This window comes from Grampus griseus, assembly GCF_964374135.1.
Source record: "Grampus griseus genome assembly, chromosome: 2".
Classification (NCBI taxonomy): domain Eukaryota; kingdom Metazoa; phylum Chordata; class Mammalia; order Artiodactyla; family Delphinidae; genus Grampus; species Grampus griseus.
In genome coordinates, this window is record NC_139018.1 from 74,888,333 (window position 1) to 75,032,511 (window position 144,179).

Sequence of the window (144,179 nt, forward strand, 5' to 3'; positions counted from 1 at the left end):
AATGAGCTTCTGTTGTAGTAAATAGAGACTCCCTCATGGAGCAACATTTCAGCTACATTCAAGTTAATTAATCGATTTGTTTTGAGAATGGTAGGTAGCACTCAAAATCTCCCTCTGGTTATTGCAAGCGGGAGAGAAGGGCTGTTATTATATAAGATTAGAGAATCCTTCCCTGACACTTCCCAGTGTAGTGCCCCTTTTCACCGAGGGGCACAGAAATGAGTGGGTATCCAAAGGGGCTTCTATGATAAGCTCAGCCAAGGCAAGGATGAAAAAGTCCCAGTTAGAAACGTAGTGGTTAACAGCATCCTGGGGCATTTTTTTCAGCAGTTCATGATCTTTCTGACTATTTTGAATATTTGCTTTCAATCTTACCCTTTCCCTAAATATCAGCTTGTGATCAGCGTCAGCACCAGAAAATCTTACATGGCTTTACTCAACTTGGTGTGGCTCCAAGAATTTGAGAATTATGGGGATTAGACAATTTCTTCCCCTAACTGCACCAACATGGAGGCCTTGGGAAGACAAGTAGCTCACCCGAGAGTGGTCACTCAGTCGTTTATACCAATAGGCTGTATCTCACTGTCTTCCTTTGGGTCGGGTTGCATTGCCCGCCCTACGTTGCTATGTACTTTAGTCTAATATATCCTTTCTCCCTAACTGCTTTCTGCCCCGACACATTAAAACTTTAGTTCAGATTCCATTTGTCAGACACACATCTCCAACAACAACAAAAACCAGCTTTTAACATTTCCAAGGGCTTAAAGGTGTTGAAGAAACAGCCCTAAAGGGGCTCCATCAGAGGCTGCTCTCATTATCATGTTCGCCAGAAAGACCTGTGGCACCAAGTCCCCAAAGATGCTAATCACTGGATGAGTAATTCAGTGACCTTTCACTGAATTTCTAAGAATCAGTGGCTTACGTTTAGAAACAAGCCATCTTCTTTAAAACATACCTGGTCTAACACTCAGGTCGTTCCTCTTCCGAATGTCAGCTTATTAGTGGCTGTGGTACCACACGAAGACACGAGACTCTGCAAAAACTTAGCTGCCCAAACTCCCCTTACTACCTACTTAAATGTTTATCTGTCATCCAAGAATCCCCTTGATAAAAGCGCTTTTTATAATGAGGGTCTGGTGGTAAAGTTTATGGACCTTCTGCGGCCCTCCTTCTTCCTTGTCACTTAGTTGGAAATGTGCCAACCTTCCCTCACAGCATGCCTGCTCTGGTAAAACAGGAGTAGGAACTGCCTCCCTCATTTAACAGAGGGATACACGAGAGGCTCAGAGGGTTCACTGATTTTCTCTTAGTCCCACGGAAAATTGTACCAGTTCTAATACGAAATTAAACTTTCTATCAGTCTGACTCCTTAGTTTAATGCTGCAGTAGCACTGTCACTCTGGTTTATTAGATAAAATAGCACGTGAGGGTAAACAGCAGAGTCCCACGGGAGGTAGGTACACATCAACGGCTGTTTCAGTTGGAATCCACCAATGGGGCTGCCATGGTTTGGACTTGCGTTATAAAAGAAAATGGAAAATTTAGGAATCAGGGTTCCAGAGAGAAATTTGGAAGCATTAGTTATTCAGACTTACATGGGCTTACTGTCAGTTTCGTTCCCTTTCCAAAGAAGAGTCTTTCAGATCCGCCCTGAGTTACACCCTCACAGACTGCTTTGCAAATACTGCCAAGGCCCTTCCACCAGGTACTGGGAACCCCGGCTCCTCCCGCTTTCCCAGAGGAAGCACAAAGGCAGAAACACAATGTTGTGCAATTACACAGTTAAATGGTCATTCCTGAAAAGGGGGTGGGGAGGACCATGGAAACAATTTAATCCATCTTTACCTAACGTTAGATTACCTTCATTAATTGACTGATTAGCTTAGTTGGTAGGCAGTTGCAATTAATTGGAATAGCTCAGGCTTTGGGGTCAGACAGACTTGGGTTTGAAACCCAGGGCGAGTCCCTTAACTTGCTGCCCCTCACTTCCCCTACCTGTAAAGTGGGGAGAATGACCCCGCACTGTGATGCTGCTGTACAGACTAGGATCTGTAGGTGGGTGGCAGTGGTCCTGCTGCTTGATCTCTGGCTTGCTTAGCTGAGAGCACACTTCTCTAGGGATTATTTTAGCAACTCTAGAGACCAAAGTGTCAGTGATTTCCCGCCCAAACATGATCCCCCCAACTGGTAAACATTTAGCTCTGGAAGCTGAGTCTCAAGAATTAAATTCCAGGCCCTCTCTCTCACTGAGTCAATCTGAAGAAGTTGCTCAACCTCTCCCTGTGCTTCTATAAAAATATAAAATACAAAAATTAAAAAAGTTCCCTTCTATAAAATGAGGATAATAACAGCACTTAACCCACACAGCTGATATAAGGGTTGACTGTGGTAATGGATCGAAAGCATGCAGCACATGGCCTAGCACATAGTAAGCAATTAATAAATCATCATTATTTTCCTCCCCAGAAGGCAAACACATGGACAATGTTCCTCTTTTCACAATGACCTAAAAATCCTAAAGTCCATGGGTACTTCTCTTCCTCTAACTGGTAAACCAGCAGAGCTGTGAGGGCAACAGAAGAACCACCAAGCAGTTTGATGAGGAGGGTAAGTGATTTTGTGAGAATTTAGCAAAAGCTGTATCCAGCTGCACCTTCATGGATGGACCGTTTTGGGGGATGTGGAGAGGGTATCTTTTAGCCAGGCAGGATTTAAATATGAGCGGAGATGGGCCAGGAAGCCACATCCCCATCAGTCACTGTAAAAAGGATCTCATATCATTTTCAAGAAGAGGGTTCAGTGCTGTCCTCCACTTACCAAGATGCACTGTGAGCTGAGTCCCTTTCCCAAATGTCATTTTAGAGCCACTGGTTTGCTGAACACAATGCTGAGGGGCTTTGCAAAAACCTGTGGGGTTAATTTAAGGAACCCAGCTTTGCAGAGCTTCCCAAGAACTAAACATTTCCTTCAGCCTCCAAGCTTTTAAGACAGGATAAGTGATGGTGTCTCTCTTTGTGGTAGCCCAGAGCTTCAGAGCTGAGAGATATGTCCAGAGATGATTGCCACTTTAAGAGACAGGAAGGCTCAGCACGCCGATTCTGTACACACATTCTGTGGTTCAAAGTAATTGCATAGCTGATGCAATCTATCATAGAATATAAAATCCCACTGGGAGAGAAATTAGCTCTGTGGAATTTATAGGTAGTGTTTGATGGTCACAGTCAATTGTCTGAAGACAAGACCAGCATTTTCATTTTGGCTTTTTGCATCTCTGCCTCAGTCTGCAGGTGGCTGCACCTTTCCCCTCATATCAAGTTTAGCTGTTCTGACTTTAGCCACCTTTCCCCCGCAAACAGGTATGCGATGATTTTATCTCCCTTTAGAACTCTGTGGTTCTGTTTTGAGCTCGCTAAGTCTTGGATAAAGAATGTTTGGGGTTCAAATGAAGTTGCTCAGTCAAGAACCATGATGTTTTCTTTCCCTTGGGTCTGGCCTGGTCCAGAGCCATGAGCTGTCTTGGCTTTGCCCTGGACCAGGCTCAGCTGCGAGACAATGAGCAAGTTCACAAACCTCTCTGAGTTTCACTGTCCTCATTTGCAAAATCAAAGAAGTGAGTTTGGTGGTCTTTATGGACTCTCTGAGCTGTTAGGCTTTGATTTGATTCTCTGGACCTAATCTATCCAAAAATGCTGTGCAAATGTATTTTTTTCCCTCAGCGTGTCTAGTCTTCCTCCCTATTTCCTAAACAAAATAAAACAAATAAGCAGAGAATAGAAAAGTAGGTCTCTACTTATTATACAGGGAAATAAAGATTTCCAAGCCTACCGTCTGCCTTAACATTAGATCTTTTTAGACGTTTGAAGTCAAAATTTTGGAACCAAATCCTCAGGGAGAAGTGTTCTTTCTTTGGAGCTTCCAGATAATTCAAAAACCAAACCAAATAAACTGACACCTTTGGTTTAAAGCTAGTACTTACTAAGTTTCACTCTCACTTGAGTCCTGGTTCCGAGTGTAAATTTCCTGTTTCCTTCCTTCCCGCAGGAGCTGAAGGCTTTACATAAACTACAGGCTCTTGCTTACCCACAGGAAAAGTGATTTGATACTTAGTCTTTTCCCAACGGATAAGGGAATTCATCATCTAGCCAAAGGTGTCAGCTCTCTGGTTGCTAGATGTTAGATGCTGAGGGGGTTTTGTTAACACTACGTCTGAAATGGAGGTACTCACCCAGGTTTACAATTAACTGAGTCCCCTTCCCAAAAGTGGGTTTCTCAGTGCCCTTCACACAGTGCCTGGGCCCTTTACCAAAAGTCCCTCTTAGTGCTGGGCTGTGACTTCCCCTTCTCTGATGCAGCCTGTCTCTAGTGTGATTAGGGGCACAGTGGGGGGCCAGCTTCATGAGCAAGGTCACTTAGGGTTGCCCCTCTCTTACGAATGCAGCCCAGGACTCAGGCCATAAGCAAAGCAGGACCAACCATGACGGGGGGGGGGGGTCGTCCAAAGTTCTTTTCTGGCTTCCTGGGCAGCTGAGACCCCTGTATCCTGAATATCTCGCAGGCAATTTCTTATTGTCCACCCTGTTGTACAGATCAATAAAAACCATAACTGCCTGGTGGTTCATGTAGTTTTGACCTACAAAAGGAAAGGAGACCCCCGTGGGCATCAAGTATAGGAGGGATGCCAGCCCCCCTTTTTCATTATTGGAAAGACAAAAAGTACCACTTCTTCCTATGTTGACGGCGAGCGTAATTTCAGAAATGTATGATTGATTCTTGAAAAGCTCTCCCTCCATAGACTTAATAGATCAAGAAAATTTACAGTTGGGAAGAGAAACCTGCCCTACAAAATAATGAAATATGTGCTAAAGCCAATCATAAAATAACATTTTTGATTATCTTGTGTATTAGATTATCCATGCTGTTGTGTACATTTCTTTCTCCCCTGAAGCTAAGCTACTTACTCAGGGCCACAGCTAACTGTGTCTGGGTCTCAAAGGTAAATCTGCTGTCGTTGTTCATCCATTGACAAAACCCCTCCTGCCTTAGAACAATGATACCATCTCCTCAGAAGCTGGCCCAGATGATCCCTGGGAAAAACTGTGGGCACTTAATAAATATTTGTTAAATTGAATTGAATTGTAGTAAACATTAATCTTTTGTTCCTATTCCTTAAGGAACCCTTGAATAACTCTCTGACAATTTTCAGATGAAAAAAAAATAATTCTGCCAGATATTACTTACTGAGTTTCAAGATTCCTCTAGTCTTGGCTCCAAATGTCAGTTTCCTGTTAACCCAATTCCCACAGGAGTGAACACCTTTACAAAAAACAGAAGCATCAGCATGGTTGAAAGGGATGTGGCATCAACTTTGTTCTCCTTCCTCACTAGTCGGAGACAGCTCTCTGCCACAGGTACCCTATCTTTCCTGGGAAAGGTCTGCCCTCCTTCCCTCTGTCAGGGCAGAGGTAGGAGGGGGCAGAGTAGATTTCAGGGATGAAGATGATAAATAAGATATCGAAATGTTATCACACTATGCAGAGACGACTTCTTCTTCTTCTTTTTTTGCCAAATTAATGTTTTTTTTGTTTTGTTTTGTTTTTCTCCCCAAAGGCTGTTTTCAGCACTTTCTCTCTCCCAGATGCAATAATAACTGGATTCCAAGTTGGCGTCTGGGCACAAACCTCCAGGCTCTGATGAGTCACACACATTTCATCAAGAAATGATGCTACCTCCCACTGAAGAATTGTGCTTTGCTTTTTCCCCTTGCTGGGCAATGAGGAGTTCAAGCAACATGCAGAGGGGAATATAAACCCATAACTCTCTCAGGATAGATCTGCAGCTTCAAACATTAGCATCCTAGAATGCAAGACCTGGAAGGGAACTTAGCAGCTGCTGGGGCCAATGTCCTCAGTTTAAAGATGAAGAAGCCCAGGCCCTGAGGGGTAAAGTTGCTCAAGCCCATGCCAGTAGATAGAGGCAGAGCTGAGGCTAGAACTCAGAAAACCTAAGTCCCAATCCTGCCTTCTTCCTTCCTGTGACTCAGGAGAACAGGGATCTTCCCTGGGTAGTCCCCATCCTTAGTGGCTCTCCTGGCCAGCCCAGGTATGATTATCTCTGTTAAGCAGTGAATAAGCCACACAAGGGAAATGTTTGGTTTCAGTGCAGTGTTTAAAATTTTAAAGAGCGGTATAGAACATCTTAATTCATTTTCAAAATTTTATTTCTTAGGCTGCAGGCCACAGCAATTGATAGTGGGGGAAATGGCCTGTGAGGTCTCAGGGAAGCCAAGGGAAAGATAGAGATTTAGAAATTTGTCCTTTACCAAAAGGATAACCAAACAGAGAGTTGGCTCTGATTAGTCTTTCTCTGCAGGACTCATTACAGGACTGACATCTAGAGCAGGGGTCTTGGCACACACAAAGTGGTGTCAAAAATATCTGTGGCAGGGCTTCCCTGGTGGCGCAGTGGTTGAGAGTCCGCCTGCCGATGCAGGGGACGCGGGCTCGTGCCCCGGTCCGGGAAGATCCCACATGCCACGGAGCGGCTGGGCCCGTGAGCCATGGCCGCTGAGCCTGCGCGTCCGGAGCCTGTGCTCCGCAACGGGAGAGGCCACAACAGTGAGAGGCCCGCGTACCGCCAAAAAAAAAAAATCTGTGGCAGATATTGCTAATAGACACATCACACCTCTCCTCTGAGTCTAGATGTGGCCTCAGTTCTTTTTCTTAATTGAAGTATAGTTGATTTACAATATTGTGTTAGTTTCAGGTATACAGCAAAGTGATTCAGTTCTCTCTCTATGTATATATATATATATATATATTTCTGATTTTTTCATTATAGGTTATTATAATATATTTCCCTCTGCTATACAGTAAATCCTTGCTGTTTATCTATTTTACATATAGTTCACAATCCTTCTTAAAACTGTGCTCCAGATAGCTACTACCAACTGCTAGCCCTTGGTAATTGAGATATAACCTGTTTGCCCTCATGCCTGGGGAATAAATGGAGAGAAGATCCTGCCGATGGCTTGAGAAATCTGGTTGGCAAGGGTCAGGCCAGGTCCCACACAGCCCCATCATGAAAGGTATCACTCACCTGGCTGGACCAAGACTGTTCCTTCCATAGGCTGCTCCAGAGGTGGCAACAGTAAAACCATGGAGTATCTCTTTGCCCTCACAGCTTGCTTTCAAACGCAGGCTTTGGGAAACAAACCGAGGTAGCGTTCTTCGTGGCTTACTCTTGCCTAAAGAGCCTTCAGCAAGATTTTTCCCCCAAACAGAGGTCCTGGGGGTGGAAGACATCTACTGGACCTTGGTCCCTCCCTGGCATGCTTCTTCTTATTGATCGACCCAGGTCTGTCCCGGGGGTCCTGGAATGGAATGTGGGACAGGAAGAAAGTGATGCGGAAACGCTTTCTCTAGACCACTCTCTCCCGTTGTCACACATTCAGATATTTCTAAGCTTTTCCTTTTAATCACATTTCTATTCTTTCATAAAAAAGAGATATGTTTGTCTATATCCATCCAAAGACATTTCCCTGTGTCCTTTACTCTTGCAGTAGGCTTTTGTTTGACAGGGAAATGCCCATCAACCCTTGTTGGGTGCTATCTCATGTCCTCGAAGACAGTACTCTGAGTGACTGGGGAGGATGGGGCCTTTGGGCCAACAGAGCAGCACCTGCCAGTGTCAGGGCTGAAAGGGGATCGGGGAACAGAAGCAGCAACTTTGACTTAAGTTCGGAACAAAGAATATTTTTTTCCCCTGACCTATTTTCTGCCAACCTCTAGTATGACCCATTTATGGAGATGGGCTAATTAGAACAGCAGAGGGCGCTGTAAGGTCAGAAACAAAGCTGCCCGCCTCAGAAGAAACTGGGAGAAAAGTCCCTTTTTTTGAGTGATAATAGTGATCAAGGTCCAAGCCTGGGACAAGAGTGGCTTGTTTACCAAATCCCTGGGACCCCGCCAGGCCTGAAGGCCTCTGTATATTTATTTTAAACTTTTATTTATTTAAAAATTTTTTAACATCTTTATTGGAGTATAATTGCTTTACAATGGTGTGTTAGTTTCTGCTTTATAACAAAGTGAATCAGTTATACATATACATATGTTCCCATATCTCTTCCCTCTTGCGTCTCCCTCCCTCCCACCCTCCCTATCCCACCCCTCCAGGCGGTCACAAGCACCGAGCTGATCTCCCTGTGCTATGCGGCTGCTTCCCACTAGCTATCTACCTTACGTTTGGTAGTGTATATATGTCGATGCCTGTCTCTCGCTTTGTCACAGCTTACCCTTCCCCCTCCCCATATCCTCAAGTCCATTTGGTAGGTCTGCGTCTTTATTCATGTCTTACCCCTAGGTTCTTCATGACACTTTTTTTTAAATTCCATATATATGTGTTAGCATATGGTATTTGTCTTTCTCTTTCTGACTTACTTCACTCTGTATGACAGACTCTAGGTCTATCCACCTCATTACAAACAGTTCAATTTCGTTTCTTTTTATGGCTGTGTAATATTCCATTGTATATATGTGCCACATCTTCTTTATCCATTCATCCAATGATGGACACTTAGGTTATTTCCATCTCTGGGCTATTGTAAACAGAGCTGCAGTGACCATTCTGGTGCATGACTCTTTTTGAATTATAGTTTTCTCAGGGTATATGCCCAGTAGTGGGATTGCTGGGTCATATGGTAGTTCTATTTGTACTTTTTAAGGAACCTCCATACTGTTCTCCACAGTGGCTGTATCAATTTACATTCCCACCAACAGTGCAAGAGGGTTCCCTTTTCTCCACACCCTCTCCAGCATTTATTGTTTCTAGATTTTTTGATGATGGCCATTCTGACTGGTGTGAGATGATATCTCATTGTAGTTTTGATTTGCATTTCTCTAATGATTAATGATGTTAAGCATTCTTTCATGTGTTTGTTGGCAGTCTGTACATCTTCCTTGGAGAAATGTCTATTTAGGTCTTCTGCCCATTTTTGGATTGGGTTGTTTTTTTGTTACTGAGCTGCATGAGCTGCTTATAAATTTTGGAGATTAATCCTTTGTCAGTTGCTTCATTTGCAAATATTTTCTCCCATTCTGAGGGTTGTCTTTTGGTCTTGTTTATGGTGTCCTTTGCTGTGCAAAAGCTTTGAAGTTTCATTAGGTCCCATTTATTTATTTTTGATTTTCTTTCCATTTCTGTAGGAGGTGGTTCAAAAAGGATCTTGCTGTGATTTATGTCATAGAGTGTTCTACCTATGTTTTCCTCTAAGAGTTTGATAGTTTCTGGCCTTACATTTAGGTCTTTAATCCACTTTGAGCTTATTTTTGTGTATGGTGTTAGGGAGTGATCTAATCTCATACTTTTACATGTACCTGTCCAGCTTTCCCAGCACCACTTATTGAAGAGGCTGTCCTTTCTCCACTGTACATTCCTGCCTCCTTTGTCAAAGATAAGGTGACCATATGTGCATGGGTTTATCTCTGGCTTTTCTATCCTGTTCCATTGATCTATCTTTCTGTTTTTGTGCCAGTACCATACTGTCTTGATTACTGTAGCTTTGTAGTATAGTCTGAAGTCAGGGAGCCTGATTCCTCCAGCTCCGTTTTTTGTTCTCAAGATTGCTTTGGCTATTCGGGGTCTTTTGTGTTTCCATACAAATTGTGAAATTTTTTGTTCTAGTTCTGTGAAAAATGCCAGTGGTAGTTTGATAGGGATTGCATTGAATCTGTAGATTGCTTTGGGTAGTAGAGTCATTTTCACAATGTTGATTCTTCCAATCCAAGAACATGGTATATCTCTCCATCTATTTGTATCATCTTTAATTTCTTTCATCAGTATCTTATAATTTTCTGCATACAGGTCTTTTGTCTCCTTAGGTAAGTTTATTCCTAGATATTTTATTCTTTTTGTTGCAATGGTAAATGGGAGTGTTTTCTTGATTTCACTTTCAGATTTTTCATCCTTAGTGTATAGGAATGCCAGAGATTTCTGTGCATTAATTTTGTATCCTGCTACTTTACCAAATTCATTGATTAGCTCTAGTAGTTTTCTGGTAGCATCTTTAGGATTCTCTATGTATAGTATCATGTCATCTGCAAACAGTGACAGCTTTACTTCTTCTTTTCCGATTTGGATTCCTTTTATTTCTTTTTCTTCTCTGATTGCTAGGGATAAAACTTCCAAAACTATGTTGAATAAGAGTGGTGAGAGTGGGCAACCTTGTCTTGTTCCCGATCTTAGTGGAAATGCTTTCAGTTTTTCACCATTGAGGACGATGTTGGCTGTGGGTTTGTCATATATGGCCTTTATTATGTTGAGGAAAGTTCCCTCTATGCCTACTTTCTGCAGGGTTTCTATCATAAATGGGTGTTGAATTTTGTCGAAAGCTTTTTCTGCATCTATTGAGATGATCATATGGTTTTTCTCCTTCAATTTGTTGATATGGTGTATCACGTTGATTGATTTGCATATATTGAAGAATCCTTGCATTCCTGGAATAAACCCCACTTGATCATGATGTATGATCCGTTTAATGTGCTGTTGGATTCTGTTTGCTAGTATTTTGTTGAGGATTTTTGCATCTATGTTCATCAGTGATATTGGCCTATAGTTTTCTATCTTTGTGACATCCTTGTCTAGTTTTGGTATCAGGGTGATGGTGGCCTCGTAGAATGAGTTTGGGAGTGTTCCTACCTCTGCTGTATCTTGGAAGAGTTTGAGAAGGATAGGTGTCAGCTCTTCTCTAAATGTTCGATAGAATTCGCCTGTGAAGCCATCTGATCCTGGGCTTTTGTTTGTTGGAAGATTTTTAATCACAGTCTCAATTTCAGTGCTTGTGATTGGTCTGTTCATATTTTCTATTTCTTCCTGATTCAGTCTTGGCAGGTTGTGCATTTCTAAGAATTTGTCCATTTCTTCCAGGTTGTCCATTTTATTGGCATAGAGTTCCTTGTAGTAATCTCTCATGACCTTTTGTATTTCTGTAGTGTCAATAGTTACTTCTCCTTTTTCATTTCTAAATCTATTGATTTGAGTCTTCTCCCTTTTTTTCTTGATGAGTCTGGCTAATGGTTTATCAATTTTGTTTATCTTCTCAAAGAACCAGCTTTTGGTTTTATTGATCTTTGCTATCATTTCCTTCATTTCTTTTTCATTTATTTCTGATCTGATTTTTATGATTTCTTTCCTTCTGCTAACTTTGGGATTTTTTTGTTCTTCTTCCTCTAATTGCTTTAGGTGCAAGGTTAGGTTGTTTATTCGAGATGTTTCCTGTTTCTTAAGGTGGGAATGTATTGCTATAAACTTCCCTCTTAGAATTGCTTTTGCTGCACCCCATAGATTTTGCATCATCGTTTCTCCATTGTCATTTGTTTCTAGGTATTTTTTTATTTTCTCTTTGATTTCTTCAGTGATCACTTTGTTATTAAGCAGTGTATTGTTTAGCCTCCATGTGTTTGTATTTTTTACAGATCTTTTCCTATAATTGATATCTAGTCTCATAGCATTGTGGTCAGAAAAGATACTTGATACAATTTCAATTTTCTTAAATTTACCAAGGTTTGATTTGTGACCCAAGATATGATCTATCCTGGAGAATGTTCCATGAGCACTTGAGAAAAATGTGTATTCTGTTGTTTTTCGATGAAATGTCCTATAAATATTAATTAAGTCCATCTTGTTTAATGTATCATTTAAAGTTTGTGTTTCCTTATTTATTTTCATCTTGCATGATCTGTCCATTGGTGAAAGTAGGGTGTTAAAGTCTCCTAGTATGAATGTGTTACTGTCGATTTCCCCTTTTATGGCTGTTAGTATTTGCCTTATGTGTTAAGGTGCTCCTATGTTGGGTGCATAAATATTTACAATTGTTATATCTTCTTCTTGGATCGATCCCTTGATCATTATGTAGTGTCCTTCTTATCTCTTCTAATAGTCTTTATTTTAAAGTCTATTTTGTCTGATATGAGAATTGCTACTCTCACTTTCTTTTGGTTTCCATTTGCATGAAATATCTTTTTCCATCCCCTTACTTTCAGTCTGTATGTGTCTCTAGGTCTGAAGTGGGTCTCTTGTAGACAGCAAATATATGGGTCTTGTTTCTGTATACATTCAGCCAATCTGTGTCTTTTGGTGGGAGCATTTAGTCCATTTACATTTAAAGTAATTATTGATATGTATGTTCCTATTCCCATTTTCTTAATTGTTTTGGGTTTGTTATTGTAGGTCTTTTTCTTCTCTTGTGTTTCTTGCCTAGAGAAGTTCCTTTAGCAGTTGTTGTAAAGCTGGTTTGATGGTGCTGAACTCTCTCAGCTTTTGCTTGTCTGTAAAGGTTTTAATTTCTCCATCAAATGTGAATGAGATTCTTGCTGGGTAGCGTAATCTTGGTTGCAGGATTTTCTCCTTTGTCACTTTAAATATGTCCTGCCAGTCCCTTCTGGCTTGCAGAGTTTCTGCTGAAAGATCAGCTTTTAACCTTATGGGGATTCCCTTGTGTGTTATTTGTTGTTTTTCCCTTGCTGCTTTTAATATGTTTTCTTTGTATTTAATTTTTTTTTTTTTTTTTTTGCGTTATGTGGGCCTCTCACTGTCGTGGCCTCTCTCGTTGCGGAGCACAGGCTCCGGACATGCTGGCTCAGCAGCCATGGCTTATGGGCCTAGCCGCTCTGCGGCATGTGGGATCTTCCTGGACCAGGGCACGAACCCGTGTCCCCTGCATCGGCAGGTGGACTCTCAACCACTGCGCCACCAGGGAAGCCCTGTATTTAATTTTTGACAGTTTGGTTAATATGTGTCTTGGTGCATTTCTCCTTGGATTTATCCTGTATGGGACTCTCTGTGCTTCCTGGACTTGATTAACTATTTCCTTTCCCATATTAGGGAAGTTTTCAACTATAATCTCTTCAAATATTTTCTCAGTCCCTTTCTTTTTCTCTTCTTCTTCTGGAACCCCTATTATTTGAATGTTGGTGCGTTTAATGTTGTCCCAGAGGTCTCTGAGACTGTCCTCAGTTCTTTTCATTCTTTTTTCTTTATTCTGCTCTGCAGTAGTTATTTCCACTATTTTATCTTCCAGGTCACTTATCCATTCTTCTGCCTCAGTTATTCTGCTATTGATCCCATCTAGAGTATTTTAAATTTCATTTATTGTGCTGTTCATCATTGTTTGCTTCATCTTTAGCTCTTCTAGGTCCTTGTTAAATGTTTCTTGCATTTTGTCTATTTTCAAGATTTTGGATTGTCTTTGCTATCATTATTCTGAATTCTTTTTCAGGTAGACTGCCTATTTCCTCTTCATTTGTTAGGTCTGGTGGGGTTTTATCTTGCTTCTTCATCTGCTGTGTGTTTTTCTGTATTCTCAGTTTGCTTATCTTACTGTGTTTGCGGTCTCCTTTTTGCAGGCTTCAGGTTCGTAGTTCCCATTGTTTTTGGTGTGTGTCCCCAGTGGCTAAGGTTGGTTCAGTGGATTGTGTAGGCTTCCTGGTGGAGGGGACTAGTGCCTGTGTTCTGGGGGATGAGGCTGGATCTTGTCTTTCTGGTGGGCAGGTCCACGTCTGGTGGTGTGTTTTGGGGTGACTGTGGACTTATTATGATTTTAGGCAGCCTCTCTGCTAATGGGTGGGATTGTGTTCCTGTCCTGCTAGTTGTTTGGCACAGGATGTCCAGCACTGTAGCTTGCTGGTCGTTGAGTGAAGCTGGGTGCTGGTGTTGAGATGGAGATCTCTGGGAGATTTTCGCCTTTTGATATTATGTGGAGCTGGGAGGTCTCTTGTGGACCAGTGTCCTGAAGTTGGCTCTCCCACCTCAGAGGCACAGCACTGACTCCTGGCTGGAGCACCAAGAGCCTTTCATCCACACGGCTCAGAATAAAAGGGAGAAAAAGTAGAAAGAAAGAATTAGTATAAGTAGAAAGAAAGAAAGGAGGGAGGGAGGGAGGGAGGAAGGAAGGAAGGAGGGAAGGAGGGAAAAAAGAAAGAAAGAAGATAAAATAAAATAAAGTAAGATATAATATAATAAAGGTATTAAAATAAAAAAATAATTATTAAGAGAAAAAAAGAAAAAAAAAAAAGGACGGATAGAACCCTAGGACAAATGGTGGAAGCTAAGCTATACAGACAAAATCTCACACAGAAGCATACACATACACACTCACAAAAAGAGGAAAAGGGGAAAAAATCATAAATCTTGCTCTCAAAGTCCATCTCCTCAATTTGGGATGATTTGTTGTCTAAATGAGGGAAGGAAGGAAGGAAGGAAGGAAAGAAAGAAAGAAAGAAAGAAAGAAAAAAGAAGATAAAGTAAAATAAAATTATTACAATAAAAAATAATTATTAAGAAAAAAATTAAAAAGAAAATAACAGAGAGATAGAACCCTAGGACAAATGGTGGAAGCAAAGCTATACAGACAAAATCTCACACAGAAGCATACACATACACACTCATAAAAAGAGGAAAAGGGGAAAAAATCATAAATCTTGCTCTCAAAGTCCACCTCCTTAATGTGGGATGATTCGTTGTCTATTCATGTATTCCACAGATGCAGGGTACATCAAGTTGATTGTGGAGTTTTAATCCGCTGCTTCTGAGGCTTCTGGGAGACATTTCCCTTTCTCTTCTGTGTTCTCACAGCTCCCAGGGGCTCAGCTTTGGATTTGGCCCCGCCTCTGCGTGTAGGTCGTTGGAGGGCGTCTGTTCTTCGCTCAGACAAGACGGGGTTAAAGGAGCCGCTGATTCGAGGGCTCCGGCTCACTCAGGCCGGCGGGAGGGAGGGGCACGGAGGGCGGGGCGAGCATGTGGCGGCAGAGGCCGCCGTGATGTTGCACCAGCCTGAGGCGCGCCGTGCGTTCTTCCGGGGGAGTTGTCCCTGGATCCCGGGACCCTGGCAGTGGCGGGCTGCACAGGCTCCCAGGAGGGGAGGTGTGGATAGTGACCTGTGCTCGCACACAGGCTTCTTGGTGGCGGCAGCAGCAGCCTTAGCGTCTCCTGCCCGTCTCTGGGGTCTGCGCTTTTAGCCGCGGCTCGCGCCCGTCTCTGGAGCTCCTTTAAGCAGCGCTCGTAATCCCCTCTCCTCGTGCACCAGGAAACAAAGAGGGAAGAAAAAGTCTCTTGCCTCTTCGGCAGGTCCAGACTTTTCCCCAGACTCCCTCCCGGCTAGCGGTGGCGCAGTAACCCCCTGCAGGCTGTGTTCACGCCGCCAACCCCAGTCCTCTCCCGGCGCTCCGACCGAAGCCCGAGCCTCAGCTCCCAGCCCCGCCCGCCCCGGCGGGTGAGCAGACAAACCTCTCGGCCTGGTGAGTGCCGGTCGGCCCTGACCCCCTGTGCGGGAATCTCTCCGCTTTTCCCTCCGCACCCCTGTTGCTGTGCTGTGCTGTGCTGTGCTGCGGTCTCCTCCGTGGCTCCGAAGCTTTCCCCCTCCGCCACCCGCAGTCTCCGCCCGCGAAGGGGCTTCCTAGTGTGTGGAAACGTTTCCTCCTTCACGGCTCCCTCCCACTGGTGCAGGCCCCGTCCCTATCCTTTTGTCTCTGTTTATTCTTTTTTCTTTTGCCCTACCCATGTATGTGGGTTTTTTTTTTTGCCTTTTGGGAGGTCTGAGGCCTTCTGCCAGCGTTCTGTAGGTGTTCTGTAGGAGTTGTTCCACGTGTAGATGTATTTCTGGTGTATCTGTGGGGAGGAAGGTGATCTCCGCGTCTTACTCTTCCGCCATCTTCCCGGAAGCCTCTGAAAGCCTCTGTTGAGTGGTGGTTTTGGGCTAATGAAAGTCAGCCCAGGGCGCTCACTGACTGCGGAAACTGCTCAGATGCAGACATCAATCGGTTTAAGGGAGATGGGGTAGGGAAGTTCAAGGACAATACATCTGTAATAGGTCATTAAATCTTGAGTCTCTCTTAGCCCTAAACTTTGGCGGTCACTCTCTTGTACATTGTGGTCTCCCATGAACAAGCCTGTTGAAACCTTTGGAAGACATAGGACAGTGGGCTAGCAGGCTCATTTCCCATGTTCCCAGTGCTCTTAGGGGTTTGGGATGAGCACAGCTGGCTCAGGTCTCGGGAGAGTGCAGAGCTCAATGACACACTTACAGCAATGACAGCAAATGAAGGATGTGAGTCACTTTTTTTTTTGCCATCGATTGGTACAACATGGTTTGGTTTTTTTTTTGCCAGATTTCACAACTTTATATTTTAGATTTACTCAGCATCTTATTTCTGAACGTCTTTGATGAGACTCAAGCTCTTAGGAAATTTATTCATCAGTCTATTTCATAAAAATGACAATAGCAGCAGCAATGCCTAGCGTTCTTAGATCACTTGCTGGGTGTATTGCATGTGTTATTTCATTTAATTATCCAATAGTCCTGTGAAAAAGGTATTATTATTATCATCTTCATTTTACAGATGGAGAAAGTGAGGCTTGGAAGGGTTAGGTCGTGTTTGGGGTCACACAGCAAGTACATGCTGGAGCTGATAGGAACCCAAGCAGTCTGGATCCGGAACCCCACTCCTTAACCATGACACTGCACTGCTGTTCTGAGAAGTGCCCTTCCTGAAGGGATGCCTTTCAAGGAGTGTTGGAAGGACATCATGGTGGGGAGTTTCATGATGTGCCACCCAAGGAGGTCTCCATGTGAAGGATTAGGGAGAGGGCTTGTCCCTCTGAGTGAGGGTTTTGAAGCCCTTTCCTCTGTTCTCGGGTATGGGCAGATGTAACTGAGGTTGGGCCATCAGAAGAAGAGCAGCAGTTTAATTTGTTAACTGTTATACTGCCTAGATCAGGAAGGGAACACTCAGCTCTCATGAATATCATGCCTGGCAACATCTTTAGAACAAGGACAGACTCCCAGAGACTGACTGGGGACTGCTAGAGCCGGTGAAATATCTGAGAGTGGGAAGTTCTGAAGTGGCCTTCTCCCCAGCAGAGGGGCTGGTGCCTTTGAGAGGGGACACCTGCCTGCAGGGGGCAGTGCAGGCCTGGCAGCAGCTGATCAGACAGAGCAGCCCTGTTGCTGACCCTGCCTCTTCCACAGCCGAGGGCCTGGGGATGCTCACACGGGCTGCAGACTTCCTGGTGTGCACTTTTGCTAATCTTCACGGCAAGGGCTACCAGATAAAATGCAAAATTTCCAGTGAAATTTGAATTTCAGATAAACAACGAATACCTTTTTAGAGTAAATATATCCTAAATATGGCAAGTCCCAATTATTACTTAAAAGTTTTTTTGTTTTTCATTTGAAATGGAAACTTAACTGGGTGTCCTGTGTTTTTATTCACTGAATCTGGCAACCTTACTATTTACAATAGGCAAGACATGGAAGCAACCTTAATGTCCATCAACAGAAAATGGATAAAGAAGATGTGATATATATGTGTGTATGTGTGTGTATATATATATATATATATATATATATATATATAATGGAATACTACTCAATCATAAAAAAGAATGAAATAATGCCATTTGCAGCAACATTGATAGACCTAGAGATTATCATACTAAGTGAAGTAAGTCAGAAAAAGACAAATATCATGTGATATCACTTAAATGTGGAATCTAAAAAATGACAAAAGTAAACTTATTTATGAAAGAGAAACAGATTCACAGACATACAAAACAAATGTATGGTTACCAAAGGGGAAAGGGGTTGGGGGAGGGACAAATTAGGAGTTGGGATTAGCAGATACAAACCACTATATATAAAATAGATAAACAACAAGGTAATACTGTATATAGCACAGGGAACTATATTCAGTACACTGTAATAATGCATAATGGAAAAGAATATGAAAAAGTATATATATATATAAAACTGAATCACTATGTTGCACACCAGAAACTAACACAACACTGTAAATCAACTATACTTTGATAAAAAGAATTCAAAACAAATTCGGCAAACTTATCCATGCCATTGGTGAGTTTTTAAGTGGACAAAGTTATATTCCTTTGTTCACAAATATTTGTTGGTTGTCAGTTACGTGGCAGACACAGTCCTAGGGGCTGGGACAGATCAGTGAACAGATAAGCAAGGCCCTGCCTTCATGCAGCTTACATGATGGTGTATATGTATGTGTATATGGGGTGAGAAGGGAAAGACAAATAATAAACGTGTAGAAACCTGATGATGACAAATAGTGATGTGAGGGAAAATAAGAGATGAAATCGAGGGTGACTCTGGGTACCCAGGTGAGTGACTAATTTACTTGCCAGGGAAAGCCTCTTTGAGCTGAGATTTGTGAAAACCTGGAAGCAGAGTTTCAGGGACCTAGAAGAGGGAGGCAGGTAGAGGAGCAGAGGAAGGCCACAGCTGCTGAAGGGGAGTGACAGAGGCAGGAGAGGACGTGCAGGGAGATTGGACAGAGGGCAGAGATCCCACCATGTACAGTGGGCCAGAGGCCCAGGAAGGGAGGCCCTGCTGGCATCATGAGATTTACATTTTATAAAGACCTGCAGAGGAGATGGTCCAGGGGCAAGAGCAGAAGCAAGGGGACCTGACAAGGGGCGTTATTGCCGTGGTCCTGACAAGAGATGGTGGTGTTGGTGGGAGGTGGTGGGAGTGGCGGTGGAGAGAAGTGGATGCACTGGAGACACACTTCATGGTGCAACTGACAGGCCTTCCTGATGAATTGGAGGTGAGGGACCAGGGAAACAAAGGAACTCCGGAAGTACTCCTAGAAACACTCCTAGGTTTGGGGGAGCCACTTGGCCTTCTATTTTTTAGGGCAGTGCTTCCCAGTAGTTGTCATGTCTTGGCTTACCCAGAAGACAATATTTGTATTGAGATGTAGCCGGGAGGGGCTGGCCTCCGGGGCTCCAGCCACCCCAGGTTACAGTGTCCACTGTGAGCACTGTCTCAGCGAGCCTGTAACCCACTCACGGCAGTTCACCCACTGGGAAGGTCTGCTTCCGGGGGGGAGAAGTTTCCAGCTGGAGCCAAGTGTATGCTGCAGAGGGAGAGATGGAAATCAAGCTGTGGGAAGTGCAGTGAGCGTTCTCAGGACCACAGCACTCCCTCAAGCATGAGAAATAGAAGAGTTCAATATTTTGTAGTAACTGTCAGTGGAGTGCAACATTTAAAAATTGTATAAAAAAAACCCAAAAAAACATAACAACAACAAAAATAAAAGAGTTCTAGAATTCAGGGCTAGGGCAGATTTTAGAAATGACCTCATCCAACCCTCTCCTTTTTCTTTTTACACAAATATGTAAGACTAGGTTAAGGTCCTCATTCATTTATCTCATGTAGAGAGTACTCCAAGTGTGTGCAGCTGTGCTAGTGCTGTGTGACAGTGCTACTCAAAGTGCGATCCTGGACTGGTACCCGGTCTGTGACCAGAGGATGTGGAAATGGAGGATAAGCCACTTTTAGGGCAATTTGATATCGAAGTACGTGATCATTGGACTTGCAGTCTCTCTTTCTTTTTTAAAAACTAATTCATTTTCATTGTGTTTTACAAAAAGATTAGTACAGGATGGATTGAGGACCACAAAAACAATAACAACAACTTTTCCTGGGTTGGAAGCATGCGCCCCAGAGAATTACAGCTAATTCAGTCACGTGACCGTCAGGGCTGCCCTGCTCTCCTCACTTCCCTCCCATCTCCTTCCCTTCAGAAGCACTGAGACGGTCTCAGAGATTTAAGGAGCCCAGTTTTATTCTATATCCTCCTCCCTGATATGAAAAGAAGATGATTCTTCTTGTGGGCTTCAGCCTTTTGTTTTTCTGTTAAGTACACTCATTGTTATGTCCTGCTCTTTCTATCACCCATTTCCCTTTTTCTTACTTTCCAAGGCTTGGGCTCTTTCTCAGTCACACTGGATTTTCCAGTTATTTTCTGCCTTTAATTTTCATCTCTGTGTCTTTCCCCTGCCTCTGCCCATTGGGTTCCCTCCGGATGGGCCTATGCTGGACCCAGTGCCTGCGGAGTGTAAGACTTCACTGTTTTATTATTTTTTTCTCTTCACAGACAAGGACGTGCTGTGTAACCAAGTGACCCAGATTTCCCAGGAGCAGATACTGGTGAGTGGCAGTGAGGTGACACTACAATGCATTTTCCAAACCACATACTTAGATCCAGACTTATACTGGTACCAAATAAGACCAGATCGTTCCTTCTAGTTTGTCCTGCACAGGAATAACATTAAATCCCATGATGCGGATCTTGCTCGGGGTAGATTTTCCGTGCAGCACAGCCTGACCCACAAAACCTTCCACTTGGTGATCTCCTCAGTGAGGCCTGAAGACAGTGCCACTTACTACTGTGGCTTGCGGTCCCACGGTGATGCAGGTGTCCAGGAAGTCTGCACACAAACCCCTGGGCACAGCCTGGCAGAGCTGCCTCTCCGGACAGCTCACGTCCTTGGACACAGCATCCTTCTTCCCTGTCATTCTGTGGTCCAGTCTGGCCTTTAGAGGTGCCCTAACATGTCTTCCAAATAAGAAAAGGCCTGGTCACATCCAGGGGAGCACCCTGGCTTCCGATGGAGCAGACATCTCCCCACTTCTGACACAGAGGGCCCTGCCTGCCCGAGTGCCCGTGGTGGGGAAGGGAGACTGCACGTCTGAGAGACTCTGGTGCCCAGGTCGTGCCTGATACAGAGCAGGGCTTGACAAGGATGTGCTGCATGCGCTGGGAGCTTATCAGGACGGGGCTGGTGAAGGGCCAACTTCAGGAGAGCCTTTTGGAAGTGTCTTTATTTTAGTCTCCATCATTCATCCATTGCTGTGAATTAGCCTGTTTCCTTTTAAGACTCAAATTGGACACAAAGTTACTTACTTTAAAGAATTTCCCTGGTTTACCTTTCATTTGCATCCTCTTGTATAGCCGCCTTATTTCTCCTGGATTCTCTTTGGCACCTCCATTTTACTTACTGTGTTTGGAGAACATTTTTCTTTCACTGAAGAGCACTGAGATATTCCCAGAAAGCTGTCTGTGAAAACCAGAATCCCAGCTTCAAAGGCGCTGAGTTTGGAGCTCAGTGGTATCCCCAGGGGAGAGAATTACCTCCAGGGGAAACCAACAATGTGATGTCAAAAATAGATATACCCTCGGCCCTGGGAATCCATCCCTCCTTCCTCTACTTCTGTGGGTGTCTCTTCCTTAAAACAACTATTAGAGTTATTAGATGTAATCTTAGAAATAGTAGAAGCCTTAGACGGTATTTTATAGGGAAAGCACTGAAGCCCAGAGAAGTGAGGGACATTTGGAAGGTCGCTGATCTGGTTAATGACAGAGCCAGGGGTGTGGGGCTGCACTTCTGGGGGCTCCCTTGCAGCTGCACCCTAGGAGGTTGTATCAGTAGGTGGCTTGGGCAGCAGTATGTCTGGGCTTCAACACAGGCAGGTGGAGAGCAGTCGCTATAGAGAGGGATGGAAAAGACATGCGTGAGGGAGCCAAAGGATCAGGCCAAATGACTCAGCCTCCGGGCTTCTGTTCTGCCACCTACTGAGCGTGTGTACTAATCTCCTGGAGACTCCTTTGGGGTCACATGAGATTCTACACGTGAAAGCTCTGGAAAACTATAATCCACGATAGCATGGTTTCCGCACCAGAAGGCAGCCGCAATCCCCTATGGCTCCTGCCTTAAATCTTTTCAGGAGCATCCTTTTGGTGGAAGAAATTCATGGTTCCATAAAATACTAGGATGCCTTTCACTGATGATCAAAGTAGGCCAGAGGGTGGCTCATTCATATGCTATGCACAGGACTATTCTGAAGTTCAGCCTAGCTGAACTTCAAAACAAGCCCTCTTCCCTGTCTCAGGGATGTGCTGTGCTCTTGTAGAAGGAACTTGGGGCTGGCACTCCTGATAACTTTGTTCTGCTCCCAGAAATATCGCTGCCTCTCTGAATGACCTTGAACAAGGTACATACCTTTTCTGGGGGACATATTTTTTTCCATCTGAAAAATGAGGATGTGTTGTTTTGTTCTTAGCAACTTCAGAGAAACATTCTTAAGAATGGCCCAAGGTAACAGATGGGAATGTTTTGGAAACAGGCATTCTTGATGCACATGAGGTGAAGATGTGTGGAATCTTTTAATAGTTTTCCCCTGGATGGACCTGCCTTATCCATCTAGATTGTCCTAAACTCATTGACTCAGAATGCCACTGCCTCCTTTCTTTGGTTTGGGTTGTGAGGACATGACATAGGAGTCTGCAGATGGCAAAGATGGGGGAGTTGTGGATGAACGTTGCTCTTTCACTTGTAATCTCATGAGCCCCCGCCTGACAGCCCACATAGGTGCTGAGGAACCCACAGTGCTCGGTTGCTAGACATTTGCTACCTGGGTTTGTGCACCCGGAAAAAGCTGGCCTTGCTGAGGTGGGAGGAGCAGAGCTCAGAGGCCACACCAGGGACGCTGATGTTGTTGGAGTAGCAGGAAACCCAGGGGTGGGTCCCCGAGGCAGGAGCCTGCAGGCTGGGGGCCCAGGAAGCTGTGGTGTGACCTATAAACTCAGTGTGGTTTTTGTCTGACTACCAGTGAATTCACAGCTCCCCTTACCCCCTGCGATGGTCCGCAATGAGGAAAGCCAGAAGCAAGGCGCACACAATGCACTTTAATACATGCAATAGAGACAAAGAAGAATGGCAGAAAACCATCAACACCAAAGGTCCAGTGCCTTCAAACTTCCTGGGCATGGATGGGCAGGCAGGGGGTCATGAAGACACTGTTCTTACAGGGGAAATCTCGGGGTCTCATTCCTGTCCCTCCCTCCCAGAACACTTGCACAATGAGTTGCTTGAAAGCAAGACCCACGTCTTACGTATTTTTGCACCCTCATTACAGTGCCTAGAACTTGGAGTAATTCATGTTCGTTAAATCAATTAATAGAGAGAAACCCATTTCCTCTGCATTTTACTCTGATCTCTGCTAATAACTCTGAGGGTATTTAGATGAGATTTGAGAAACCCCATTGCCTGGGCAGAGAGTGTTAGGAAGTCAAATGTAGTTTTGTTTGTCAAATACTAGGAAAAGCAGAAAGTGCCTTTGTGGATGAGAACGCTAGTTTGGGGCAAACCTAGTGCTGGGTTGAGCAGAGCCTTTTATGTTTCGGTAGAAGCCCAGGATCTATTTTCCTCTTGGAGAATGGGGCTAGGAACCCGATGGCTCCTGCTTTCTACTTCTGGAGGCAAAGAAAGTCAAAGGAACAAAACACCATTTTCAAAGTGTGTCAGTTGTAGGAAAAAAAATGTGTCCTATATACCTTCATATCTCTATATCCTTTTATAAAGCAGCATGTAAAACAGTTGGGACCATAAGCCCCCACTCTCCAGGACTTCTGTCTTTCATCAGGCTGAAGGATAAGCTGGGTTTGTTGCCTTTAAAGGAAAACTGGTTTGGGAAACAGCCATTTAAGCAAGGCTGGGACGGGTCAACTTAAACCACCAGGAAGTTGAAAGCCTAGGAGATAGCACCTCTGTAGGCTTTTGATTTCTTTCAGGGCGTGTAGCCTTCTCATGCCGGTCAGCCTGCAAGTGAAGGAAAGTTGTCAGGGTTATAGAATCATAGACTGTCAGTGCTGGAAGGAATCATAGCAGTCATGCAGTCCTGGGGATGGCCAGTACTTGCTGTGGTTGTACCGTTGCAGACATCACTAATATATCCTGGCACATTTCCCTTCTACACATGGTGATAGTTCAGCTAGTCACTATCAGTTTATCTATGTTGGCACAAGTCATAAAACCCATCTGCTCTCCTTTAGTTCTTCTTCACTCCTTTGTTTTACAGATGTGATAACCCAGGCCCAGAAAGGTGAAGCAACCTGGCCTAGGTAACATAGTGAGTTAGTGACATAGGCAAACCTAAGCCCCGGGTCAAATTTCATGTCTAAGATAACCAGAAGAGGCAATGCAAGTAACAGGCAAATAATTCACATCTCATCCTCAACTTTGCATGCATCCTGAGTCACTAGTAGTGAGCTGTTCACTAAGGATGGGAGCATAGGTTCATCCCAGGGATAGGCTGGTCTACACATCGAGTCCTATGATTAAGGATCGAGAGTTGACATCCCCTTTGTCTGGGCAAAGATAGGTTCTGCTCCCCCTGAATATTCTTCAAGTGAAGCTTTACTGATGGCCTTGCAAAAAGCCCATGGTCCCTTGGCCATATAAACAAAATTAGCAGTAAAGAAAAAGATTTCTCCTGTTTAGGTCCAATTATTTTAGCTCCTGAGTTTGAGGTGAGGATTATTGGCTGGTATTATATTATATTACATGAATTTTGAGTCTGGCTTGAAATAAAAGGCTAACAGGAGATGGGGTGTTATGCTGAGTATCTGAAAAGGTCCACCTTAGTAAATCATAATATGTCTCTATGTGTTTTTCCTTTCTCAATGCTTCTTACCATTCCTAAACTCCTTTCCTCCATGTGCAGCATAGTTTGGGTGGAGGTAGGCATAAGAAGCAGCTAGTTCTTACCTTAAAAGAAAAATAACTTGGCAGTCAAGAGAAAATTGATGGCAACACTCTTGGCAAACAGCATTCGGAGCCCCAGCACTGCAAGGGACATCATGTTCACCTTCCCGGCTTGCACTGCAATTGAATGAGAATGACAGTGGTGGCTTCAGCAAGAGACTAAATTTCCTTCCAGAAATTGGACCCACAGCACCGAAACCAGCCTGCCCTGAATCACCATCATTCTTCCTGGTCTGAAGCCCAGCTTGGTGCCAGATAGCCTTCAGAGACCTAAGGCTGCTATTCACATCCAGTAAGGCAAGCTTTGGAAAAACCCATGCTTGCAGCCAGGCAAACTCTGCTTAGAGAGTCAGAGGGAATCAACTGGGCTCAGGTATGGTTTTTGTTTTCTTTTGAAATAGAATGATTTTGGGCCCCATCTGACAATGACAGAGTTTGCTTTAACCTCAGTTCTGAAGTTGGCCCTTTGGTTTCAACTAACCTTGGGGCTCATAGCAGGTCTCTGGAGTTTGAGTTTGATTGATGTTTTCAGGTTCCTTTGGCTTTAGACTTTCTGGAACAAACAGCAGTGGTCAGGGTTACAATGATAACCGAGAGGCTTAAGGTATTTCAGGTTTTAAAACTGGATTTCAGGTTTTACTTACTTAGACTTTAAGTAAGTAAACTAAGGACCAGAGAAGTGACTTGGTTAAGGTCCTATAGCTATTTGCACAGTCAACATACTTCCTGTCCTGAGACTTTTTTCCATTGTACCATGAGGCCCACATGCAGGTATGCCTCTAATTTGTAAGAACAACTAGAATAATTAACACCATGATAAGCTGGACTGCCCTTTGTTATGGCATTCACACTAGATTAGACCTCACATGAATTTTCAACCCTAGAGTCTTTAAGATGAAGGAGACAGGGGTTGGTGAAGAGGAGAGATGGGGATGAAATAAGATGTGCTTTATCTTAGATTCCAGTGCAGAGATGCAGAGAGTTTAATGCCTAGTCAATGATGGGAATTAGCCTAAGTCTTGAGTCTGAGCCTAAGTCTTGTTTCCAGCGTGACGCCATGTTGAGAGTGATCTGTCAAGAGTTTACAACTCTAACTTCTCTTTCCCTTGACTTTTCTTCCCCACAATCGCTGCCCCTTGAGGCCAGATAGGACCTACCTGAAGTATTTTTCTTCGGTTTGAAGTCAGTAGAGCTCCAGGTTTGTTTGTTATGTTGAACTGAACATGTCACTGAATCTGGATCTCCATACTGACCAAGCTTGACGGCACTGTACCTCCCACCGGGAGAGATGACGATAGCAGGGTCATATTCTCTTATTATCTTGGATGATTCCAGACTTATAGTTACATCTTTGGGGTAGAACTCCTTCACCAGACAAGTGACATATGTCCCGTTTTTCATGACAAAAATGGATGGGTTGGCAACAGCCTGAATTTCTGTAAATATAATCAGTTTATTTTGTGAGATGATTATCCATGTGTGGGAGTTAAACCATGATGTTTTCCTCAATTCCTCTGGGGCCAAACACTACAATCCAGACTTTCCTGCATCCTGTTAGTGACCTGAGCTTGTTAGCACCTCTATGAAAGGATGGCTAAGAGAAGTAGACATGAAATGCAGCAGTTTGACTTCTAGTTAGGAGCTGCTAAGAGATATATGGCTGGGAGCAGAGACAGAAAATGACAAATACAAAGAAGTGTATTTTGAGTCTTTTGAGTTTCAAATATTTATGTTTTATTAAACAATCCTCTGGACAATCCAATTAGGCTGAAAATCTCTCTGAATCAGTTGGTTTATTTTAAATGCATGAGCCCTTGGAATGAGATCAGGGCAAGGTCTGAGAAGGACTATATAACTGGTTCCAACACTCTGCGGATGGAGGTGTTTGTGTCACTTTAGGGTGTCATCCCCATTTTTTGGACTGGAAGGGATCTGCTAAAGTTAAGTGGTCCATCTCTCTGCCTTCAGGTGAATTCTTATGTAAGGGACCACCCTACAGTTTCGTTTGAGTCTTTAATCAGAATTACAGCTATCATTCTCAGAAGTCCTTAGGAACATAAAACTAGTTTAAGCCCATTTCTTCTTGTTTTGTTCTAAGTGGAGCTGTGGAACACTGGTTACAATAATTGGGTCTCCTCCTGGCCTTCTCTCCTTTCATGCCTCATCTTGGACAGTCATCTATCTGCTACTCTGTATATGCATCTTTTTCTTTCCTTAAAACCAGAGTGGGGTTGGGGATTTTTCAAAGGGCTCTCCTGGAACGTGGAAGGAGAAAACCTTCATTGTTTTGTTTCACGGCATAGCTGAAGCCACTGATAACAGACACCGATAACCCCAGCAGTAACGGCTTGGAAACCACACGTTCTGCTCACTCACCTCCCTCCAGAACTGTGGCATTTCTCTCTTACGATACTGACTTTGGTGAGATGGATTCCAGTTGATTTTCAAGGGAGCTTGAAAATGAGTTATAGAGAAAGGAAACTAGTCCATTATAAAGCAAAACCAAAATAACCCTATCTCCTTCGTTACTTAAGAGTGTGACCCAATCGTAGTCTGATTTAGTTGGATAATTAAGCCTTGCTTGGGATTTAAAAACCTAATTTCAAAGGCAGTTGCTAATGATCACTTTGGGCTGGAGAGACCTGGCTTGAATAATTTGAATAATGTGATATAACCAACAAGACAGATGTCTGAAGAAGGTCATACACTCAGGATATTGTGCTCTGAATCTGTTACTCAGCATTTCAGATAGAGCATAATGCATTGGTTTGGTAAAACATTTTTCTCAGATCCTCTTTCTCAATTAATGTCTATCCGTTCAAAACAATTGTTTGAAAGTAAAGTGTTTAACCCATTCTTTGGTGTCATGGTAACTAAAGAAAAGGCTATCTGACTGAATTGAACCTTTTTTAAAAAATGGGATGCAGGGCTTCCCTGGTGGCGCAGTGGTTGAGAGTCTGCCTGACAATGCAGGGGACACGGGTTCGTGCCCCGGTCTGGGAAGATCCCACATGCCGCGGAGTGGCTAGGCCCGTGAGCCATGGCCACTGAGCTTGCACGTCCGGAGCCTGTGCTCCGCAACAGGAGAGGCCACAACAGTGAGAGGCCCGCATACCACAAAAAAAATAAAAATAAAAATTGGATGCATACAATATAGTTGCCCTATGTAACCTAGTCTATTTTATATTAGACCTAAACCAAAATTTGAAGTTGTATAAAATTTGCACTACGTTGTAGTCTAAAATTTAAAGATGTAATCACTTATCTTTTGAGAATTTCCAGGCTTTCTCCTTGGTCCACAAACATAATTATATTTCAGCATGTATTGCAAAGTGCTATTTATTTGGGCAATTGTTATTTTATTTTCAGACTTTCTCTTTTTATGAGTACCCATCTAATGCTAAGGTTATGTGCTGGTAAACAATACAAAAAGAAGTGTATACCTTTCCTGAACAGTTTTTCTTAATTTATAAACTTAGAAGTCATCTATGTTCTAGATTCTCATAGAGTGTCTTACTGGTTCCCTAAGCATCGCAACATGGATAACAAATGTCACTCACAGTTTCAAAGGTCTCTGCCAATATGGGATTTAACTTGAACACAAATCAGGTAAGTTTGCTCTACCTGATTACTCTGACCAGGTTGACCATTTCTCTCCTAAATCTTCCAGCTGCCGGACATTTTACAGGTGGCAACAAGTCATTCACACTAGTCAGCTTAGCTAAAGGGATGCCTAAGGATGAAGCAACCACCTTGGAGAATTTGGGCCTCTGCCCCTCCTCCACCTGATGCTCCAACTATTAGTATAATTCTTCTAGATTTCTTTCTGCTTTCTGGGCTGCTCTGAAGATTTCAGAAATAAGTTTTTTTTTTTTTTAAGTAAAAATAATTACAGAGCTACTTCAGCTACTCAGCCTAATATCTTTACTGTGGCCCACTCCATCTGTACTACTCCAACTCCTAGTTATACTTTTTCATGTAATGCAAACTGGATGGCAACCCTAGTCCCAGGAGTCAATTCCTCCCTAGAAATGTATGGAAAAAAATCAACTCACGGGGCTCCACGAAGAGTTTGGTGCCAGCTCCAAAAAACATCTGTCAGATGTCCCAGGAGCACATTGCGATGCTGCCTCACAGGTAACCAGCCTGGGGGTGGCCCTGGGGCCTGGGCTAGAACATCTGTATCCTGCCTCTCCAGCCTGGGTCCCAGCCTAGAGACCCTGCCACTCAGAGAGCTACAAAGCTGCCCTTTATTAGATCAGGGGTCAAACTCATAGAGTCTCAGTTCCCTTTGAAGCTAATAATAGTTTAACTGCTGGGTAAGGAGGTGAGCATGAAATCCCCAGCCAAAAAGCACTGGGACAGGGGACAGGGCTGAGACAGAGCAAGAGAAGAGGGTGACAGGTGACCAATAACTGCCTTCAGGATGGAAAATTTAACATCCCGTTTATTGGGAGGGCTCTCCAAGAAGAACACATTAGCTTGGGAGCAGGGATGGGGCACTGAATATTAACATTTCTTGTAATGAATGTTAGGCCGAGGAGGGTTTAGACACAGATCTTGTTCTCATATTCCGGTCCTTCTCTTGGGTCACAATCCACCTTTTTGATTAGAAACCTAATTTCTTCCCCATCACTCAGACTGAGTCTCACAATAACAACAAACCTACTTTCTAATTCCCTGAGTCCATGGAAAGGCTTTCTAAGGACCTGAGGGTTGAACAAGAAATTGGTAGCTGACAGGGGAGCCCAGTGGTGCTGTGTGTCATGGATACAGGTCAGAGAAGCCAGCGCTTGCTTTGGATTGCTTATTTTTGTTTTATAATTTCTCTTGAGTCTGGATCTAGATACAAGCCTCAGGAGGACAGAGTAATCATGTGAAATAGAACTTAAGGATGATTACTGTGTCTTATCACCCAAAAATCAAGAGTCTAGGGCTAGAGCTAGGCAAAGGGAAGGATGGTTGTATAGGGCCATTATAGGTTGTCAAAACTTTAAGGATTGTGGGTTTGATTTGAAATTCTCAGCCCCCCTACCTGAGCTTCATATCATCATATTACACTCGATCACTGCAGGAAGAGAAAACCAGAGATGCAATTGGGGTATCCCTGGAGAGCTCAGGTCAGCATCTCGACAGAGGGGCTAAGCATCAGTTTCATCTCTGAAGACTTCCAAAGGCACAGCCTCAGAGATTTGATTCTAACACGGCAGATAACTCTGAATCTCAAGTGGAAATGATTTAAAGGGAAAATGAAACACACCACCTTTTGCTCAGATGCAATTTGCCCAACATCAATCAGACTGCAATCAGTTACAACGTGATTCTGTTTCTTTCCTTCTTTTCATTGCTCTAGTCTCTCTCCCTTCAAAGATAAGAAAACTCACCAAATTCCACTATTTCCCTGGAAGCAAGAGGCAATCAAGTATGCCTGTAAGTTTATATTACCCTCTGAGAGACAGAGACCACGTTGACACTACCAGTCCCTTTCAGGAGTGTCAGATCGCCTCCCCACATTCATGTATATTTCCCCACTTTTTATTTCCTCTGAAATAAACAAAATCAGAATCTAACCAATGCCCCATTGGTTTTGGCATTTTGGGAAGCATCTGAAAGACTGCTGTTCTCTGGACTGCTCCCAGTGACTGACTGTTGGCAGCTACCCAGACTACCTGAATATGACCCCTGGATTTCCAAACACTGGAACAGACTGCCGGTGGACAATATCTCTAGGAGAGCACCACTACTTCGCTATTGTCTTGAAGTTGGGGGCTGTGTTTCTACTTTGGATGTGGGCTCCTGAACCTTTACAGAATCCTCAGATTCAGGGCTAACAAGGGAGGTGTGCACATTACGGTTCTCGGCAGACCCTGACAAGAATGGGACCTTGGAGAACATTTAGTGTGAGCCAGGCAAGATGATTTAATGCAAGTTCTCAGCAAAAAAGAGACAAGGGCAGATTGGCTTTTATCGTCTGAGGCAGAGAAGGCTATTTTGATCTAACTCCTTCTTTAATAATATTTTTCTTCTTTCTAACCCTCCCTCTTCCTACGCTGTGACCATGACTCTTTTTCCTCATAAACAGTGGATTCTCCTTATCCAGAACTTGCCTTTTCCCTGGTCCCAGTCCCTGACCAGAGGGCCAGAAGCCTGACCAAGGGCTTTATTTAAGCAGTTGTAGAAGACTTATCAATACTAATCCTCAGAACAGAGTTTCCAAGCATACGTAGAATATGTTCTTAAGAGAAACCTAGTAAATTTGTCCTCCAATTTTCCCCTGGCTCTTTGTAACAACAACAATGGATTTCCCATTTAGAACCTCCTAACTTCTCAAGAAGTTGCGTTTATTCAGGACTATGCCACAACTCCAAGGGAATAAACACACTGAATAAAATGCATAACTTACTCGGTTCCACGATGAGTTGAGTCCCGTTTCCAAAGGTGAGTTGTGCTGTCAGCACACCATTTCAGACATCACGACCAAAAACCTTACTACCTATTTGCCCCCTGCCTAGTGCTTCTGTTTGGAAGGGGGTGGGTTAGCTAGAGTCATAGAATTTTGCAAGGGTTTCTGAGATCTAAGCATTTCATGTTGGCAGCTTCTTTGATGTGTGTTATCTTCTGAGTGTTGACATTGAGGGACATCCCTATGTTTACTGCTATTATCTCCTCAAACCTGTCATCTCTTACCCCCAGATCTTGCTTCAGGATCACATTTTCACAGGGAAAAAGGAATTAACTGTCAAATGGCTATTGTCAGCAGAAACATAACTGTAAGGTTCAAGTCAATCAGAAAGGACTATGCCTCAGTTAGAGGTGGAAGGACACGATGGCTGGACCAAGAGCCATTGAAGAAAAAGACTTGGAGTCTATTAAAAGGATGCTAATACTCATAGATGACTACCATTTCTATAAGTACTTTACTACTTACAAATGGCTTGTGCTTACACTACCTCAAAAAATACTACTGTAACAAACTCCATGAGATGATATTATTAGATCTATCTTACAGAGGAAGTCACTGGAGCTAAGGGTGGTTAAGATAGTGGCTGAGCTGGGCCTGACTCTCAGGTCTCCAGACCCCAGATTCCATTCATTGAACCAGAGTAATAGATGACAGGACTGAAAGGAGCCTCAGCTGTCAATTGTCAAAACCCCTGAAGTCACACAAAGTCTAAGTAATGGACACATAGGGAGAGTTTTGATTCCTTTTTCAGCATCTTTTTTTATTAAATCCCAGAATTCCCACTGGGTCATAAGACATTCACATCATTGGACTTCCTCTCTTTTCCTACTATATTGTCCCTTAGAATTGGTCTGGATGATAACCAGGATCTTAGTGTGCTAAAGCTGGAAGACACCTGGGAAATCATTTGAACCAGCTAGAGGGAAACTCGAGTTCAGGGAAGTCACAGAGCTCGTCAAAGAGGATTGGAACTCAGTCTTTGAACTCTTGGTCTAACATGCTCACCACTGCACCTCATATTTACTAGATGTGCTGTAGTACAGGTCTGGTCATTACCCAGATCTGTAAATGGTGAATGCATGGGTGTTAAGTAAGCTGGTTCACTAAGGCTAGTCAGGTAGAGGGAAGGCCACAAAAACTCTCCTGGATGGAGAGTGGACCAAGAAGACTACTGCAGCATGTACCCACCCTGGATTGTATCAGAAACTCAGTCCCTGCCCCTCAAACCATCCCTTGCTAAATTACCTGCTGGAGGGATTTTCAACAACCTAAGAAGTGTTTCCCAAGCTGATGAGTTGGGAAAATATTTAACACAGATAATTGCCAAACATAGTGGTCAAAAGAAGAAAAACAACGAGTCACTTACTTGGTTCAACGTTCAGATAGGTTCCTTTGCCGAATAGCAGTGGCTTATACACAGCTGATTAACCCAGTCTAAAAACTGCCTTTCTTTTTTCTTACCACAACCCTGCCCCCAGTTGCCAAGTCATGTGATAGTCATTGGATGGGATTTTCTGTCTCATCTACTTAACCTCTTTCCTCCTCAGTCTTGGGGGCTACCCTTCAGGACAAAGCAGGAGGTGGTTCCTGTGTCAAATAGAAATCTAGGCTTTTGCCATGTGTCACAATCTGAATTTGTGCTCTGAACGACAGAAGTTGGAAAAGAGTTTCTTAGATCAGGAGCAAAGAAAGGTAGACTGTTGATCATAGAGTGGGTGATTGTCAACCCTTGGCTATACTTAGGTGGGGCAAGATCTAATGAGTGACATGCCCCACTCAGAAACTTTTAGGAGAACTCCATTTCATATCCAGTCAGAGCTTTGCATCATTGACAGGCACTGTGTAGCAGCCAGACTTAGTATAAAATAGAACTAGAGTTTTTGGAACATTTTAATAACATGTTCATGAATTTCAAATTTGAGCAAGCTTCAATGGCATACTTAACACTTAGAAGGGACAGTTAGATTAGCCTCTGTCATATGTAAAAATCACTGTCTGTGAGATCGCTTGTATGTCACTCACAAAATCTAGGGAGAAAAAGTGCATCTTCAGATCAGTTTACAGCCCATACAGGATTGCATATCATACTTTGAGAATCACTAAAATGGAGAGTGCTTCTCAGTTGCGGTGAAGTAGGGAGATGTCAGAAAACCTGAAATCAAGTTCAACTCAGTTTCTTACTTACTAAGTGTGTAATCTTGGCCAGGTTCCTTAAGGTCAGTGAGCTTCATTTGCCTCCTTTATAAAACAAGGATACTGTCTTCTGTATTGGGAGGTTGTAAGATTAAATGAAAAGGTGTATATATAAAGCATTCTGTAAATGCTCGGTGTAAGTACAATGCTTATCAGTGTTAGACTCAGAGTAAAAAGTGTTACTTGAAGCAGGAACATGTAATTTCACTAAGCTCAGAGCTCCCTGGGGACAGGGTTGTAGGGAGAGGTTGCTGAGGGAGGAGAGAATCCTGTTTCTTTGGTGTTTGGGATAAAATTGCCCACTTCTTAAAGCTGAGGGTGAGGACTGGAATCCAGGTTTCTGTCTCCCTTTGTCTCTTCCCAAGGTCAAGTGTGACTGCCATTCCCTTCTCTAACCTTCCCTCTAGAATCCAAAAGCCCGAGTCCTTACAGTGACTTAGAAGCCATCCTTTCCCCATTACCAACCTGACCTCATTCACAAATTCTCTCCAGGTCACTCACTCTCCTCCATCCACCCAGGCCTCCTTGGTATCCTTCACACACTCCAGGCAGTACTTGTGTTCCCTCTGCCTGGAAACGCTCTTCCTCCAGAAACCTGCATGGCTCCCTCTGTAACCCTCTCGGGTCTCTGCTCAAATGTCCCCTTTCCAATGAGGCCTTCTGTGACCCCTCTGTTAAAAATTGCACACTGCCCCCTCCCACTAATACTCTTTATTCCTCTTCACTGCTTTATTTTCCTTCACAGGGCTTATTACCACCTAAACTACTATATTTTTTTTTTGAATTTTATTTTATTTCTCTTTTTATACAGCAGGTTCTTGTTAGTTATCCATTTTATACATATTAGTGTATATATGTCAGTCCCAATCTCCCAGTTCATCCCACTACCACCACCCCACCACCCCTGCCACTTTTCCCCCTTGGTGTCCATACGTTTGTTCTCTACATCTGTGTCTCTATTTCTGCCCTGCAAACCGGTTCATCTGTACCATTTTTCTAGGTTCCACATATATGCATTAATATACGATATTTGTTTTTCTCTTTCTGACTTACCTCACTCTGTATGACAATCTCTAGATCCATTCATGTCTCTACAAATGACCCAATTTCATTCCTTTTTATGGCTGAGAAATATTCCATCATATATATATACCACATCTTCTTTATCCATTCGTCTGTCGATGGGCATTTAGGTTGCTTCCATGTCCTGGCTATTGTAAATAGAGCTGCAATGAACATTGGGGTGCATGTGTCTTTTTGAGTTATAGTTTTCTCTGGGTATATGCCCAGGAGTGGGATTGCTGGGTCATATGGTAGTTCTATTTGTAGTTTTTTAAGGAACCTCCATACTGTTCTCCATAGTGGCTGTATCAATTTACATTCCCACCAACAGTGCAAGAGGGTTCCCTTTTCTCCACACCCTCTCCAGCATTTGTTGTTTGTAGATTTTCTGATGATGCCCATTCTAACTGGTGAGGTGATACCTCATTGTAGCTAAACTACTATATATTTTATATAGTGAGGTTACCATCTGTCTTACAGTCGTAGTTACACTACACTGTAAGCTCCAATAAGGCATGGGTTTCTGTCTGTTTTTTTCATGCTGATTCCCCAGCACCTAGAAGGGTGCCTGGCGTATAGTGACACTGACTTGTCACAGGTTGCAGAGCTGAGATCAAGCTTGGCTCTGGAGGTGCCTAGCTTGCTTACATTTCTATTTCCTTTTGCCTTAAACCACCATTGACTTGTCCTCGCATTCATTCATTCATTCATTTGTTCATTTGTTTGTTCATTCAGCAAACATTTACTTAGTGCCTTCAATGTATTCATGGAAATGGTAAGGCACAACTCAGAGCCCTTGCCTTCAGGGGACAAGGGAGATAGCTGATAAGTGAGCATTCAAAGTTTCAGGTGGAGGTGAGGGCTATACAAAATGAAGCAGGGTAAGGGGACTGTTGAAGACAGGGGTGGTTGAGGAAGGCCTCATTAGACGTGACATTTGAGTAAAGACCTGGAGAAGGTGAGGGAGAAAGCTAGGTGAGTCTCAGGGAGAAAATGGTTCCAGGCAGAGGGAAGGGCAGGTCAAGGCTCTGTTCTGGGAGAGGCTCATCAAGAGTGAGAGGGAAGGAATGCCAAAGATGGGAATGGGAAAGCTATCTCTTGGCGTTATAGAAACATGTTGATGATCCCAGGATTTTTTCTTGGGGGAAAAGGTGATGCTCTGATCATTGTCTGAACCTCTCTGAGTTTAGGGACCCTTGAGCCCTAGGGGTGTAAATTCAAGGATGGCCCTTGCCTGGAGAATGCCTCTTTGGGTAATTGGTTTTGGTTTGGGGGCAGGAGCCCTGTTTTGGTGAAGGACTGTGGTGGGGATGGAAGGGAAACAGCCTAACTGTTGCTTAAGACTCTGCAGGCAGCTTGGAAAGGAGCTCATTAGAAGCCTGAGGGGGAGGCTGGGACAGGCAAGAAAAACCTCCACATGTGCCCCAATCAAACTTCAGTCCTGATAGAAGAGCAGAGTTCTTAAGTGCACAGGTTTTGGAATCAGACGGATGATACAAATTTTGGCTTTGCTAAGCTGTGTGATCTTGGGGAATCCCTCCTAACCTGTAAAAATGCAGGTAATAGTACCTAATTTTGCATGATCATGTGAGAACCAAGTAGAATGACATTCATTTATAAAGTGCCTAGTCCAGTGGCCCAATACATAGTAGGCATTCAAAAAGTAGTAGTTGATATGATGATATATGTATGTTGTATAATAATATATATGACTCTAAGTCCATCCAGTGGCCCACTGGCAGGAAGATGTTCCTGATGACTGTGGCCCTTTCTAAGCTCCTGTCATTGCACACATTTACATTGTGGTACTTTATTCCTTGCTATTTTATCCTGTTCTCTTGTTCTGTTTTATAAAGTTAAGTGGCAACCCCAGGTTTTCTCCATCTGGAGGGCTAAAAGCTATGGTGGATCTGGGCTGCAGATCTGTGTAGACCTGTTAGTTTGGTGCTGCCTGGGAGCCCTGCAAGTAAGAACTTGAAAGAAGCACCTTTCCTCAGGTGCATCAAAAGAAAGAGCATCAAAAGAAAGTAGGCTTCTGAGAAGATAAAGGGTCTGAGTTTGCAGTGATGCCTCTTTATCCAATATTTGTTGCTAAAAAGAAGGCACCATACAAAGATATTCTGCATCCTGCCCTCTCTGTGTGCCCCTCATCTTTTTATTTCAAAGGACAACGGAAGTCACCGGCTCAGTGTTTCCTAAACTTCAATTTATCACATCTCTTTTTGGGTTATTTTGGGTCACATCCATCAGTCATAAGATTTGCTTAATAATTTTCTTTAAATTTACTCACATTTTAACTTAAAATATAATTAAGAGGAAACTTTAAATCACATGGGTTTGACAACCTAGTTGTACTATGCTGATACCATTAAAAGACAGTGCAATTGAAATGAAAAGAAAGTCTATCTATGTACCATCTAAAGCCACGTACTATACATTCTACACTTAGGGCAACGCTGGCTCAAGTAAGTCAGTAAACAGAAGAACTTAATTCATTAGGAAGAACTCGGCGAACAAAGGGAGATAAGGGAACTCAGTCACTAACTTTGTCAGGAATGTGGATAAACTATTATTTTACTGAGAAAATTTAAAGCCAATGAGGTCTAACGGCAAGAACCTCCATTATTTGAATTTTCAAAATCTTACTATGATTTTAAAAAATATATGAATTTTTCTGCTCTGACTCTGCTAGCCGGCTTTGGACCTCTATCTTTTTCTGGATGCAAAGCCCCTGCCTCACTTCTCCCTTTAGTGTGTGAGGTCTGGGAATGCCCAGCCTGCACTCCTCCTTTTCCCTTCCTTTGCCCTCAGTTCTATGCCTCCTTCACTTCATACACCAAGGACTGTCTTGTCCCCAACCATTCTCTGAGAGGAGTCCACCCCATCACATTTTCACCCCACCTCTCTAAAGTCTTCGTTTACTTTAGAAAACACAAGCTGAACACCAAGGCATCAGGCCAGGACGTGCTGTTACTTTTCCAGCAGCCAGCTCAGCAGATTTGGAACCCCGTTGCTAGACTTCCCTAGGATCTTTGAAATGGGGTGTTTTGTGTTTGTTTATTACATTTTCTAGCTTAATATTAATCTCCACTATCTAACTGGAGGCTGCTGCCCAATGGAGACTGATGTCCTTTTTTTTAGCAAGACACAATTGGATTCAAATGTCACTTAAATGACCTGAGAAGATGCCTCCTGTGTTGAGCACAGTCCTTTGACAACGTTAGCATCGATTCCTTTATAACAGTTAATTAGTGAGTGGCACCGCATCCCCTTAGTGAGGAAGATGGACGCCATGAGTCCTTAGGGAGCTATGCCTGGCTATGTCCTATAGGCTTTAAAGGAAGCATTGCACATTCACTTTCTTCTGCTTGGGATCTGGTCTCAATGGGAACCAGAATGTTCCAGCTTCCTCACTAGTCACCTAATTTCCATTTGCAGCTCAAACAATTAGAAACAGATTTCTGGAACTGGTTCCTTTTTTCGGAAGAAAAAACAGAACAACACCAGCGCCTACTTACCCTGGCCTAACCCTCTGTGCCCAGGAGGCTGACTCAGTTCTGAGCTCTCCCAAGAGCAAGTGTTTGGCCTAAAGAAGGTCAGAATTCTTTTTTTTTTGGGGGGGGGGTAGGAGTTTATTAATTATTTATTTTTGCTGTGTTGGGTCTTCGTTTCTGTGCGAGGGCTTTCTCTAGTTGTGGCAAGCGGGGGCCACTCCTCATCGCGGTTTGTGGGCCTCTCACTATCGCGGCCTCTCTTGTTGCAGAGCACAGGTTCCAGACGCGCAGGCTCAGTAGTTGTGGCTCACGGGCCTAATTGCTCCGCGGCATGTGGGATCCTCCCAGACCAGGGCTCGAACCCGTGTCCCCTGCATTAGCAGGCAGATTCTCAACCACTGTGCCACCAGGGAAGCCCAGAAGGTCAGAATTCTTTATATCTGGAGCCACCTTGATAGAATCCCCCAGACTCAGCTCAACCTTGTCCCTGGTCAGTTCTGACTCTTCCAGGGGATCTGAGCCAGTGACTCTGTGGTCTCTACAGCCTGACCCAAAGCCCATGCATTGGGCAGAAACTCCTCAGTTTCCCTGAGCTATGTGGGGTCTCTCACAGCCCCCAAATCTATTTTTTTTATAGACAACCCCTCCCAATTCCTATGGAGGGGATTAACAGTAGTTCACATCTTCCCCAAACTCCTCCTTGACACAGTATTAACACTACTACTACCCATCTCACGTTCCCTGATATTTCTGCCTCTTTAGATAGAGGATTAACCTCAAAAAACAGATAAATGAATTACTTACTTGGTTCCACAATCAGGCGAGTTCCTTTTCCAAAGATGAGCCTGTCTCTCTTACAGCGCTTGAGGGCTTTCCAAATACCTCAGCGGTGCTCCCACCTTTCTTCTTCCTGTCATCTTGAGGGTAGGAGGATCTTAAGGGTTTGGTTCTTTGAAAGATGGCACCTGATGCTCATCCAACTGGTTCGTGATGATATAGTCAATTGCAGATTCGCAATTGCTTTTGGGTTTGCTTTTGGGAGGTTGTAGTCTTGAGAGTAGGTAGGAGCACACACTCCTGTGGTGAACATTTCCAGTATAGGACACTTCATGAAGTTCTTGGAATGGTTGCTTTCTGTTATTTTAGACTTTTCTCGCTTCCTAGACGCACACCTAACTCTCAGTCTTAGAAACCAGGTGTTGCCAAGGGGATCGGTCTTGGATCCATGACTATTCCAGAGTCAAGGCATTCACAGACCCCCGGGCTGCTTTAAGTCAGATAACATGTGGCATACCAATGGTGACAGGGCAGCATGAAGCACCAATCATGTACTGGGGATTTATAGTATATTCAGTGTTAGAATGAGCAACTACTACTGGTGATGGCCTAAAAACAAATCCCTCTCTTTAGATTCATCTTCCCAAACTGCACAGCAAAGCTCTCAGGCAAACCTCTCTAGGAATTTTGATTCAGAAATTCCATAAGATTCCTTTTTGCAATAGAAACCAAGACAAGGATAGTTTTTGAGAATCACCTTTTTGTATTCCTCAAATACGGTTGAAATGCCAGTTTCACTCAAGAGAAAACAGCAGTGAGAGAGAGAGGCCAGCAACTGGGGGTCACCTCTCCTGGTTCGGACAACTTTTTGGTATCCCATTTGGGTCACTGAGCAAGGAAGGACACCCACTTGCTGTGTTAGTCCCCGGGGCATAGTAGCCAGGCTATGGATTTCCCAGGGAAATGTCACTTTGACCCCTGCAGTTTTTGTACAGGTCTCTGTGGGTTTTGTATCACTGTGTGTATCCCACCCACAATGCTACAGAGCTTTATAAAAACCTCCCTTTGGTTTTGCCCAATGTGGCCTCTGAGAACTACGGGGCCGGATGTTTTCTCCAAGTCATGCTCCAGCAAGATCAAAGGGATTTGGCTTAGTTCAAGGGAGGCTGGCCTGGGTGCTTCTGTCTGAGACTCTTTTGAACCCCTGGCTAGATCTGTCCTGGAATTTGTGACTAGAACAGGTCAAATCATGATGTCTACTCCCACTGTGCTTTCTGGCCAGTCTACTCTCATATGGTTTCCCACAGAGGAGTTTGCCAGACCTGAATGTCTCAAGTGGATTCTACAAGTTGTGGTTGGCAGAAAATGTTTGTGGGCAATGTAATTTCTCCTGTCACCTGCTAAGCTCCTGAATCACCTCTGTCTGCCCCACTTCGCACATGGAGGGTGTTGTATAATTGACAAAGGGCTTTCACATAAACCTAGAATTTTATCCTCTCCATTGACTCTCTGGTTGTTAAATTGAAAGTCAGTAGCCCATATGCTGGTTTATGTGACTTGGAAAAGGTGACCTACTGGGCAAATGCAGTGGCAGCTCCTAGGGTTCTAGTTGGCAAACAGGTTACTTTGTGAGCTTTATGAAAGGCTTCCCTTTCTCCAGCTGATGCAGCCTCATACCAGGGCCTTGGCTCGGCCCGCAGAGCTCAAGCTGAATTTTAGCCCCACTTGTCCCCTTGGCCGAGAGCTGATTATTATAGATGCTAAGCCTTAGGGGGACCCCAACTAAGGGGTTACTTGCTAAAATTTATGGTAGCTCTCCATTATGCTCAGGATAAGACGGTTTGGAATACAGGCTTTTGCTTGCCTTCCTAGGCCTACATCTTGTACTTTTCCATTTGCTCCCTTAAACTCAGTTGCCTTGAACTACTTGCATCCTGAAAGTGCCATGTTCTTTTATATCTCTTTACTTTGCCCTGTGATTGCTTTTGCTGGAATGCCCTTTCCTTCTTCAGTTCCCAATTTTGTCCCTAACCCTGCTCCTTAGATCTTATTGATTTCCTGATCTGAGCTTAGCTGTTGACATCCCTGGGAAGTTCTAAATGAGTGCCAAAGACTGTACTGGGTTAGATGCACCCCTTTCCCTGAATCTTCTTGCATCCAGTGCTTATCCCTATCATTGCTCTCAAAACCCTTTTCCTTTGTTTTGATTAGATACAGACCCTTGAGAGAAGGGATTTGTCTTGTTTATCTCTGTCCTCTGTGCCAGCACAGTGCCTTATTGAGTGAGTTCTCAGAAAGTGTCTTCTGAAACTATTTTAAGGATGCGGTATCTCATATTCTGAGAGGATAAACTGGGAAGTGACAGGTCCGTGGCTAGAACCCACATCTTCCCAATTCCTAGTCCCTTACTGTCTCTGGCCCTGGGTGCCCTATGGAATACTACCTTGCATTTGTTTAGGAGAGCATGGCATCATTAATTGTAAATAATTAGATTTTTAACATTAGCCTGAGTTAAGCATCATTGGGAACATAAATTTGTTGTGATTTTCTCCACACCATGAAATATATTCCAAAGGCAAAGAGAAATGAGTTTCATGTTGTCTACATATTTGGAGTATTCAAACCACATATCTGGAGTATTCAAATCAATATGTTGTATACATATTTGGAGTAATGAAGGGTCAACTGTGCCTCTAGAGAAGCATCCTAGGATGTCACAGCTGCGAGAACCCTCAAGGATCATATATTTGCTCCCCGATATGTTCAGATGAAAGGGTGTAGAAAGATCCAGAGAGGTTTTGGAACTGGCCAAGGCACCCAACTTCAAAAGAACATACAAGAACTCAAGTATCCCAATTCTTAGTTCAGGAATATTTTTTTGTACACTTGGCAGATACCAAGTCTTCTTTGTTCCTTTATTCTGACATTTGTAATTTGAAAGTCTGGGTATCCTCTCAGTCCTCCAGCTGATCTCCTTCCCTGGAGTGGCCTTAGAATGGAAACCTGGCATTTTCTTTCTTTATGTGGCTTTTCATTGTTGTAGGATATGCTCTTCTGTGGGAAAGGGGAGAGGCAGGCACAGGGTGGGTTTATCCTGAAGTTCCCCTCTTCCTGGAAGGAGGCTAGGTCATTTTCAGTGCCAAATAAGTGCATTCCCAGAAGGGATCAGAGGACAGGAATGGTGTGTGGAGACTGAGTTTACCATGGTGTTGTCCAATCCTGGGTGGGATCAGGCTTCCTGCCTGGATATTCAGAGCACTTGGGAAAATTTATGGGATGCCAGGCCAAGAAAAGAAATAGGGATTGGACAAGGGCATCCTAGAGCTTTTAATTTTGTGATTGTGGACTTTGAACTTGCTTTATTTATCTTCACTGCTTGCTCCTGATATTGACATGTACTCTTTGACGGTTATAGACAAACTGCAGTGGATTCAAAGCTGATACCAAGCAGTTGAAAAGACTTCAAACCACATACAAGGAGGAACAGCTAGAAAACTTTGGAGAATATAGACCAAAGGATGGGAGGTGTTTTATCATAGTCTTCAGATAACCATCAGGGTAGAGCTGGCTTATTCGAAGACAACTGGATTCACATGTATACTTATGCCTTCTATCTATTGCAATATATTAGTTTGGTTGCAATATATGAGCAAAACTTGGCCTTGTACATACAAACACGTAGTACAAAAAGGTAGGTTAGTCACAATATGAAACCTGAAACCGTGTTAATGGACTTACCATATTCTTTTCTATTAAAATCCTTTGGTCTCGCTTGCATTTTGGATGGAACTTTCACCCATGCATGGTTTTGTAACTTTATCCATTGGTCTTCTGAGAAATAATTGGCTCTCTGTGTTAGGCAACTTGCGTGTGTTATCACATTGCATTATACAATATCTAATATATCATAGTAGTTAATATGATCACCAATATCTTTAAATCAGAGCACTATTTAAATACTGGGGAGCCATACAGCTCATGGTAGCAGATACAAATTTCCCAAATTGTAATTTTTGCCTGAAAGCTTAGATTTTTATTATTAGCAACAATGGTCCATTGTTTTTCTTGATGTGCAGGCTCAGTTCATTCATTTTCAAGAAAATGCCTGACAACTACCCAAATTTGATTAACCATGGTTTCCCTGCCAGTCATTCTGTTCAGCAAAATGGTGTTTCATGGAAAAAGTGGCTAGTTCAGCCTGTAACTCAAACGATATTTTCCCTTGAGATAACATAATAATTTGGAATGCAACAGAAGTGCTTTATGTGTACTTCCACTTTTGTCACACAGAATACTAAAAAGACATATACTCAAGAGTGGAGATTTAATAAAATTAATACTTTTACTGCTTTTTCAATGTTATGGACTGAACTGTGTCCTCCCCAAATCCATATGTTGAAGTCCTTACCCCCAGTACCTCAAAATGTATCCTTTTTTTGGAAATAGGGCCTTTAAAGATAAGGTGTAATGGGGCCATTTGGACTGGATTAGAGTGGACCCTAATCCAGCCTAACTGGTGTCCTTATGAGAAGAAGAAATTTGGGCACGCAAAGAGAAGAGACACAAAGGATTTGCACGCACAGAGGAAAGTCCATATGAGGACACAGAGAGAAGGTGGTCATCTCCAAGCCAAGGAGGGAGGGATAAGGAGAAACCGACTCTGTGGGCACCTTGATCCTCGATTTCTAGCTTCAGAACTGTAAGAAAATAAGTTTCTATTGCTTAAGCCACCTGGTCTGTGTTATTTTGTTATGGCAGCCTTAGCCAACTCATATAGTCAATAACATTTTTAGGAGAAACTGGCTTTTTTTCCCCCCTTGCAAATATAGAAATGAAGGCTATATTGACCACTAATACAGAATTGAGGCCTCTGCCTTGATTCATGATGAGGGACCAGGAGCTTTATCCACCATTGCTTTTACACCATCAGGGCAATGTCAACACAAAGAAAAAGGCAAATATTCTTTTGATATTATTATGGAACTAGTTCTGACATCACAGACTCCCTGAAAATGTCTTTGTGTCCTTAGTGGGCCATGGGCCATTCTTTGAAAACCACTGTCCTAATCTATGTGGTTTGTGCTGCCAAAGCTGCAATGGCAGCAGCTTGACCACTCTCTTCTTGTTTGCTAGTGATTAGCAGATCAATTATATCATATGCTTTAACTGATAGATGAATAAGTGGTCAGAAGCCATTGTGAGCAGTAATTTTCCAGTTCCTTAAAAAACATGAAATTGTCCTAAATACTTTGGTGGACTCTCTAGAGTCAAAGACCATGGACCTGTATGTCCTCTGCCTGGGGATTGTTCTCCTTGGTGGTACTCAGTGTCTCAGATGCTGGATCCATGAAGATGGTGCTTTGGGGACAGTGGGAAGGCTCAGGGAAGGCCCAGAGTCTGACTATATTATGTTCAGTATCCAAACTATATTTCTGCAGCAAAACTTCAACCTCTCCATTAAAAATAATATTTCTCGTTTAAGTGACAGGTAGTTAGGAAGGTGACTTGAATTTTTGGCAAAATGCTAAAGGGGAGGAATAGATCGACTGGGCTTTCGTGGTTAATGGATCAAACAATATACTTAGCAACTGGACTGGAATTAAAAAAGACCAGGCTTTTGATCTGAGACCCATATAAAGCCCCAAGCATGGATAAATCTTGTCAAGTTCCCCTCAGTGAGGAGGCCCCCAACACACTTTGGCTTTTGTCAAAACCTTCTCTTACCTTCTCTGTGATGCTCACCCAACTGAAGGAGAAGTGAGCTTGCCAATCCACTGACTGGAGTCTTTGGTACGTCTGTAGAAGTCTGGCTCTGCCCCACCTCCACACAAGTGGAAGTCTGGATTTTGAGCTATTATCATTATTTCAGATCTTGAAAGGCAGTGATTTTAAGGTACACCACTTATGCCTCTCCAGTTCAAGATTGTTCTTGAATAAGAACAATCCAAAACGTGGAAAATCATCACTTGCAGTTTTCTCATTAATTTTATGTATGTAGGCAGTGACAGAGTCCATTGTTGTCTTAGAAATATGTCATATGAACACACAGTTTTAATATCTTTAAATGTCTGTGGATTCACGGTTTCTTTGAGCTGAGCAGTATTCGTCAAGAAATCATGCTGATTTTCAAGAAACATATTGTATTTCACTTTTTCACTGCTTAAACTTGCTGTAGAGCTCTTGACCACTTAATGGCCAAGAAATGAAAAAATTAAAAATATTTTTTTATAAAGCTTTTGAAATATTAGGGAAAAAGAGGGGAATACAATCAATATCTTGGATTCATCATTTAGATTTAACAATCTTTAATGTTTGTCATATTTGCAATTTATTTTGTTCAGGTATTTAAAATAAATAAATTATTTATTTTTTATTTTATTTTATTTTTTTACATCTTTATTGGAGTATAATTGCTTTACAATGGTGTGTTAGTTTCTGCTTTATAACAAAGAGAATCAGTTACACATATACATATGTTCCCATATATCTCTTCCCTCTTGCGTCTCCCTCCCTCCCACCCTCCCTATTGGTCACAAAGCACAGAGCTGATCTCCTGTGCTATGCGGCTGCTTCCCACTAGCTACCTACCTTACGTTTGGTAGTGTATATATGTCCATGCCTCTCTCTCTCTTTGTCACAGCTTACCCTTCCCCCTCCCCATATCCTCAACTCCATTCTCTAGTAGGTCTGTGTCTTTATTCCTGTCTTACCCCTAGGTTCTTCATGACATTTTTTTTTCTTAAATTCCGTATATATGTGCTGGAATACGGTATTTGTCTCTCTCTTTCTGACTTACTTCACTCTGTATGACAGTCTCTAGGTCTATCCACCTCATTACAAATAGTTCAATTTCGTTTCTTTTTATGGTTGAGTAATATTCCATTGTATATATGTGCCACATCTTCTTTATCCATTCATCCAATGATGGACACTTAGGTTGTTTCCATTTCCAGGCTATTGTAAATAGAGCTGCAATGAACATTTTGGTGCATGACTCTTTATGAATTATGGTTTTCTCAGGGTATATGCCCAGTAGTGGGATTGCTGGGTCATATGGTAGTTCTATTTGTAGTTTTTTAAGGAACCTCCATACTGTTCTCCATAGTGGCTGTATCAATTTACATTCCCACCAACAGTGTAAGAGGGTTCCCTTTTCTCCACACCCTCTCCAGCATTTATTGTTTCTAGATTTTTTGATGATGGCCATTCTGACTGGTGTGAGCTGATATCTCATTGTAGTTTTGATTTGCATTTCTCTAATGATTAATGATGTTGAGCATAATTTCATGTGTTTGTTGGCACTCTGTATATCTTCTTTGGAGAAATGTTTATTTAGGTCTTCTGCCCATTTTTGGATTGGGTTGTTTGTTTTTTTGTTATTGAGCTGCATGTACTGCTTATAAATTTTGGAGATTAATCCTTTGTCAGTTGCTTCATTTGCAAATATTTTCTCCCATTCTGAGGGTTGTCTTTTGATCTTTTTTATGGTTTCCTTTGCTGTGCAAAAGCTTTGAAGTTTCATTAGGTCCCACTTGTTTATTTTTGTTTTTATTTCCATTTCTCTAGGAGGTGGGTCAAAAAGGATCTTGCTGTGATTTCTGTCATAGAGTGTTCTGCCTGTATTTTCCTCTAAGAGTTTGATAGTGTCTGGCCTTACATTTAGGTCTTTAATCCATTTTGAGCTTATTTTTGTGTATGGTGTTAGGGAGTGATCTAATCTCATACTTTTACATGTAGTTGTCCAGTTTTCACAGCACCACTTATTGAAGAGGCTGTCCTTTCTCCACTGTACATTCCTGCCTCCTTTGTCAAAGATAAGGTGACCATATGTGCGTGGGTTTATCTCTGGGCTTTCTATCCTATTCCATTGATCTATCTTTCTGTTTTTGTGCCAGTACCATACTGTCTTGATTACTGTAGCTTTGTGGTATAGTCTGAAGCCAGGGAGCCTGATTCCTCCAGCTCCGTTTTTCGTTCTCAAGATTGCTTTGGCTATTCGGGGTCTTTTGTGTTTCCATACAAATTGTGAAAGTTTTTGTTCTAGTTCTGTGAAAAATGCCAGTGGTAGTTTGATAGGGTTTGCATTGAATCTGTAGATTGCTTTGGGTAGTAGAGTCATTTTCACAATGTTGATTCTTCCAATCCAAGAACATGGTATATCTCTCCATCTATTTGTATCATCTTTCATTTCTTTAATCAGTGTCTTATAAATCTCTGCATACAGGTCTTTTGTCTCCTTAGGTAAGTTTATTCCTAGATATTTTATTCTTTTTGTTGCAATGGTAAATGGGAGTGTTTTCTTGATTTCACTTTCAGATTTTTCATCCTTAGTGTATAGGAATGCCAGAGATTTCTGTGCATTAATTTTGTATCCTGCTACTTTACCAAATTCATTGATTAGCTCTAGTAGTTTTCTGGTAGCATCTTTAGGATTCTCCATGTATAGTATCATGTCATCTGCAAACAGTGACAGCTTTACTTCTTTTCCGATTTGGATTCCTTTTATTTCCTTTTCTCCTCTGATTGCTAGGGATAAAACTTCCAAAACTATGTTGAATAAGAGTGGTGAGAGTGGGCAACCTTGTCTTCTTCCTGATCTTAGTGGAAATGCTTTCAGTTTTTCACCATTGAGGATGATATTGGCTGTGGGTTTGTCATATATGGCCTTTATTATGTTGAGGAAAGTTCCCTCTATGCCTACTTTCTGCAGGGTTTCTATCATAAATGGGTGTTGAATTTTGTCGAAAGCTTTTTCTGCATCTATTGAGATGATCATATGGTTTTTCTCCTTCAATTTGTTAATATGGTGTATCACCTTGATTGAGTTGCGTATATTGAAGAATCCTTGCATTGTTGGAATAAACCCCACTTGATCATGGTGTATGATCCGTTTAATGTGCTGTTGGATTCTGTTTGCTAGTATTTTGTTGAGGATTTTTGCATCTATGTTCATCAGTGATATTGGCCTGTAGTTTTCTTTCTTTGTGACATCCTTGTCTGGTTTTGGTATCAGGGTGATGGTGGCTTCGTAGAAAGAGTTTGGGAGTGTTCCTCCCTCTGCTATATTTTGGAAGAGATTGAGAAGGATAGGTGTTAGCTCTTCTCTAAATGTTTGATAAAATTCGCCTGTGAAGCCATCTGATCCTGGGCTTTTGTTTGTTGGAAGATTTTTAATCACAGTCTCAATTTCAGTGCTTCTGATTGGTCTGTTCATATTTTCTATTTTTTACTGATTCAGTCTTGGCAGGTTGTGCATTTCTAATAATTTGTCCATTTCTTCCAGGTTGTCCATTTTATTGGCATAGAGCTGATTGTAGTAATCTCTCATGATGTTTTGTATTTCTGCAGTGTCACTTGTTACTTCTCCTTTTTCTTTTTTTTTTCATTTTTTAAAATGTATTTTTATTTTTATTTATTTTTATTTTTTTTCATTTTAACATCTTTATTGGAGTGTAATTGCTTTACAATGGTATGTTAGTTTCAGCTTCACAACAAAATGAATCAGTTATATATATACGTATGTTCCCATATCTCTTCCCGCTTGCGTCTCCCTCTCTCCCACCCTCCCTATCCCACCCTCCCTATCCCACCCCTCCAGGCGTCACAAGCACCGAGCCAATATCCCTGTGCCGTGCAGCTACTTCCCACTATCTATCTACCTTACTACGTTTGTTAGTGTGTATATGCCCATGACTCTCTCTCGCCCTGTCACAGCTCACCCTTCCCCCTCCCCATAACCTCAAGTCCGTTCTCTAGGAGGTCTGCGTCTTTCTTCCTGCTTTACCCCTAGGTTCTTCATGACATTTTTTTTCTTAAATTCCATATATATGTGTTAGCATACGGTATTTGTCTTTCTCTTTCTGACTTACTTCACTCTGTATGACAGACTCTAGATCTATCCACCTCATTACAAATAGCTCAATTTCGTTTCTTTTTATGGCTGAGTAATATTCCATTGTATATATGTGCCACATCTTCTTTATCCATTCATCCGATGATGGGCACTTAGGTTGTTTCCATCTCCAGGCTATTGTAAATAGAGCTGCAATGAACATTTTGGTACATGACTCTTTTTGAATTTTGGTTTTCTCAGGGTATATGCCCAGTAGTGGGATTGCTGGGTCATATGGTAGTTCTATTTGTAGTTTTTAAGGAACCTCCATACTGTTCTCCATAGTGGCTGAACCAATTCACATTCCCACCAGCAGTGCAAGAGTGTTCCCTTTTCTCCACACCCTCTCCAGCATTTATTGTTTCTAGATTTTTTGATGATGGCCATTCTGACTGGTGTGAGATGATATCTCATTGTAGTTTTGATTTGCATTTCTCTAATGATTAATGATGTTGAGCATTCTTTCATGTGTTTGTTGGCAGTCTGTATATCTTCTTTGGAGAAATGTCTATTTAGGTCTTCTGCCCATTTTTGGATTGGGTTGTTTGTTTTTTTGTTATTAAGCTGCATGAGCTGCTTATAAATTTTGGAGATTAATCCTTTGTCAGTTGCTTCATTTGCAAATATTTTCTCCCATTCTGAGGGTTGTCTTTTGGTCTTCTTTATGGTTTCCTTTGCTGCGCAAAAGCTTTTAAGTTTCATTAGGTCCCATTTGTTTACTTTTGTTTTTATTTCCATTTCTCTAGGAGGGGGGTCAAAAAGGACCTTGCTGTGATTTTTGTCATAGAGTGTTCTGCCTATGTTTTCCTCTAAGAGTTTGATAGTTTCTGGCCTTACATTTAGGTCTTTAATCCATTTTGAGCTTATTTTTGTGTATGGTGTTAGGGAGTGATCTAATCTCATACTTTTACATGTACCTGTCCAGCTTTCCCAGCACCACTTATTGAAGAGGCTGTCCTTTCTCCACTGTACATTCCTGCCTCCTTTGTCAAAGATAAGGTGACCATATGTGCGTGGGTTTATCTCTGGGCTTTCTATCCTGTTCCATTGATCTATCTTTCTGTTTTTGTGCCAGTACCATACTGTCTTGATTACTGTAGCTTTGTGGTATAGTCTGAAGTCAGGGAGCCTGATTCCTCCAGCTCCGTTTTTCGTTCTCAAGATTGCTTTGGCTATTCGGGGTCTTTTGTGTTTCCATACAAATTGTGAAATTTTTTGTTCTAGGTCTGTGAAAAATGCCAGTGGTAGTTTGATAGGGATTGCATTGAATCTGTAGATTGCTTTGGGTAGTAGAGTCATTTTCACAGTGTTGATTCTTCCAATCCAAGAACATGGTATATCTCTCCATCTATTTGTATCATCTTTAATTTCTTTCATCAGTGTGTTATAATTTTCTGCATACAGGTCTTTTGACTCCTTAGGTAGGTTTATTCCTAGATATTTTATTCTTTTTGTTGCAGTGGTAAATGGGAGTGTTTTCTTGATTTCACTTTCAGATTTTTCATCCTTAGTGTATAGGAATGCCAGAGATTTCTGTGCATTAATTTTGTATCCTGCTACTTTACCAAATTCATTGATTAGCTCTAGTAGTTTTCTGGTAGCATCTTTAGGATTCTCTATGTATAGTATCATGTCATCTGCGAACAGTGACAGCTTTACTTCTTCTTTTCCGATTTGGATTCCTTTTATTTCCTTTTCTTCTCTGATTGCTGTGGCTAAAACTTCCAAAACTATGTTGAATAAGAGTGGTGAGAGTGGGCAACCTTGTCTTCTTCCTGATCTTAGTGGAAATGCTTTCAGTTTTTCACCATTGAGGACGATGTTGGCTGTGGGTTTGTCATATATGGCCTTTATTATGTTGAGGAAAGTTCCCTCTATGCCTACTTTCTGCAGCGTTTTTATCATAAATGGGTGTTGAATTTTGTCAAAAGCTTTCTCTGCATCTATTGAGATGATCATATGGTTTTTCTCCTTCAATTTGTTAATATGGTGTATCACGTTGATTGATTTGCGTATATTGAAGAATCCTTGCATTGCTGGAATAAACCCCACTTGATGATGGTGTATGATCCGTTTAATGTGCTGTTGGATTCTGTTTGCTAGTATTTTGTTGAGGATTTTTGCATCAGTGATATTGGCCTGTAGTTTTCTTTCTTTGTGACATCCTTGTCTGGTTTTGGTATCAGGGTGATGGTGCCCTCGTAGGATGAGATTGGGAGTGTTCCTCCCTCTGCTGTATTTTGCAAGCATTTGAGAAGGATAGGTGTTAGCTCTTCTGTAAATGTTTGATAGAATTCGCCTGTGAAGCCATCTGATCCTGGGCTTTTGTTTGTTGGAAGATTTTTAATCACAGTCTCAATTTCAGTGCTTGTGATTGGTTCATTTATGTTTTCTGTTTCTTCCTGGTTCAGTCTGGGAAGGTTGTGCTTTTCTAAGAATTTGTCCATTTCTTGCAGGACATTTTATTGGCATGTAGTTGCTTGCAGTAATCTCTCATGATCCTTTGTATTTCTGCAGTGTCAGTTGTTACTTCTCCTTTTTCATTTCTAATTCTATTTATTTGAGTCTTCTTTTTTTTTCTTGATGAGTCTGGCTAATGGTTTATCAATTTTGTTTATCTTCTCAAAGAACCAGCTTTTAGTTTTATTGATCTTTGCTATCATTTCCTTCATTTCTTTTTCATTTATTTCTGATCTGATTTTTATGATTTCTTTCCTTCTGCTAACTTTGGTAACCCTCATTTTCAATAATCTAGTTGAGGAAGAGTGGGGACTTACTTTATATTACAAAGAATATACTATATACATAAAATATAGTTATGTACATGTAGTTATATCTATGTATAATGTTTTCATCATATATACATATCATAATTTTAAATAATGGAAATGTCACATATGGATATATTCCTTAAAGCAGTTTTTACAATAGGAGAAATGTAAACGTTGCCCAAATTCTCCATCACACAAGAACTGATTGATCCATAGCAGGTTCCTAAGTACAGTATTAATGTAGCTCATTAAAAATACTGATTACTGGGCTTCCCTGGTGACGCAGTGGTTGGGAGTCTGCCTGCCGATGCAGGGGACACGGGTTCGTGCCCTGGTCCGGGAAGATCCCACATGCTGCGGAGCGGCTGGGCCCGTGAGCCATGGCCGCTGAGCCTGCGCGTCTGGAGCCTGTGCTCTGCAACGGGAGAGGCCACAACAGTGAGAGGCCCGCGTACCGCAAAACAAAACAAAACAAAACAAAAACCAAAAAGAAACTGATTACTAAAAGTATCAAATAAAAAAATATGGAATTGATTTTATAATGTTAAAACAGATGAATTGTGTATATGGAGTATGAGTACATATAGAGAGTATGTACTTTGAAAAGAAAACTGGGAAGGAATATACCCAAATAGTAACTGTAGTTGCTTTTAGGTGTCAGTTGAGTTTTTTTCGACATGGAATATTGTAATGAATTTTAAGGAGAAAAGAATTCAGGTCATTGAATTCTATCTGCCAACCATGCAGACAACCTTCCTAGTGTAGTCATCCACCTGAACTCACTCTCTGATAAGGATGTTTGTTTCTTGGCTGAATAATGTCAACTACGGAAAACTATTCTTGCTATTAGATTAAGTCACACACATTTAAATTTTATATTTCTGTTGGCCACAATTCTGGACCTCTTTCTGAACACAAGAATAGAAGTGCCTGCTTAGAGACTCCAGATTCTCTTTGTCTGATCCACACCGAATCTCCAAACACGGAGAGAACAAACTTCCATCTCTCGTTTTGGGCAGTGTCCTCAAGCTTTGAAAATTCTGCCACGGTTGCTTTAGTCTTTAGCTCATGGCTATTATATCTATTAAATACAATGTTCCCTCCCTCCCACCCCAAACTTAGAAAACCTAAAGCCTCCATCTATTTCCATTCTTCCCTAAATTAGTATGAACTAGTTTCAGGTCATTTCTTGATACCAGGTTTTGAAGGGAATAGAATAGAAGCATATGAGGGATGTGATGGGGAGGAGGGTCCAGGGAAAAGGCCCAGAAAGATGAGAACAAGGAGCTGTGGATGACCTACTTTACAGTTTGCAGAGGGTTGGCAGCTGCAGCCTCCCTTAGCTACTGCCAAGGCTTTGGATCATTCCAGCTACAGTGAAGCACTTTTGTTTATTGGTGTGGAAACTGCAGGATTCAAAGATTCTGTACTCCATGAATTCTCATATTTTCTTTCAGAGACACTGAGAAAATACACATTTTAATACTGACCTTTACATTTGCTGGGGAGATAAGGTTAATATCAATTCAAGTTTTAAATACTCCGAGTCTACAAGAGTATTTTCCCTGGTACTAATGTTTTTGTGTATTTCCTTATACTTTGTCCATATGCTTCCTATTTTTCTTAGCTTTATGAAGTAGGCAGTCCACAGAAGGGACTATTTCTTGGGTCACAAAAGTAGTAAAAGAAATCTACAGACTTAGGGAAAGCCAGGATACAGTCTCTTACAGAGAGTTGCAGTACAAGGACATCCTTGTAAGGTCTGGCACAAACTAGCAATAACATTCTCAGGAGCAGTATCTCCAGCCCCATTGACCTGCATGTGGAGAAAGGAAAGGTCCTTCTGCTCACAGCTTTGAAAGCCCATCCAGTGTGTGATCACCTCATGGATTCAGAGAGTGAGATGGGTAAGGTCAGTGATTTAGGAAGGCATTGTATCAAAGTTTTGGATAAATCTGCAGGCATTTCTATGGTACCTGTAGAGTTGTAATAACTACTTTCCAATAATTCACTTAACTTTCAGTCTCTTAAACTTAGTCATGACTCAGGATCCTCAGTTCTCAACAGGAAGCATTAAATCTGTGAAGATGCTCAGGAGAAAGTCTCCCAGTCTCTCTCTTTGGGCAGGTGTCAGGTGATTGATGGGATCACAAGTATGGGACTTTCTGAGAAGCCGATTCTCATGCCCTGCCCTGGTGAATGCTTCCTGGGTAGCTGGTGGTTGTGCCCCACATCTGTTGTGAACTGGCTCAAAGCCAGCAGCTTTTGTTCTCTGAATAGGAAAGGAACTCAAATGTGGGGTGTCAGGGGGTACAGGAACCACAGAATGTGGTTATTCTGGGTTTCTGGTGCCTCATAAGGAAGACATTATTAGGTGGGTGGTGAGAAGACTGAGTCAGCAGTGGACTTGAGCAGTTTCCCAGCACCCAGGTTCCATCCATCCCACCACTTTTCACCTCTATCTTAGAATATGGGCTTTTCCAGGTTTACTAGCCAATGTATATAGTTAGGTCTGATTTCTGGGATCAGTGTGATGGCGTCAACAATGCTGAACCAGGAGATCCTCCTCCAGATGTGGTGGAGAACAGATGGCTTGGGGTGTGGAAGCCAAAAAGCAATGGCAAACACTCTATCCAGAGAGAAAGCCAGTGTAGGAAGAAAGTGTCTATTGTTTTTCATCTGTAAATAGAAGCTAAATAATCTTAGTACAAAATTGTCTTCCCTTTACACACTCATTCTACACTGATAGTTGAGTTATTAGTGTATGTAGGATGGAGTCTCCATTTTCATCACGGAATTCTCCATATGTAGAACCTTTGTACAGGAAGCGGGAGGAATTATCCAAATGTAAAAATAGGGTGCATAAAGACCTGCTTTATACCTAGCTCTTGGATTCTGTGCTGGAGAGAGGGAAAGATTTTAATCTGGAGTCAGATTCATTTACTTTACTTTGAGTCTGAAGACTTGCAAAGACTATGTCTTTGTCCAGTTTATTTTTCAGTAGATTTGATCTAACATAAATGGTAGAATGAGGTGTGGTATCAGAGAACACAAGTAGCCGAGAGAGTTGGAGTTTTTTAAGGTGACAATGTTTCCTTCTTCCACTGAAGGCCTATGATCTGGACAGCTCCCATCACAGTCCATAGAACTGGTGCACTTGAGCTTCATACATCCATATATCCTGTAGAATCTGAGATTCAGTTCTGGGACTTTCAAGGAGTGGTACAAACATAGCCCACCTTTTCCAATGGTAAATTCCAGTGATACAGTAGCTGGACCTGAATTTAGGTACAAACTTGCAAGTCTTTCTGAGTCAGGCATCTTCAAGTGTTATAGTATCATGGACTCAGCCCCAAATGTTGCTCTGGTGACAGATCTCTGAGAAAGTGTCCACAAACGGGGAAGGTGGTCCTAACTTTCCAGTCCTACATGGGTTGGGGTAGGACTGAGCAGCAAAAAACCGGAATAGGAAGGGACCTGTTTTGCGTCATTTTTCAGTTGAGATACTAATGTTCTGGGAAGGTTTATTGTTGGAAGGCGTAAAGCTCAGGGTGAGGGAGGCTGGGAGGAAGAAATGAGTGGTGGAAATTTTGTAGACTATCAACACTATGAGTAGATGTCAAAGAAGGAAATATGAATTTATAAAGTGGAGGCCTAAGGATCAAGATTAGAAAAAGATACTGAGGAATAAACGCTGCAGAAGAAACTGAGTGAGTAATTGGCTGTTAGACCAGTGACACCAAGAGCACGTTTTATGGTTGTTGTAGGTCCCAAGGTAGTCCAAGCTTGAGGTTTTTGTTCCCAATAGGTGCCTGGAATAATAGATAAATGGAAGAGGGAATCTTTCCATTTCTCTGTTATTCCAGGCACCTATTGGGCTGAAGAAATTAAAAAAATTAACTTGTACATTGACCTTGTGATGAAACTGGAAAGCATAGCAAAGCCCTTTGGGAGTTAGCTTTAGAAAGGAAACACTGGAAAATATAAATAGGATAGAACATTTGCAGGAAATTCTCTGCTTAGCGAATGGTCAGATTTAAGTTTGGAACATGCAAGTTTCCATCAGAATTTCGGTTACAACATTTTAATGAACTTGGGACTGGATGCCTTATGTGAAGCAAAAATGGCAGCTGGTATTTTGTGGGAGTTCAGTCAGGGAGTCATGGGAAAATTAGTCTGATAGTCATGGTAGCCAGGATGAGGAATTCAGGGGGAAATTCCACTTTTGCCCCTACAGTTTCTGTACAGGTCTCTGTGAGTTTTGTAGCAATGTGCTCGTAAATCCCACCCACAGTGCTACAGAGCTTTACAAAAACCTCCCCTTGGTTTTGTCCTATGGGGCCTCTGAGAACACCCGTCATAGGATTTTTCTCCAAGTCAAGCTTCAGCAATATCAGAGTCTTGGCTGCAGGTCAGAGCAGGCTCACCTGGGTGCTTCTTTCTCAGGCTCTTCTGCCCTGCTGCTGGGATCTGCCCTGGAGTTTGCAACTAGAATGGACTTTCAGAAATCATGACATCTTCTCCTATCTGTGCTTTCTGGCCAGTCTCCTCTCAGATGGTTTCCCACAGAGGAGTTTGTCAGACCTGAATGTCTCAACTGGGTTCTATAAGCTGTAGGTAGGCAGAAAAGTTTTGTGGTCAATGTAATTTCTGCTCTCACCTGCTATGCTTCCAAATCACCTCTGCCTGCCCTACTTTACACGTGGAGGGTGTTATAGAGTCGAAAAGGCTTTCATATAAACTTAGAATTTTATCCTCTCCATTGACTAGCTCTTGGCTAAATTCAGGGCCAGTAGTCCATATGTTTCTTGGTGTGACTTGGAAAGGGCAACCCGCTGGGGAAATGCAGTGGCATCGCCTAGTGTTCAAGCTTGGCAAACAGAAGGCACCTTTGTGAGCTTTATGAAAGGCTTCCCTTTCTCCAGCTGAGGCAGCTCCTCACCAGGGACAGCAGAGCTGGAGCTGAATTTTAGCCCCACTTGTCCCCTTGGCCGAGGGTCCTTGTGCCAGACACAACCTGTGAACCTAGGCGCAGTGGCTCTGGCCAAATTCAGGCCATGCTATTTATTTATATTCTTGTTGGACTTCTGATTTTTAACATCATCATACCCTTTTTGAAAACTTTGGTGATCTCAACACATTGGTCTTGGTTAGCCTTTGATCTGTGTGTCTATTATTATGAAAATAAAGAGATACACTAGAGTCATTGAAAGTACCCTCATGGAATGTTAACCATTAAAGGAGAGTGTGAATTCTTTTGCTGTTGTTATCAAGAGAGAGCAGGATTGAAAAAAGGTTGATCTTCACACTTTCTTTGGAGGATCTTATCTAAATCCATGGCTTAATTTAAGTATAACAATTTTCCTTATAATCTTGTGACAACTCCTTCCCACCTTCCATACAACTGTATTTCTGCCCCGTGAACTCCAAGCAACATCATCTCCACACACATGGTCTAACACTCTTTTGCTGATTAAAAAACTCAAAGAATGAATAGGAAAACTGGAGAAGCAGAAATGTTATTTTCTGAGTAACAGACAATGTAACAAAGGATGGCTTGAGCAGAGAGCAGGAGAATGTGGACCTCATGGGGAGAGGCCAGTTGGGAATAAAACATTGAACTTGGACGGTTGAGTATGGCTGGTTTAGGTGCCAGTCTTTGAAATGGCAACAGGTGGGTGGTTAGCGTGTTGAATAGTAAATTCGGCTTCTGATGCACCCCTGTGAGGCCCACTGACTCCCTCCTAGTGCTGGTGCACAGACTTTCCCAAGCAGCCATCAGAGACTGGTTTGAATGGAACTAGCTTTAAGAAACAAAAAAGTTGGGAATGAAAAGGCAATTAAAATCTCGAGGAAACCAACACTTAAACTCTGCAACCTTGTGGGTCTGGGGCCGTGAATCTTACAATCCTGTGGCCATGGCAGAAAGTTTTGGGGTACTGAATCCTGAGGAGAATGCAGCTGCTGTGTTTCCCAGTGCTTCACTCCTCCCTGTACCAGGAGTATCATCCAGGGACTTTGCCACGGGACTTTGCAGGGCCTCCACTCCAGGTGGGTGTACATCCCACTCCATTGACCTGGAGCGTGGCCTTGCATGGATCCATAGATTGTGGGTGGAGGTGACAGTGCCAGTTCTAGGCTGAGGCTCCACATGGCATGACATCATGGATTTCTGCCAGCACTCTTGAACCTTTGTCCTCTGAGGTGAGAAGAGTGTGCTCAGAGGGTCACTGCTGCTTCAGTCTGGGTCCCAGAATGAAGACATGTAGAGCAGCCCTGAATGCAGCCCACAACTTGAGGCCGAGTCCAGCTGGCCTGCTGACCAATGAGCAAAGGCAATATATGTTTGTTGTAAAGCAACTGCGATTTTGTGAATGTTTGTTATAGCTAATAATCACAGTAGAAATACCTGATTAATAAAGATGCTAAGCCTTGTGGGGCTTGACCTATGAAATTACATGCTGAAATTTATTGTAGCACCCCATTATCCTCAGGATAAGATGGCTTGGAGTACAGGGTTTTGCTTGCCTTCCTAGGCTATCTTGCTTGCCTTCCTAGGCTATCTTATCCTTTTCCACATGCTGCCCTAAACTCAGCTGTGTTGAACAACTTGCTTCCTGAAAGCTCCATGGTCTTTCATACCTCTTTGCCTTTGCCAAGTGATTGCTTTTGCCTGAAATACCCTTTCCTTCTTCAGTTCCCCAGTTTTGTCCCTAACCCACCTCCTTAGATCCTATTGATTTACTGGTCTGAGCTTAGCTGTTTTCTTCCCTAGGAAGTCTTAAATGGCTGCCCAACAGTGCACTGGATTAGATGCACCCCCTTCCCTTCAATTTTCATGGCATCCAGTGCTTATCTCTATCCCTGCACTCAAAACCCCTTTCCTGTGGTCTTAGAGAAGGAGTTTGTCTTGTTCATCTCTGTGTCCACTAGGCCAGCACAGTACCTCAATGAACTAGTGCTCAGAAAGTGTCTTCTGAATCCACTTTAAGATGGAGTATCTCATATTCAGAGAGGATGAGCTAGGAAGTGTCAGATTCATGGCCAGAAGCTACATCTTCCCAATTCCTAGTCCCTTGCTCTCTCTGGCCCTAGGTGTCTTGTGAAATACTACCTTATATTTGATTAGCAGAGCACAGCACTATTAGTTGTAAAGAATTCGATTTTTAACATTGGCCTGAGTTAAGCATCATTATGAAGATATATTTGTTGTGATTTTCTCCAAGCCATGAAATATATTCCAAAGCCAAAGAGAAATGAGTTCCATGTTATCTACATGTTTGGAGTAGTTAAATCACATTCTTTCCACTAACATGAGTAATCTAGCATGGACTGTGCCTCTAGAGAAGCATCCTAGGATGTCACTGTTGGGAGAGCCCTCAAGGATCATATATTTGCTCCACTATGTGTTCAAATGAAGGAGTCTAGAAAGATCCAGAGTGGTTTCACAACTGGCCAAGGCACCCAAATTAAAGAAACATACAAGAAATCAATACTCCAATTCCTAATCCAGTGATATTCTTTTGATACACTCAGCAAATACCCAGTCTTTGGTCTTCTATTCTGACATTGTCATTTGAAGGTGTCTGGTTATCCTCTCAGTCCTCCAGCTGGTCTCCTTCCCTGGAGTGGCCTTAGAATGGCCTGGGCAGCCCGGCCTTTTCTTCCTTTCTGTGGCTTTGCATTGTTGTATGAGATGCTCTTCTGTGAGAAAGGGGAGGGGCAGGCAGAGGTTGGGTTCATCCTGAAATTCACCTCTTCCTGGAAGGAGGCTGGGCCAGACAAGTGCATTCTCAGAAGGGACTAGAGGACAGGGATGGTGTGAGGGGACTGAGTTTCCCATGGTGTTGTCCAGTCCTGGGTGGGATCAGGCTTCCTGCCTGGAGACTCAGAGAACTTGGAGAAAATTTATGGGATGCCAGTCCAAGAAAAGAAATAGGGATTGGACAAGGGCATCCTAGAGCTTTTAATTTTGTGATTGTGGACTTTGAACTTGCTTTATTTATCTCTACTCCCTGCTCCTGATATTGACATGTATTCATTGAGGGTTATAGACAAACTGCAGTCTATTGAAAGGAGAATACCAGGCTGTGTGTGTATGTGTGCTTTTTAAGGTGGAACAGACTGTTGAAAAGACTTCAAACCACATACATGGAGGAACAGCTAGAAAACTTCGGAGAATACAGACCAAAGGATGGGAGATACTGAAGGTGTTTGATCATAGTCTTCAAATAACCATCAGGGTAGAGCTGGCTTATGCGAAGACAATTAGATTTACATGTCTGCTTATGCCTCCTATGTATTGCAATATATTGGTTTGGTGAAATATATGAGCAAAACCTGGCCTCACACAGATGTGTAGTACAAAAAAGTAGGTTATTTGCGTTGTGAAATCAGAAACCATGTTAATGGGCTTTTCCTATTCTTTTCCATTAAAGTCCATTGGTCTAGCTTGCATTTTGGATGGCACTTTCATCTATGCATAGTTTTGAATGATTATCCATTGGTCTTTTGGGAAATAATTTGTTCACTGAGTTAGGCAACTTTTGTGTGTTGACATATTTCTTATACAATATCAAATATATCACAGGAGTTAATATGACCACCAGTATTTTAAAATCAGAATAGTATTTAAATACTGGTGAGCCATACAGCTCATGGTGACAGATACAAGTTTCCCTAAACTCTATTTTTGCTTGAAAGCTTATATTTTTATTATTAGCAACAATAATCCATTATTTTTCTTGATGTGACAGGCTCAGTTCATTCATTTTCAAGAAAATGCCTGACAGCTACCCAAGTCTGAATACCCATAATTTGTCTGTCAGTCATTCTTTCAAGTAAAAAGAATGGAAAAAGTGGCTAGTTCAGCTTGCAACTCAAACAATTGCACAAATGTTTTCCCTTGAGATAATATGATAATTTGGAATGCAGCAGAAGTGCTTTATGTGTACTTCCACTTTTGTCACACAGAATACTAAAAAGACATATACTCAAGAGTTGAGATTTAATAAAATTAATAGTTTCACTGCTTTTTCAATGTTATGGACAGAATTATGTCCTCCTCAAATTCATATGTTAATTATCCTTATGCCTCATATCTCATGATATAACTGTATTTGTAGATATGGCTGTTAAATAGATGATTTAGTTTAAATGGCGCCATTTGATTTGTATTACAATGTACTCTAATCCAGTCTGACTGATGTCCTTATGAGAAGAGGAAATTTGGACACACAAAGAGAAGAGACACAAGGGCTATGCATGTATAGAGGAAAGTCCATATGAGAACACAGTGAAAAAGTGGTCATCTCCAAGCCAAGGAGGGAGGGTTCAAAGAGAAACCAGCTCTATGGGAATCTTGATCTTGAATTTCTAGCCTCAAAACTGTGAGAAAATAAATTTCTGTTGTTTAAGTCACCTAATCTGTAGTGTTTTGTTATGGCAGCCCTAGCCAATTAATATAGTCAGTAACATTTTTATGTGAAATTGGCTTTGTTTGCCCTGCAAATACGTACCAACAAAGAATACAATGACCACTGATACAGAATCACAGAATCAAGGCCACTGACTTCACTCATGCTAAGGGACCATCAGTTTTACCCACCAAAGCTTTTGCAACATCAAGGCGGATGTCAACACTAGGATAGGCAAATATTGTTTTGATATTATTATGAAAATAGTTCTGACCTCATGGAAACTCCCTGAAAATGTCTTTGGGCTCCTAGAGGTCCATGGACCATCCTTTGAGAACCACTGTCTTAATCCATGTGGTTTGTGCTGCCAAAGCTGCAATGGCAGCAGTCAACCCAGGCTTTCTCTACTGCTTGACCACTCTCTTCTTGTTTGCTAGTGATTAGCAGATCAATTATATCATATGCTTTGACTGATGGATGAATAAGTGGTTAGAAGCCATTGTGAACAGTGACTTTCCAATTCCTTAAAAAAGATGAAATTGTCCTAAATACTTTGGTGGAAACTCTAGAGTCAAAGACCATGGATCTGTATGTCCTTTGCCTGGGGTTTGTTCTCCTTGGTGGTACTCAGTGTCTCAGATGCTGGATCCATGAAGATGGTGCTTTGGGGACAGTGGGAGGGCTCAGCGAAGGCCCAGAATCTGACCACATTATGTTCAGTACCCATACTATATTTCTGTGGTGATACTTCAGCCTTTCCATTAAAAATAATGTTTACTTCTTAAGTGACAGGTAGTTAGTATTGTGACTTGAGTTTTTGGCAAAACCGTAAAGAGGAGGAATAGACTGGCTTGGCTTTCATGGTTAAGGGGTCAAGCAATATACTTAGCAACTGGACTGGAAATAAAAAAGGTCAGGCTTTTAAACTGGGACCCATATAAAGCCCCAAGAACGGATTAACCTGGTCAAGTTCCCCTCAGTCAGGTGGTCCCCAATACACTGGCTTTTGTCAAAATCTTCTCTTACCTTCTCTGTAATGCCTACCCAACTGAAGGAGAAGTGAGCTTGCCAATCCACTGATTGGAGCCATTGGTACATCTGTAGAAGTCTGGCATTCTCCCATCCCCACACAAGTGGAAGACTGGATTTTGAGCTATTATTATCTAGAAAGGCAGTGATTTTAAGATATACCACTTATGCTTATTTCTTGAATAAGAATAATCCAAAATGTGCAAGATCATCACTGGCATTTTCTTATTTATACTACCTAGGTATTCAGTAGCAGATTCATTTTTGTTGTAGAAATATGTCATAGCAACATACAGTTTTAATTTGTTTAAATACCTACAGGTTCAGGGTTTCTTTGAGCAGAGCAGTATTCTTAAAATGTATGCTAATTTTCAATAAATGTGGTTTTCCACTTTTTCACTGCTTAAACTTGCTGCAGCCTTCTTGGCCACTTAGAAATGAAAACTTTAAAAACATTTTATTACAAAAATTTGAAACATTACAAAAGAGAGGTGAACAGAATCAGTATCTTTATAGTCTCCACCTAGATTTAACAATTGTTAATGTTTGTCATATTTGCTGTTTATTTCAGTCAAGTACTTCAAAATAAATTACAAGCACCATGACAATTCATTTCTATCTGCTTTAGCATGTATTTTTTTTAAAAAGAAGAATATTGTTCTACATATCCATATTATGACTTTCCACTTAAAGTTAACAATTCCCTAAAATCATTTTGTAGCCAGTCCATGATAAATTTCCCTACTTCTTCCCAAATATCTTTTGCTGATGGGTTTTAAAAACAAGAATCTAATCAAAGACTATGCATTTAATTAGGTTGCTAAGCATTTTACGTTTCTTTATTCTGTAATAGTTCTCCTACTGCTTTCCCTCCACTGTAATTTTTTTTTCTTTTCATCACATTGATTATTGAAGGGACTGGCCTATTGTCCTGTAGAATGTCTCACCTTCTGGATTTGTCTAGGTGTTTCTTTGTGGAATCCTTTAACTTGTTCTTCTAGCTTCCTTGTGTCCTGCTAGAACTAAAGGTTGGATTAGGCTTTGTTTATTTTTGGCAGGAACACTGTGTAAAGGAGGTTGTGTCCTGTGTATGGCATCATGTCAGGATAGACCTAATGACTTGATGAGGCTAAGATTGATCACTAGGATAAGATGGTGACAGAAAATTCTATCCTTTGTAAAGTTTCATATTCCCATTGCAACCAGCAAGTAATCTGAGATTTTGCAATGTTTTAAAACGTCTTCTTTTGGCTTGGAGTATTTTTTTTTCTGCATGATTTCTCTTATGTGAAGCCCCAAACTAGTCACATTTCTTCTTCCTGTAACTGTGAATGCCTCCATTCCGCTATACCAGAAAGAAATGTTATAAACCATCACTAGATGCTGAAAAATTCATATCTAAAAGAATCTGCTCTTTTAGAAATATGTAACCCAGGGAAGACATGTTCTGTTTCTGCTCTAAAAATGAGAATTTCATTAAAAGTGTTACATTTGTGAATTGTTTATATTCCCTGAAATGGGCTCTTCTGATTTTATTTTTATTGAGCTGATGTATTCTATCCTTTAAGCCATAAGCCCAGTTATTTTGGACAATCTGAGTGGAAGCATAGGTACAGTTTTCCTCCTCTGTTCATCACTTTTTCTCTTGTGGACTTAAAAATAGCAATTGGACCTGGTGTGCTAACTGGGGATTGTAATCCCAGGATGAAGGGATTAATTAATTAGCATTGAACACATGCAGGGTCTGGGGAAGAGTGAAAGAGAGCCCAGGACTGGTCAACTCTCAGATCAGATGGTGGTATTCACATTGATTGATCCTCTGATTGAACAGAAATTTTTCTTAGTTCCTAGGAAATATCTTTCAAAAACACATAGTGTAAGTGGGTGGGGACAAGTGGTGCCTTTGCTCTGGGATGAGGAGAGGCATTAGGTCAGAGAGAAGATTCCTTGACTCTGAAATAATATTTCCAGTCAGGGTGGATCTTGTGGCATCTTCAAGGACCACCTCAAGGTTCATCTCCAAGAGCTCTTCCCAGCTAACTCTACCCAACAAAAGTTTCCCTGCCGCCATCTGTTTACTTACTTGGTACTTTGTGATAACTCAGGTTTTACTTGTGAAGGGTCTGTACTCTTCATCTCATAACTGGGTCATTTGTCCAGTGCTACCTAATAACGACCTTCTTGCCATCTCTGCTCCCTCATTTGACAGTTTTTTTCATCAGAACAAGACACATGAACTGTTAGAAATTGGGGATTCAGTGTCAGAATTTCACCTTGTGGATCTTCTTGTAGATATGGAATTTATAAACACAGTCTTTTAAAAAATGGACTCTGTATGATGGAGTTCAGTTCACAACAACCACTTTCCGAGCACTTGTTTTGTTTTTACTGGGCACTGAGCTCTTTAAAGAAATAATTATTTAAATTAGACAGAAGTGGGTTCAGCTTCTTGCCTCATGATATACGAGTGTTTGACCCAGTACACAGGCTCCCCATTGTTAGTTCCATCTACTTCGTCCATGATATTTTTTACTTTGCCCTGAGTATATTTAATAAAAGTTGTTAAAATGTGGTGGGATTCCTTATTACTGATTATTTGGTGATAGTCATTTACATCTGAAACTATTGCAGTAGATAATATGGAATAAATATCTAAAGAAAGTAGTCGGCGGCAAGTGGGCCCTAAACCCATACATTATTTCCCCATGAGACTCAGAAGACTTCTCCCAATGCTGAGACATACACAGTAGATCACAGCTGGGGTTTTTGAACAAAGGCTTAATACACTTCAACCTCTGTGGTACGTAGTCACAGTGAAACACAGCAGTACAATAACCCTCCTGTTCCTTTTTTCCTTCCTTGGCACTTTGCCATCACCGACCGCTCTTTGGCATCTAGAATGTCTCAGTTATCTCGTTTCACCAATGCTGTTATTGTGGTTAAATGCAATAAAACTCAGAGGCACAAAATTATTACAGTCACACAAATCAATAAGTAAAACAGTAAGATCTTAAAAGATAAATCGTCAAAGGATAAATGAAAAAACTCACTCATTGGTTAGACACATTCACTTAGGAAAATGTTTCAGTCCTCTAGCAACAAAAAAAATGTAAATGAAGATATAATAAGCTAGTTTTTGGAAAGATGTTTAAGCAATGCTTTTGTTAGAAAATGTGATATTTCTAATACTGGTAAGATGTTGGTAGCAATATATATTGCTTTATTTTTATTGCAAGCTAATTAGTTAATATCCAGCGTGTGAAAATATTCATATTAGTTTGAGCAAATATTTCCACCTTGGGGAATTTACAGTGAGAAAATACTATATATGTTTGAATATAAAGTGAGGTTTATAATCCTTAGAGAACAGAGAGTCCCCTTATATTTGATTCTTTGCAAAAATACAGAAAGCAGTGTTATAATACTTTTATGCAATTCTTTGATTTTGCACAGTTAAGCAGTTTTGTGAAGACACATTCACCTCTAATAATCTTAATGAATGCTACTTCATGGATACTTCTGGAAGTCAGCTGATGAGATTAGTGAAAAAGATGACTAACAAGTTTAACAACCACTTAGTAACTATTCTTGGGAGTAAGCCTTTGAAATTACAAGTGTTCAATATTGTTTAAACAAATCTTTTATTTATTTAAAAATTAATTTATTTATGTATTTATTAAAAATTATTAATATAAATAATTTATTTATTAAGATAAATTTATTTATTTAAACATTATTATTTTTTAAAATAAATTTATTTATTTATTTTGGCTGCGTTGGGTCTTCGTTGCTGTGTGTGGGCTTTCTCTAGTTGTGGCGAGCGGAGGCTACTCTTCGTTGCGGTGCGTGGGCTTCTCATTGCAGTGGCTTCTCTTGTTGCGGAGCGTGGACTCTAGGTGCACGGGCTTCAGTAGTTGTGGCACTCAGGCTCAGTAATTGTGGCTTGCGGGCTCTAGAGTGTAGGTTCAGTAGTTGTGGCGCACGGGCCTAGTTGCTGTGCAGCATGTGGGATCTTCCCAGACCAGGGCTCGATCGAACCCATGTCCCCTGCATTGGCAGGCAGATTCTTAACCACTGAGTCACCAGGGAAGTCCTAAACAAATCTCTTAAAGTAAATTTTTTTTGTGTGTGTGTAAATCATGAATATTCACTTACAGGATAAGTGGCAATGAACAGTCCTAATGTTTTGTGAATAGATATTGTTGTTCCAGATATTTTAGTGATAGCTTCATACATGGACTCCTAATGTGCTATAATTCAAGCAATTTAGATACAAGTGAGTTTGATTGCTGTCAAAAAATGTTTGACTATTTAAAAAAGCAGCTCTTTGATGACAAATACATTGATTTGAGATGCTTGTGAGGAATTTGAAAAAAAATTCTGTGAACTATGAGAATAGACAAAAACAAGTATTTCAAAATTAATATACTATTTTATATGAAATGTGATTTTAAATATGCATGTGTAACAAAATAATACATTAAAAATTTAAAGAAGAATTTAACAATTTATCTATCCCTCCTCGGGTTTATATTATCAAGTTGGCTAAGAAACTTTATTTTGAATCCTTTAATTGAGGGAAAGTGAGACTTACATATATATAAACTTCATATATATATGAAGTTTTACTCACATACACAGATGATAATTTTAAATAATGAAAAGTTATATACAGATATGTTCATCACAGCAATTCTTATAATAGGAGAAATATAGGAGGTGCCTAAATTCCCCATAAGAGGACTGATTATACCATAGCTATTCCTGGATACAATATTAATGTAGCTTATTAAAAATACTATTAAGAAAAAGCATCTGATAACATAGAGAATTGATTTTATAATGTTCAAAAAGATACAAATGTGTATATGGGGGTATAATTACATATACAGAGTGTGTAATAATTTATACATTGATAAAGAAACTGGGAAAGGATATACCAACGTAGCAACTGTAGCTGCTTTTTGGTAGCAGTCCTGGTTGTCTTTCAACATAGATTCTATAATGAATTTCCTGGAGGAAAAGAACTCAGGTCATTGAGTTCTAGCTCCCAAACAATGAGGACAACCTTTCTAGTGTATTCACCCACCTGAACTTACACTCTCGCAAGCATGTTTGTTTCACTGCTGAATGGCTGTCAACTGTAAAAAAGCAATTCCTGCTATTGAGATGAAATCTTTTTCCACATCTATATCTACATCTATATCTATATCTGGAAATCTCTATATCCATCTATCTATCATTTTTATTTTTTTTCTTTTTGGCCCCAGTTCTGTCCTCTGTTGTAGACAGGTTAATGTTCTCTGTCTTCCTGGATGCGGAGAAAGAATTGCCTGCTCTGGGAAATTCCAGACTCTCTTTGCCTGATCCACACTGAGCCTCCAAACAAAGAGAGAACAAACTTCCATCTTTCATTGTGGGCAGTGTCCTCAAGCTTTGAAAATTCTGCCATGGTTTCTTTAGTCTTTAGCTTTTGGCTATTTTCTCTACTAAAATACCGTGTTCCCTCCCTCCCACCCCAACCTTAGGAACCTAAAGCCTCCATCTATTTCCGTTGTTCTCTAAATTAGTATGAACTAGTTTCGGGTCATTTCTTGATACCAGGTTTTGATGGGAATAGAATAGAAGCATATGAGGGATGTGATGGGGAGGAGGGTCCGAGAAAATGGCCCAGAAAGATGAGAATAAGGAGCTGTGGATGACCTACTTTACAGTTTGCAGAGGGTTGGCAGCTGGCAGCCTCCCTTAGCTACTGCCAGGACACTGGATTATTCCAGCCACAGTTAAGCACTTCTTTTAGTGAAAGCTACAGGGTTCAAGGATTCTGTACTCCTTGAATGCACATATTTTGTTTCAGAGACACTAAGAAAATACATATCTTAATATTGACGTTTTTATCGTTATTTTCTAGGAAGTTCAGGTTAATATCAATTCAAGCGATAAACATTCTGAGTCCACAACAGTATTCTCCCTCATACTAATGTCTTTGTGTCTTTCCTTTTACTTTGTCCGTGTGCTTCCTATTATTCTTTGCTTTACTAAATAGGCAGTACACAGAAGGGACCATTCTCTTAGGTCACAAAGGTAGCAAAAGAGATCTACGGCCTTAGAGAAAGTCAAAGTACAATCTCTTACAGAATGTTGCAGTACAAGGACATCTTTGCAAGGCCTTTTACAGACTAGCAATAACATTCTGATGAGCAGAATCCCCAACTCCATTGTCCTGCATGTGGAGAAAGGAAAGGTTCTGCTGCTCATGGCTTTGAAAGCCTGTCCAGTGTGTGATCACCTCATGGATTCAGAGAGTGAGGTGGGCAATGTCAGTGATTTAGGAAGACATTGTATCAAAGTTTTGGATAGATTTGCAGGTGTGCCTAAAGTACATGTAGAGTAATACCTGCTTTCCAATAATTCCCTTAACTCTCAGTCTCTTAAACTTAGTCGCAACTCAGCCATCTCAATTCCCATCAGGAAGCATTAAATCCCAGAATATGCTCAGGAGAAAGTCTCTCAGTCTCTCTTTGGGCAGGTGTTAGATGATTGATGGGACCACAAGAATGGGAATTTCTAAGAAGCAGATTCTCATGCCCTGCCCTGGTGGATGCTTCCTGGGTAGTTGGCGGTTGTGCCTTACATCTGTTGTGAACTGGCCCAAAGCCAGCAGCTTTTGTTCTCTGAATAGGAAAGGAACTCAAATGTGGGGTGTTAGGGGGTACAGGAACCACAGGATGTGGATATTCTGAGTCTCTGGTACCTCATAAGGAAGACGCATCTCTTGGACGCATTAGGCAGGTGATGAGAAGACTGAGTCAGCGGTAGACTTGAGCAGTTTCCCAGCACCCTGGTCCCATCCATCCCACCACTTTCCACCTCTGTCTTAGAACACGGGCTTTCCCTGGTTTATTAGCTAATCTGTGTAATCAGGTCTGACTTCTGGGATCAGTGTGATGGCATCAACAATGCTGAACAAGGAGATCCTCCTTCAGCTGTGATGGAGACCAGATGGCTTGGGGTGTGGAAGCCAAAAAGCAATGGCAGAACCATTTGAACCCCTTGTGGCAAATAATCTTTCAGTGAGAAAGCCATTGTAGGGAGAAAGTGTCTATTGTTTTTTTCCTGAAAACAGAGATAAATAAATCTTGGTACAAAATTGTCCTCCCTCCGTACACTCAATCTGCACTGATAGTTGAGGTAATCAGTGTATGTAGGATGGAGTCTCAATTTTTATCACTGAATTCTTTGTACGAAGAAACAATGTACAGGAAGTGGGAGAAATACATCCAAATGTAAAAATGGGGTGGTTAGAGACCTGCTCTATACGTAGCTTTTGGAGCCTGTACTGGAGAGGGGGGAAGATTTTACTCTGGAGTCAGATTCCCTTACTTCACTTTGAGTCTGAAGACTAACAAAGACTATGTTGACTTGGTCCAGGTTATTTCTGAGTAGACCAGATCTGCCATAAATACATGATAGAATGAGGTGTGGTATCAGAGAACACAAGTAGACCAGAGTTGGAGTTTCTAAGGTGACAGCACTTCTTTTTTCCATTGAAGGCATATGATCTGGACAGCTCCCTTTAGAGTTCACAGAACTGGTGCATCCCAGCCTTTGTCCTGGAGCTTCACAATCCAAACATCAGGTAGAATTTAAGATTCAGTTCTGTGCCTTTAGAGGAGTGATGTGTAGATAGCCCATCCTTTTTCCAATGGCAAATTACAGTGATGAAGTAGCTGGACCTGGATTTAGGTAGAAACTTTCAGTCTTTCTGAGTCAAGCACCTTCAAGAGTCACAATATCAGTGGGCTTCAGGCTTGGTCCCCAAAAGATATCCTTCACCCATCTTCTCCCTTCAGAACATGCAAAATGCTTCTCTGGAAACAGATCTCTGAGAAAATGCTCATGAATGGCGCAAGGTGGTGCTAACTTTCCAGACCTGAATGGGTAGGGGTAGGAGTGGGAAGCAAAAAACCGGAATAGGAAGGGACCTGTTTTGCATCATTTCCCTGTTGAGATGCAAATGATCTGAGAAATGTCATTGTTGGAAGGGGTAAAGCTCAGGGTGAGGGACGCTGGGAGGATTTCAAAGAAGAAAGTATGAATTTATAAAGTGGAGGCCCAAGGATCAAGATTAGAGAAAAATATTGAGAAACAAATGCCACCGAAGACACTGAGTAATTGGCCATGGGACAATGACATGGAGAGCATGTTTATTGTTGCTGTATATCCCAAGGTTGTCCAAGCTTGAGCTCCTTGCTCCTGGTAGGTGCCTGGGATAACAGAGAAACGGAAGTGGAAATCTCTCCATAGAGGTGTCTGAAGAAATTAAAATATTCAACTTGTATGTTGACCTTGTAATGGGAATGAGAAAGCATAGGAGAGCCCTTTGGGAATTAGCTTCAGAAAGGAAATACTAGAAAATAAAAATAAGCTAGAACATTTACAGAAAAAGAGAAAATCCCATGCTTAGAGAATGGTCAGATTTAACAGTTTGGAACATGTACTTTTCCATCAGAATGTTGGTAACAACATTTCAGGGAACTTGGGTCTGAATGCCTTGCATGGAGTAAAAATGGCAGCTGCTATTTTGTGTGAGTTCAATCAGGGAGACACAGTGGACAATTGGTCTGATCCCCGATTCTGTTGTTTAGCAGAGCCTCTGGCTCAGAAACACAGTGAGATGTCTTGTGTTTTGCAGGTCTTTCCTTTTTGAATGCTGTTAAGGGCTGTTATCATACCTGAGGACATTACCCTCTCCACCTGCGTGTGTACGATGTAGGACGCCCTGTATTGGGAACACAGATGACATTGATATTTATGAACATTACCTAAGATCTAATTAATATCAATACCTGAAGTGATTGGATTGGATTGGAGGATGAGATTGGATTCTGAGGCTATAATATAGAATATAGACTTCCTGGTCTTTTTCTTACTGTCCCCAAATATAACCAGATAATCCTCTGTCTGGTTACTTGAGGGCCAAGTTACTTTCTTGCAGAAACATTCTCTGGAGTCTCTTTAGAAAACCTAGAGTTCCTTATCTGTAAGACTACAGACAAGCCACAGCCTGAAGCCCAGCCTGCCGACTTGAGCACAGATGGGAGAATGTTAACAGCCAAGAAATATGGGGTCTTTGGCTCTTTTCCCAGAACTGCCAGGCTAAGACCTTGGCAGAGACTCAACAGGAGACTGAACTCTCTTTGCATATCCTTTTATACATGGGAGATGAAAAGCTTCAACCGTGAGTGATCACAGTTTTTGAAAAATCCCGATGAGGCATTAAAGAGGAGGAATATCCCAAGGGAGGTGAGCTGAAGGCAAAGCAAGGCAGGTGTGAGGTTAGCAATGACTTTCAATCCCCTTTGATTAATCATGAGTGTATTTTGTTTAGTTCTTTTTCTGATTTTATCCTTATTGAGTCACATAAAGGAATCAGCCAGGCAGGAATCTGTGCATCACAATCTTGGGAATCTGTGACGTCTGATCCCCTTTGTCCCACAGCTGCTTCCTTCTCTTTCTTGCTGGGCAGAGACCTATAGTTTGTTAGTGTTGAAGGAAGCATAGCAATCATCTAATATAAACTCTTTATTGTACACATGAGAATCTGAGGCTCAAAGAGTTTAAGTGACTTATCTAAAGTCACACAAAAGGAGGAGTTCTGACTCCCCCCGCCCCCAATGTTTTGTCAACAGGCTGCTGGCTCCTTTTAGCAGACGGAAGTTTCCTCCGATCTCAGACAGCTTTTTTCCCACGTGGAATTTGGTGCAGACACCCTTCACCATCTTTTCCCATCAGAACATGCATTTCTGGCAAGAGAGCAGCTCTGATTCCCTGGCTTTTCTTCCTATTTCCCCTGGATAAGGTCTGTATAGTTTTTTTTTTTTTTTTTTTTTTTTTAATGGAAGAAGCCAAAGTACTGCAGTGAGGATATTGCTCTTTGGGATTCATTTAGGGGAACATGGTTTTCTTGGCCAAATGCCATAGTGAGCTAACCCTAGGTAGAAAGCACGGGCAGCATGAGGATGGACAAATGTAACCCCTCACAGGTTAGTAACGAAACTTAATACTTTCCTTTTTAAGGATGAAAAAACATCTCTGTATCCTAATAAAGTACATTAATTAAATAGCCTATGACTGGTAAGGCCCTGCAGGGGAATATCCTCAAAGCTAGAAGGCTGAGCTTTCTGAAAATTGAGAGTTCCTTGTAGCTATTGTCCTAGACATCCAAACCATGTCTATTGGAAAAGAGTTTGGCATGCAAAATTCATTCTCCTTGTTACTTCTGCTGGAGCTGAGACCGGCCTGGGCCACCTTCATCTGGTACAGACAAAGGACAATGAAGACACAGTATGTTATTGGGGACCTAGATCCTCCCAATACTGCATTTGTCTTTGAGACTTTCACTATTGTCAATGCATGGAAAGAATTAGACAGGTCGTGTGGGAAGAACATTCCTGATGAGATAGTTTAATGAAAAATATGCTGGCAGCACATTTGGACTTATTGGTTTGAAAAAATGTTAGTGGTCATTGTCAATGTTTCCTCCCATTTTATTTATTTATTTATTTTAAAATAAATTTATTTATTTTATTTTTGGTTGTGTTGTATCTTGTTTGCTGCAAGCGGGATTTCTCTAGTTGCAGAGAGCGGGCTTCTCACTGCGGTGGCTTCTCTTGTTGCAGAGCACAGGCCCTAGGCCTGCGGGCTTCAGTAGTTGTGGCACGCAGTCTCTAGAGCGCAGGCTCAGTAGTTATAGCGCACGAGCTTAGTTGCTCCGTGGCATGTGGGATCTTCCCGGACCAGGGCTCGAGCCTGTGTCCCCTGCATTGGTAGGCAGATTCTTAACCACTGCACCACCAGGGAAACCCTCCTCCCATTTTAGATCCTTCATTCTTCTCTCTTCTGGGTAAAAACCACCCTCCTTCAGACCATTAAGAGCTGAGGAGTTAGAGTATTAGCATTACTGAGCACCTTTGGTGTGCTAGTCACCCAGGAGTGCCAACTGATTTCTAGCAATTATTTCATTTAATCTTTGTAATAACTCTGTGACATAAGTATTATTATCTGTATTTTATCCATGAGGAAATAGAGGTTTAGAGAAGTTAAGCAACCTTGTTCAAGGTCCTACATTAACTGAGGAGTTGTGATTCTTCCTCACTTTTGTCTGATTCCACAACCCATGCTCTTTTTACTATCAAAAGAACTCATATATAAAAACATATATGCAGTTTATAGACTAAATTTTTTAGACCATCCCACCCATCTAGGTCGTCACAGAGCACCGAGCTGAGCTTCCTGTGCTTTATAGCATGTTCCCACTGGCTACTATTTTACACATGGTCATTGTACAGCAGAAACGAACACAACGTTGTAAAGCAATTATACTCCAATGAAAAAGAAAAGTAAGGGTAGTATCATGGGGGACCCAACAGGAGATAGTTCTTCACTCCTTGCATAGCTTCCTTTTATAGAATAGAGCCTGCTACAGTCAGAAAGGACTTTGGGAAGGTATCGGACCCACTCTTTTGCCCACAGACATGTTTTAAAAGACAGGTTTTAATAAGCTCCAGAAAATGGAGCCTCTTGGGTTGCACAATGTCTTTGGAGGCAGGCTGCCTGGGCTTGTGTCCAAACTCAGCCACTCAGCCGTAGTATGACCTTGGGCAATGCCTTACCCTCACCTCGCTTCCGCTTCCGTGTTTTTTCTACAAAATAAGGACAATAGTAGCAATGGATTGTTTGAAGATTAAACAAATTAAAACATGTAAACTACTTTGAGCAGCGACTTACACATACAAAAGTACCCCATGCCTGTAGGCCATCAATGATTATTTTTACTAGTACCTCTTTACAGCTGTTGATGATTTTCATTTCAAGGAGATTTTTCATTTTGAACTTCTTTTTGCTGAAATTTCAGAATGTTTTCTCTTTTTCTCGCTCATAGGAAATGGGGATGACTAATCATAGCATCATAGAAGGTGAGAAGGGAAGGGACCTCAGGCTGTATCAGTTCCTGCTTCCTGCCCTTGTAAATGAGCCTGGGGAAGGGAGGTGATGGGCTCAGGTTCTTACACGGCAAGAGTAGGTTTTGAACACACGTTCCACTCTAATGGGTTTCTTTTCCATTGTATAATAACTCTTCACAGGCTGCAATTCAACACTGTTTAATTTCACTAAGACTTACTCAGGCTAATTCAGGAACGTGCCAGGCCAGTGACCCTGTGGGAAGAGCTGACCAGTGCTGAGTATAATAACATTGCCATTCTTATAATCTTATAGCAACTCATTAGCTTTCTTTTTCTTAACAGCATTGTCATATTGTGGAATTGCATTTATTCTGAAAAAGAAGGGGGAGGAGATTTTTTTTTAACATCTTTATTGGAGTATAATTGCTTTACACTGTTGTGTTAGTTTCCGCTGTATAACAAAGTGAATCAGCTATATGCATACATATATCCCCATATACCCTCCCTCTTGCGTCTCCCTCCCACCCTCCCTATCCCACCCCTCTAGGTGGTCACAAAGCATCGAGCTGATCTCCCTGTGCTATGCAGCTGCTTTCCACTAGCGATCTATTTTACATTTCGTAGTGTATGTATGTCAGTGCTACTCTCTCACTTCATCCCAGCTTACTCTTCCCCCTCCCCGTGTCCTCAAGTCCATTCTCTACGTCTGCGTCTTTATTCCTGTCCTGCCCCTAGGTTCTTCAGAACCATATTTTTTTAGATTCCATAGATGTGTGTTAGCATATGGTATTTGTTTTTCTCTTTCTGACTTACTTCACTCTGTATGACAGACTCTAGGTCCATCCACCTCACTACAAATAACTCAATTTCATTTCTTTTTATGGCTGAGTAATATTCCATTGTATATATGTGCCACATCTTCTTTATCCATTCATCTGTTGATGGACACTTAGGTTGCTTCCATGTCCTGGCTATTGTAAATAGTGCTGCAATGAACATTGGGGTGCATGTCTCTTTTTGAATTATGGTTTTCTCAGGGTATATGCCCAGTAGTGGGATTACTGGATCATATGGTAGTTCTATGTTTAGTTTTTTAAGGAACCTCCATACTGTTCTCCATAGTGGCTGTATCAGTTTACATTCCCACCAACAGTGCAAGAGGGCTCCCTTTTCTCCACACCCTTGGGGAGGAGATTTTGTCTCTGAAGGGAAGGCAGGCTCTGGCCATTGATCTGTTTATTCCTCAGTAGAAAGGGTCAGAGGTACTGCCATGGGGACAAAGGCAGGGAGTGAGGAGCAGGGTCCCTAATGAGTGGGGTTTACTTAGGTGAAGAGAGAGCGGGAGAGCAGCCTTTCTTCTTTATACTGAACAGCTGCTATGCACTCGGTGTGGAGCTAGTCTCCCAAAGGAATGCGAAAGGACCCAGGGCAGGATTTGAGATTTCAAGGAGTTTCTTTAGAAAGGGGTAGAAAGCAAGGGTGGAAGTGTAGTGGACCCTCTGGAGTACTTTGAGGCTCTGTACTCCTGCAACAACTATGAGACTTTTTACTCCTGCAGCTCAACTTGGCTAGGAGGAGATTCTCCAGCTGACCGGAGGGGAGAATAGCATAGCAGGGATGCAGACTGAAAATACAGGGCTAATAGGGTGCTTTCCCGTGGCAACCGGGTGTCAGGGTGTGGTGGGAGGTATTTATGACCAGGGGTTGGATTTGGCTTTGCCACCCGCTGGCTGTGGGCTGGAGAGAAAGTCAATTTCTCCATTCCTCAGTTTCTGCATCTTCAGTGGAAGAGGATGAACCAGGAGCTGATTGAAGTTTCTCACCATTCTAACACTCTGTGTGTTGCGGGGCATAGCGGTAGGGCCGTAGGGCTGAGAAGGAGATCCTTCATGTGGAAAACATAATGATGGTTTGGATGCTGAGAAATGGACTAGTTGTGAACTCAGAGATTTTAATTCTTATTACAGAGGAGTGTTATTGCTACTGGGTCAACTGTCTGGTTTCAACATGTAGTGCCAGTAATATTGGCTCCTTTGTGGTTCTTTTATTTATAAACTTGGTGCATGAAACTCTTCTTCCTCCTTAAGGCAACTGAGGTAGTTAACCTTCCGTTAATCACTCATGACCATAACGTGCTCTGCAGACACAGTTGAAGTCTTTATGGGCGAGGAGGCCTTGGATGTGACAGAGCTGCTGACAACTCAGACCCAAGCTATGTGGGCTTTTTGTTTGTTTGTTTGCTTTTTTTGGTATTGTCTCTGTGGATGCTGACTTTCCTTCTACTGTCTCTGAGAAATATTGCTCACTTCTCTTAGGTGACAAGTGAGGATGGAAAGCAACTCCGAGGCCTACCCTGGGCCTTGTGGTCCCAGCACAACCAGAAGTCCTGGAGGCGGAATCCCTAAAGTTTTGCGAGGAATTGTGAAAACCCTCCAGCTTTCTCCACAGTTACTTCAAATTCCTCAGGTTCCTGGAGATGAGGAAAAACCAAGAACATCACTGAGGTAAGCATGTTTTATGTCAGCTTCCCTGTCTATTGGGACAGTTTTTGGGAGGCATGTGGATCTGCAAGTGTAGATGAGGTGGCAGATTCTCTCCTGGGGCTGCTGGAGTAGTGTCATCTTGGGGACCAGCAAGAGAAATGCTTCATCCAATTCGTATGGTTGGGAAGACACACTCATCAATCCATAGAATGTGGTCACCTAAGGAGGGAGAAAAGGCAAAGGGCTCAATGTGACCTGCTCCATATTCCATTTGTCAATCATCCAAGTCTGCCATCTTCCTTTTCATGTTCTAAGCTTTGACCTTTTCAGTATGGCTTCCTCTCCACTTGTGCTAATTCATGGAATTCCATCACTTGGTTTTGAAAAATAGAAGTCTTTCTTTCATGAGAAAGCCTGCCATCCCCACCCCTTCCCTGCTCCACCCCATTTTATCCCTGTCATGGGGGAATGTCCAAGGAATGTAGGAGCTCTTATGTCTGCTCTCCAAGAGTAAGTTATTTGGTGTTCTAGAGTGCTTTATTATCTACCCTTCAGAAAATCTTGTTAGTGGATAGATGAGGCTTGGATAAAGCATTTCTGAGGGCAAAGTTGTCACCAGCCTTGTGCACTATTATATCCCCAGCATTCAGCACAGTGCAGGATATGTAGTACTCATTCATTCCACATTTCATCCACTCATTCATTCTACACGTTTGTTGAGTGCCCATATTGTGCCAGATTTCTAAGTGCTGGAGTTAAGGCAGTGAAGAAAACAGACAAAATCTCTGCCATCATGGAGCTTGTGTTCCAGTCAGTGGAGAGCTAAATAACAAATAAATAAGCAAGTAAAATATACAGCACATCAGATGGTAATAAATGCTGTGGAGAAAAATTAAGCATAGAGGAGAGATGGTATTTGCTGGAGGAAGAATAAAAAATATTACCTCTGACCAAAAAATATTAGAGATGTATAACCCCATGATTTCAATTTATATTTGGAGGCAAGATGTTGAATTGAGAAGTAGGAAAGAAGCCTCAATTCCAGAGTTTTTTCACCTTGTTGCTATGGAGAATTTATTAGCCAGTACTTTCTGTCTGAGGCACTGCAGGGGGCTAAGACTCTACCTAGAGTGGGGAAAGTTTTGTTTGAACTCAGTTCTCTTCTTTGCTTGGTGGCTCCCACACCTTAATTCAGCGCTTTCTGGTGTCAGTTTCCTCATTTTTGAATGCAGAGAACTGGATGATAGATCTTGAGCCCTTCTGCTGCCTCGATTAAGTGATAATAAGTCAGTGAAAATGGAAGAGACAAACTTGGACACTCTGTCTCACTGTGCAGATATATATGGATGGTAAAGTTGGCAATTCTGTGGACCCTCCAGGGACCCGCAGAATTTCTCCAGCTCTCATCACACTAGCCCCAGACCCCTGTAGCTGCCATTCCAGAAAGGCCTCTGAGAAGGCAAGAAGAAGGCAGTGAATGCATTAGCACCCTAGAGACTCTAAGAGAGTTCAACAAGCTACTGCCTTTGACAAGCATCAGAAGGGAGGAAGATGTCGGCCCATTTCCCATGTTGTGGCCTGGGAGACAAGCTGCAGACCTAGGGGTGGGCTCAGGAGTGGAAGTGGGAGGGGGCTGTGTAGCCGCAGTCCTCCTTCAGTCACAGGAGTGAGGAATCTCCGGAGAACAGCCTGGAAGCTGCAATTGCAACTGGTGTTTTAAAGCAAGGGAGGGAGAAGTGGAGGTGGAAGGGGTTAGGTACCCCTACCCCCATTCCCTCTCCCCGGGACTGGCCAAGGAGTCAAGGGCAACCTCTGCATCACACAGATGACTGGAATTCACACAATTGTTCCCAGCTGTTCTCTAATTCAGGCATTGTTATAGGCCATGTATTTCTTTAGTATATCCCACAGCCCCTAGCCCAGTACCAGGGCCGTCTGCCTCTGACCCAGATCCTAGCTCTGCTTCTGGAACCTTAGATAAGCTACCCAGTCTCTCTGAGGCTCAGTTTCTCCATCTGTGACCCTGAGCTGACAATAAAGACCTCACGGGGCTGTCATAAGGATTAAGTGAGTCCATACCTGCAGAGTGGTTGCATCTTGGCACTCTGTAATTTAGTTCACTTTCTTCTCAATTATTCCACTTTATTGTTGGCCCTTTACTTTACTTATGTTAAGTAACATTTATGGCATAGCTACCATGTACAATGCAATTTAATTCCTCTCTATCATTTGCCTTTAACAACACTGTGAAGATGGAACTCTTATTATCTCTGAAGATGTAACTCTTCTTATCCTGGTTTCAAAGATGAAGAGGTACAGATAATTTTAGAAGACGGAGTGAAGCTTGTGTTACGATCACAAAATCTCAGAGTTAGAAAACATTGAGAAATCCTCTGGGACCTGTGCTGCATTGTCCCAGTTTCTTGACAGATGGTCACGGAGCATTGGTTTGAATAGGTCTGGTGGCGAGGGCACAGCCCTGTTGTCCCTTATTTCTGACACATCCTGGGGACAGTCTCCTCTATGGACCACCCTCCCCCAACCTCCTGAATCACATACTGTGTCCTTCAGCTCCAGAGTCTGAAATCTGTCGCCCTCCCTTATTACCAGTGGTATCTTGGGCAAGTGTTTTAGTTCTTCTGTGCCTTAGTGTCCTCGTTTGTAAAATGGCGATAATAATAGAAAATGCATCATAGGATTATTGTGAGGATTAAACCATATAACACATGTAAAGTGCTCAGAATAGTGCTTGGCCTATAGTAAACACTCAACAGATATTAATCATTATTACAGCTAACATACAGTTTTATGAATTTGTCCAGATGTTTTCTCTCCTCCTTCTCATCAAAGACATTCTTCTGGTCTCTGTCAGAAGGACCCACTGGGTCTCTTCCTAGGATTCCATTTTGCAGGTCTTTTAAAACTATGGTTCCAAAACTTTGACAACATCTACATAAAGCTTCCAAATATCATTCTTTATCATATATAGATACATATATATGAAAGGTCAGACAAAATCACAAGAGATGGGCAGATTGGGAGGTGCCTTGGTGGAACAGTGAGGATCCCTGACTGGAACCAACTGTGTAACTGTGTGTGTCTGGCAAACACTTGTCAGCCTTTTTTGTACTTCTATGGACAGCAGGATCTTTGATTAGATTATTGATAAGATTATTAATCTTTATTAATAAGCGGCACATATTTACAGCACACAACCTGATGAATTCAGATATACCCATACACCCATGAAACCATCACAATAATCAAATTACTGAACATACCCATCACCACCAAAATTCCAGTAAGGTATTCAGTGAGGTGAATGGTAGCTTTTCTAGATGAGGTCAAAAGGAAGGACAGGTTCAGCCTCAGAATAGGCTGTCAGTCATCTAAATCTGGAAAAGTACATTGCTCAAGATAAAAGTGGAGTCTAAACTGAGCTGTCCAAAGAAGGATAAAGAAATGCCAGTGGGAAAAAATTGTTCAATGTCTTTTTTCTAGAACATATAGAAGAAGAAGTAAAGAGGTAGAGATGGAAAGGAGGGCAAAAGTCCAAAACAGTACAGCAAGCTAGAGATCAGGTCTTGCCATCCACGTTGAGAAGATGACAGGCAGTGTGTACCATTGATGCCGAAGGAAGGGAGGAGTCTTCCCACCTTCCCAGCCCCTCTCCTTGAGAACAGCTAGATTCCTGGTGTATATGGCTGGGGAGAAACTGGACATCACCATAGTCATACTTTGGAAAGTACCTCTTTATGTCATATCCTAAGTACTTTAGGCTGTGTGGCCAAATCTTTTATGACTCTCCAAGAAAACTGTTAAGAGTGTGCCGTAAATGCTACAATTTCTGACTCTGTCTCTCCTCTCTCCTGCCCTACACCGGGCCACACCCCACTGGGGGTTGCCTATCTGAGCACCACTGGAGTGCGTGGGCAGGCTGTGAGCCAGTGAACCTGAAGGAAAGGCATGAACGTCAGCCTTCTCCGACTTCCATTTCTTGAACTATTTATTCAGGAGAAAGTCATGATCTTGTTGGAACTGCTGTTCCACGTAGATCTCCACATTTTTTGAGCTGCTCAGAAGTGAACCCACAGCAGGGTGGTGGTCGAGGCACAGTAGTAAGATCCTTCATCTCTCTCTGATGCCTCCAGGATATTCAGCACAGCCTGGTTGTTTAAAAAATCAATTTCACCTTGGAAGTTGTCTTCGAAACCAGGGCCATATGTGCCCCCTTCTCGGTATATGAGAGTCATTGTGTTACCCGGTGTTTTCCTGTACCAGAAGGTATAGTAGTTACTGATGGAGTCTCCTTTCATGGAGCACCTGAGGGTGACAGATTCCCCCACAGACACACTCCTTGCTTGGTTTTGAGGCACCAACGTGACAGCTGACATGACTCCTAGAGAAGAGACGTGAGAGGGACTTAGTGAGGACTGGGGCTGAGATCATTGAGTAACGGGTGCTGTGCTCGAGGGCCAGGCCCTGGCAGCCTTGATGCCTCGCTGAGCCTTGATCTTTTGAGGTTCCAGGATCTGCCTTACCTGGCCAGAAGAGAGTGAGGTGGATGAGGTAGCAGACCCTCTGCATGGCTCCACTCAGGGACAGCTCTGCCTCCCAACTTGTCCTGTGCCTGGTCCCTCCTCAGAGTCAACACCTTCTCTGTGACGTGTTTGTGCCTGAGGAAACCAGCCCCTGTTGGCAGCTGTTCTGTTACCCAGAGAGGTTTTGTCAATCACAGGAAGCACGCAGAGCCTGCTGACTGTTAATGAGATGACAGTGCCCTTCAAGATCAATAATGTGGTCCAGATAAATAAGGCCAATTGAGAGGAGGTTAACACAGCTTATTTGATTGATCACAAGATTTTTGCTTCCCACCCTAGAAGTTAAGTTTGATATAGTTGCTTCATTTTCATGTTAGAGGTACATGTTGTATGTACTGTGGTGATGTTAAGGGTTAATACCCAGAAGAATTATTGACTTTTACAGCCATAATCAAAAGAACCATCAAAAGAGGAGGTCGATAGTGTGTGCACAAGGACTGTGGGTGTTGTAATGATTGTTGTGTTTACTCCAAACTCCCTCCAGGCAAAGTTGGATAAGGGTGATTCACCCAAGTATAAAAGAGCAATCCAATGAAACACTGTCTCCAAATTTAATGCATTTTCCTAATCTTTATTGAGCTCATCTATCTTCTTTTCTGTAAGGTTCTTAGGTCACTTATGTTGAATTACACAAAGTAAAGTGTTGTAAAAAACTTAGAAACCACAACTACCTCCCAGTTTATGACAGCCTAAATTTAGATGTACTTCAAAAGAGAGGCGTATTTGAATTCTTGGGACCCACACGTTTCAGTTTCAAGGCCAATAATCTATGAAATATTGAAATTAAACAGGTAAATTAATAATGGAAACTAGAAGGTGCAGCTGAAGCGGGGAAGAGGGTCACCTAGTAAGCAAAGAGGTGTTCAATATCTGAGGATGGGTGCAGGACCTAAATTCCAACACTAGTGGAGCAGACACCCACCTGAGCTTTCTTGTTTTCCCCAGTGTGACTGGGACCAGACTGGCCTGAGGATTCAGATAGAGGCAAGCTCAAGTTAGCTTGACCTCATGGTAGTTGCTCTCCTTACCCTAGTCATCTCATTTACCCAACTGCCTATCTCACCCACCATTTCTAGAGGACCATTAGCAAGTACTCAAGGTGGTCACGTTCTCTGGTATTACAAAGTGCACTATCTGTACCTGTAGGATACAATGGTGCCTGTTCTCTATAGTGTGTTCAGAGCTGCCAAGGGCAACTTTTCTGGGCTTACTTGATCTTTTTATATCAGGTTGCTTGCCTATTGGCACATCCTATAAATCTAGTCATTTTTACTATGCACCAGACCTTGGGGATTCCCTGATGAATGACAGATATGGTCTCTTCTCTCATGGAGTGTAGTTTCGAGCATCAGAGCCAGTCATCACTTAATGATTTGCATAATGAATTTCTCCAGTGCTACAGAGTGACAAGTACTCTACAGAAGCAGAATTAAGGTAGCACGTTATGGGGCCAGGATCTGGTCAGGAGGTCAGGCAAGTCTTCCCTGAGGAAGTGACTTTGCAGTTGAGACTTAAAAGCTGAAGTTACCCAGGTGTGCTGGATAGTGTCTGTCCCCCCAGATCACTCTAGTTCCTCCTCTAGGAGGCTGATCTCAATGGACAGCATCCACCTGGTTCCCTTGCTCTCTGGCATCCTGTTCAGTTTGGCCAACGGGAGGCACCATCAGGAGATTGGAGAGAAGGAGGAGGAAGAGGTGGGGTGGTCTTACCCCAGATTCCTTCCTGCTAGGCTGTGCCTTGGCTGTGGCTGCTTTCCTCTGCCAGAGGCTGCAGGTTTTGGTAAAGACTCATGTACTTCATGCTTCAGGCCCAGGGTGGCAGCGATTCTTCTGTTGCCAGACTTAGGGTGTTTCACCGTCTTTTTTTGGTTTCCCGTAACCCAGCTGTATTAGTTTCCTATGGCTGCCTTAACAAAGTACCACAAACTGGATGGCTTAAAACAACAGAGACTTGCTGTCTCACAGTTCTGGGGGCTAGAAGTCTGAAATCAAGGTGTCAGCAGGGCCATGCCCTCTCCGAAAACTTTAGGCAGATCCTTCCTTGCCTCTTCCTAGCAGCTGGTGGTTTGCTGGCAGTCCTTGGTGTTCTTTTGTTTGTTTGTTTGTTTTTGTTTTTTTGCGGTACACGGGCCTCTCACTGTTGTGGCCTCTCCCGTTGCGGAGCACAGGCTCCGGACGCGCAGGCTCAGCGGCCATGGCTCGCGGGCCCAGCCGCTCCGCGGCATGTGGGATCCTCCCGGACTGGGGCACGAACTCGTGTCCCCTGCATCGGCAGGCGGACTCTCAACCACTGCGCCACCAGGGAAGCCCCCTTGGTGTTCTTTAGCTTGGCTCGCCTTTCCTGTCACATGGTGTTCTCCCAGTGTCTTTGTCTTTACACTGCTTTCTTCTTACAAAGACATCAGTCATGTTGGCTTAGGGGCCCACCCTACTCCAGTCTGACCTCATCTTAACTAATTACATCAATCTTAACTAATTACAGCAATTGCAATGATGCTATTTCCATATAAGGTCACTTTCTGAGGTACTGGGGGTTAGGACTTGAACATATCTTTTTTTGAGGGACACAGTTCAGTCTATAACACCTGCCCACACCTTTGCAAATGTCCTTTTCATTAGATTCTTTCTGATCACCCTTTTGACAGTGCCCTCTGTCCCCTGCTAGGACTCTGCTTGATACACCCAGTATCAGGGGCATGTGTAGGGAAAGAACATTCTATATAAGAAATGAGGATGTATTAAAAAAAAAAGCCCCGAGGCAGGAGGAAGTGCTGTAGGCTTAAAGCTGCATTCACATCAAAAGAAGAGTTAGCAGGGCTCAAATAAGCCTGTCTTCTTAGATAATTATTGTTGAATTCTCCCAAATTCTTCAGGAAGTCATTCTGAAAAATTCCAAGACTGTGCTTACGTTTATGACTGTGATTTCTATCTGCCACAGGTTAGAGGTAATTTTAAGAGTTTTTGGCTAATGAACAAAAACAACCTTCCTCTAGGCCTGACGAGGAGAGAGTCCATATGAACAATAAATCAAAGCAGAGGTGGAAGACAGTAGTGGGGATGGAGCAGGTGATGATTTGGTTTGGTGGTAGCTGGGGCAGGTTGTGGCTAGGAGACGTGCTCTACTGGTCCGGGAGAGTCGGGACCTGCTGCAGAAGCTTGGCCCAGGCCTGTGGCAGGAGGAAGATGGAACTCGAACACAAGCATAGCCTATGTGGGGTGCCCAGGTGGAAGGTAGAAAAGTGTTCCTGGGCCCTGCCCTTGGACTCCCTCTTTCTTAGGCTCTGCGCAGATTGTGTTCCCTGTACCCATTCTTTCTGTGTCCAGGTCAGCAATTAGGCCACAGCTTCCCAGGTCCTGGGAGATGTCTGTCCCTTCATGTGACTTCTGGGGAGAGTTAATGTTTCTTTACAGTCTCTGAGGGATAAATGAAATTATATTTGCGAACACTTGGCTCGTTGCTTGGCCATTTGTTAGTTTCCTTCTTTTTTGACATCGTTACATAAAAATCAGGACACCTGAGACTTGGGACAGTTAGCAGGAGAGACAAGAGTGCTTTGGAGGGGGCTTTATCCATCCTTTTCCATAATCCCTGTCAGCCTCCCATTCTTTGACATCTTTCCCAATTTTATGTGCTATGAAAATACTGCCTCAAGGCAAGTCCCTGAGGCATCTTTCAACCAGATTGCAGCCCCTCAGCCCCTCCTTTGTAGAAATTCTGGAGTTGCCTTTGTATGCTTTATGATGTGTAAGTGCAGCCTCACAATTGTTGTTTGGTCTGGTCTGTCTTTATCTCCTGTGTAATCCCCTCAAAGCACCCGTTGAACCCATAAAGGTCCTCAAAAATGCTGATTGAAGTGAAATGATTTCTTCTGCCCAAGAAGACTTGAAAGTGAGTTGCTGTCTACAACACCCCAGGAGCAGAGGAAGACATTAAGGACCTTATTCCCAAGATCATGGCCATAGGAAGGACCCCAAGTCTTTGGGTTGTGGCTCTAAAGATGGGCCATATCGTTACAGAAACTTCTGCCCCCTTCAGCCTTACCAGACAGAAGAGGGTTAAGAAAGGCACTGCTGACCTCAATACACAAGCTGCCACGAGCACTTCTTGTTTTTCCATTAGTGTACGGTTGCTAAAGATGGCTATGAGGCTGAGGTAGTTAATATTTCATTTTCAGAGCCAGGGTGCTGCCTGGGGAGTCCCAGGAGAATCAACATAGATTACATAGCAATGGAGGAAGATGTGTTTATTGGCCTCACTGAGAACAGAAGGAAGAATGGAAGATTTGAAGGGAGAAGGGACCTTTGCAAGCCTTCTCATCCACGTTTCAGCCTTCACTTCCCCATGACCTCAAGCAGAGAGCTGCTTTTCCTGTTCTTCAAGTGAGTTCTTTGAACTCATATGCCATTTCTTCGAATTTGCACAGGCTGTTGAGCTTGAGCAGCTGGGTAACCCCACCTCTGCTCAGACAACCCTCAGATAGAACACCACCTACACACTGGGCTGGAAGGGGTCCTGGAACCCGGGAGTCCTTGTTTTTCACTGCCTGCTCTAGTCTCAAGGGGCAGCTGTGCTGTAGTGGAGAGACCACTGGATTTAGGCTTGGAAGATCTGGGTGTATACCTGACACCACCACTTACTTGCAAGTCACTTAACCTCTCTAAGCCTCCATTTTCTAGACAGCAAAATGGGGATAATACTGCCTTGTGCGGTCTTAAAATAATGGCTGTGGATACACCTTGTGACTAATCTCCAGGGAGACCTGCACTTGGGGTCAGCTCACCAGTGTGGAAGGTGGGAGGAAAGGGCAGGCTTTGCTGTGACCTATGTGGACCCAGAGGAGTTGCACCACGGGGAGGGCAGCGAGTAGTAAGTCCCTTCTCTCTCACTGTAGTTTCAAGAATCTCCAGGGAGAATTGGCCTCTACAAGTAAAGTTGTTCTGGAGACCAGGGCCGTAGAAGTCTCCTCGTTGGTTTATAAAGTTCAGGGAACCATCTTGGTCCCTCTGACACCTGTGTATCATGTAATTATTCATTTCCCTGTCCCTGTCATTTGGCACTGCAAAATCTTGCTTCTTCTAAAAGGAACAAACATCTCTTTTTGCTCCAACAAGACATCTGGCTTGATTCCTGAAAAACAAAATCAAGGGAAAAGGAAGAGAGAGGAACCCTATCAGAGCATCAAGGGACTGAGCTACCAGGGTGGGGTTACAGAGCCACCTTCCATTTCCATCTTCCCACCATCTCTCCCAGGAGTCATTTCATCAGGGAAGTCATTTATTCATTCACCCAATTATTGGGCAAACATCCACTGGCTTCTATGGTGGACTCAGTGCCAGGCTGGGCTCCATGGAGGTGACAATGGTTTGGGCTCTCCGGGGCTCACCTGGCCCAGGAAGAAGTGCAGGGCCTGCGGTTCTGAGGCTCCAAGGCTGCTCTTACCTGTGCAGCCTAGTGGCAGGAGATGTGGTACGTGGCTTCCCCTGAAGATTGAAGGGTCTGCTTCCGGGACTGTCTCCTGGCCCTTTCTTCCTCGTCTCAGCCCTTAGTGTCTCAGCGACTCGCCTGTGTGCTCTTGGGCTTGCCTGCGGACAGCGAGGAAATGAGCCTGAATCAGCAGATGTTCTGCCCCCGGAGAACAGCCTCACCGGTAGTACAAACAATCTAGGGACTTTTTCTTCTGCAAATGGCAGCGTCTCCCTCGTAGAGTTGAAACCAAGGTTTTGGCAGGGCAGATGTTGCTATTTAGATTCAGACAGCTTTTAATCTTCTTTCCCCCCTAGTTGTGGATGTTCCTTTTATTTTTTGTTGCAATATATTTATTTTGGATCTTTTATTTATATACCAAGGGAGCTGCTTCCTAGGAAGGGAGCTAGACTTTGCCAAATTGCCCATCTTCCACAGGACCTGAGCCCATAACAGTTGCACAGAATTTAACAGAAAATATGATTGCATTGGATATAATTTTTAGTAACAGTTAAGTGCCTCCTGTAGTACTCTGCCCATATCAAGAGCCCTGTAAGTGTTGACGCTGTAATAGAGAAACACAGCACAAAATAAGCATAATGGGGGGATGGGGTAAGTGGAGTGGGCAATGAAAATTAAATGAGAAAAAGCAAAGTTAAAGCATGAAAAAAGGTTTAATGGGATATTGTAGAATTATCTACTGAAAGGACAAAGTAGAACAAACTAAAAATAAAAAGGAAATATAACAGCTTAGATAAGAGGACTGTGGAAGCAGAGAAAAGCTGGAAGGTAATTAGGACAATCACCTCGATGCAGTGGTTCTCAGTCTTGGCCTCACATTGGGATCCCCTGGGCAGTTTTAAAAAATACTGAAGTCTGGGTGTTTCCCACAGAGAGTCTGATTTAATTAGTCTGGGGTGGGGTCCAGGCATCTGGATTTAAAAAAACTCCCTAGGTAATTCTGATGTGCAGCTAGGATTGAAAACCACTGTGTAAGAGCATCATTTAGTAAAACAAAGAATACACCTTATATTGCAGTAAAGTCTTATTATAGTGTTGTCCTCTGGGGACAAGGCAAAACCTGTGGCCAGGTGTCACCTGTGACTGGGATGATCTGCCATCTTATCCTTTTCTCCAGGTCCAACGTGGACCCTCAATAGCTCTCCTCCTTGGTGATGTTTCACTGCCTGTCTCTTATGAATCAGAGGGCATGAGGACCTGCTGAGGTCAGCTTCAGCCATCTCCCTGTTGCCCTGAGCTCCTACAGCAGTGTGGGGCACTTAGTGGGTGCTTAGTAAATAGTTGCTAAGTGCTATGGTCCTTGTCGTTCTGGGTCCTTCTCTGCCAATTAAAATGAGCTAAGTCTATGGGTCTTGGTTCCTCCTCTTAATCCTGCCCTGACCTTCAAGATCTAAATTATACCCTACTCGGCTCCCTCTTGAGAGAACAAATTCAGCCAGGAGAGTCTTCTTGCTGTGATTCTTTAGGTTGGACAACACATCGCTGTGTGTGTGAAGTGGAATGCAGCCTACAGCACCCCAGATCCACAAGATAATGGGTCCTTGCTGTGTTTCAACTTGTGTTATCTTTTTCTTCCCTCCCTCCCTCCCTCCTTCCCTCCCTCCCTCCCTCCTTCCCTCCCTCCCTTCCTTCCTTGTTGTTGTCCTGTAATTCCCAGGCTCACAGCAGAGCACAGTCATCTAAGGAGACCTGCCACAAAGAGTGAAAATGTGTGCAGTGCCCTGAAGCGGCCATGTGTTTTTGGAGGAGGTGAATCACCTTCTGTTCTCCTGGAATTATTGATTTCACAGTGAAGATTTGCTGCCACAGAGCTGTGGGTAGAATGTAAAGTTATTGCCATCTCTGGAACTCCTCTTTGATTTCCCCTGCCTTGCTGGAATAACTGTGGGGTCTGGCAGTCCTCAGGTAGAACATGGAGAGGCCAGAACAGAGCTGTTCATGCTGATAAGAGACTAATCTTATGCCTTTGCTGATAGTAGTCTATTTACAAAAAAACAAACCCCAAATAACTGTAATTTTGTACTTCCATCCAACAATATCCCGTAGAGAGGAAAAAGCTGGGAAAACTTGGATTGGGCCCAGAGGTTATTAGTTTTAAATGAACGGAATAGAAGCTCCTCCCCCTTTGTAATATTTCTCTGCACGTAAGAAAAAACACTCCCTACTCTCCTCCTCTGAAAGGGAGAAAAATATTTTGTTCAAGGTTCTTGGTTGGCAGTAGGGCTGGGGGACAGGCAAGAGAGACAGAGAAGATAAATGCTTTTCTTTTCTCTCCTTTGGTGATGGGAGTTTATGAAAAAGTAGAATGTCCATGCTTCCATGCTTTTAGGGAGCTCAAATTCTGTAGCTCTGATATCATACAGCCATGGGATTAAGATCTTACCTTATACATCTTACATCCTCTAACCTGCCAAGTGTTTCCCAGGGTAGAAAGTGGTGACAGAACTGGGTTCTCCCAGAACTGCAGGGAAATTCCACAGCCACCAACAAAAACTTGTGTCATCCTTGCTTTTTCTGGTTGGCCTTCCAGCCCAGACACAGTTCCAGAGGTATCTCCTATGCCTTGGGCTCTGAACTAACATACTTACTACTTTTGCTTTGTTTTATCACAGGTTGAGGGGAAAAAAGGAGCGAGGCTGAAAAAATGCTAAAACATGAGGTCAGCTCTAAAGATATAGAGCTTAAGAAACGATGGAAGAGAAAAAAGGAAGCACTCTAGGGTGCTTTGGTTAAGGCAGCTGTGTAGATTAAAAAAAGTGGCCATGAGGTAGCTTTGGGGGCTGGAAAAAGAGACTTCCGAAACCAGTGAAGTGAGAATGTTAGTATCTGAGTGGATGTTGGTCCTACAGCATCCTGGGCCACCATAACCCAGTGCCCTTGTCATGTCCCAGGAACGTCACTCACTCTGGATCTGCTGCTGCCCCGTTGCCATACTCTGTGTATCTCTGACATTCAAATTGGTTACGCGGGGTTTGTGGCGCGTCTTTGGTGGAAAAGGCCAACGACTGGGGTACATAAAATATTATCCATCATATTCACCATGGCTTGAGACCGTATAGTTAGGAGTGGTTGTTTTATGGTCACCATGGTGTTGCTGTTTTAAAGCCTAGTTTAGAATGCAGGTGCTGTTCTATTCATCAGGGATGTGACAAGTTAAAGGGCCGTTAACACTGAGCTGTGTAATGAACAGTTAGTATGAGTGAATGAAAAGATTACTGAATAGAGGTACAAGCTATCCAGTTGGCAGGGCTTCAACTGCCAAGTAGTCTGAGAGTTTGCACACATGCATGACTGAGTAGTGATTGTGAACGGGGAAGTTACCAAAGGAGCATGAAGGAAGTACCATGGGTGGCAAGGTAGCCCCGCGTGATGAAGAACCTCAGCATCGATCAACTGGAAGTAACATCCTGAGTGAAACTGAGGTCCATGACAGTGCACACAGTATCAATCTAAACTGACATCAGTGTCCAGTCTGCAGCGAGAAATCAGGGATGCAGGACAACAAAAGATGCAGAAGGAAGGGCACATGCCAAGAAGATGGGCTGGAAGAGCACAGGGAAAGGGGATTTTTGCAAGACTCAGCTGACAATCATCTGTCTCTGTCAGAAAACCTTATTTTTAAGCATGCCAGCTCAAGTCCCAATTGGCGACCCAGAGACTGCAGCGTACTGGGAGGAGAACTGTTGCCTCTACTCACGATCTGCTGCGTTTGCGTTGACTCACAACGTGGTTGAGGACTCAGCTAGACAGCACACTAAATACCCAGCAGAATTCCTAAAACCACCATTGGCCCAGAGAACCCTTTGTTAATAAATATTATAGCACAATCTGTGTTTATCCAGGGAAGTGTGATAGGGAAGGGAAACTAGCAGGAAAAGAAAATAGAGTTTAAATGCCACGGCAGTTGAAAATATTTATTTTTACGGAAGAGATATAATCCAGACAATTTTCCTCTTGTTTTGAATGACTAAACCCTAAACTTCAAGCACGTGGAGGCCAATGACAATTTTTTTAGGGCAACCAAGATGAGGAAAAGCAGCCTCTGTGTACACACACCAAAGGGCCGTGGGGCCTGCGTCCACATTACAATCAGGGCCTCCTTGTGTGGTCATTGCAGCCCCCGACACACTTAGGCAGATCATCAAGTACAAAAAAGCTTTTAGCTTTTCTCTAGACAATCTTTAGTTTCCAAGAGGCCTTGGGAGAAGCTTGGAAAGGAACAGGATCAAAATTCAGATGAAGGAGCAGAGGTGCAATTACCACAAGCTATTATTAGAGCAGCTGGCGAAACATCTTTCTGTAAACCAGGAAGTCTTCCTCTTATGCCCTCCTCTTTGGCCCTGAATCTAAATCGAGGAACCAGCATTATGTGGTTGAATCCCTGCTCTGGTTGGGTGGGAGGGTTTCAGGCAAACCCTTGTCCTTTTCTCTTATCTTTTTATTTTAAAGTAGGGAATAGATACAAGTGGGCACTATTGTGAAGAGTAGGTGGTCCATGGCTCTGACATACCAGCCTTGCCAGCTGTGGTGTGGGAAAGTAGGCAATTAATAAAACCTTTGCGGCAGCTCCTGTGACCACAAGGGATGATATTGGCTCCATTTAGCATGTTTAAATTTAAGTATTCACCTCATGTCAAAGTATGTAGCTGTGTTCTCTCATCTGAGGTTGTTCATTTGGCAATACAGAAGGATGAGGCATTATTTCTTTAAATAAAATATTCATTACCATCTGTGTCTCAGTGATCCCTAAAGCAGAAATTCAGTTCACACATTAAATTCAATAATCATATATTAAACACTTACTATGCAACACCCTGTGGAAACTGAAGATGAAACAGACTAAGAATTCCTGCCCTCAAGGGGTTTATAAATTAGGAGGAGCATAAAGGAGGTATCCAAACAATCATGTGAAAAGAGAGAAAACATGAAATGACTCAAGAGAGGTAACTGCAGAGAAAAAAATAAATTAAAAAAGAAAAAAGAGAGAGGTAAGTGCTAACGTGGTTCACTTGGGGAGAGATCATATCCTCAGAGGCGAGTTTTGCACTGGAGATACAAATTTGGGAGTCCTGAGCACATATGTGGAATTCAACTCTGTGAGCATGAATGAGATCACCTAGGAGAAGATACAGAAGGGAAAAGGGACCTAGGCAAGGGCCCTGGGTGCTCTATATTTAGAAGCGAGGCTGAATATAGAGCCCTGGGGGCTCTATATTTAGAAGCTAGATAGAAGAAGAGCCAGCAAGGGGACTGAGAAGGAGAGGCCAGTGATGTACAGGAAAATTAGTAAAGTATAGCATCTCAGACGCTAAGCATGGAAAAGCATTTCAAGAAGGAATGGGTGGGGCTTCCCTGGTGGCGCATGTCCCCCCGATGCAGGGGACATGGGTTCGTGCCCCAGTCCGGGAATATCCCACATGCTGCAGAGCGGCTGGGCCCGTGAGCCATGGCCGCTGAGCCTGCGCGTCCGGAGCCTGTGGTCCTCAACGGGAGAGGCCACAACAGTGAGAGGCCCGCGTACAGCAAAAAAAAAAAAAAAAAGAAGGAATGGGTGGCTAGTGGTGCAGTACACTGCTGAGAGGTCGTATAATTGTTGGCTATTTATTCCTGTGTTTGTTTTATGTCTATCTTCTCTTAAGGAGGGCAGTCCCCCTGTTTATCTTGCTCGCACATGTACTGAGTGTCTGGCGTGGTACTTGGCACAGAGTAGGACTCAAGATATATTTGTTTCATTAAGGAAGGAAGAATTAAAGCCAGTCTGAGGTGTTTGTATTTAATTAAGTAGGCAAAAAATAGTGTCTGAATAGCATCTTCAGATTCCTAACATGGAGTGTGATCTTAGCAAAAATGCAAGCCTCCTTTTGAAGGCCTGTACAAACCTGCTGGCCTCATGCATACCTCCTCTCATCATCATTAGGTGTCTTCCAATCTGGATGCACAAGAACAAGAAAACAGCAAGAATCCATTGGGTGATTCATATACTAAACATGCAACACCCTGTGGAAACTGAAGATGAAACAGACTAAGAATTCCTGCCCACAAGGGGTTTATAAATTAGGAGGAGCATAAAGGAAGTATCCCAGCAACCATGGAAAAAGAATCATAATCCTGAGAGCAGTGTTAGCCACTAGAATCTCATGAGATATTAATGGTTGTGCCCTTATAGAAAGAATTCTCTGAACCCAATTCTGGGCTAAGTAGGTATATTTACAGCAGGAGTTCTCAGAGCACGTAATATGCTAATAAAGAATTGTGAATATTAAGAGAGATCTATTAAGGTAGAGCATTTGCCAAACTTATTTGACCATGGAATCCTTTTTAATTGCTTAATAACTGTTAACATTTTAAGAGACAGTGACATTATGAAGAACAATTTGGCAAGTGTCACCTCTGAGTTTTTCTGAGAAGAAAAAAAAATCATATCAAATTCCTTTTTAGTTGACATGGGGAGAAACTCTCCATGTTGGATACAAATTACATGGGTGGAGTCAAAGAGTATGATAGGTTGTATCATTATTATTCTCAAGTATTTGATCCTCCCTTTTATATGAGAGGATTATCAGTCCCTGCCACTGCTTCATGTCCTGCCAGTGTCTTCTGTGGGAGGGGCATGAGTCCCTTCCCAGCTGATTTTGAGTGTGGTCATGGAAAGGCTTTAGTCAGTGAACATGGGTGGACATGATGTATGCCATGTCTGAGCAGATGCTCTAAGGAGCACTCTGAGTTTCTATCAGCAGTTCTCTTGTTCTTCTTCCTCTGTCATGAGAACAGTGTGTCCCAAATAGTGAGTTATCTTTCAGTCTGGTTTCTGGAATGGGAAGACTCAGAGAGCAGAACTTAGCAGACACCTTGTAGCCATCGACTTGTAGTAAAAGCAGGAGCAAAAAGTAAATGTTCGTTGTTTAAGCTATTGAGATATTGGTGCTGTTTGTTACTGCAGCAGAGTTGACTAATACAAAGAGGGAAATATGGAAGGCTGTTATAACCATGACAGTTTCTTTCCAGAGCTCCCAGAAGAGATACAACCCTGGAGGAGAAGCAGAAAACAGAATGGCTTAGTTTGTAGCTGAATTTTTTACACTTCACAGGAGAAAAGTTGTACTTTTGTTCTGATGAAAAACAACTTCATGAAAGAAGAAAACTACATCAGCTTAGATAAAGATTTGTAGACTTAGTGAAGACTGTAGATGCTGGCATATCCGAGAAGAAATCTCAATATTTCAAGCTGAATGAAATCAAAGGACACACAGAAGTGGAAGTTGATAACCAGTCCCACTGGCACTACTTGCCTCCCTGTAGAGCACATTACTTTCTTAATTGTCTCTTCAGATTTCCTCACAGTTCCCATTAACAGGATGGGAAGAGGTCAGTGCCCCACAGCACCAAATTCTGGAAAATCCCAGAGGTTTGGGAGGGATCTTTTTTTTTTTTTTTTTTTTTTTGCTGTACGCGGGCCTCTCACTGCTGTGGCCTCTCCCGTTGCGGAGCACAGGCTCCGGACGCGCAGGCTCAGCGGCCATGGCTCACGGGCCCAGCCGCTCCGCGGCATGTGGGATCCTCACGGACCGGGGCACGAACCCGTGTCCCCTGCATCGGCAGGCGGACTCTCAACCACTGCGCCACCAGGGAAGCCCGGGAGGGCTCTTTAATAAGAACAAAAAGTTAAAGGGAGTGACCATTATCCTAGGAAATAACGTTCTTCTTTCCCTCTCCCCTTCCTCTTTGCTCTTCTTAATTCTTTATCTCCTAAACACATACCACTCCCATTTAGCTGGTCTATTTTGTGGTGTGCACAGTAGCAGCACTTTGGAAATCTCTAAGCTGTGTTTGGCAGGGAATTTGCTACATCTGTGGTTAAAAGAGCCCCAGTGAAATCTCTGATAGACATTAGTTTCCCCACAAAAAGACTGATTTGTTTAGTCTAGGTTCAGTATTTTTCCATTTTCAGTATGTTTGTTTGTTTAAATTGAAGACATCATATAGCCAAATGTGTGTGTGTGTATGTGTGTGCGTGTGCCTATGTGTATTTAACTATCAAGGATTCTCATTTTCCTTCCTGGGTCATCTTCAGGAGCCTCCAAGCATATATTACCCCAGGGAAGCAAGTGTTTTCTCTGTTAGGAGCTCACATCACTTCCTATGAGAAGCCGTCCCCAGCTCTAGGCCATCACTTCCGTCTCTATGTTCTCACAGCTGTGCACTCTTTCGTCTGTTAATGTCTCTATTTCCTTGTCTGTTTCTATCACTAGAAAGAGCACCTTGAGGACAGGAATTGAGCCTTGGTGGTTTCTATAACTCATCATGTGGCACAACACCAGGAATATTGTACGTGCTCAGTACATATTTGAGGGATGAGGGTATCTATCCCCATAATTATAAACTTGTGTATTTTAATAATATAGCTACTGAAAATACCCACCCCAAATCCAAAACACCAAAAGGGCTCATCGTAAGCCCAGCCAGGAGTCACTGAGAAAATCATCATCATATTGACCCCTCTGATTTCCTCATAGCTGGCCAGTTTCTCTGAGCAGATTTTGCTTACCTGCGCCAGATCCCTATGTGGGAACTGGCTCAAATCTACAGAGGATCCTTTGACCCTCTCAGTTGTCCTGTGTGCCCCCAAATGGGCTCTTGAGTATGTCAGACAGCTAGAGAATGGGTGGAAATCACTGGTCTCTGAGAACATTTGATCTCCAGATCAGGGTGACTCTGGAGTCTTCAAGATCACTTAAAAGTGAGAATATAGCAAGGCTTGGGACCCAGCTGCAGCCCAGAGTCAGGGATGATCACCAGATTCTGGAAAATTCTAGAATCTAGGAGAGTCATTCAGTCATTCAGAGAAATATATTTATGCAATTCATCAGGTTTAAGATAAGTAAAAGCAGATAGAGTCCTTGGTCTCTCAGAGGTTACAAACTAATGAGAAATTAGACATTAATCAAATTAATGAAATATATTACAAACTGAAATATGAATGCATACTTAAAACCCCAAATCTGAACTTGCTGGGACATCTCAAGACATCTATGAAGAATTGATGTGTAAACTTTGATCCAAAAGATGAGTAGGAATTAAATAAGTGATGAGGAAACAGAAGAAGTATTCCATAGGGAGGGAACAATATGTGCAAAGGCCCTGAGGTGAGAGGGTACCTGGTGCATTTAAGCAACTGGAAGAAGGCCTGTTTGACAGGAACTTGGGAAATGAGGGAGAGAGGGGTGAGAGGTATTGGCAGTGGAGGTGAAAAGAGGTCAGAATGTGCAGGGTCTCAGAGGCCACTTTAAGGATTTGTCTTTTGCTTATAAGCAATGGGAAGTCACTGAAGGATTTTTAATCAGAGGTATGACATGATCATAATTGTATTTTGAAGATCACTTTGGCTACTGTGGGGAGGAATGTATTGGAAGGTCCTAGAGACCAGCTAGCTCATTCAAAAAGCTAATGAAATGATTCAAAGGAGAACATGGTAGCTTGGACCAAGGTGTTAGTGGTGGAGGATGGAGAGAAGTGCATGGATTTGAGATGATATATAAGATAGGAAACCTTGGGAAAGGATCATATTTAAAAGGAAGATTTTGACTTAAGTCTTGGAGTTGAGCTGAAGTAACTTTGAAGCATTTAAGTGGATATGGTAAACAATCAAGTCGATACACAGATATTCATGTATTTGTACTCAACTCATAGTTATTAACTATCAGCTATATGCTAATCACAGTATTGAGAATTGTATGGAACAGAAAAGTATATTGAACTTGGATTCTTTTTTTTTTGCGGTATGTGGGCCTCTCTCACTGTTGTGGCCTCTCCTGTTGCAGAGCACAGGCTCCGGACGTGCAGGCTCAACAGCCATGGCTCACGGGCCCAGCCACTCCACGGCATGTGGGATCTTCCTGGACCGGGGCACGAACCCGTGTCCCCTGCATCAGCAGGCAGACTCGCAACCACTGCGCCACCAGGGAAGCCCTGAACTTGGATTCTTTTCTTGAAGGAGTTCAAAATTATGAAACAGTCATGAGGAATGGTTGAGGATATTTGGTATAAAGAAATGAGGGCTTGGAGGTTGACTATGATAGCTGTCTTCAAATATTTAAAAATATAAGGGTAGAACTTAGTGTGTGTTGCTCCAGAATGCATAACAAACACCAACATGTGAAGTTACAGGGAAGCAGACTTCGATCTGGTATAAAAATGATTTTTTAATATCAGAACTATCATTGAAAATACTTGAGACTGAATGATCCTTTATTCAATCAATATTTAATGAACATGTAAATTGAATGGAGAGATTCCTGCTTGACCTTTAAGATCCCTTCTGGTTTCAAATTCAATGATTCTAATTTTCCGTTTAAACTCTTAATTGTTCAGAATGAAGGTCACAACTTGGATTTCCTTGAGTCCACTTCCTTACTTGGACCCATCCTATATCCTCCCTGGGCACTTTCAGGATGCTGTAATGAGTCGTTTCTTCAAGGTTGTGACACCTTATGATAGAAACGACATTCTCTTCCTTGGTTTGATCCAGAGGAAGAAGTGTACTCTGATTCCCTTCTTTTCTCTTGCCTCTCACTCCTTACCACGATAACACGATGCTGAATGCCTTGTTTGTAAGTGCAGCCGATTGATGGCACTGTTTCTGGACACAAGGTACCTTCTTGCTCCCTTTGAACAATCATATCTTCCATTTCTAGCCACACAGGATGCCTAGGGACTCCTTTGCTTGGGAGCCTGGTGGAAGTGTCATGCTTATATTGCCATGCCCTGACAGTTGACCTCAAAGACTTTTTCAGAGAATGGGCAGACACTCTCGGATTTCTCTTCACTGCTCGGAACTCTTTCAAGTGAGCCCTTTTCATGCTGAATAAAAATCACAGAAAGGAGGATAATGGGAAGAACAATAATATGAATTTATTCAACCCTCAATTCCCTTTACAAATGCAGTGGGGAAGAGCAGGGACAATACAAAAATATTCGCTGACTTTTATATCATTCACGTGGCTCTGGGATTTCTGCAGAAACACTTGGTCCATGTCCACACTATACCAGAGCCTTTGGTGGCCCTATCTCCACCCAAGTCTGAGGCTTCAGGTATTATGTAAAAAACTTTCTTATCTACCTCCTGGTAAGCTCAGGGAATTCTCCAGGTATTTAATTTTAATTCTTGTTTGGTTTCTTTTTTCATTGTTTTGTGCTCAGACTCTCTCAGATTGTTATGCGGCAGTCTGGTTGCTTTCCCCCCAAATGTCCCTCTTCCTTGCCTCCAGGCTCTGTTTTTCCCCATCTCAGGTTCCGAGTGGCCTCAGCCCAACATGGGCCAGAACTTCATGTCTCATCCATTCTGCGGGAGGAATGGACAACTAGAGACACACACTTTTATCTCCTGTCCCTTTTCTTCCCAATCAGACTTAATCAGACACTAATGACTCATGGTCTTTTTTCTGGTTTGATCTTGAGTTGAAGGTGTGTAGCACAAGGGTTGCCTTGGATAATCCAGGAAGGTCGCCATGGTGTGGTAAAGAGTACACTGACTCAATAAATATTAATTCATTTCCTAATCTGCTTGTGGATGAATGAGAAATGGACATATCTAGAATTTATGTAATGCCTCCTTCCAAGGAACATACAAGGACACAATAGCACCTCAGTGAGACTATTTATTATATCAGTAACACAAATAATCTGTAACCTGATTTGTGGATGACTGATTGCTTATTGTGAGTCTCACACCTGGCTGCACATCAGAGTCCCTTCAGGAGCTTTATTTATTTATTTATTTAAAGTTATTTATCTATTTTTGGCTGCATTGGGTCTTCGTTGCTGCGTGCGGCCTTCCTCTAGTTGCAGCGAGCAGGGGCTACTGTTCGTTGCGGTGCGCAGGATTCTCATTGCGGTGGCTTCTCTTGTTGAGAATCACGGGCTCTAGGCACGTGGGCTTCAGTAGTTGTGGCTCGTGGGCTCAGTAGTTGTGGCTCGCGGGCTCTAGAGCACAGGCTCAGTAGTTGTGGCGCACGGGCTTAGTTGCTCCGCGGCAAGTGGGATCTTCCCAGACCAGGGATCAAACCCGTGTCCCCTGCATTGGCAGGTGGATTCTTAACTACTTTGCCACCAGGGGAGTCCCAAGGAGCTTTTTACAAATATAGATTCTTGGGTGACATTTGCAGACAACTGATTTATATTTCTCCACCTCCATGAAATTTTTCAATAATGATGGGTTCCTAGACCAGTGGTTCTCAAACTTTAATATGCATATAACTCATCTAGGGAATCTTAATAAATTGCAGATTCTGATTCAGTAGATCTAGGGTGGTACCCGAGATTCTGCATTCTGACAAACCTCTAGGTGATGCTGATGATGTTGGTCCAGAGACCACATTTGGAACGGTAAGGTCTTAGACCTGAGAGGGGAAGAGGATGGGGTAGGGGAGGGAGGCTGAATTACCTGGGAAGCCAGAGCTCCATGCCCACACCAATTCAATCAAAATCTCTGGGGATATATTCCAGACATTGGTATTTTCAGAGTTTCCCCACATAATTCAAATATGCAGCTGGAATTAAGAGCCATTGTTCAAGAGATCCCTTGATCACATCTAATGCCCATTTCTCTGTAGTCAGGGCAGGAGACCTCAGGGACATCTTCCTTGTACTAAAAAACCAACAGTTCTTTTTCTGCTTATAGCAGAATTTCTCAAACATGTCCTTGGACCACTGCATCATAATTGCCTGGGGTCCTTGTTATAAACACATGTTTTGGGGCCTTCCCCCAGATAGACTGAATTAGAATCTTTGTAGCCTAGGCTCAAGAATCTGATTGGAAACAATCTCTCTTAGTGCTTTGCGTGCATAATAAAGTTTGAGAAAAACTGGCTTATAAGATAAAATCAAATCTCTTTAGCCTTGTAGCCAGGAGTGTCTAAACAAGTTAGTCTCAACCAGAGTTTCTGAGCTCTCTCTTTCCCTGCTCTACTGCATTAATCCCCGGTGGTAGGCAGCCTCTAAGATGGCTCCCAATGAGTCCTACCTCCTGGTATTCATGCTCTCATGTAATTTTCTCCCCTTGAGTGTAGACTGATATTTATTGACTCATTTCTACTGAATAGAATATGGCAGAAGCGATTAGGTTACCAAAAGACTGTGCGTTCCATCTTGGATGCCCTCTCTCCCTCAAAGCCCTTTCTGTAGGGAAGTAAGCACCGTGCTGTGATGAACCCTGTGGAGATGTCTATGTGAGAACTCAAGGCTTGCCAGCATCCACATGAGTGAGCCTGGAAGTGGATCTTCTTCCAACAGATGCTTGAGATGCCTGCAGCCTTATGAGAGACCTTGAGCCAGAGGACCCAGCTAAGACACACCTGGATTCTTGACCCATAGAGACTGTGAGATACTAAATGTTTTGAGCCTTTCAATGTTGCAGTAATTTATTATATAACAACAGAGAACTAGTACACCCACCTTGAAATACCCTTCCTCCTCCTTCCCTTCCCCTCCTCCTTCCTTATCCAAGGCCCACCTCTTTAAGCCTTAGCTGTTGTAGGAAACTTTTCTCATAGTGATTGTCTTTTCATGAACTCCTAGAACACTGCATGTGAAGTCGGCAGCACTCATTGTTAGACTGTCTATACTTGCTGGTATTTTTAAATTCATTTGTAATCTCTAGTTGTAATGTCTAATGCTGTCTTTTAAAATAAATTGTAATCCCATTGATGAGAATGGAACTTAAAACAGAAGTTGACCTAGAACTCTTTCTATTCCTAAGGCCTATCCCAATATTATAAACACAATAAGTGCCCTATAAATAAATGTGTGATGAAGGTAATAGTGCATTGGAGGAATATTGGGTAGAAGCCATCAGGAGAGCTGTAGTTCTCACATTCACATCTACTCTGTATCCTAATGCCTGATTTTTAACCTTATGTGAACAGAGGATTCCAGACAGATAGATACTTGAGCAGAAAAACAAAGAGTTGGCTACTAGTGCCAACAGGATGAAAGCACTCCCTTGATGATTATTAAATGTTTGTACCCTTAAGCCCTCCTGCCCATCAGTCTGCTCAGTTGTGCCTCCAGGCCTTGGCTCCCTGTGGTCCCAGATACCTTAGGCTCCCCCACTTCAACCTGGGACTTGGGGATCTATTTTTTAAATTCAGTTGATTTATGACCGTCGCAGAAATCCCACACGGCCACAGATATTTGTCTTCAAAATCTCTCTTGGCAACCGACATAACGGAAGCCTGTGCGTTATCCCTCCCTGCCATCCCCGTGGGTCCCCAGGGCTCCTCTGTCAGTAAGGAAGGATATAAAACATTCAGTACCTGAAATAGTTATGGGAGCATTTCAGAAAATGACTCTAGTCATCCTTCGTCACAGACTAGAAGTTAAAGGTATCTCTAATACCTTTGGAAATTTTGATTAGGATGGTAATGGAAAACCATCCTTGCTTTATCTAGTTTATGTACATGAATGGTTTCAGGATAAAGACTCTGGAATGAGCTACAGCACTCCCTATTGTAGAAACTTGTTCATCTCAGCCTCTCCACAATGAGAGGACCTTCTCAGTATTGAAGGCTGTTTTTTTTTTCAATCTTTTCTCAGGAGTCTGTGAGAGTTAGGAGCAGAGTCCCCTTGGCCTCCCTGCACAAACCCTAACAGACTTTTCTGCCCACCTTGGCTGACAAAGAAGGCCCCTCTCCACCAACTACAAAGATAAGGCCCTTGCCCCAACTCAGCTCCTGAATCTCTTATCAGATGTTACTGTTAAGGTTATCAAGTGGTCTCACCTCAGGGGTGGTGCTCATTTTAGCCAAAGGTGGTCTCTAACTGGATCTGCCTCCTTGGTTTGACTTGGGGATTTGAGGTGATCAGAATCAGAACTGTAGCGCTGTGGATGTTGGACCCACAGTAGTAAGTTCCAACGTCTTTTACTGTTGTTTTTTGAATGTTGAGTATGTACTAACTTTTTAAAGCATCAATTTTCCCTTTGAAATTACTCCTTTCCTTTTCATTAGAATTATTGCTTAATCTGTACACTAAAGTCAGGGAGTTATTTTCATTCTTCTCATACCAGCTCATCTGATAGTTCTTCAAGTCCCCTCCAGTTATGCTGCAACGGAAGGTGGCAGGCTCCACAAGGAGAACAGTCAGAGTTTTGGTCTCTGGTTCCAAAATTACACCCAAATAGACCCCTGAAAGGGAAAACCCAAAGTTAGAGAGGCCTCAGAGAACTCCCTCCACTCCCCGGGGAGGGGCTGTCAGAGCCATGCTCAGCAATGTTCCCCCTTTGCCCTCAGCAAATTGTTCCTGCTATACATTTCCCTAAGAAATGTGTAGCATTTGTGTAGCCCATCGGCTTGTCCTTACCTGCCCAGCAGATGGCCAGGTGGAAGAGGGCACAGGACCACACCGTGGCTTCACAGGGATGACTCTGTGGTGTGACGGTCCCTTGGCTGCCTCTGCCCAGATCAGCTGCTGTCTGCCCATGGGAAGTTTTGTCCATTATAAGGGTGGCTCGGTATTAGCCACTTCCTCAAAGCGAGAGTGACAGGCCTGCAAGGCCACAGCTTAAGCTGTTTATTTGACAAACATGGGCTAATGACCTATTGCAGGCCGGATACTATTTGGGAGACATAAAGGTGAACTTCTGACATAAAGATGTAAAGTTCTGCCTTGAGAGAGCTCAGCGTTTTGGGGAGACAGACATAGAGCAATTACAAAGGGCTGTGAAATGCTATTTAAAAAGGTAGGGGCTTCCCTGGTGGCGCAGTGGTTGGGAGTCCGCCTGCCGATGCAGGGGACGCGGGTTCGTGCCCCGGTCTGGGAGGATCCCACGTGCCGCGGAGCGGCTGGGCCCGTGAGCCATGGCCGCTGAGCCTGCGCGTCCGGAGCCTGTGCTCCGCAACGGGAGAGACCACAACAGTGAGAGGCCCGCGTACCGCAAAAAAAAAAAGGTAGATCCAAAGCACTCCAAGAGCACAGAGGAAAGAGCTGCTTCTGCCTGGGATACTCAGAAGTGGTAACTGAACTGAGCCGGGAGAGTTGCGGAGGCCTTTGTCTGGAAGGCATTTCTGGGAGAGAGCTGCACGGAGAAGGGGCAGGGGTGTGCAGCAGCAAACCAGTCTGCCAGTTATGGTCATTCTGCCTCCACGTGGTGCCTGTGCTGCTTCCGTCTGTCCCCTCTGGCCGCTGCCATCACTGCCTCAGGCTGAGCATTCTTTCCCAGTTGCCACCTATAGCTCTACTATTCTAAGAGGGCTTCCTGCTTCCAGACTCTCCCCCTTTTCATCCATTCTCCATGCAGGCCTCACACTAATTTTTCTCCAGACCAAAGGGGGTCAGGTCACACCTCTGCTGAAACTCCTGTAGTTGCTCCCCTTGGCTTTTAGGGGAATGTGAAGATCCTACGTCATGGCCATACAATCTCTTGATCTGCTTTCCTCTCCAGCCTCACTTTTGGCCATTTCTCCACTTGCACTCAGTACTTCAGCTGCACACAAAAAACTTGCAGGTTCAAAGATGTATTATAGTCCTCGTATGCCCAGTTTTTGCACTGGCTGCTCCTTCTTCCTGGAAAAACCATACCTTCCTTCTCCTCCCCTCTCCACCTCACCCAAGGGAGGTGTCCCCCAGCGTTCCTTGAACTTGTTGGGTCATGGCACTTATCATCTCTATTATAACTATTTGATAATTTGTTAGTTTTCTGCTTTGGACTTCAAAATTCTTTAGGGCAGAGACAGTATCTTTGTATGTACATTCTCGGTGCCCAGCACAGAGCTTGTCAATATTAGGAGCTCAGCAGATACCTGCTGGTCCAAGCAGGATTTCTGTCTGGGTCCTCCTGACTCTCAAGGAGGCGGGTGGGTTGCTCATCTAGTGATGGCTGCGACTGGGAGAGGATTTGCCAGCAACCCAAGCCAAAAGTTGGGGAAGCCAGGTCTTCTGCCTGTTGTTGTAGGTGTGGAGGAGAGGCGGGGTTCTCTGCAGCAGCAGGATAGCTCATACCCAACCAGAGCCTGCTTGTAATTGATTGTGGCTAACATTCTGATCACCACTGGTGCTTAGGTGGTATTACTACCTACGTCATTTATATGCAAAAGGACCACTGGCTTGGCAGGTCTTAGAGCTTTGGGTTTTGAATCTTGCTTTGCATCTTACCAGTAGCTGGGCAAGTTACATCTCTGAGTCTTGATTTCCTCATCTGCAAATAGGGTAACTACTTCACAGGGATGTTGTGAGGTTGGAATGAGAGAACACACGTGAAATACTTATCCCTGTGCCTGGCACACATTGGTAGGCCACCACAGAAGTTGGTTTCTTTGTCATGGATGGGTTAGTGACCTAGTCAGAGCTCCCTACCTGAGCCATAGTCACCTGGAGAGACATAGAGCTTGTCATTCCAAGCCTGGCACAGGACTTTCCTGTGAGTGAAGGAAGGAAGCTGAGCTATGTTAGGCTTTCCCTAGGACTTTGGGCAGGTAAGTGGATGAGCTGAATAGAGCCATGTCAAAGTCAAATGGGCCGTGTCAGTAACTTCTGTGCCCTTAGGCTCAGGGTCATCTCTGGCAGCTAAGGATTGAAGCCACATATGAGCTAGAGTCCCAGTCTTCTTTGTCCAACTGGCATGAAGAAACAATAGGAGGACTGGAAGAAGCAAAAAGACCCCAGGGTCAGATCAAAGCAACCCATACTGGCTACTAGTGCCATTCTCTCTGATGGTCTCTGCCTCTCTGAGTCTTTAGTATCAAATAGCCACAGGGTCACTCGAATATCAGTGGGAGAGAGTGCCAGAACTTCTGAGTTTCTCTATAATTGGAAGTTTCAGGACCTACCTTGCCTTTGATTTGAGAACATATCTACTCTCACCCTTTTGAGTTCTTTGGGTGAGAAAAGAAATAAATTTAGTGAACGAAAGCCCTTTCCTTGCTTTATCTCTTGCTCATTAGCCTCAGACATCTCATTTTAAACATTCGTAACAGTGAAGTCGGACTCTGACGTCTGCCCGTGGTTGGTCTCCGTTTAGGTATGGCAGTTATCTGCTCTCTGCCTGTTTCTAGTTGCTGTATTTGCTCTCTGTTTCTCTGCTCTGACACTGGCTGGTTGGACAAGCAACCGAAGAATAGGAACGGAGGTGAATGAAGAGAGAGGAAAGTGCATTTCTATTTCCCTTGATCGGGATCTCAGCTGCCTGGTGTCCCAGGACGGCCTTCAGTAAGCAAGTGGCTCTTCTCCGTCTGACTGATCTGCGCTCAGAGAGCTCAGGAGGCTGGGATGACTTTGTTTCTGATTTGTTTTTCCTGAAATGTCTGGACCACACTCGTTGTTTTAAAGCAAACATAAGGTATTTTTGGAAACTAGTGAGGAATTTCAGTGGGTGTCAAGGAAAATCACAGCGTCATTTGTCTCTAAAAAGATTTTGGTTGTCAGTGTTCCATCTGCGACTCACTTACCCAGCTGTTTGGCACTGAATGAAGCAGCTGCGAAGCAAAACAGCATAGAGGCAAGTGGGGACTATTTAGAGTTATAATTCTGCTTCTGTTGCTGACTTGGGACGTTGTGATGTAAATAAATAAACTCTTCCATATTTAGTCTCAGCTCAGCTCCTTTAAGATGTTTTCCTGGCTCCCATCACCCAGCTCATCCCGAAGTCTAAAGGTCCTAATTCCACTCTGTACCTTCCGTCTCGAACCCTCCCGTAATTATTACAACCAAGTACTTGTCTTGCTTTCACATGTGTCTGATTTGGTTCCTCTATTAGGCGACAAGCCCCACTGCAGTGTGAACTCCAGAGTGGCAGAAAGCTTGTGTTACTTGCCTTGGTATCCTCGGCTTTTGGGATGATGTCTGGCAGGCATACAGTAGACACTCAATATATATTGTTGAATTAAGAAAATGAACCATGCCAATTCTATAATCTGAGACATACGGATACTTGATGAGCACTTGTTCAACAGTTCAACCTTCCTGTTCACCTTTTCTTCTAGGATCACATGGGGAGGTTAGAGGGCTTCCAGTTAGATGATGAGGTGGTTGGAGCAGATGCTCTCAGATATACCATCAACTCCATCACAGTTTTCATTTTGGTCCCTGCAGATCACTACCAGGAAACCCACCCTTGGGCAGTGCTCTCCAGTCAATGCATAGTTCTTTAATAACTTTCTTCTACTTTATCCAAACTTCCTGTACCTTTGATGGTAGTAGAAAAGGAAGAACGATTATTTCTCTCACTGAGACTGTTAGCATGGCAGAATCAGAGATCTGGGTGACAGATAGAGTCACGTCGAATCTCCTATTTCCACTTTAACATTCAACAATTCTGGGGATCTGTCACAAAGAACCCCAAAGTATCCCGGGGAAGAGAAAACCCAGAAAGAAAGTCACTCACTCACTCACCAATCACTGTCTGTGTCTGGGCCTGTCCCATCAGGGTTAAGACTTTGAAATCTGATTTCCAAAGCCAAATTTTGCAAAGGGTCCTTCTCCAGTTCTTTTATCCCAAAGAAAAGCCTCTTGTTTTGTGTGATTCTGTGCACTTGAAGGGCTGTTCTTGGGGGCACTGGTGCTGATGAGCCCATATGTTGGCTGCAAATGAGAAAGCCAGCAAGACAGCAGGGGATTAGTATTTTCGCTGATGAATAAAAGCAAGATCTGAAGCAGCAGGAGACCCTGCATCTTCAGAAAAGAAAATAGAGAAGCCACGTCTCAGCTCAGCAGTTCACGCCCAGTAGTTTCCATAGGTGGTTCCTTGAATAAACAGAGGCCAATGTGGAGGTGTGTTTATAGAGCCTATGCACATCTGGAATCTTGGTATGGTCTTCACTTGACAGTTTTTTAGGATGCCATAAGGTCAGGTGTACTTTGATTTAATTTGTAATCTTTTTGAACATAGGAACTGTTACAGGTCATGTAGTATGCCTATTATGTTGATAGAACTAATTCCTTACTTATGATTATGTTTATAAACAACCTTAATTTTATTTCTGGCTCTACATTTACAAATTATTCCACTATCCATTTAATGGGTAGGGCTACTGTTTTATTTTAATATCTCATAAAGTCTTTCCTCTGGTTTTATTTTTTTCTATGTAGGAAGCCTGTAATAATTTATCAGCATCCATTGAAAAATGTCCTTGCAATAATCCTCTAAGGTAGATATTACTTTTATCATTATTTTATAGCTGAGAGAAGCAAGGCACAAAGTAACTTGTCCAAGATCATATAGCTAGTGAGTCAGTAAGTGGAAGATCTGGGATCCAAAATTCAAGAAGTCTGGGTTCCAAGTCTGAACTTGAGCTCAATCATTGGTACTGTACTACTAGTCTACGTCTATCTATCTATCTATCTATCTATCTATTATTTAATTTACTAGTCTTTTATATATGTATATACAGATGTTTAATATTTTTCTGGGCTTTTAGAAATGTTGTTAGGTTTTCAAGGGTCTGTGATTAAGATGTTAATTGTTGGTTTTGATTTTTTAATGTGTGTCCAATTCATTTGTCACTCAGGGTATCAGGGACTGCGCTTTTGTCAGGTCAAAGATTCAAGTAATTTAACAGGATTTAATTTTCGGTTCTCATGGTTTAGCGAGATAAATGTGAGGAGGTGTTACTTGCTGAATACATTTTATTATTTGAGAAGGGCTTGTTTTATACCTTTGTATTCCCACAGCACTTAGGATATCAATTTGCAAACCATGAGGGCCCTTTAGTTTTGAACGAATGAATTGATGAATGAGTGGGGGGAGTTCGAGGTGGCACTGAACACCCTCTGTCTTGGTGGATGAGCCTCTGAATTTTCTGCGTTGAGCTCGCCTGAGGCTCACAGCTTTGGTCTGGTGGCACGTAAAGCATGCATTGTGGTGCCTGTCGTGCACGGCGGTAAATGGCTTTGTCTCTTGGCCGCTCATGCTGAACAGTTAAGGTCCTGGAGGACAACTCTGTCCACAGAAAATTGGTAACGTTCCAATTCCAGGCCGCCTTGAAAGGCATGGTGGGTATGAGTGAGCCTTTGTTAGTCTCTGCAGACACCAGTACACAGAGTCATAGTTCCCACCAGGAGTATTATATGGGCACTGGAACTTCACATCCATCTGTCCCAATCATGGCATCTCTCTTGGAAGTTGTGTAATTTCAGTCCTGTAGGAGCCATCTGGCAAAGAGAAAAAGGATAGGGAATGAGAAGTGGTGGGAGATTGCAACCGTTTACCTGGGAGCCGGTTGCAGAGGAAGGGCAGCACAACGCAGAGCAGCCGGTACGTGGCACGGCTGCAGTTCCTCTCGGTGTTGTTTACCACGAAGCCTACTTTGAATGCACAATGCACTCGGGCCACCTTATCTGCAACAGCCATGTGGCTGCTTCATTGCTGCAGCCATAAAGGAAAGAGGTCCTCATGGGTGGTTGGTGCTTGTGCTATCTAAAGACACACTCAGATTTGTTCAAAGGCAGCCATCCAATGGGCCTCTTTAGAGGGGCTCCAGTGCCCCTCTGCCTGCGTTTGCGCATATGGCACCATTTCCTTATCAGCCCCAGGGGACTCATTCTCTGAAAGGAAACCACCAGGGAGACAGTCTTTTGTTGAAAGACATTTGGTGGGTCATGATCTCTTGGGTCCTTGTTCCTGAGTTTCAGGAATCTAAGGTGCACAGAGCGTTGAGGAAAGTCAGGAACAATCATTTTCCTGAATGCACTATGGCTTCCCCTGCCCATTTGGTTCTGGGTCTTGCTTTTCAGAAGCCAGACAGGGAAGAAGTAATTTATTTTTAATGAGTCGAATAATCAATCAACCATTCATTCAGCAAATATGTATTGAGTGCCAACTATATACAAGCTTTCTGCTGAGTGCTGAGGATACAAATGGAAGCGAAAAACAGCCAAAATTTCTGCCATTGTGGAGTTTAAAGGCTGGTGATGATGTTTAACTTCAGACAAGAGAAAGAGAAAGAATATATATGAAGTTGGGCAGGGGTGGGTAAAGGGGCTTCTGGGGTCTACACAAATCCAGGCAGGGTTTGTTCCCAGTCAACACAGCTGGTTGTGGAGCTCACCCTGGAGGAGCACAGACTGGAACTTTCCCTGGCAACTCATGCCCCATCCTAGAGTCAGAGGGTTCCTTTTCTGCCTACCTTCCTTTACAACCATTCTCCCTTCAAGAAATCATTCTGCTTGTTGACAATCCAAAGTTCTGAAGCTCCTGACTTAGCACTGTTATCTTTCTATTCTTGGAGTAGAATCAGCTTGGCTGTGATTGTTCCCACTGTGAGGATAACGGCATCTTTTGTGTGATGGTTTCCTTTTCATCGTGTACACAATGACTGCAGAGCCAGGAAATTTTAATTTGGGATAAATAATAAGCTATCTTTAGGGCTAATCTTATTTTGAGAGTCAGGGCTAATGGAGGTCAAGGATTCTTTCTCTTTTATTGTTTTCCTCAAAGCCTCGACTCCTACTTCCACTTCTTTCTTCCCTCATCTTTTTCCTTCTCTCTTTCCCAGGACTAGTCCTCTTTCTGCAAGATAGTCTCATGAAGAACTTTCAAGGGATAATGAGACAATGGACAAAGAAATAAGGAGACACTCACCCCAGGATGTCTGGACTTAGGGTTACACAGAGGTGAGCTGGGGATAGCTGTGGCCACATAGACATACACACAACAGACACGCAGAGATGGAAGGCTGGTGGTGTGACTGTGGGTGTGACTGCACCAGGGCAGGTGGTGTGACAGGGTGGCCAGGGGTCCTCCAGAGGCATGGCCACAGCACTGTGGATGGTGTTTGGGACAAGGAAGCTAGTTGGGAAGATGCATGTGTGCAACATGGTAGCCCTAGACCAGTTCACCAAAGACTCCTGGGGAAAGCTGTCCCTGGTGGTGGGGGATATGTCATACCCAAAGCCATTTTACTGGAGGCTCTAACTGGATGTGGAGGCCAAGAACTTATGACGGACTTCCTCTGGATCTAGATCTCCTTATACCAACCTGAAGAGAGAGGAGAAAAGATAACGGTAATCAGGTGGTTTTAGGCACAGTAGTCGGGTGCTCCTTTACATGCTGAATTCATAAATAAGAGGGGTGGGCAGTCAATTATGTAATGAGTTTTGAGGGCCCAGAATCCCCCTGCCCCCAAATATTCTTTATTGGTACCTGGAATTCTGTCATTGGAGATTAGTCCTTTGGGCCTTAGAAATATATTCCTAGGAGGATCAACACCTTAAGTCAGTATAGTAAAAACAGTAAGAATTAATTTCTGACGGCAAAGCCTTGAAACTTGCAAACTAGAGAATCTTCCAGCACAGAACCAGGATGCTGGAAAGAGGGCATCTCTCTCTTCTCCTTCACTCACATATACCATCCATCTGCTTTTAAAGTGTCTCTTGAATCTCTTTCCTCTTTCCAGATCCTTATTTCTGATCTTTCCCATTGTCCGCCTCAACTTTCACATGAACTTTATATCTGAGCTCACTGCTTTGGGTCTCAGAACCAATCTTCCCACCCTTAGTGATCTTTCTAAAACACTTTCCAAGCACATTTTCTCTTATGTATCTCTGATTTCTTCCGACTTCTCATAAAGTCCAAATCCTTTAGCCTGGTTCTCAAGACCTTTCTCAATCAGGCCACACCTTACCACGGCAGCCACCGCTCTGCCCCAGCCACTGCCGACTCATTCCCGCAGACTGGATGCTCGTCTCCAAACACGGTCCTATCCACCTTCCTGAATTGCCTAAGCTGCTCTCCCTCTGCTTGCCACGTCCTTCTCCAGTCCCTCCATTGGTCAAAATCCTTCATCCTTTAAGTCAATCAACTATAACTTCCACCAGGGAGCCTTTTCCGGTCCTCCTGAAACAAACTAATCTCCCCCTCCTTTGGGCAACTGTGCATCGTACTCTGTTCAATATTTATCATGGCTTGACTTTAGAAATTAGTGCTAGAAGGGTCTGTATGTGTCTTCTTTTGGAAAACACACCCCACCCCAACCCATTCTCTTACTGCCTTCAGGAAGGTCCATATGCCTGAGGAAAAGGTAGATTTCCCAGGGAATTTATTTTCAAGAGGCTGCCAATGTGCGCTATCCAAGTACAGCTGATATGCAGCAGCGTCCCCTGAAGCCTGGTAGGGAAGCTGCTGGTCTCTGATGAGAACTTGAAAGAACGCTTCCAGCTGGATCATTTCTGGTGAATGTGCTAAAGGATTTGGCTCCGACACTGGCAATATTTGGGGTCCACCGTCCTTATTGAGGTCCTTGGTGTTCAACAAGGTAGCATAGTGTCACTGTCTCCTTTAGGGAGTAACCCATTGTTTGTGGTTTGGAGGGACTGACCAAGATTTCCTACACTGTCACAGCAGCATGAAACATCAAATCCACCAGTTAATAACCAGGGTTGCCTGGTATTAGAGTTGTCAGAAAGAACTATGGTTTCAAGGGAAGCAATCTCAGATACTTCTCACCTGGGACAAGGTGTCAGTAGGTTGAGAACTCAGGAGATATTATGAGTTTTTCAAAATCACAAGGCAGGAGGGTCTGAGGTCATCAAAGTCAAACCTGGACGTCAGACCTGGTATCAGGCCTCAGGCATTACCCACCTACTGAAGATCTGGACCTGGAATTCAGAGCCCCGAGGCAGGTCTGTATTTGAATGCAGTGCATTAACTCTGTGGACTTTCCTTGGCTCTTGAGTCTTATGTATTGACTGTGAATCTCCTCTCTTGTGGAAATTGTTTTTTCCAGGTATAGAACAGAGATTATGTCCTAGAGGCCTGTCCCTTGATCACATTGAAGACATCTTGAAAAAGAACATAGGATGAGACATGCTTAACATATGATTAACTCAACTCCCATGGACAGTGATAGGAAAATGTTATTTTAGAGTGAATTTTTTTCCCAGTTGCTGTTTGCTCTAAAGAAAGTTTCCTTTGATTTATAACATTTTTGTGAGAAGGATGAGGACCAACCATGTACCCTGAGGACCTAGATTTGAACTGTAGGGAGAAATTTAAGTTAGGCATTTTTATAATAGGAGTATCTATTTTCTATTTTCTTTCTTTTGAGGGGTGAGGGTTTTGTGGGTAGACTAGAGACTCTAGATGAACTTTAGGGCATTCTTCTTTTGTTGAGACAACTAGAGTAAGGTTGAGAATGAGTTTATTCACATCTGAAACAAATATCCACTCGTGGAGATTATGAAGTCAGCATAAAACTAAATGCAGATGTTGTACACTAAGATGGTAAGTATTCTGTTAAGAAAGATCAATTTGTGTCTTGCAAGTTAAAAATGAAGGGCATATTTTCCCTCAAATATGAATTTAGTCAAAGCTATTGGTGTCTCATACATGGTATTTTAAGACCTAATAACACTGTTTTTGCCTTCTTGGGCCATGAAGGCCAGCCTCCACCTGAGGTGGTGGAGGGCGGGTGGAGAGCTTTCCACGAGGGAGCAATTTTTTCCACTGTCAGTCCTCCTAGGACAGGAAAAGAGCTGGCCTTGGGCTCTGCACATGGAGATGTGGGGATGCCTGCAGATTTTTATTGGGGGCACTGACTGATCACTGCTACTTAGAAGTCTGCAGGGATACAGGAAGAGGTTGGGTTTTGGGTCTCAAAATGTGCACTTCTTTCTCTCCTCAAGCATTTTGCTGTGCTTTGAATGATTAAGGGAGCAAGCTGTGCCCATAGCCACATGGGATCTGTTGGCAGCAGGTAGAAGGGAGAGCAGCCTGGAGAAAAGTCTCATGGCTTGACACAAGGTGGCTTGAAGAAGAGCTCTGGTTCAGTGGAGTTGTGGAGCCCCATGGGGACCCACTGTGGGATGAAGTGACCACAGATCTGTTCTGGGGGACAGAATGGATACTCCATATTCCCATGATAGAGGCTGCAGGTTATTATAAATTGAATATTCATGAAACAATGTCAGTATTTTGTAATTCACAGGCTGATGAGGTCTGAGGACACATAGGTGACATAACGAAGGATTCTAAAAGTAAGAGATCTGAAACTCTTAAAGTGGTGTTTGAAATAACATTTGTACAAGGACAACCACTGCTTTAATTAATAACCTAATTATCCTTAGCTGTCTTCAAGACTAAGAATGCTCAGCAACTAACTGATGGCTTAAATTTTAGGTGTTATAAGAACTGGAAAACAGCAACAAATCTGAAAATGGCCAATTCCAATTTATGCATATATATGTATGCATGCTTCCATCCACCCATTCATTCAACAAACATTTATTGCCAAGCACCGTGTTTACTGCCAGGTATATAGAGCTTACTAAGACATTATCCTCAGGGAGCTTACATCTGAGCGGGTAGAGACAGGTAGGACTCTGCGTCTTCTCTCTGCGTCTTCAGAGAGACAGACTGTTCCTGATTAATGACGCGAAGAGGCAAGTTGTCTTCTCAATCTCTTCCCTAGGGGATTGGAGGCAAGTCTGCATTCCAGTGAACTGCCTTTTATTCCGATGATCCCAGGTTTGGGGGAGCTGCTGTAATAGGCCTGGCTGTGCTACTGCTTTCATGGTGCTACAGTGGTCCTGAGTTTCGGCTTCCAACCAGAGGCTGCAGCCTACAATGACGGGTGAGGTGGGGACAAAGATGGAGCAGAGCACCTAGAGATTTGGCTGGTCCAGCATTGCCCTCCAGTGGTCAGACATAAGCATGTGGGGACAACAGATTTCCTAGAGGGAGGTTCTGAGGTGTCTGCGGATTCATAACGGGGCTCAGGAATGACGCCTGTAGATGAGGTTGGGAAAGCAGGAATTGGAAGCCACAGTCAAGAAATTAAAGTGAGAATTAAGATGGATTAATGACCAGGCACCTAGGATTGTGCGTGTATAGAGAACCAGGAACAAAGACCACGTCAGTTTCCCAATTTGGATTTTGGCTGACACGCCGGCCAGGCTGCCTTGGGGTTTAGAAAGTGCAGGGGTGGTGGTGGGGACGGTGGTCACTCAGAGCTGTAACCCCAGTCCTCTCAGCCCACCCTGGTCTTCAGATTGATGCGCAGCCCAGGAACGAGCACAAATCTCATGAAATGAAATCAGATGCAAGTTTATGTGTAATGAACTTTTGAAATATTAGATTTGCAAAGGGGTCTAGTCCATAGGAAGGCAAATCTGTTCTCAGCATTCCTCCCGGGACTCAAGTGGTCTCTCTCTCTCTCCCTATGTCCTACATGTGGGAAGTTCAGTAACACTGCTTTGGAGGGAAGTTTCTCTCTCTTAGCAGGTAGAAGTCTTCCTCCCAACCCCCTATTGGGTCAGTGTCACTGGAAGATGTCCAGCACAGTAGGATGCTGTCCTGTGTCCCAGATCATGAATCTATGAGTCGAGGCTGAAGCAGCTTCGGCAGCCAAGGTGCTCTTGGCAAAGTCTACAACTAGTGCAACGTTTCCTTCCTTTTCTGTTTCATCTTAGCACACAGTGTCCTTCAGATATATCATCCCTTACCTTTCAAGGTCATGGAAGCAACAGCATTTCACTGTACCCTGAATCTTCCCCTGCTTTATTTCTTCTAGTTGATCTATCACTTGGCTTCCTGGATCTTCAGGCTTGAAATCTTCCCCGTCCCTGCCCTTGCTGCTCTCTTGCTCTGCTCCCCTGAAGAGAAAGAAATGGGTTAGAGAAACATCCTTATCAAATTGAAAAAACAATGCCAGGCAAACAGTGACCAGCTCAGGAACTGGATAACTGTAGCATAATGCATTGGTGGTCGAATTGCTCACACTGTTGCCTATAAAGTCCAAGCATCCATAGCCCTACTATAGAAGACCCCAGTCTTTACCTTAAGAACAGGTTCAAACTGTGAATCCAGGGCAGGAGTCTGAAAGTAGGATAATGAGGACAGATGGAATGTGAATATTTTAGTTACAGGACTCTTAGAAGACACCATAGGTCATAGCAACTCTGTGTATATGTGTGTAGCTCTGTGTGCACTGCCATGTAGTAAAACAGAAACTTTCTGAAGTCAAGAACTGTGCCTTCCCTGCTCTCCTTCATAACCCCAGTGCACTTGGTAATAAGCATATTGCCCCAGAGCGCAGCAGTTAAGAGACGATCCTTTGGAATCCAACAACTGAGAATCTAAGCCCTTTTACTTTAGTTTTTCAATCTTAGGAAAAATTCCTTTCTGAGACTTGAGCTCCTCATCTGTGAAACAGGGATAATAATACCTGCTCCCTCTTCCACCACATGCAGAGTGTCTGTGAGGATTAGAAGAGCTGGCGCCCGTGCAGACCTGGACATTGTGCGTGTCATGAGGTCAGTGCTCAGCAAAGAGCAGCTGTTTTATTATTTCCATGTGCGCATGTGCACATAGGTGCATGAGATCTCTGTGGGTGCCTGAGAATTTTTCAGTCAAAGCCCAACTTAACTGTAAAATAAATCAGCCTCATTTTAGAAAACCAAAGCATGCAGGCATGGGGATGAATAGATTCCTTCCCTGTACACCCTTTGCCACTTCCTTCCATAACTGTAAAGCCTTTGCCCAAGTTTCCAGGGACCAACATGCTCTTGAAGGCTGTCTAGAATGGGAGAGCCGTCAGCATATAAACAAGCTTTCAGCTGAAACAGGCATGAGGTGGCTGACCCTCCCCTCCTGCCTCGAGCCTGGGCGCTCACCGTGCAGTTGGCAGGGCTCCGTCTCCTGCTCTGGATGGTCATGATTGACCCAGTCTCGGGAGCTGCCAGTATGAGAGAGACTGGGAGGCTTGGTATTCAGTCATCATCGAGAGCCTATTAGGAGAGCAAAGTGCCATGCTGCCACTCCAAAGGCTGAGAGTCTGTAAGTGGCCATTACAGAGGAAAATCCTTCCACTTGGCCGACTGAGGCCAGGTCTATGGCTTTTATTTATTATTTATTTATTTTTTGTTGCTTCAAAAGTATGCTTTATTTTTCATCTCAAATTCACTTTAAATGTTTGTCATACAATTTAATACCTAAGAAGACCCTAGATAAAATTAATTGATAATATTTACAACATAATACTTCTCTGGGTAGACATATTTCACACAACAGTTTTCAGTTAATGCTGAAAAAATCACTTAATTTTAATCACAATCATTGATTGATTAATGGATTAACAATTTACCCAGTAATTTAGATGGCATAAGGTCCAATAAAGGGGACAGTCTGATGATTGCTCAATGTGCAATTCTGCCCCTTAGTAATACTAAATCAAGAATATGACAGATATTCCACTTAGATCCAGGTCTGTGGCTTAGAAGCAATTGGCGCAGATGCCCAAGTGAGGGGGTCCTTTCATTTTGTGCTCAATAAAACCAGTTTTATTCAGGGAAGTGAACTGTTATCCCCCCAGGAAGGGTGAAGGTATAAAGACAGATTGTAATTCTTGGAGGATCTAATTCTTCGGTAGCTGGAGACAGGAAGAGAAAGAGAGGGACAGAGATGGATGAAAGGGAGCTCTGTTATCCCAGGAAGTCCTAGGGTAATTACCTGGCTGAATTTCTCCTGGAGCTTCGGGATGCTGCCAGATGTGTCCAGGCCCTCTGCGCACCACCCCACAGAGCCAGCATCCAGGGTCCACCTCCTCCCTGCTGTGGCTGCTCCTCGTGTCTGGGAGCATATCAAAGGAGGTTTGATATTCATAACTGCTGTGGGTCATTTTCACATGGAGCTGTGGGGAGCCGCCTGTACCACTGCATGCTGTATTCAGCCCTTTGTCAGAGCAGCTGAGCTGAACCAATCCCCCATTATGGGCGAGAGGAGTTTCCTCCTGGGAGACCTGGGTTTGCCCCCAGACCCTTGTGCAGAATAAAATGGGTCTTTTTTTAATTGAGAAACAGTTACTGAAACATCTGCGAGTCTCAGCTCTGCATCTGCACTGCCCACAGGGACAACTCTGCGTGGTCCTTCCATAAGAGTGTGGCCACCTCCAGGCCCCGCTGTTAGTGTCAATAACATCTGAAACCTCCCTGTTTCCTTCTGTCTGAGGACAAAGGATGTCAACAAGACTCCAGCCATGACCACATTTCTTATCAACCGAAGGAGGAAATTCTGCTCACCGCTGTTGCGTTTGGCTATTGTTGGAGAGGGCTGGCAGAGACTCGTGAAACTAAAGCTGCAGGATTGCAGAGCTGGAAGGGGCCCTAGTCATCATCTGATTCTAGCCCCTCAAATTACAGATGAGCAAATTGAGTCACAGAGGGGTTAAGTGACTTGTCTAAGGTCACACAGACCAGTGAGGATTTCTAGCACATGGAATCATTTTCTAAAAGAGGGAGGGGAATAGTGGTAGTGTGAATCTTGCTATTATGCTCCCGAGGTTCAAACCTATAGGAAAGATATGGGGACCAGGAGAGCTGAAGCTGTAACTTCAGAGGTTCAAACCTATAGGAAAGATATGGGGACCAGGAGAGCTGAAGCTGTAACTTCAGAGGTTCAAACCTATAGGAAAGATATGGGGACCAGGAGTGCTGAAGCTGTAACTCAGCTTTGCACCTCAGTTTCTCTGTATGAAAAATGGCTGTATTATTTACCTTCATTTCAGGACTGTTGAGGGGCTTCACGAGTGACTCTAAGAAGTCCTGGGAGCTTGGGCTTTGGGATGGATGAAAGAACAATCTCTTTCTGGGCTCCAGAGTGGGGCTGCTTGCCTGGGCTGACTAACCTGTTCTCAGATCCTCAGTCACCACTGAGGCGTTAAGGAGCCCCTGGGTTTGGGAGGGTGGGAAAATTAGTGCAGAATGATCAGACCAGGTGGTTGGACACAGGGTACGGGAGTGGGAAAGTGGGTGGGATATAGTAATAAAATACAGCGATACCTGCCTGCTCCCAGTCCTGGTAACAATCTCTCAGGAGAATGTGTGAGATGTGTCCACCAAGGGAAAACCTTCTCCCTGGTTAGCAGGACCAGATTCCCTACCTTTGCTTGGGGCAGCATGGGAAATATGTTCCCCTATCTGTGTGCATTCGAATGCATTTTCATTACACTGTATGCCTTCAGTGCTGCCAGAAAAGCAAGCATGTCTAGCTCTTTAAAATGTCTAGAGCTCTTGTTCCCATTTGGGGTTTGTGCTTGGAAGGTCAGCCTCCAGAGCTGTCTGTTGGTAATTGGGTTCTGAATGAAAGAGCCTTCAGGGACTGCCAAAGAGACCAGAGAGCAGCCCATGGCCTGCCTGGGCTGAGTCGCAGCAGAAGCCAAACGGCGTCCCTTAGCAAGGTGGCCCCCGTTGGGCTGGGAAGCTCGTGATTCCTGGCAATCCAGCCGACATCCCGGCTTGGTGAAGCCTCGAGCCCCGAGGCCCAGGTCTGTACATCAGTCTTCTCAACTGCTTTCTCCTGTTATTATCTTGTCAACAGTAGTATCTGGGACACAAAGGACAACTCTGCATGATGATGCGGTGAATGACTGGTTAGGTGCCTCCTGTTTAATAACCAGAGACATGTTACTGTGCGGCATCTCTCCATATGTTGTAGCATCTGTGTCTGGCATGTAAGGGACTCATTTTCTTCACATATCTAATTAAAGATGTAAAGCAAAATGGAAGGGCTTGCAAGCCTACCTCCCCCCTGCAACGCCTGCAACTCCCTTTTCTTACCCTCTGCTGCCATCTAGTGGCCATGTGCCTCCTCTGCATCATCATTTTCATAATGGGGCTGAGGTCTCCACCCCTGTGAAGCAGGAGGAAGACAGTTACCTAATCCACGCAATCATGGGTCTCCTTATAGAGTCCTTGTTGCAACAGAGGGTCAGGACCCATCTCCTGACATCTGCCTGGACCACCCTGGGACTTCCTCTTGGAGCCTGAGAGGGCCCTTTCTCCTCTGGAGAGAGATTGTTGGTCGACTTTATTACAAATCTGTCCACCTTCCAGACTCTAAAAGTAAATCATGAAGACCTTGCACGCTGCACACTTCTTGCCAAAAGCCAAGGTGAATCCTGGGGACAGACAGAGTCCTGCACCTCATGCTGACGTTTCCTCCAATATCTTCAAGAATCCCCAGAGGTTGGGATGGAGAAGGCACAGAGCAGAAGGGACATTCCATGGGTCTTTTCAGCAGCCCTGCCACCTATTTCCATACAAAGTCCAAGTGGGAGCTTGCTCTAGACCATGTCCCACTTCTTTGACCATGTCCCACTTCTTCGACTCAGGACCCACAGACCTTGTTTGACATTTGCTCCATTACCCGTGATAGCATCAGAGTGTGTTTTCAGCCCTTATTCATCAGCTTGGGGCCTGGGGATGTGTGCAAAGCTACGAAACGCTCCCCAGGATAGAAGACACAATGCAACATGAACCAGCTTGTCATTACAACTCACGAGAGCAGCAAATGAAGAGGAGACAGGGTGTGACAGCTGCAGGGTTTAGGTCGGGGCTACAGGTGTCTGTGCATCACTGTGGGCTCCAACGCAGGAGGGAGGAAGGCCACTGTGCCTCTATGCTGGGGACTGAAACACAGAGTGATGTGGCTTTTGTCATCAAAGCCAGCAGCCCATGTCCTTATCTTTAAGCCTTGGCATGTGTTCTTTAATTTCATTAATTGAGTCATTCTTCTATATGTACTCAGCTCTAGAATATACAATGAAGTAGACACAAAGAGCATCATACGACACAGTCTCAACCCTTGAGGATCTTGTTATCTAGAGAAGGAAGTAAGGACAAAGTATGATGGTCAAGGCAACATGGATTAATTCTCCAAATGAGAAAAACAGCTAACATAGGAAGCAGGGATTCTGAGAAGAGAGGATCCCTAGAGGTCACAGCAGCTGGGGAGCGTATTATGGAAGTAAATGATTCAAGCTGTCCAAGGAATTGCTGTTGATGGTGAAATGCCCTCTGAGATGTGTGGCCTCCCAGGTCCCCATGGTCTCTGCTCTGGCTGTGGGCCGTGCTCCCTGGGTTAGGAGACAAAGGGGTGTCTTCCAGGACCTGTTTATTGATCTGTAATAGATTTCTTCCCCTTCTCAATATTACTATTCATTCATTGATTAATGTGTCATTCATATTTACTCATTTAAGAAATGTACTGCTCTAGCACTGGGGTTCGAGAGATAAATACACAAAAATGTCTAAGTTTTCACACTAGCCTGACACTGAACTAGAGCTTCATAGAACAGAGACAAACTAACATCACTGTCAGCTTTTGCCTTCATCTTCAGTCTTTTCACTTGTTAAGTACCTGTTGATTCTTTATTGCTTTACCTGTCCATATGGTCCTCACACCTTGCCCTCAAGAACACTTCAGACAGATGCAGCCCCAAATGTCCAGCTGTGTCTTCTGGGGGTGACTGGGCCAGCTACCAGGGCTTCTGGTTGGCAGGGATGGTCAGAGAGGACCCTTTATTGGCCACGTGGAAATAGAAAGTCTAAAAACAAAGAAAAGACCCTTTGATTTAGTCTTGATTAAAAATAAAATAGACTTTAGTTTGCAATGGTGTTTGATATGCCTTGTGAGGAAGAAATCCTATTATGTCAAATTTTCAAAAGCCTGTGCTGTTAAGATAAAGATATTTACATTCCATGACCGCAGAGCTCAGTGAAAAGGGGCTGTCAAGAGACCAGACAGCTGCGGGGAAGGTTTTGTGTGATTTAAATGTACACAGCTTTGGCATCTTCTTAAGTTTACTGGCAAGGAACAGGCCAGCTCCGCTATCAACTCCCCAGGAATATAACTGTTAACGGCAAAGCATTTTATCACAAAGAGCTCAAAAAAGTATTATATTGCTCATTTAATCCTCAGAATATTGGTGTAGGAGACAGAATTTGTTGAGTTGTAAGTAAAGGTGCAAAGCTTTGATTACTTTAACTCATCACTTTTTCTTTCCCTCGGTCTTGTCTCTTCGCTTTTCTCTTAGCAAATCACACGAAATAAAAGACTATGGGAGAACTGGGCGATTGGGACTGACATGTATACACTGATATGTATAAAATTGATGACTAATAAGAACCTGCTGTATAAAAATAAAATAAAATTAAATTAAAATAAAAACTAATACTAAACTTTCTTTGGGTTATTTGTATGGAAATATGTTAATATGAATGTTTCAGACATTACATGAAATTCCTAAAAATCTTATATATTCTGGTATAATGTTATAAGTCATAATTCTAGTTATTACTTTAAAATGTATATCTCAGAAATAACTAAATTTCCTTGTCAATTGCATTATTATGAACTTTCATCAAATCTTTAACCGTGGTCATTTTTAAGTCTTTTGTCATTTACAGACAGTTCTGGGTGTACTCTGATGCTTTTGCAAAAATGTTCCTATAAAAGGGTTTCATCTTCAAGGAATTCATGGAAAAGACTCTGACAAGTACAGGTTTCTGGTAACTGACTATACTGCTGAACTGAATGAATAAGCATTTTCAGAACCCTAATGGAAAACTGATGAATTCATAAAAGTGCTAACAAAAGATCAAGATGAAAAAAAAAATTAATTACATGGGACTGAGTGAACTGATGAGGATGATTATAGTTTTTGTGACTTTCTGTTAGAATAAAAAAAAAAAAAAGACTATGGGAGACACCTCCTGGGCATTGTTTCTTTGCCAGTCCTGTTGGTTGGTGGTTTATATTCTGGAGACAGAGGCTGCTAGGAAAGAGGAGGTACCAGGTAACATATGCATTTCCATGGGTACCGGGACCCGGGACCCAGCTGCTCTTGGCTGGGCCACCTTGGTGTTATCCACACCGTTTGCAAAAACAACCCTCCTAACTCAGTAAGCTCCTGGTCTTGGAACCAGCGTGGAGCTAAAATCAGAGTCTCCAGACCTTGGTTCCCTCTTTTCATTTCTGAAAATTCACAGACAAGAAAAGTTTGCCTGAGTTTTATGGGATTGTGAGGTATTGTGTCACCTGAAGCCTGATGTGGAGTTGTGAGAACCACAACCCCTGAGCTTTCCACCTCCTCCCTTTGTCCCCATCACGTCTTCTCTGGGATTCAATAGGTTGAACCCTAAACTCGCAAACCAGAAAGTGGGGAAAGGAACTTAATGGTCATTGAGCGTCTACATGAAAGCCCACTCACTCATCTTTCACAGTCAGCAGAGGTGTGCATTATAGTCCCGTTTTATGAGTGAGGGAGCCCTCAGTGGTTAAATAACCTTCCTAAAGTTTTAGCACTAATAAGACAGAATTTGAAACTAGATCTAGGTCTTGGCAATTGCGATGACCACATACAAGAGAGGAAAGCGTAGGCCAAGCCTCCGTCCTCCTCTACCCACCTTCGTCTTTGTTGAAGGGCTGAGGAATTGTTTGGAGGTGGACGATTCCTCAGCTGTGTCCCCTGGCTCTGAAGCCTCCACTCCTAAGACCCCAGGACTCCCACCAGGTGTTGTCAGCTTCACATTGCATAGGAGCTGGGACCCAGGGCCTGGAGCTGCACCCTGGGCAGGACAGGGTGCAGGGAACAGTTAAGATTTTAGTCCTCAGAAGCCACCTGTCACTGTGAGTGTCCTGAGGCTGGAACTAGCCAGTATCACAGCAGTTCCTTAACTGAGTCTCTCTCCTAGGGACCACCAACCCCCCGAGGAGGATGGTGGGAGAACCAGATGCCCAGACCCGAGGCTACACTTGACCCTCTGACAGGCTGGACCTGAGTGAGGAAAATCCATGACAGAATGACCCCCACTTCCCTTCACTTTCCCCGAGGGGCAGGGTGGTCCTGCTTTCTCCAAGCCAGTCTCTTGTGGGCTTCTCTGAAGCCAGTACTCACTGTTGTAGGAATCCCTACAATCATAGGGGACCGTGAGAGGTTGGAAATTTCAGGCTCCAAAGGCCCCTGGAATCATCCTGGCTGCATCCCATAGATTTTGGGTTGTCGTGTCTCCATTGTCATTTGTTTCTAGGTATTTTTTTATTTCCTCTTTGATTTCTTCAGTGATCACTTCGTTATTAAGTAGTGTATTGTTTAGCCTTCATGTGTTTGTATTTTTTACAGATCTTTTCCTGTAATTGATATCTAGTCTCATAGTGTTGTGGTCGGAAAAGATACTTGATACAATTTCAATTTTCTTAAATTTACCAAGGCTTGATTTGTGACCCAAGATATGATCTATCCTGGAGAAGGTTCCATGAGAACTTGAGAAAAATGTGTATTCTGTTGTTTTTGGATGGAATGTCCTATAAATATCAATTAAGTCCATCTTGTTTAATGTATCATTTAAAGCTTGTATTTCCTTATTTATTTTCATTTTGGATGATCTGTCCATTGGTGAAAGTGGGGTGTTAAAGTCTCCTACTATGAATGTGTTACTGTCGATTTCCCCTTTTATGGCTGTTAGTATTTGCCTTGTGTATTGAGGTGCTCCTATGTTGGGTGCATAAATATTTACAATTGTTATATCTTCTTCTTGGATCGATCCCTTGATCATTATGTAGTGTCCTTCTTTGTCTCTTCTAATAGTCTTTATTTTAAGTCTATTTTGTCTGATATGAGAATTGCTACCCCAGCTTTCTTTTGGTTTCCATTTGCATGAAATATCTTTTTCCATCCCCTTACTTTCAGTCTGTATGTGTCTCTAGGTCTGAAGTGGGTCTCTTGTAGACAGCAAATATATGGGTCTTGTTTTTGTATCCTTTCAGCCAATCTGTGTCTTTCGGTGGGAGCATTTAGTCCATTTACATTTAAGGTAATTATCGATAGGTATGTTCCTATTCCCATTTTCTTAATTGTTTTGGGTTCGTTATTGTAGGTCTTTTCCTTCTCTTGTGTTTCTTGCCTAGAGAAGTTCCTTTAGCAGTTGTTGTAAAGCTGGTTTGGTGGTGCTGAATTCTCTCCACTTTTGCTTGTCTGTAAAGGTTTTAATTTCTCCATCAAATCTGAATGAGATCCTTGTTGGGCAGAGTAATCTTGGTTGCAGGTTTTTCTCCTTCACCACTTTAAATATGTCCTGCCAGTCCCTTCTGGCTTGCAGAGTTTCTGCTGAAAGATCAGCTCTTAACCTTATGGGGATTCCCTTGTGTGTTATTTGTTGTTTTTCCCTTGCCGCTTTTAATACGTTTTCTTTGTATTTAATTTTTGACAGTTTGATTAATATGTGTCTTGGAGTGTTTCTCCTTGGATTTATCCTGTATGGGACTTTCTGTGCTTCCTGGACTTGATTAACTATTTCCTTTCCCATATTAGGGAAGTTTTCAACTATAATCTCTTCAAATATTTTCTCAGTCCCTTTCTTTTTCTCTTCGTCTTCTGGAACCCCTATTATTTGAATGTTGGTGCGTTTAATGTTGTCCCAGAGGTCTCTGAGACTGTCCTCAGTTCTTTTCATTCTTTTTTCTTTATTCTGCTCTGCAGTAGTTATTTCCACTATTTTATCTTCCAGGTCACTTATCCGTTCTTCTGCCTCAGTTATTCTGCTATTGATCCCAAATAGAGTATTTTTTATTTCATTTATTGTGTTGTTCATTGTTGTTTGTTTCATCTTTAGTTCTTCTAGGTCCTTGTTAAATGTTTCTTGCATTTTGTCTATTCTATTTCCAAGATTTTGGATCATCTTTACTATCATTATTCTGAATTCTTTTTTAGGTAGACTGCCTATTTCCTCTTCATTTGTTAGGTGTGGTGGGTTTTTATCTTGCTCCTTCATCTGCTGTGTGTTTTTCTGTATTCTCATTTTGCTTATCTTACTGTGTTTGGGGTCTCCTTTTTGCAGCCTGCAGGTTCCTAGTTCTCGTTGTTTTTGGTGTCTGTCCTCAGTGGCTAAGGTTGGTTCAGTGGGTTGTGTAGACTTCCTGGTTGAGGGGACTAGTGCCTGTGTTCTGGTGGATGAGGCTGGATCTTGTGTTTCTGGTGGGCAGGTCCACATCTGGTGGTGTGTTTTGGGGTGACTGTGGACTTATTATGATTTTAGGCAGCCTCTCTGCTACTGGGTGGGGTTGTGTTCCTGTCTTGCTAATTGTTTGGCATAGAATGTCCAGCACTATAGCTTGCTGGTCGTTGAGTGAAGCTGGGTGCTGGTGTTGAGATGGAGATCTCTGGGAGATTTTCGCCTTTTGATATTATGTGGAGCTGGGAGGTCTCTTGTGGACCAGTGTCCTGAAGTTGGCTCTCCCACCTCAGAGGCACAGCACTGACTCCTGGCTGTAGCACCAAGAGCCTTTCATCTGCACGGCTCAGAATAAAAGGGAGAAAAAGTAGAAAGAAAGAATTGGTAGAAGTAGAAAAAAAGAAAGAAAGAAGGAAAGAAAGAAAGGAGGGAGGGAGGGAGAGAGGGAGGAAGGAAGGAAGGAAGGAAGGAAAAAAAGAAAAGATAAAGTAAAATAAAATAAGATAAAATATAATAAAGTTATTAAAATAAAAAAATAATTATTAAGAGAAAAAAAGAAAAAAATTAAAAAAAAATGGACGGATAGAACCCTAGGACCTATGGTGGAAGCAAAGCTATACAGGCAAAATCTCACACAGAAGCATACACATACACACTCACAAAAATAGGAAAAGGGGAAAAAATCATAAATCTTGCTCTCAAAGTCCACCTCTTCAATTTGGGATGATTCGTTGTCTAAAGGAGGGAAGGAGGGAAAGAAAGAAAGAAAGAAAAAAGATAAAATAAAATAAAGATATTAAAATGAAAAATAATTATTAAGAAAAAAAATTAAAAACAAAAAAACGGACGGATAGAACCCTAGGACAACTGGTGGAAGCAAAGCTATACAGACAAAATCTCACACAGAAGCATACACATACACACTCACAAAAAGAGGAAAAGGGGGAAAACCCATAAATGTTCCTCTCAAAGTCCACCTCCTTAATTTGGGATGATTTGTTGTCTCTTCAGGTATTCCACAGATGCAGGGTATGTCAAGTTGATTGTGGAGCTTTAATCCGCTGCTTCTGAGGCTTCTGGGAGAGATTTCCCTTTCTCTTCTTTGTTCTCACACCTCCCAGGGGCTCAGCTTTGGATTTGGCCCTGCCTCTGCGTGTAGGTCGCCGGAGGGCATCTGTTCTTCGCTCACACAGGATGGGGTTAAAGGAGCAGCTGATTGGGGGCTCTGGCTCACTCAGGCCGGGGCGGGGGGGGGGGGGGGGGGGGAGGGGAGGGGCACGGAGGGAGGGGCGGGCCTGGGGCGGCAGAGGCCGCCATGACGGCGTGACGTTGCACCAGCCTGAGGCGTGCCGTGCGTTCTTCCGGGGTAGTTGTCCCTGGGTCTCGGGACTCTGGCAATGGCGGGCTGCACAGGCTCCCCGGAAGGGGGGTGTGGAGAGTGACCTGTGCTCGCACACAGGCTTCTTGGTGGCGGCAGCAGCAGCCTTAGCGTCTCCTGCCCGTCTCTGGGGTCCGCGTTTTTAGCCGCGCCTCGCGCCCGTCTCTGGAGCTCCTTTAAGCAGCACTCTTAATCCCCTCTCCTCGCGCACCAGGAAACAAAGAGGGAAGAAAAAGTCTCTTGCCTCTCCGGCAGGTCCAGACTTTTCCCCGGACTCCCTCCCGGCTAGCCGTGGCGCACTAACCCCCTGCAGACTGTGTTCACGCCGCCAACCCCAGTCCTGTCCCGGCGCTCCGACCGAAGCCCGAGCCTCAACTCCCAGCCCCGCCCGCCCCGGCGGGTGAGCAGACAAGCCTCTCGGCCTGGTGAGTGCCGGTCGGCCCTGATCTGTGCGGGAATCTCTCCGCTTTTCCCTCCGCACCCCTGTTGCTGTGCTCTCCTCCGCGGCTCCGAAGCCTTCCCCCCTCCGCCACCCGCAGTCTCCGCCCGCGAAGGGGCTTCCCAGTGTGTGGAAACGTTTCCTCCTTCACCGCTCCCTCCCACTGGTGCAGGTCCCGTCCCTATCCTTTTGTCTCTGTTTATTCTTTAGGCCTACCCAGGTACGTGGGGGGTTTCTTGCCTTTTGGGAGGTCTGAGGTCTTCTGCCAGCGTTCAGTAGGTGTTCTGTAGGAGTTGTTCCCCGTGTAGATGTATTTCTGGTGTATCTGTGGGGAGGAAGGTGACCTCCGCGTCTTACTCTTCCGCCATCTTCCCGGAAGCCTCCATACATTCTTGTTATAAAAATTAAAGCATTGCAATTAACCCCAAAATCTCCACTGACTGTCCCCCTCCCTCATGTGTAATTTCCCTTCCAGAGGTTGCTATTAATAGGGAATTTGTCATTGTATGTACAGTTCTCTTACTGTGAATATTCAGGGTTTATATTGTACAAGTATTTTTACTAACGTAAATGGCATCATACGCTATACGTTGTTCTGCAACTTGCTGTTCCCACTCAGTAAGACATTTTGGAGTTCTTTTTCTGTTATTATGTATAGATTCACTTCATTATTTTCAACTGTATGGAATATAGACTTAACACAATTTATTATATCACTTTTTGCTATATGATTATGTTATTTACAGCTTGTTTATGACCCCAAATTGCTGCACTCCTTGTACATGTTTTCTTTTTCTTTTCTTTTTTTTTTTTTTTAAAGAAGATGTTGGGGGTAGGAGTTTATTAATTAATTAATTTATGTTTTCTGTGTTGAATCTTCGTTTCTGTGCGAGGGCTATCTCTAGTTGTGGCAAGGGGGGGGCCACTCTTCATCGCGGTGCGCGGGCCTCTCACTATCATGGCCTCTCTTGTTGTGTAGCACAGGCTCCAGACGCGCAGGCTCAGTAGTTGTGGCTCATGGGCCTAGTTGCTCCGCGGCATGTGGGATCCTCCCAGACCAGGGCTCGAACCCGTTTCCCCTGCATTGGCAGGCAGATTCTCAACCACTGCACCACCAGGGAAACCCTGTACATGCTTTCTTTTACAATAAGGGTAATGCTAAGACTGGGACCCAGTAATTGCTGGGTCACAGAGTATGTTCATTTCCAATATTAATATTTACTAACATAGGCTTTCTTGTTATGGTAGGAAAGATACCTTAGCCTCTCCTATTCTCAGTACCAGGGTAAAATAGTACATTAATTTCCTTTTATTAATGTTATACCCTAAATAGCTAATTTTGTTATTTCTCTCCTAGCGTGAATGTTTATTCTTTTAGAAATTTAATTTTCATCATAAAATTAATATATACTTATTATATGGAAAATTTGGAAAATACAAAAGAGTAGAAGGAAAACAGTAGTCACCTTATTCCCATGAGCCGTGATACTGAGTACTTAATACTGAGATAATTTCCTACGGAATTTAAAAAGTTATAATTTAGTAACAACTAATTTTAACAATCAGCTTACATTATGCTGTTTTAACAAATAAATTAACAAAGTAATAAATTATGTCTTAAATATATCAGGAATTTAGATTATTTAAATTTCTGATTGAAGAATTTAGGAAGCAAAGAACTTATGAATTTTATATGGTAGTGACAAAAACAGTATTCCACGTTTTATTAAGTTATTGTCCCATTTTTGAATAGTGTTCTTTTTACAGAGACAAAATTATCATTACTTTTAAGACAGTTCCAAGACCTGTATGGAAATTATAATAGTAACAGGAATTATTTCAAAACTGCTTTTTAAAAGTTATTTATACTTGTATTTATCATATTTGAAATATATGTATCTTTGGAAGTTTTATGGGTTTTCGTGTTTTTATGAGAATTAAAAATGTGTTTTCAACAGATAGTCTAAAACATGCAATTGGATCCCATGAGCTATGTGAAATTTAAGTGGTGTGATATAAAAATTAATAACCCATATATTATGAGCAAAATTTGTAGTGTAGTTCTCACCAAACATAAATTAAGATTTGTGTAATTTCAGTTGAACTAAAATAAACTTGTTTTTACTCCTGCCACGTGGTGGCGCCACTCTAGCTTATAACGGAAGTAACCAGACATTCATTGTTAGTCTGTCGTGTTTTACTTTTTGCTTTATGAAAATAGCTGGAAGAGATATTGGTTTCTTTAATGCTAGTATTTTTAACAGTCACTAAACATTTTAAAATTGTTTTATGTCTTTTTATATTAGCATTCATTGAGTTGGTATGAAAGCTTATGCTGAAAAATGTACGCCCAAATATATGTTTTTAGACAGATGTTAGCTGTTATTTGGTGCCATGAAGAAAGCCCAACGACTCCTTAATACACTTTATCATTAATTTAAAGAAGAGCAATTGCTCAATATTATAGATAATACTAAGCAAATAAAGAGCATCATCAAAGCAGAAGTATGTTGCAAAGTTGTAGATATATTGGTTCTATAAACGAATTCCCCATTTTTTTCTTGTGGGAAAATTAGCTTTGAATTATATGCAAGATTGTAAGAAACACATTTCTTATAAAATGCAACTGAATCATGTTGGGGCTTATCTTAATGTTAGTCTTACAAGCAAATACTGCCGCAAGACTCCAATGCCCTCTTTTGCGTTTTCAGTAATATTAGCACTAAATGAAGGGCAAGCGATGTCAGGTAATTTGAATAGGAAACAATTATGAGAAAATGGAATTATCACAAGTTGGATCCTATAAGCATGTAAAATAATGTATGACTTGTACCTTATTCTTCATTCACATGACTATACTGTGTAGAGTTCATCTTTTGTATAAACCATTTAGCTACTGTTGCTTAGTAATAGGTATACTAGTCATTACATAATAAAGTTCCATTGAAAGTTGAAAACATTCCTTTTAATATTGTACTCTTGTGCATATTAAATTTATCAGCCCATCAAGAGAATGGATTAACAATTCAATGTGAAAGGAGAAATACCAGTGATGAAAATCAGAAGAATCAAATTGGTAAGTAAAACCCAACTCCACATATATATATATATATTTATCTATTCAACTCAAAATTGATGATTTAGTTTCAGCAAAACATCATATATTAAATTAAAATCGTTAAAGTTTTATTGGTTTTGACGTTTTGTGCATGTTTAACTTGCATTGTTTTATAGTTGGTATAAAAGCAATAATAAGCACGTGGCATTTAAACACCAATTTATGTTTCTACATGTTTAAGTAGCGTTATGTTAAAGTAACATAGTTAACACTGGGGTCTGTGAAAATTATTTGTCCTTTAGAAGAGTTGTATCTGACTCCAGTTGAGGAACATGGCTGTGGTGTTGGAAACTTTGAGTTTCCTTTTGCAGATACTTTTTTCCCTCTGTTCTCTGGCTCTACCACTGTGACCAGGGTCCATGGCAGGGAATAAAGTGGAGCCCAGATCATAGAATGCAGGTGCAGGAGGCAGGTGTTGAGGGGATTGCTGTGTGACTGTTGTACAGAGGTGGGCAGCTGGGACTATGAGCTGGGGAACCATGATGTGCAAGAAGAGGAAAGCATCTTCGTTGAGCTGCGTTATGAATTTTCTACTCCATCTCTTTCTCTCTCTCTCTCACTCTCCCTCCCTTCCTCCCTCTCTCGTTTGCAAAGATCCCGTCTGAATTGCTGAAAGGCAAGCACTGTCTGTGTAAATAGTTCATAATAAAGTTCTCTGTCTTTTAGAATTTATAGGGCTCTGGGATTGTGTTCACTCTCCTTTGGTGTTTGCCCCCATCTGGGAAGACCAGGTCGGTTGGATACAGAAAATGAGCCTTTTGTTCATCATATCCTATAGTGTTTCTTTAGTTTCACTGTTTCCAAAAGGACTCCCAGAAGATCCAGGCTGACATTTGAGCCTTTGAGAGGAAAATTCTCTGTGTGCCCAGACTGCCATCTTCAGGAATCTCCCAAATCACAGCTCATCCACAGTCACAAGGTCACCAGTGAGCCCCCAGGGGCTTCTCTACATTTCTTTCTGCCCATATTGACTGTCTTCTGATAGCTGAGATAAGGACAAGCACCTTATTGAGTGCTGGACTGTGCTGGTCAACTTGGTTAAGCAGACGACTGTTGTTCTCAGAATCCTCTTCCATGTGAAACTCTGCATTAGAGATGGCCCAAAGATGAAATTGCATAAGATTTGGAAGGCGGAAGAGAAGCAGTAATAATTCCTCTTGTTACTGAGTCCAAGCTCATACTACTCCCCATGTGACAAGCCAATAAATCGAGAGATGTGTTCCCGTGGCAAGGAATAGAGAGTTTATTCAGACAGCCAGCAGTTTGGGAAGATGATGGACTAGTGTCCCAAAGAACCATCTTCCCCAAGTTAGAATTCAGGTTTCTCTTACACTTAAAGGGGTGGCGATGGTGGTGTGGTTACTTGCTGCAAGCTTCTTGGTGCCAGAGTCCTTTGTTCTTGAGCTGTCCAGGGAGGTCCAGTCACAGTGTTCCCGTAAACCTCCAACAAGACAAACGTTATTCGGTGTTCTGCAACTTTTTATCTCTGTATGAATGGAAAAGTGTTATACCTTTAAAAGTCAGCACCTTGAGAATGGGTTATACTATATATTTCAGGCTATAGGCAATATTCTTGACTTGAAGCAAAAGTAATAGAATACAAAGGTTAAAGTAAAATAAGCAGATACAATATGGAGCCAGATTTGTTCTGCGCTATTACACTCTTAGACGGTCACTGTGATCAGGTACAATGATAGATACAGGGATTCCAGGCAGGTCCCACGTTGTCCTTTTTCTCCTCCATTCTATTCCAGCTAATCTTTCTGACTTTTGGTTCTGCCAACCAACAGTGACCCCAGGCCCATCATCAGATGCCTGACTGTATATCCACCGAAGAGGTAACAGCTTTCCAAACACCTCTCAATGAGTCCCTCTTCACAATCCCATTTTGATGGCTGAAAGTGCTTAGGTTCTTAGATTTTCCTGCAAGCCCCAACTCGTCCCTCTGTGCCACTGCTTCAGGCAGGCAGGTTAATGACCCCTTTTCTGATCCCCTGACTCCCTTTTCCAGAGCTTCACTTCTCCAGCTCCTCCTGTATTTGTAAGGTCTAATTCCTATAATGAATCCTTATTCCTTTATTCTATATCATTCACAGGGGTTCTGCTAACCTGGCTGACTCTAAGTGGTACAATTATTGGTCTGAAACTGATTCAGTGGAACGGAACGTTCAAGATAGGGAGTTGGTATTGATTCTCTGATTTTGCTAGGTGTAATGACCCCATTGCCACTGGTAAATGGGACACTAGTAGTCCCTAACATTAGGTGCCTATAGAAGAAAGTGCTGGGTTACCAGGTAGCTGTTGTCACTGAATAATTTAGTGGAAATAAAGGTATAAGGACTGTGGGTTGCTTCTAAGTACCATAAAGAAATTAGGGAAAGAAAATAATGAACTTGGGGTAATACATTTTCAACCCAAGGTCCAGGCAAAGAACTAGAAATTTTCTGTGACTGCCCTGAAAGAGATATTTATTTCTCATAGCTGCAGGGTCTGATATTTCTGAAAACCCAACCAAAGACTAATCCCATGAGTAGGGGGATTACAATAACAAGTTAACTCAAACTCTCTTATTGTTAAAATTAGGGCATTGATTGACATAAAGTTAGGACCCTGAAAATTGAGATGGCAACATGTGGGCAGATTCTGATAAAACTGAGGCCCTAGGAGGCCCTCAGTCTCCTTTGCTTGTGGAAGCAGACTTTCTTCCCCTGTGTGAGGAGGTTAGTCTCCCTTTGCTTGGAGTACCTGTGATGACCCACCTATCCTGTGGGGAAATGCTGAGACTTCTCAAGACCCACCTCCAGCACTTTCATTGCTTCTATATCTGTAGCCAGACTTAAGATCTCATGGGCACAGGTACAAAATAATGAGATATTATACATGTCAAAAGAATTACAAGGTTTTTCTAATTTCTATTTACATGGCCAGAAGTTTATACTGTAAATTTTTTCTCTTTCCTTCCCTCCAAAGACTTGCAACTCTTTGCCAAGATTATAGTACACTGGGGAAGGGAAATAACCAGACTTTTGGGAGATTTCTGGACACTGGCTGTGAAATGATACTAAATCTTGGAAACAAAATAAGCCACTCTTGTCTGTTTATCAGAGTAGGGGTTTATTGAGGCTGAATGGTTACTGGTATTTTGGTTCAGGTCCATCTCACAGTATATGCAGTTGGGCTCTGAACTCACCCTATGGTTATTTCCCAAGTTCTAGAATGCTTGATTGAAAGAGACACACTCAACAAATGGTAGAATCACTATACTGGTTATCTGATGAGTGAGGACAACTGGAAGATACTAGAACTGCCTCTCAATTCCAAAATAGTAAATCCAAAATAATCCTACATTCCTGGAGAAACTGTAGAGATTAATACCTCCATAAAGGACTTAAAAGACTCAGGGTTGATGATTTCCAACACATCTCCATTCAACACGTCTAATTGGCCTGAGCAGAAGACAGATGGCTCTTGAAGAATGACAAAGGGTTATTGTAAACTTAACCAGATGGTGAATACAAATGCAGCTGCTGTTCCAAATGTAGTTTCTTTGCTGGAGTAAATCCACAAATCCCTTGACATTTGATTTGGAATTTCCATATTGATATGGAAAATCATTTTTTTCTCTCTATATACCTGTTAGCAGAGACTGCCTGAAGCAACTTTATTTAATTTATTATTATTAGTTTTTAAATTTGGAAGGGCCAGAAATATATTTTCAATGTTTCATCTCAGGGGTATATCAACTCTCCAACCCAGTCCGACTCTATTGCACAAAGAAATGATTGCTTCCCCATTCCACAAGACACCACATGGGTCCACTACCTCGATGGACCAGGGGAGCATGAGGTAACAAGTACGTTAGACACCTGGGTAAGACACATATATGCCAGAGGGTGGGAAATAAGTCCCAGGAAAATTTAGGGATTTACTTCTAAAATGAACTTTCTTGGGTTTCCATGGTCTGGGACAAGTTATATTTCTTCTAAGGTTAAAGTCAAGTTGCTATATCTGGTCCTCCTACCATTAAGAAAGAGTCACAATACTTAGTCTGCCTCACTGGATTTTGGAGGTAACATATACCTTATTGGGTGTGTTGTTATAGCATAGACCTATTTATTGGGCAATCTGAAAGGCTTCCAATTTTGATAGGACCCAGAAAAAGTGAGGGCTCTGCAACAGGTCCAGGCTGCTATTCAGGCTTATCTGCCACTCTGGTCGTATGACCCAGACAATTCATTGGTTCTTAATGTGTCTCCTGAACCTTGGGCAGACCTCTTAGATGAATTACAGAACAGACTTTTAGGATCTGGGAGCAAAGCCATACCATACTCTGCAGATAAATATGCTCCTTTTGAGAAACAGCTCTTGGATTTTTACTCGGTCTTAGTAGACCCTAAATATTTGATCATGGACAACCAAGTTACCATGTGATCTGAAATGTCTAATATGAAGTGGGTGTTGCTTGACCCACAAAACCATGAAGTTGGGCATGCATGGGAGTGGTATATATAAGATCAGGCTTGAGCATTTCTTGAAGGTACATGTAAATGGCATGAGCAAGGGGCTCAGATTCCCATGGATCTTAAGTGTCTCATCTTTTTCAGCTTGCATCTATGGCCACATCAAGGTCAGAGGCATACTAGTCATGAGCATATAAGTATTAGTTGCAATCCTGGGGTGGGCAGAGAAGTAGACCAAGGTTGGAGCCAGAAAAACAGCAGCATTTAAAGCAGGAAGGAGAAGAGAGTTGACTGTATAGAAATCGTCATGGTGTCACTGACCACATTGTGTTCTTATATTTTATTTATGAGCCTAGCTTCCCAAGTAGACTGTGAACTCCTTGAAGGAAATAATTACAACTCATCTTTTATGTGTTTCTATTCCTAGCAACTGTCCCAATGCTTTGCACATAGGATACTCAATATATGTATATTCAAATGAATGACTGAATAATTAATTAATGGAAGGACTCTATGGCTTGACCTTTCTGCTTGGTGCTTCCATCATTTAGTGTGACATTTCACAGTAGTAGTTCTTTGTATCTTTTTATTACTATTTTTTTATTATACAAGGAACACATATTTATGGAAGAAAATTTAGAAAAAAGGAAAGCTAAAATAGAAATTGCCCCTGCTATCAATAGAAATGCAATGTGAGCCACACACATAATTTAAAATGTTTTACTAGCCACGTTAAAAGAGAGTATAGGGCTTCCCTGGTGGCGCAGTGGTTGCGAGTATGCCTGCTGATGCAGGGGACGCGGGTTTGTGCCCTGGTCTGGGAAGATCGCACATGCCGCGGAGCGGCTGGGCCCGTGAGCCATGGCCACTGAGCCTGCGCGTCCAGAGCCTGTGCTCCGCAACGGGAGAGGCCACAACTGTGAGAGGCCCGCGTACCGAAAAAAAAAAAAAAAAAAAAAGAGAGTATAAATAAATAAATAAAATTAATTTAATTTAACTTTTTTAAAAAGTTTATTTTTTTGTTTTTATACAGCAGGTTCTTATTAGTTATCTATTTTATACATATTATTGTATACATGTCAATCTCAATCTCCCAGTTCATCCCACCATCACCCCTCCCCCCCACCACTTTCCCCCTTTGGTGTCCATACGCTTGTTCTCTACATCTGTGTCTCTATTTCTGCATTGCAAACTGGTTCATCTGTACCATTTTTCTAGATTCCACATATATGTGTTAATATACGATATTTGTTTTTCTCTTTCTGGCTTACTTCACTCTGTATGACAGTGTCTAGGTCCATCCACATCTCTACAAATGACCCAATTTCATTCCTTTTTATGGCTGAGTAATATTCCATTGTATATATGTACCACATCTTCTTTATCCATTCATCTGTCGATGGACATTTAGGTTGCTTCCATGACCTGGCTGTTGTAAATAGTGCTGCAATGAACATTGGGGTGCATTTGTCTTTTTGAATTATGGTTTTCTCTGGGTATGTGCCCAGTAGTGGGATTGCTGGGTCGTATGGTAATTCTATTTTTAGTTTTTTAAGGAACCTCCATACTGTTCTCCATAGTGGCTGTATCAATTTACATTCCCACCAACAGTGCAAGAGGGGTTCCTTTTCTCCACATACTCTCCAGCATTTATTGTTGTATGTAGATTTTCTGATGATGTCCATAAAATTACTTTTAATAGTATATTTTATTTAATCCAATAAACCCCAAATGTCATTTCAACAGGGGGTCAATGTAAAAAATATTACTGATTTTTTCATACTAAATCTTTGAAGCCTGGTATATATTTCACCCTTACAGCACATCTCAGTTTGAACTAGAAGTGTTCAGTAGCCACATGTGGGTAGTGGATAAGTATTGGACAGCCCAGTTCAAGACTTTTTAATGTATATATAGTGATGCAGCTTTACATAAAATTATAATTCTCCCTCCACAAAAATTAGGTCAAATGAAACCTGCAGTTTTATACGTTTTTAAAATAAACTTTAAATTTTAGAATAGTTTGGATTTACAGAAAAGTTGTGTAGATACTACACAGTTCCCATATACCCCACACCTAGTTTCCCTTCTTATTAACATCTTCCAATGGTAACCATGCCACAATTAATAAACCAATACTGACATTCTTGTTAACTAAAGTCTATACTTTATTAGATTTATTTAGATTTTACCTAATGTCCTTTTTCTGTAAGGCTTGCTTGGAGCCTTACAATAAACACTGTACTTTCCTTCACCACAACCTGGTGTCAGTAGATTGGTTTTACTGTGCGTTGGGTGAGTGGACCCAAGTTTGGTGTGGTAACACTATAAATAAGAGGCACAAGGTCACTGATCTCACATAGCTTAGATCTGGTACGGTAGGTAGAGGGTCACATAAGAGGATATCCCCCAGAAAAGGCCTCCCAGAAGAATTGATATCTAAGTTAGGACCTGCTGGATGATTATGATAAATGGTGTGTGTATGTGTGTGTGTATAAGGGGGAAAAGGGGGATGGTAGGGTGCTGCTTAGAGAGGGAAGGTACCAGACTGAGGAAACAAAGGAGTGATCTGGGGGCCCCTGGACTTAACTGTGTTGTTGATCTGCCCAAGCATAGGCTCTGCCAACACCCTGGATGCCTGCTCCTTTCCAACAGGGGTCTTCCTGGAGGAGGCCCTTGGGGTATGACCTGGCTCTTTCCTCACAGGCTGACTTAGGGCCACTCTGTTTTTAACATGGGCCTCATTCCACCATCCTCCATTTAACTTCAGCACCCTGGCTCTGAGCCTGCATCCACTCTGACTTAGTTCTTTACCTACATAAACTTTCCTTCTTTCAGGCCATGAAAGCTTTCAGAAGGATACCTATAGAGAACATAAGTACACCCACTGCCTTGGGGTACTATTATTGGTATCATAAATAGTGCACCTGTTTCATTTAGTAAGTCTCTTGATTGAAAACCATTTTCTTGTTGGCTGAATTATTTCCTTATCATCTCATTTGTGTTTTATTTCATCAACAAGAATGTAAGCTCAGTATGGCCAGGAACCCTTGTTCTATACGCTCATTTCTTCACTTTTTTAAAAAAGGGATAGATAACCATTAAGAGTGTTTAGAAAATGTTTCTTGAGTATGGGGATTTTTCACTGCTTTGCAAATAGAAGTGAGAATGAGGAAAACCAGGCAGTATTAAGACTATTTCACACCGTCTTTCTCCCCGCTTCATACTTAACTAATAAGCTCCCTTCTCATTTCACTAAGAAAATAGAAGCAATCAGAGTACAACTTCTTCATCTTCTCACTCCAAATCTGCAACCCCACTGCCTCTGAAGCTGTGCTCTATGCCTTTCTATTTAATGGATGAACCCTCCCTGCTTACGTTAAGGCCAACTCCTCCATTCATGTACTGGACCCCATCACCTCTGCCAACTCAAGGACTTTAAAATGTTAGGTTCTATCATCTGCATTACCAATTTCTGTCTCTTGCTGGATCATTTCAGTCAGTATGTATAAATATTCTATACTATCTTCTATGTTGTCTCATACCCCTGGTAAAATATATATCTCTTGCTTGACAGTTTCTAATTCAGCGTCACAGGGAGGTAAGGAAGTGCAGGTTTTCTTGTGTTTTTCCCACTGATTTCTCTGCTATGTGCCTCTTCTCCGTCTCCCAGGGTTTCTTAAAAATATTTATAGTATGTTTAAAGTTCTAATTTCAAAGGAATGCATATTTATTACATATAATAGGAAAACGGAGAAAATATAAGAAGAAAATAAAGATCACCTTTTAAAAAGCAGAGAGAAGCTTTGTTAACAGCTTAGTGTTTTAGCTTCATATATGTACATTTACAAAGTTGTAACAATGTGGTATATTCAGTTTATTTATTATATGTTTTCTCTTAACAGCAAGAGTATTTCCAGATCATTAGTATGGTTTTAATGGCTGCATTTGTATAGAAATTGCCATGATTTATTTAGCCATTCTACTACTGGTAGATATTTATATTTCCCCCAGTTTTTTACATAATAAAAAGTGTTACAACAAAATACTGTACTTCTGTGTAATTATTTATGCACATTTATGATTATTTCCTATGAACTAAATTAGTAGAAATAGAATTAATGGGACAAGCACATAAACTCTCTCTCTCTTTCTCTTTCTCTTACTCTCTCTCCTTACCTCCCTATGGTAGCAAAGCTCAGAATCCGAAGTACACGTTTTTTCCACCACTGGACCTTGTTTGTGTCTTCAATCAGAAGCTTTCCGGTACTCCAAAACATTCCTTAGCTCTTTACTTAGGCTTTGCCATTATAACTTTTCTTAAAAATACTATTATCTCTAAATTACAAAAACTGTTCATGCTGGCTGTCACCATCATATAATATGGAGATGGGTAAAGGAAAAAGTCAATCTCTTGTGCTTGTCGTGTCCTGGTCCTTTGGTTCCGTGGTGGGATTGGGGGAAACTTTTGTTCCTGGTGTTATTTGAAGTCAAAATTCTCTCTCTGAACATGCCTTAGCTGCATGACTTGCCTTTTGTTTTGTTGTCTCTGAAAACAACCCAGTATCTGATCAGAAAAAGGATAGGGTGAGTTTGAGCTGGTTTTATGAGTATGGTAAGAGTTACTTGTTGAAGGCATGATAAATATGAAAGACTTTTGAAAAGCATCCTTGATGTAACTATTGAAAATGAAGAAAGACATTCTGCCCCCCCTTGTGGATTTTCAAGTGCTTTTGAAATTGAGAAAACACTGAATAAATCTGAAAGTAAGTTGAATGCCGTGCTGTCCGACAGAGATATTGATATTGTTTTCATTTAGAGATATTGCATTGTGATTTAAAGTAACTTTGTTAGAATCATCTCATTTTTAAAAAAATTCATTTTAACAATGAAGAATGCCTTTGGCTATGCTCCCAGTTCAGGAGAATCTGCACAGTCCTTTTATACTGATTGAATAAATTAGACCTAAATCAGCAGTGCTACATTTTGCTGTTTACTAATCACAAGGTTGGTGAGTCAGAGCAGGCTGCATGGTAAACACAGTTCACAAGTACAATAATTGGGATTCTCTAACAAACAACCAACAAGTGAAGTTTCTGTAACAAACATTCCTAATTAACAGTGCTTGGAACCATTAGGATAATATTTTCAATATTATAAGAAAGCTCCTTGCTCTTTTTAGTTAACAGAAGTAAGCAGAAAACTTTATATAATTATAAGATACGAAACATGAATTTAGCTTATTTTTATAGTCACTGGTATGTAACTGCATTCGCTGCTTCCCTTTTCTATCTATATGCAGCTAATAACAAACATTAATCGAACACTTATTATGTGTCAGGCACTGGCATCTCTATGAGGTACCTATTATTTACTATCCCAGTTTTTCAAAAAGAGGGAAGAGTGGAGAAATGAAGTATTTATTTAAGGTCACAGAGCTAAAATCTGAAGGATCTGCACGTAGGCCATCTATACCTGGAGGCTGTGCTTTAATTTGTTTCACCAAACAAAGGCTTTTTGTTAACCCAGTGTCTTTCAGTCTCAAAAGTCCTTGTGTCAATAACTTCCTAAAACTTCTGTCAAAAAAATAATGGTATTTAGTTTTAACTTAACTTTTCATCAGGGCTGAATCATGGATGTTTGGGGCTCCTAAAAATTCATTTCCACGAAGAGCTGCTGGGGGAAAGTATATATCTGTTCACTGAGCCATTATTTCAGAACTTCAAGAATATGTGCAGGCTGGGTCTTTTTAACACTTCACAAAAACATAACTCAGTGTGATGAGATCAACAAGCAACTTACATTTTAGTAGGCGGCAATAGGGAATAACAAAAGACTCCATTTTTCTGCTAAGCCATTCTGTACTTTTGCTAGCCTTCACCTGCTGATTAATGACCTGCTGCTGGCACAGCCAATTCGATGAGAGACCCGACACAGATGGACACAGATGTATACAAACAATGTAGGGAATGGGGGCATCCATTCTCCTTTTGAAGTGATGCAGTTTGGGGGTTAGATTTATGATGTGTTTTTATTGGCAACAGTGGCTCCTATGAGGTTTCTGAGAAGGTGGAGAACGAATGTTTGCTAGGCCTTGAATGTCGATTGTTCAGAAATTGCGAAACATATGCTGGTCAATGAGTTTGCTGTCAAAACAGAAAAGATTGATAGAGAGGAGGACATTTCTTTAGAGAACAGCAGGCGATCCTATGCCTTTGAGTGCCCTTAAGGGAGACCAATTTGCAAGGCTGGTGTTTACTCTTTCATTTGGTTTAGTTGTGGCATTTACATAGTAATGTTTTCAGTTTAATATGGAAATGTTATTTTAAATCCTATACATGCTGCATATAAAAGTGTCCGAATGAATTATCTTATGTGTTTACTATTTCTCCATGTTTGTTTATGTGCCTATTTGAAAATACTCTTTGCCAATCCCTGCTTTCATTCTGATATAGTGTCAGCAGGGTCCCCTAACAGGGAATATGTGTCCCTCTGGTGCCTCTAGTAACAAATTCCCATATTTCAGTGTTGCACCAAATTTCATACTAACCCAAGCTATTTCTTTTAATAAGTGTCCAGGTTGGCGGTTTTCAGTTGTGGTGTTTTGGTTTCCCAGTCTTCGAAACAGCACATAACCCTTGGCTGGCCTGAGGGGGTATGTAATATATGTGAAAGTCATTTGTCATTTCTGTAGGAGCAGAAAAGACATTGAATGTGGCTGATCTGTTGACTGGAGACGTAGCAGGCAAACATTTTGTAATTGGCTCAGATGTACAAACCACAACAGCTTTATTTTCTATGACGACTTACTTTCTAACTCCAGTAACCATTTTTCCTGGTATCAGAAAACTTACTTTAAGCAAATATAGGGTTTTCTTAGTTAGATCATAATTTTTAAAGTCAATTAAGGATTTTCTCCGCCAGTTTAGGTTTCCCCCTCTCCATCCTTGGGATGATGTCTAAGTTCTAGAGGGCTTAGTGGTGTTCTGGTGTTGGTTGGGGGCACCAGGCCCATGCTGGTACCTGCTGGGATGCAGTGCTTTGGGTCTGGCCTGCAGCATTATTGTTTCTGTGTGTCCAGATGTCCGAGTCCCTCTAGGTTTCTGGTTGTTGATATACATGTTCTGTGTCCTTTTTTCATGAAATTGAAACCCTTCCAGATTCACTAAGGCTCTCTCAGTTAATTTCCGTGCTTTTGTGTGCAGATGAAAATTCATCTGTGCTAACGTCAATTTGGCAGAATGGGGTTGTCTTGGGCTCTCTGGGCCCACTGTCACTACAGCACAGCTGTCTGTGCTCTGGTGGATACTTAAAAGGATATTGTCACTCAGGCTTTCCGACAGGAATTAGGTAAGTCTCCTATTCTCAGCTTCCTACAAACCTCTTTGGGCCTCCATACTGACCCTCCCACCCCTCTGGTGGGAGGGGGTATGAAGGTAGGGCACGGAGATCCTCATCAATGTCTTAACTGTCTTGCTTTTATCTCCATCACCCCTAGGAATTCCCACAGACCTAGAAATTTGTATTAAATCTAGGGTTTGTACCAACCTATATTCTCAGAGATCTTTTTTAAGACATAGATTTTTTTTTTAAACTCAAGGGTTATAACCCAAACTCAAACCCCTTTTCTTTCATTCTATTGTTTCTAGAGAAAGTTTCCAAATTTTATTTTGAAGCTTGAAAGCAGAGAATTATTCTTTTTTCTTTTGTGTTCATTGTTTCCTACCTCCTTCAATACAAGTCAGGACTTCCTGCCTAACGTGAGAAGGATCACAGGGTGAATAAAATACCCATCACAGGGTGAAATAAAATACACATCCACTCATATAAAAATGCTACTTTGTCACAGAGACAATTGGGATTTGGAATTAAGATACCAGTTTACTAACACCTTTCTATGAGATCAGAGAAGATGTAAGTGATTACCTTCTGAGATACTGTATGAGGCACTGGTTAAAGGCATGAACCATGGAGTCAGATGGTATGGATTCAAATCCTGGGAATGTGTAACCTAGGACAAATTATTTAACCTCCTCGTGCCTCAGTTTCTATAACTGGGCTAATAACTGGAGTTGTTATGAGAATTAAATAAGTTAGTATGTGTACAACACTCAGAACAGAAACTGTTAAACAGTAAGCACTTAACAAATGCTAGTTGTTATTGTTAGGTGTTGCCAGCCCATGTGTTGAAAACATCTAAAAGTGGTTATTATCTCACATATACATGTGTTCCAAACAATACACGTAGCATCAAAATTTAGACATTTTGTCCCCTTTCCAGTTATTTTGCCCATGTTAACTACTTTTAACTTTGTTTTTCACTCTCTTGATATAATTAATTAGTTGCTTAGGCAACACACAGATAAAACTTATTTTATCCATATGGAATTGCTCAATACAAAATGTAGCTACCAGAATTGGTCAGATTATGAGGTTAAGGGCATAGTCCTCCAGACTGCCAAGTCTACCCAAAACTTCTGACCCCATTTGAAAGGAGTTAGGAACCAACTACAGAGTTAGAGAGAAGAGTCTACATAACACTATCCTTACTTCTGACAACTTCAAGTTTAGGGGTTTCTGCAAACCACACTTAGGTTCCATAATATGGTAGAAAAACTCAACGCTTTGAAACCTATTATACTCATGGTTATTTTTATTACAGGAAAAGAATACATTAAAATCAGCCAAAGTAAGAGATGCATAGGATAGTCTGGGAGGATTCCAAACTTGAAGCTCCCATTGTGCTCAGGGATGGGTTAACTTCTCAGCGTCAGTGTGTGACAATACTCACAGAGTACTGTCAGCCCAGGAAGCCCACCTGAACTTTGGTGTCCAGAGTTTTTATTGGGGCTTCATTATGTAGACATGATTGATTAATTGCCTATGTGGTTGAACTGAGTCTCAGGGTTGATCCATATCATGTAACTCAAAGCCCCCACCATAATTGATATGGTCTGTCTTTCTGGCATGGCCAAATCCCCCATCCTAAGACTACTGGGTGAGGCCAGCCTCAAGCTGAGTCATCTTGTTAACAGGAACCATCAGGTGTGATCCAAAGGGCCAACCATTTATAACAAAGACATTTATTTGTTATAATCATTTCCTATGATTCTGGAAGTTCCAAGGATTTAGAGATTCCCTCCCAGGAGCTGGGACAAAGGCCTGTCTTTGGGCAAGGCTAATTTCCTTACTACACATTAGTAGAAGTGTAAGCAAATTTCATTGTCTGTAATCCAAAATTTCTCCTTGTCTCTCAGGATCTGTCTCACTGCAATCTCTCACCTCAGCCTGGTTCAAGTTTGGAGATGATTAATTTAACATTGTTTCTGTGTCCACATTGTATACAAACATACTCTCTGCAGTTTTCCATGGTAACACCTAACTTTGTGCGAATTCTTTTTAAGGTCTTTATTTTTTGTCTCCACTCATATTGAGCTACAGCCTGACTCCCAGAGGTATTGCTTCATGTGCTTCTAATCCTCTTTGATCAGTATTTGAGTTAATGGATGTGTCACTGGGAACATTCACACTTAAGGAACAGTCCAACGCAGAGTAAGATGGATGCCTGATGGCTCAGATTCATTCATTTATCAACTATTAATCACATTTTTTTTTGTGCTAGGCACTATTTTGAACACAGAATATTCAGTGAAGCTTAGAGGTTAATGAGAAAGGCAGATATTTATTGTACAGATAACCTCACATAAATACATAGAAATCGTGATAAGGCCTATAAAGCAAAACCTGTTTTACTGTTTCGAAAAAAAAAATTACAGGGTTCTTTGAAACAATAAAACAGAGGGGACGACTTTAGATGGGGGGGGGCAGGAAAGTGCTCATTGAGGAAGTGACATTTAATTCCAGATTTAAAGAATGGGTGAGGATTAACCAAGTGACTGGAAACTCTGATTTGATATGACCTGGTAAGAATGGCATTGATGTAAGCTCTAAATTCAGTCTTTGTTCTGCCTCCCCACTCCCACTAAATGAGGAAAATGATCTTTAATTAAACTTGAAATTCAAAGGCCCATTGTATCTAAGGGCCTAACTGGCTCTGGGGTCAAAAAGAAATCTAGTGAAGGTATTTAGTGAAATTGTGAAAACATTCCAAGAGAAGCCTTTGGAAAGTCTTCAGTTTGTCTCATTCCCATATCCGTAGCAACTGAAAGCTTTAAAAAAATTTTTTCAGGAGATTATGCTTATGGTATCTGACTTATGAGATCCACAGTGCTTTCATTCCATGATATGTCTTGGGCCAGTCATTAAAATAGACTTTGTTCTTTTTCATAGTCACTGTTTTGCCAGGCAAAGGAACCCGAAATTATTGTAAAACATCACAAATATTCCTTGTTAAGGTGAGCCAAGTGTGTGCTGCAATGAAAAGGTTAAGCAGCTCTAATACCCAGCTTAAAATATGTTGAAATGAAAGCCAGGGCGGGCTTCAGACTAAACACTGTGAAATGTCTGTGTGATACATGACAAGAAAGAAAGTAATTGGCTTTACTTAATCTAAGCAGATAGGGATTTTGGAAGGGATATTAGTTGACTTGCAGAATCACTAGGCAGGCTGGGGAAACAGACTCTGGGTCTGACTTCTAAGAGCAAAGGCCAGAGCCACCCATTCAACTGGCCTGATAAGGAGGTTGCTGTCCCTGTGCTAATCACAGGACCACTTGATGGTGGTGCTGAATGTCCTGGATAGGGAGCAGTCTCCAGTGCTACCAGCCACAGAACATGCAGCCAAACAGGCCCAACCAGGAAGTTACTACTCCTGGCCCAATGAGGATGATGCTATTGCTGCCAACCCCAGAACCATGCAGCCTCTACTGCCTCCCACCAAGAAAAGTGATTTCCCTGCCTACACTGTTCTTCGTGTGGCTCAACTCCCAATTAAAGGCTCAGGTCTGCACCCTAGCTGCAATGGAGCCTGGGAACTATGTTAAATAGTTTTTCTACCTTGCGAAGGCAGGATTCACAGCATGCGGAACTGTCAATGTGGACATAATGTCTAATCCTTTCCAGAAGCCATTAATGATGG

The 144,179-nt window shown here is 42.5% G+C and overlaps 1 gene segment (V, D, J or C); it reads right to left on the reverse strand.

Moving 5' to 3' along the window:
- Positions 1–22,526: 22,526 nt before the first annotated feature.
- Positions 22,527–107,373, reverse strand: LOC309819261 (T cell receptor delta constant-like). The segment is given in 5 exons: positions 107,232–107,373; positions 25,563–25,841; positions 24,887–24,958; positions 24,409–24,522; positions 22,527–23,460 (listed from the first exon to the last, which is right to left on the reverse strand).
- Between the last annotated feature and the right edge of the window lie 36,806 nt (positions 107,374–144,179).